Here is a 143,616-nt window from a genome sequence, read left to right on the forward strand (position 1 = left end):
TGCGTGCAGGTACAGAGATGTATACCTGTGGATACCTCTATATACAGGCCTGTGCTCGTGCGTCCATGTGGATGTGTTGCAGCACATATGTGTGTGTTGTTTATGTGTGAATCTTTTATATGCCTATGGATGTGTATGTGTATTTACACTCATGCATGTATATGTGTGTGTGCTTGCATATGTGTGTCTGGGATTGGATTGGGGGCACTTTATTCAGTCTGGAGGAGTCAGAGAATTTAATTCAGGAGGCCCAGTGCAGTGGCCCAGGCCAGGCGCGGTGGCTCACGCCTGTAATCCCAACAGTTTGGGAGGCTGAGGTGGGCAGATCACCTGAGGTCAGGAGTTCGAGACCAGCCTGGCCAACATGATGAAACCCCTTATCTACTAAAAATATCAAAAATTAGCTGGGCATGGTGGTGGGCGCCTGTAATCCCAGCTACTTGGGAGGGTGAGGTGGGGGAATCATCCAAACTGAAAGGCGGAGGTTGCTGTGAGCCGAGATGCACTCCAGCCTGGATGATGGAACAGGACTCCATCTCAAAAAAAAAAAAAAAAAAAAAAAGAATTTAATCCATGGGCTGAGGGTAAAGTCTTGGGCAAGGCTGGAAAAACGTGGATAGTGAGTTTGGCTGGATCAGGTGTAGACTGGTTATGGAGTCTGTATCTTACCTTGTAGGGCCTTGAAGGCTCCTGAGAAGGGGGTGACTTGACCAAAACTGCATCTTAGATACTATAAATGCCTGCATATAAGATGAAATTATTTTCCTCCATATTTTCCCTCAGGAAAGAGTCCTTCCAAAATTTGTCATGTAACAAACAGGGCGTCGCCTAGATTATTTCAAAATGCAATAGTGTTTGGAGAAAGTCTTGGTAGCTTGAAACCCCGACAGTCTGTCAGTAAAAATAAAAGGAGACAAATAAATTGAACACAGATGGAGTAGTTAATTATTCCTGAGAGCCTGACCCCATGATTGTTGCATGTTCTTGTAGCAACCCTTTCAAGGGCAATTTTAAGCAAGTGATGAAGAGAATTGTTTATGCTGAGGGCGAGGTCCTGAAGATGGGTTCGAAGGTGCTTGTGGTTTGGGGTGTTGAGGAGTCAGATCTGACCTTACGAAAGGTCAAGGATGGCTCTGAATGGACACCGAGGATGAGCCCTGGGGGGACTGGGGCTGTGGCTGGGCCCCGGAGAGGGGGCCCAGGGTCCAGGAAACAGCTAAGCTTGATCTGGGATAAGGGAGGGGCAGAGGGTGAGGCACATCCCGCAGGGTAAAGGGTGTCTCTGAAGTGCCGCATCCGTGCAGAGCCAGCTCCGTCTGCCTTCAAATTGAGGTGACAGAGACTTAGTGACTCCTAGTGCTTGCTGTCACTTCCCATTTCGCTGCTCCTCCCAGCTTGGTGGGAACTGGGTGGAGGCTGTCAGAGAGCCTGATGTACACCTGAGCCCTGTCAGCCCTCAGGTGTGAGGAACCAGGAGGGGTGCTGGCGCCGGGCCCCCTGTCCAGGGCTGTGCTAGCTGGGAGCAGGGAGAGGAAGGCGGGCAGGTGCTGAAACTGCCTCTGCACCTGGGGATCCTGAAGGGGAGCAGGTGGCTCCAGCTCTTTGTTCTAAGCTCAGCCTGGGATTCTGAGGGTCAAACTCATACATAAACCAAAAGACCCTGCTCCATGCTCCCCACTACTGTTCGCCATGACAACAGCAGGCCCGGGCAATAGTCACGATGCACCATCCCCCTCTCCTCCATATCAGGGCTTCCACCCACGGGTGAAGAATGCCCAGCGGTCTCAGCATCCAGCTCCAGGAGAAGGCCAAACACATTGGGGTTTCCTCGCACACCTCCAGCCTCCTGCCCCGACTCGTGCTCCCACCCTGGGAACTTCTCCGCTTCCCCTGAGCATTCTAGGTATGTCTGCTGTTCTAGACCCAGGCAAACCACACCATCCCATCCTCATCCTTGAATCTTCTCCATCCACTCCATCCACTTCTTTGAAGTGTTCTCCTCTGATGCTTCTCCTGTTCTTTGAAAATGCATCCCTTGTTCTTCTGAGTGGCCCACACTGATGAAAGCAGGATGGGCAGAGCCTTTCTGAATGATACGGACACCCTCTGTGTCTCCAGGTCCTCTGCAGGCTCCCAGCCTTTGACCACCTCCTCTGATTCTCCACCCCAGCCGGTGTCCAAATCTCACACCTCCCAGACACGGGAACATAGTCTTGCCTCAACACAGCCCTGGGTAGAGATGGAGGGGATGGACAGAGAAGCAAGCTATTTGGCACCATTCATCAAACATATCCTTACTCAGGCCTGCCCTGTGCGGATGCTGTCTAGGTTCTGGGGAAGCAGCATTCATCAACCCTGGCATGGCCCCGTGTCTTCTAACACGTCCAGTGTTAGAAGCAGATGTTAACCCAATAAGTACCCACATGAAAATATAACTGCAAATTAGGACAAAATCTCTGAAGGAAAAGAAATAAGTAAAATCATGCCTGGAAGGTGTGAGTCACAAGGCAAAGACCCAGCAGGGCTTCTCTTCTCTAACTTCATGATCTGCATTTTTCTGATGGGGAAACTGAGGCTCTGAGGGGTGAGAAGACTTGGGGAACATGTGATAATGTGATGCACAAGTACCAGAGTCAGCCTGGTCTGCGGAGAGTCTTGATCTTCTGCATTTCTGGTGTGTGTGTGTGTGTGTGTGTGTGTGTGTGTGTGTGTGTGTGTGTTTCTGAGACAGAGTAGTACTCTTCTTGCCCAGGCTGGAGTGCAGTGGCGTGATCTCGGCTCACCGCAAACTCTGCCTCCCGGGTTCAAGCAATTCTCCTGCCTCAGCCTCCTGAGTAGCTGGGATTACAGGCATGCACCACCACGCCCAGCTAATTTTTTGTATTTTTAGTAGAGATGGGGTTTCACCATGTTGGCCAGGCTGGTCTTGAACTCCTGACCTCAGGTGATCCGCCCGTCTTGGCCTCCCAAAGTTCTGGGATTACAGGAATTCTGTTTCTTCTCGACAGCTTATCCCTCGGTTCCCGCTGGGGAGAACACATGAGTGGAAACAGGACGAAACAGGCAAAATCCAGAGGAGCTCTTTATTTATTCAAGTTACTTTGCCCTCCCTTCCTATTCATGCCTTGTGATAGAATGGTTTTCTCCTGACAGCGAGTCCACAGACCTAGGGGATCTGGCACTGGGGTGGATGCAGGGTTGGGTCTGGGAATTTTTTTCTCTCCCTCTTCTTCTCCCTAGAGGATCCCTTGATCCAGCTCAAGGACCTCGAAGAGAATAGCAGCTCCTCCTCCTCCCTCCGTCATGCCCTGGGCTCACGGGATTGACATTGGCCATGCCCTGTGTGAGTAATGACTCAGCAGTGCCCTTTCCATGGAATTTCCTTCATCATCTGAGAGCTGGAGAACAAGCATGTGTGTGCTGGCCGTGAGATGACTGTACAGGGGAAGGAGGCCAAGGCTTCCGCGAGAGGAGCTGCAGCTGGCCTGGTGTGCTCCATGGGTGGGGTGGTGGGGAATGGACAGGTGGGTGGATGTGGGTGACTCGTTAGAGCCCATGGGGATGAGGTCCTTCAAAACCAAGTAGACCTGAGCTCCAACCAACTTTCCCTTTCTAGCCGTATGATCTTGACTGAAGTCACTTAAACTCCTGAGCCCCAGTTTTCTCATCTGCAAAATGAGGCTAAAACAGGACACATTGAATAAGGTTGTGAGGAAGATTATGTAAAATGGCATGCAAAATGCTTAGCATAAGGTGCATCAATCCTACTGTCCTCAGCTGGGGGCAGATGACCTGGACAGGTGACGGGGGGGAGGTTTCCACATGGAGGGGCTTCAAGGAGGAGCAGGGGGAGAGGAGGGAGAGATTGAGGTGGAAGTGGCTGGACAGAGGAGGTGACTGATGGAGAAAGTTTGTTCAAAAAGACTCAAACAGTGTAAGCATGAGTTTCCAAGTGTTCCGCTCACTTGATTGGCAGACATCCATCAGGAATTCGCTGATCCCATGCTGGTTATGGTGGGCTCATAGTTTGGAGGGAGTAAACCACATAAAAACACCTAGGTGAGGCTAGGCGTGGTGGCTCACGCCTGGAACCCCAGCACTTTGGGAAGCCGAGGCGGGTGGATCACGAGGTCAGGAGATCGAGACCATCCTGGCTAACACGGTGAAACCCCGTCTCTACTAAAAATAGAAAAAATTAGCCGGGCGTGGTGGCAGGCGCCTGTAGTCCCAGCTACTCGGGAGGCTGAGGCAGGAGAATGGCATGAACCCGGGGGGTGGAGCTTGCAGTGAGCTGAGATCCCACCACTGCACTCCAGCCTGGGCGACAGAGGGAGACTCTGTCTCAAAACAAACAAACAAACAAAAAAAAACAAAAAACCACAAACAAAACAAACAAACAAACAAAAAACCCAAACAAACAAAAAAAAAAGCCACCTAAGTGAGCAGGATTGTTTTCACCAGTACAAATAGACTTTATTTTTCTGACATATGTTCAGAGATAAAGGGTCCTCCATTGGCAGAGAAGCTCAGGCGTGTCACCGAGGGCCTGGGATACTGTTTTATTTGTGCTTTTTCCCCTTAGAGGGTTGGCTTGTCACCTCATGGTCCCAAGGTGACACAGAAAAGAGCCAGCAGTACAGCTAGTTTTATGTGCTCCAACAGAAAGCCCTAAAAAGGAGAGGTCGAGGAAAGGGATTAGAAAGAACTAAAAGCGTTTCACTTTCTTAAAAATATTTCCAAACAAAGAATTAATTTGCCCTGGAAAGGATGCTTACAAAGCATTTATTGCACCCATTGACATCAGTGTGTTGTTCTCTCTTGAGCTGAAATACGGCAGGGGGCGGCTGGCTGTTTAAGTGGACAAATCTGCCCATATGGGGTCAAAGAGCAGAGCTGGAGGTAGAGGCTGGGGAGAAACCACTCTGCCTCTCCAGTGACCCTTTCCTGTGCCACTGGGATGAAGAGGGGCACAGGGAATGAGGGAGCGGCCCCTCACCCAGACCAGGTATGCCTTCGGGAATCTGTCAGCCGTGCGTTCGGAACTTGACATCATGTTTTCTCCAGAATTTCATTTCAGCCACCAGCCATCTGCTAGCCCCAGTTCTGTTAGAATTTCGTCCACAGCAGCCTCTCCTCCTCCCTGCCTTTCCTTAGGACACCAACCAGCTCTCTCTCACTGGAGGTTGGCCAATAGGCCCTATGCCCCAAGAGGTGGCAGCAGTAGTCACGTGGTGCCACCAGCTTCAAAATCTCCTTTAGTTTGTGATGTCTGGTTGTTTGAAATGAGCCCACTGGACACTCCACGTGGTTAGTACGTCTCAAGACTATTAAGGTCACAAAAAGCAAGGCAGGACTGAGAAACCATCACGGACCAGAAGAGAGTGGGGAGACATGACATCGCAACGCGGTGTGGTACCCTGGATTGGATCCTAGAGCAGAACGAGGCCATCAGTGAAAAAACCAGTGGAACTTAAGTAAAGTCTGGAGTTTAGTTAATAGCTATGTGTCAATGTCAACCCATGTCTTTGTTTTGACAAAAGTACTACAGTAGGCTGGGCACGGTAGACCATGCCTGCAATCCCAGCACTTTGGGAGGCCGAGGTGGGCAGATCACTTGAGGCCAGGAGTTCAAGACCAGCCTGGCCAATGTGGTGAAACCTCGTTTCTGCTAAAAAGACAAAACTTAACTGAGCGTGGTGGTACAAGCCTGTAGTCCCAGCTATTTGGGAGGCTGAGGTACAAGAATCGCTTGAACTTGGGAGGTGGAGGTTGCAGTGAGCCGAGATCACACCACTGCACTCCAGCCTGGGTGACAGAGCAAGACTCTGTTTCCGAAAAAGTACAATTGTAGTAAAAGAGGTTAACAACGGGGAAAACCAGTGAAGGGTACACGAGCCGTCTCAGTTCTCTTTGCAACATGTCTGTAAATGTAAAATTCTTCCAAAATGAAAAGTTTATTAAAGTGGACCCACCTCCTCTCTTATCAATGCTATCAGCTTGAGGTGTCCAGTAGCTTAATGTAGAAGATGACTTGCAAGTTCAAGACCTTTGATGAGTGACTTATCAGAAAATTCATAAAAATGGGATAAAGTCGAGGTGCTTTCTCTCCTAAGCACCTGTGTCTACTGGCTGGTGCACCCCAGGTAGGCAGGAGGAGCAAAGCAGGGACCACTTTTGCCATCCTCTTGCACCAGGGCTTTCTTGCTGCCCCAGTACCCTTGCACCTTCCAGTGGATGGCTGATCCCACAGGCTCTGCCTCTAACCCCACCAACTTCTGCAATCCGTGGTCCCTCAATGCTTTCTGTCCCTCAGACTTGCCCAGCTGCTGCCCCTGTGCCAGTAGAGGGGGTGATGTGGGGTCAGGACGTTATAAACCCAAATCTAACCACCCTTATTCCAGCACCTGCTATATCACACCCCACACCAGAACTGGTTAGAGCTGGAAGAATCATCATAGCTATCATTTCTTGAATATAAACCCTATGCCAGAAACTCTTCACTAGAAATAAAATACTTTCCCCATTTTGCAGTTTAAAAAACTACATCTGGGAAAATGATGTCATTTTCCCAAACTAAAAAAGCACAACTGGCCCCAAATCACTCTCGTCTTATTCCCCTGCCTTCCTTAAAGAAAGGCTCTTCAGTAGCAACTAGAAAACCTGCCCATTTTACAGAAGGGCAAAACAGGACTCAGAGAGGTAAGGTTTGCATAAGACCACATAGCCTATTCACCTCTAGCCAGAAAAGGAACTCAGGCTTCCTCACTGTGCTCTCTTTGCCACCTCTGAATTACTGAAGCTTTCTGGGTACCAATGGCCCATGCCTAGGAAGTCTAGTTGCCTCTAGACCAGACCAGTGATCCGGGAGGCTCCTCCCTTCCCAGTCAGGTACAGATTACCTATTCCACTTCTCCCTGCCGCCCTCCCACCCCCGACACCCCTGTGTCTGCAGGCACAGCTCAGCAGGGGGTACAATTACCATCTGTGTCACTGGCATCTTTACAGAGGCATATTTAAGTCGCTGCAGCACTCACAGGAGAAAGCAAGTAAATACACAGCCCAGCAAAGTGCCGAACCCAGCCTCAGATCTGCCTGCATGGAGCAGGCATCGAATACTTCTCAGCACTATGGGGGGAAAAAGCAAAGCAAAGTAAGAAGAAACTGCATCTCCACTTTGGAGATGTTGCCAAAGTTTCTCTCCATCTCTGAATGATGCTTTGTCAGATGATGCAGTGTCCAGAGGAGCAAAAGGCAACCTTCACAGGTGAGACAGTCAAGCCTGTGTCACCTTGAGGGCCAACATCTTGGTGGAGCATGCAGCCAAGCTGCATGGGTAAAGGAGATTACTGAGGTGCCTCTGGGTGTCGATGGAGCACCTGCTTCCTCATCCCACCACCATCCCTGGCAGGGGCACGCGGTGCAGTGAGCCATCCGCACTCATCCTCTGGGTCTCCCTGGTGGCCAGTAGAATCCAATGGACTGGATACAGGGATCAGTCTGTGACCAGAGCAAGGGGAAGCAGCCTCTTGAATTCTTGGGAAGAAACATGACGACTGTGGGAAGCCTTCTTGGGTTCATTAAAAATATGTCATGCTAGGCACATCATGTTTTTAAAAACACAATTATTTATTTAATAAATATTTAGTAAGTATGCCTATGTGCCAAGAATTAAACTTGGCACCAAGGATGAAGTTCTGAATGTGATAGTAAGTTCCCGGGCCATATTAGAGCTTAAATTCTAGCAGTGGGGGCTGTGAGGGTTGGGAAGGAGACGACAGATCATAAACCAACAAACACACAAAGAGATGATAGGGCAATGTTTCATGAAGACTGGAAACTGGACAGTGAGGTGGATGCTTTAGCCAGAATGACAGGGCAGGCTCTGGGGAGGTGGCATGTGGAGGAAGAGAACGTATCACAAGCTTGGTGGCTCAGTAGAACGTTGCACATGTGGCATTTCTGGATTTTAGCAAAGCTTTCGGGAAAACCCCTTCTTGTAATATTTACTAAAATGTGTTATGTGCATATTCCATGGCAAATGTTGTTTTGCTTCACACTCAACAGACATTTTATTTGGTCCTTACAAGCACTCCCATAAAGGAGGCATTTTCTCTGGTTTGCAGATGACAGTGTTGAGGCCCAGAGAGATTGTGACTTGGTCAAGGCAAGAGAGATATGAGCCCCACGCCCGGCCCTCACCCCCACGTGGGCTTGTCACCCCCGTGCCTATGACTAGTCAGGCTGCCTTTGTCAACATGACATAGAAGTGTGGGATGGCTGATGACTCATAACTGGTTGAATGACCATTTCCACGGCTGATGATGACTAGATGACCACCGTGAAGGGAGCTCATCGTAGTGGTGGCTCAAGCGTGGTCCACAGCCCTGCCTTGTCCACTGGTGCCAGTGGCCTGAATGGGGGTTCAGTGGCTAGTCGGGGTTCAGTGGCCAGTCACAGTTCAGCCTCCTCTCCAACCACCTCTGACCTTGCACCAGCTAGTGCAAAGTCACTGGCAGTTTCTGTGACAGCCTGTGTGTTTCACACTTCCCTGCCTTTGCAAAGGATGCCCCCCACCCTTGTCTGGAATAGCCCCTGCACCTGGTGATCCAGATGATGCCCACTTCTCCTCTAAAAGCCAGCTTACATGTCACCTCCTCCAGGAAGCCTTCCCTGAATTCCTCTACACTGAGGTTGCGAGTCATTTAGGTTCCAATGCTCACTCTATCTATCTATCTATCTATCTATCATCACAGCTAGTTGCCATCCCAGCAGCCATCTACTAACATAGAAACAATTTTGATCAAGTGGGGATGCGCTCTGAGGTGACTGGCCTATCCCCAGAGGATGAATTATAATTAGCCAAACCCATTCCTCCTTGGCCAGGAATTGGCTGAGGGGTACTCATAGGGTTCACTTCTGGCCAACGGGCCTTGCCAGAAAGAGGATCTGGCAAAAGTTTCCTTACCCAGTGAAAAAAGAAACTTGTGGGAAGAAATGTCCCTTTCTTTCTTGCCTTAGGGTATTGTCATTTGGGGAAGTCACGAACAGCGCTTCAGTTGTCATTTTGCAGTCAGGAGGGGGCGGTCCAGGGAGCACAGAGAGGCCACCACAGATCCTGACATCATTGAGTGACTGAATCACCCAACCTTGGAACTGCCTACCTCCAGGCTTCTTGCTGTCTGAGATCATAAACCCTTTGGTTGACACCACTTTTACTTTGCTATTTGTTACTTGAGGCTGCAGGCATCCTGACTGATACAGCAGAGCTCTCTCTTTGTGGTATGTTTTCACTTTGGTCTGTTTTCTCGTCCAGTTCTTCACACTGGAAACTCCTGCAGGGGACTGGTTCTTTTTATCAAAGACTCTCCAGTGTTCAACACAAAATCTAACACACAATGGGTGCCTTGCTTAGTAAATACATGAAAAGATGGGTGGCTGGAAGGAAGGAAGAATAAGCTATCAGATGACATGAAGTTAGGAGGTGATGTAAATACCTAGGATCCAATAGTTGAGGTCTGCAAAGAGAGGAGCGGACGACTCAAGAGCCAAACACAGAGAGATGGGATTGATGTGACATCAGACCTGTCTGATTCTTAGTCCCAGACTCCTGGGGGGTGGGGGGATACATTTCTCAGCAGTAAATGGACATATGATGGCAGCATTGTGGGACCAATTGCTTTTGGGACAGGGATGGTATACAAGTTCCTATGAAACAGTCCCAACTATGTGGAGAGAAGAGCTGAGGGACAAGGAGTTGGACTGTGATTAGGAGTGACTCTGTTATCAGTCCTCCCTATCACTTCTTACTGGTCACCATCACTAGAAAGAAGGGCTTTGTCCTGACACTGAAATACTCCTGGCCGTGTTGACTCCCAAGCCCTTCTCAGTTACTTCCTGGGTTCTTTCATGCACCTCCTTCCTCAACCTCCCTCCCTAGAGTCAGTAGTTGACTCTAGCATCTACCCACACAGGGGCTGTATGGTGTTCCCCTGGTGGGGTGCTTTGCAGGGCAGGTGCAGCGTGACATCGAGCACAGATGGCATGGATACCCAGCAGCCTTTTGCTTTTTCTTCTTGAGTCACCTCCTTCCCTGGTGGCAGCCACATCAACTCTTCTGCTTGATTATTCTGTACCAAGTGTCTGCTGCTGCAGATGGACACTTCTGAATAGCAGCTGCCGGGAAGTGTCTGGCTTCCCAGAGGAGCTGGGCTTGAATTCCCCTGGGCTCAACTGGCTGTGAGCCTTTTGTGATCACCCACCTGAAGGTCTCATCTGTCAAATGGGCACATGAAGGCATCTATAGACTTATCAGTTTTAAGTGGGACAATGGGTACGAGAGGGCCAGGGCTGGCTTCGTGGGTATGAGATCTGTGAAAGGCTCTGAATTCTGTGCTCAGAAGGGACCCGTACTGGTTTAATAGCCTCCTTTTATCTCATGAAATTCTTGATAGTGTTTTAAAAGGGGGCTCCATTTTTATTTTAGGCCCTTCAAATTATGTAGCTGGTCATGGAGAGGGCTTTGCAAACCAAACAGCATTGCAAGACTGCACAGTGGGTTGCTGTTATAAATCGTAACGACACACACATTCACATTCTGTAAAGGATATATACGTGAAGGGGGCTTTTCTGCAAGGCTGGGACTCTGAGGCAGCACAGAATTCGTCTCTCACTTACTGTATCCTCTTCCTGGGCTTAAGGATATTAAACCCAGGTGCCCCAAGACCTTCAGAGCATTCTGCCTTCATGCGGATGGTGCAGACTCTGTTCTAATTCTGCACTTGGCCAGACATAGCTATGCAAACTGCAGCGAGTCTCTTCCCGCTCTGGGCGCCACCTGACTGACCCGCGTAAGGAGGGACTGTGACTGGTCCCCAGGCAAACGCTTTCCCTGCCACCTGCACCTGTTGCAAGCCAGCTCCTCGGAGCCAGGCCAAGCAGCTCTGCCCCTAGCGGGAGTCGGAGGCATGAAACTCCCTTTTAGGAAGACGGAGTAAGAGGCACCACCACCTGCTCCTGCTGCCTCTGCTGTCCTCAGCTTCTGGGAGCATCTTAGCAGCCAGCCCCGGGTGAGGACAGGGTCCACCGGTGCACATGGCAGAGCAGGGTAGATGCTGTGACTTGGCGGCTTTGGGGGAACAGGGTGGGGCTCCTCCCTGGGAAAAATCTTTAGGTTTGGATCCAGCCTTTATTTAAAGAGAGGGATTGTGTATAGACTTGTGTGACTGTTCAGCCTCTTTCCACCTCGGTGCGTGTGTGTGTGTGTGTGTGTGTGTGTGTGTGACAGAGAGAGAGAGAGCCTGTGGGTCAATGCCCAGTATGCCCCTCTGAGAGTGTGTCTGTTAGTAGACACCAGTGTGTGACATTGCTTCTGTGGGCAACTATGTCAAGGCGTGGGTTTGTCACTGTGTGCGGTGTGGAGCAGTATGATAAGCCGGCGGCCGACCCCCGAGTGTGTAGACGCGGGAGCTGGTGTCAGGGTATTTGTAGGGCTGCGATTCTGTGTAGGTCTGTCTCAGATTGTGTGAGAGTGTTTGTGTTCCAGCAGGTGCTTGTTTCTGAGTGTGAATGTGTGTGAAGCTGTGACCATCTGTCTCTACCTCTGCATGGGACGGTGATCCGGTGTGTGTGTGTGTGTGTGGTGTGTGTGTATTAGAGTGCACTCTAAACTGTGTGGCTGTGTGTGTACGTGTGCGTGCCTGTCACAGTGGCCCAGTGCTTCTGGGTGAGTGGGGCAGAGCCCAGAGAGTGTGTGTGTGAGTGTGGGTGTCGGTGTCTCTGGGAAGCAGTGATTCGGGATGTGTGTGTCAGGCAGTGTGCGGCTGTCGCTGTGAGTCTGCATGGGAGAGTGGCGGCGTGCTCTCCTCTGCGCGGCAGTGCCCCGTGTGTTTGTGGGTCTGTGTCTGGGTGTGAGCGTCATGGTGCGTGTGTTAGAGCCCGTGGGGCCCCGGTGAAAGGCTGTGGCTCTGGGTGACTGGTGTGTGTGTGTGTGTGTATCAGAGTGGGTGGCGGCGTCTCTGCTCGGCAGTGGCGCGTGTGGCCCGCCCCGCGCGCGTGTCTCGCGGGCCGGGGCAGGGCGTGGGCCCCCTCCGGCGGAGCCGCGACCCCTCCCCCGGGCGGCGGGAGGTGCGCACCGGCGCCTCTAGGACCCGGCGGCGGCCGGCCGCTGTCCCCGGGCCGCGCGAGTGAGCATGTGCAGAGCCCGGCGCCCGCTCGCCCGCCCGCCCGCCCGCCCGCCCCGCCGCTCGCCCGCTGCCCGCCCCGGCTCCGCGCCCGCCCGCCCGCCCCGCCGTTCAGCCGGGACGCCAGCAGCCCCGGGGAGCCAGGCGGCGGCGCCCTGTGCCCGGGCGCGTGGGTCCGCTTGCCGCGGGCGGCCGGAGACGTGCGGGCGCCGGGGCTTCTGGGCTCCGGGCACTGCGGGGGCTGCGGGCTCGGCGCCCGGGGAAGACGGGCCATGGGCGCGGGTGCGGGCGCCCCAGCCGGCCGCGATCGCGGGGTGAGTCCTGTCTCTCGGCGCTCCAGCCGGACCCCCGCGCGGGCTGCGAGCAGGGTGTTCCCCTTGCCGCGGGCAAACAAGTTTGTGCAGACGCGGTTGGGAGCGCGGCGGGGCTGCACCTGCTCCGGCTGCAGGGCGGGCTTGCCGGGGGCACCTTCCCGGGGGCCCGGGGTGGCTCGGCCGGGGCAGGGGAGAGTGAGCGGGTGCGTGCAGGGGTTGTGGGGTGGGGGGCGGCGCTCGGCGCGGCCGGGATGGGGTGGGGGTGCGCGAGGCGCCGCACGAGCCGCGTCCCCCTCCGGAGTCCTGAGAGCCCGTCTGTTACCCGGGAGGGCGCTGCGGTTGGTCCCGGGGAGGGGGCGAGGGCAGGGTGTGGGGTGCGCACAGCTTCCCTCCTAGGCGGCGACGTTTACCCAGAAGCAGCTCCCTCTCGTTCCGCTACCAACAGAGGCTTCCGGTCAGCGGAGGGTTTGCTCCGTCTCTTGGTGAACTTGAACAGAGGCAGAGGCAAAAGCAAAACGTATGTATTTTGTCCAGAAAATTACCTAGTGTAGAGCTTTGCGTCTTCGTAGGTGTGAACGGAGACTCACGACTGAAGGTTGCTAAACTGCGTTTTTCTTGGCTACTCAGGAGCGTACCTGGCTGGGTCCCCTGCCTCCGGGTAACCTCGCTGGTTGTTTTCCTGAGCATTTGTGCGCCTGGGATGATGCCTGCTCTGCTGATCAGGAATGCGGGTGGGGAAGGGGACCGCTCTTCCTTCCGCTGAGCAGTGGGAAGGCTGATAGAGGAGTTCTAGCCTCATAGCCCTGCACTGGATCCAGCTGCTCCCCACACTGGCCCTGCCCCTGCAGCTCCCAAGATGGACAGATGCAGGACGCCGCTGTACTTTTCTAACATGAGATACCCGCATCCCTCTTGTTGCTGGAACAGCATGCTTAGGTTTATGGAGGCACTTGGTTTATCCCACTTTGGCATCAGGAGTGGGGGCCTTTCTTTTTTCCTCTGATTTGCCTAGGTTGTCAGGCACAGAAAGTGAGGGTGGTGGGGAGTGAAAGTTACAGGAGATATAAAGCTGGCTTGCCCTGCGCTGTTTGCAATCACCCACTCCTGGTGGCTGCAGGTGCTGGGGAGAGAGCTAGGGGAGGTTTCCCTGGGCTATGGGAGAATGAGGTTTGTCTCTCTCAATCATGCCCCCACCCCCACACACTTAGATTGGCCCTCAGGAGATCCTCCGGGAAGGGGCCTCAACCGGCTGCCAGAGCTCAGGGTTTCTAGGAGGAAGAGCAGGAGCTCTCCCAGGCATGGGATCTGAAGGAGGCTTGGCAGTGGTTGGGCTGGTGGCTGAGCCTGACTGCCTCATCTTCCCCGCCAGAAGGCTCTCACCTGTGGCTGCATCCTCCAGGCCTCAGCAGGGCCATTTCCACAGCTCCTCTGTAAAAATGCCTTCTTCTGGGGTGAGGGGATCCCTCTCTTCAGTGGGCATTGTGCCCTATGGGGTACTGCCCTGTGGCCTGTGGCATGTCTGGTTGGAAGTGAAGAGAAGCTGGGATAAGGCAGAAGGCCAGACTCCTGTCTCTTCCTCCTGTCTTCCTAACTGAGCAGAAGTGGATATTCAGTGCCACTAGTGGGTCTGCTGCTGAAGCTTGAGCCTCCAACCTGATCAGTTTGGCCAGAGCACTGGGGAATGAGTCACAGAGCTGGTTCCTCATGGCATCAGCCTGAGCAGGCGACTCAGAGCCTCTGAATCCAGAGCCTCCAGGCCCTGATGGAACCCCTCCGAGCAGGGCCTCTAGGGAAGTGGTGTTTCTCATTATAGAAGCTCCAAGCTTGTACTCCCATCCAGCTCAGACCCCCATCAGCCTTGGTGAGACCAGCTCCCTGACTCTTTCTCTGGAGGTACAATGAGGTCAAGGCCAAGGACTTTGGGGCAGCTCAGTGTTTAGACCTTCAGGGCCTTAGGCCTTAAAATGCAGGTGATAATCATATACACTAGCAGGGCCAGAGCTGGGCCCTAACATCCAGGGCTGCTCATCTGGGCAATGAGGGAATGAATGTGGCTTTCCGCTCACCACCTTCTCCCTGGGCCTCCTGGTCTGGCCTTCACATTCTTCCTTTAATCTCTCCTCATCATGGCTTTGACAATCGTGTTGACATACGGCCTGAAAAATTATCGGAAGTGTGCCACTTGGAGAATGTGGTCAGGGAGGAACTCTGCATATGCCCTGCCTCCCGGTGTGGATGTGAGAAGTGGATGGAAGAATGGGCTGGATTCATTTCATCAGCTATGAAATACAGTGCACCTGCTGGTAGCTGTTAAGGCCCCTCCCCTTCACTTTGCTTCCCTTCCTTTGCTGCCAGAAGCCCCTGGAGATGTGAGCTCCCTTCCAGAGAGTGGCTCCCTTGACATGAGGGGGTCGAGAGTATTCTGAGGACAAGGATGTGCAGCAGGGTGTCTTGGCCTCTCTCCCACAGCCCGAGTGCCCAGTGGCAGCATCAAGTTGGGCAGGTCTGACTTTGGTTGGGCACTCCACTCACTTGTCCACCTGTATCCAACTCACTCCGTGGGGTTTCAACACCTGTTTACCTTCCAGATTCTGGGATGGGCTTGAGACGACCCTTAAGCTTTCAGCACCAGGTGGAAGAAACACACGAATAAGTGAACAAAATAAGATTCTATAAAAGAGATAGCCCAGGCCAGGCGTGGTGGCTCACACCTGTAATTCTGGTGTTTTGGAAGCCAAGGTGGGCAGATCACCTGAGTCCAGGAGTTTGAGACCAGCCTGGCAAACATGGCAAAACCCCATCTCTACTAAAAATACAAAAATTAGCTGGGCATGGTGATGTGTGCCTGTAATCCCAGCTACTAGGGAGGCTGAGGCAGGAAAATCGCTTGAACCCAGGAGGCGGAGGTTGCGGTGAGCCAAGATCATGCCACTACATTCTAGCTTGGGCGACAGAGCGAGACTCCTTCTTGAAAAATAAATAAAAATAAAAGAGATAACCCAGAGATAGGCTGGAAAAGGTTGCGACTGGCTGTTTCAAAAGTGTGAAAGGCTCCAAATCAGGCACCAGGAAAGGAAAAATGCCGGCCCCGGCACTGGTGCGCTGTCTTTCTGTGTGGACCCAGCCTCCACCATGGTGCTTGGAAGGATCTCTGTCCTTGGTATTGCACACATGAAGACCATGTGATATGGCTGGTGATGATATGCTCTGGAATCAGAGCGATTTAGCAATAGCCGTTTGTATTTGTTCAAGTTAATTGGCCTTCTCTGTCTCAGATTCTGCATCTGTATGATGGGGACGATAATGATTTTGGCCTCACAGATTTGTGGGAAGATCACTCATTCATTTGTTCATCTGATCATTCATCCAATGCACTTGACAGTTGGTGAAAGTACCTTGAACTGTAATGTGGTATGTTAAATTTTTTATTTATATGAACCCCAACAGTGGGTTAATTGAAGAGGTTTTCCTCCTTTGTGTGGAATGGAGTTTTGACCTATTATGTTTTATACCCTTTTAGCAACATATTAAGATTTTGAATCTTTTTTCAAGCTCTGAAGTTCAAACTCTCAAGAGATTTGCCTCATCAAAGACAGGGATCCCACCCCATTTGCATTTCCCAGACCTTGTTCCCCCAAAGGGCCCAACAGATTTTTGTTTAGTGGGTCTCTTGCTTTTTCTCAGTCTCCAAGACCCAGAGTTGTTAGGCCTGTCAGTAATGGCAGCATGGCCCTGAGCATTGAAGGATGTCCAGTCCAGCAGGCACTTATTTTCAGGGGCATTCCCTGTGCCCCACCCAGAGGTGGGCAGAGGCACTGACTGTGCCTTTGACAGGCCTACAGGCTGGAAGGAGAGGTAGGGACATTAGCAGGGAACCCTGACTCAAGACCACACACTACCCAGGCACAGTTTGTAGCAGCATCCAGCCTTGCTGCTTAGTGCCTAGCACTGAGGAGTGGTTCTGCTCCAGAGATCAGGGAGGCTTCATGGAAGAGGAGGCATGGGAGCTGAACCTTGATGGCCTGAAGCATTTCAGAGCCATGCGATGGGGCACAAGCATCCCTGGCTGGTGGAAGGGCATGCGTGAGGGTGCTTGACGCCTCTCTCGCTAACCAGGTGATGCTCTGGTGGGATACAGGGCTTGCTTGTCAATCCCTGGGAAGCCATTACAGGCTGTAGCATCATTAGCTCCTCATCTTAGAAAGATCACTTTCTTAGATGGAAAGGGGACAGTCTTTTGGAGAGGGGATGGGGTACAGAAGCCAGGTGCTATGCCTGAGCGGGGTAGGGGCAGGGGCAAGGGGAAAGTCACAGGAGGGGAATCCAGGAGCTGTGAGCCCAGCTGGAGGCTCCTGCATGTACTCTGCCCAGGTCCTGAAGCTGAGCCCCCCTGGCTGCCAGTCACTGAGGCTGAGGCTTCGAGCTTCTAGGACCCAGATGCCCATCACCTTATCTAGAGAGCAACGTTCTGGGCCCTATTCTTGTCGCTGGGGCTCCTGCCCTGCAAAGAGCAGGCAGCTCCAAGTCCCAAGAGGTTTGCAGCCCTTGCTGCAGCTGCCACAGTAGCTGAGATCCTTCTGGGGATGTCTGGTGTCATTTTCCCTTCAGCTGCCACTGCCTGTTCTCTCTGACCGGGGGTCACGGGGAGGTTGAGTCATCTGACTGAACCCCAGTGGCCACACCTGGGCCAGCTCCGAGTTCTGTCTTGCAGCCCCCAGCCCCAGGCACTGCCTCCTCTCCTCTCCCTGCTGCCACCCCTCAGTCTCTGGACCCCTAGCCTGGCTGAGAAGTGGCCACCTGACCAGCCCAAGCCACCCATCATTCAGGCTGGGCAGTTGCTGCTCCCTCGGTCCCAGATGGCAACAAAGTAATAGACAAAAGCTCAGGTTGTCTGAATATCCAGGTGCTCTGGGCTCCTGCTCCCTCCCTGAGACTTCCAGAAGCCCATTTGTTCTATTACTCTCTTCTCATGCTTGACAGGGAACTCAGGATCTCCCTCCCCAGGCCCTGCTCTTCTGTAGGGTGACCCCAGGACAGGGCAGTGGGTGTGCACCTTTGTCCAGCCCTGGCGTGCCCCCTCTACCCCCAATAAGGCCAAGCCCCAGGCAGGGATAGAACCCCTCTAGCCTCCCCCTGAAGCACTCTGCAGGGTTCCAAGATGGGCGGTGCCCACAGGAAGCACACCTTGGGGAAAAATTCTCCAGACTTTCAGAGGGGAGGGGCCCCAGGCTGCCTCCCAGTCCCAGTGGGCTGGGGCGGGAACACTCACGGACAAGGCACTGTCTGGAAGGCTTGGCTGGGGAGACACCATGTGTGGCATCATCTCTAGGAGCTTTGGCCCGGCATGACATCAAAAAGGTGCTGACAGAGGCGCACTAAACTCCTCTCAAGAATAAATCTTGCCTCGTGTGAAACCGGAGCTGGGATGGGGAGAGAAATAGGAAGCTTAGTGGGCATAATGTAGGCCCTGGGAGCAGGTGGCCTGGTCTGAGTGCTGGCCCTGAGCTGTCTGGCTTTAGGCAGTGTGCATCACCTGGCTGAGCTTCAGAGACCTCAGTGCTCAAATGGGGTATGCGGGGCATTTGCTTGGTGGGTTGTCTGGAGGAAATGAGGTGGTGCAGGTAAAGTGCACAGCCCAGTTCAACCTATTCACACTGCAAATGCTTCATAAATGGTGGCATTGACAAAGCAATTGCTAACAGCAGTCTCAGCATGGGGATCAGCTGTGAGCAAGAGTGGGATCCTGGGTGCACTCCAGGGACTGTGGGGGCTCAGAGCTGGGGAGAGGCCTCTTGAGTCTGACTTCACCAGTGGCACAGCTACTACAGGCCCGTCCTCCGGCTTTTCCTTGCTTGCCTCTTTTGCATTCATAACCAATCCATGCCACAGTCTGTAGGGAACAGAGTAGCGGAGGTTTCATGTCCACTCCCTAATTCGATCCCATAAAGCATATTTACCCCCATTTAATGGACAATGAGCCTGAGGCCCTGCCCTGTGCAATGCTTTGCTCGAGGTAGGTTTACTGTCATGGACAGCCTGCTGGCTTTCGGGTGTAGTGGGTATAGCTGATGGCCTCCCAGGCCCTATGCAGATGAGCAGTGGCTAGCATTCTGCCCCCGACCCCAGGTGTTGGCCGGTTGTGCTGTCTGACTTACCTCGTGGCTTGGCTGTGAGCCCTTGTGTAGATGCTCCAAGTTTCCCAGCCCACCCCCAGGTCTCTTTTGGGTTCATTCACTTAACAAACATTTACCATCACTGCCCTGCTAGCTGTGTGCTGGGATCTGGGAACATGGAGATAAACGAGGTGTGGTCCGTGCCCTGGAGGGGGGCTGCCAGCCTTGAGGAGAGACAGTGTGATGTGATGTTGGCTATAAAGTGTGGTGGAAGTCCAGGGCAGGGTGACAAGTTCCTGCAAGTTCCTGATGCTTTTTTTTTTTTTTTTTGAGACAGAGTCTTGCTCTGTCACCAGGCTGGAGTGCAGTGGCGTGATCTTGGCTCACTGCAACCTCCGCCTCCCAGGTTTAAGCATTTCTCCTGCCTCAGCCTCCTGAGTAGCTGGGACTACAGGCACCCGCCACCACATCCAGCTAATTTTTGTATTTTTAGTAGAGACGGGGTTTCACCATGTTGGCCAGGATGGTCTCCATCTCTTGACCTTGTGATCCACCCGCCTCGGCCTCCCAAGGTGCTGGGATTACAGGCATGAGCCACTATGCCCGGTCTTTTGTTTCTCCCTACCAGTCTACCCGCAATGAGTTTTCCAGGCTAGGAATCTGCTTTGTGATTTTAAAAGTTGGGAGTGCAGCCTGCTTCATAGAAGACCTGGGCCATGGGAATCTGGCCTGCACGTGGCTGTCTGTTGTGTCCACACCAGCACCCACCTCCGCAGACCAGGGAAACCCCTCCTAGGAAGGCGGAGCACCAGAAAATACTTTGGAGGACCTTGGGACCCTGTGTGAGATGTATTGAATTCTGATTCATCAGCTCTGACCACTCCTCACCCCAGCCCTACTTGTATTGTATATCCAAATCCTATCTCGAAAGTCTATACGGAATTCAGCAGTATACCCTGCCTTCAAAATTCCGAATTGTTGAACTCCTGCCTGCCTTTCTGCTCCATCTCATCAGAAAAGTTTTCACAGCAGGAGTGCTACCCTCTTCCCTTCAGTTATACAGGATTAATGTGATCCCTAGTTTGTAACCGGAGCCCCTTTGTGAGCAGACCTGGAGACCCCTCCTCATAGAATTACATCACAGAAAGGATGACATAAAGCTCAGCCCAGGCACTCTTGTTAACTCCATGCGTCTGAAAGCCCTCAGCTCCGTTAAGCTGTGTTCCTGGACCGCCTGGGGGCCTGTGCCTATGCACTGCTCCATCTCTCCCATGTTTCAGGCTTCATCCATGGCTCTGGGTAAGTGGAATTTGAGATTTCACTGCCCTGACTCCATAGGAGCAGGTTTCTGATGTCAGGATTTGCGTATCAATTTATCTGTGGTCTCGTTCATTTTTAAGATGTATTCATAAACAATGATCACTGAGCATCCACACTCCCAGGCCTCATGCTGGGGCTGGGGTTAGGAAAATGAATGAGGCATGGCCTCCAGCCCTAAGGAGATTACAGACTTTGGAGGGTAACCGACAAGTAGATGGACAGTTCTGATCAACCCCGGGATGGTGAGTGCCGGGCTGAGGGTCAGCAGGGGCTGTGGAAAGACTGAGGAATCTTCAGGGAAGCTTTCTCTGAGGAACAATATCTGGCCTGAGCCTTAGAGGATACACAGGGATTTGATAAGTGAAGAGGAAGGAAACAGCATAAATAAAGGGTAGCTTGTGCAAAGGCACCGAGGCAGGTGTGCTGTGGTTCCGGTTCCCGGTGGCTCTGCTGGAATGTGGAGTGTGTGTGTGTGCGTGTGTGTGCGTGCATGCATGCGTGTGCATGTGAGATGGGGAAGCCAAAGGAAGAGACCTGGCAAGAGATGAGGCTGGATGGGCTGGATCATGAAGGGGCCCTTGTATGTCATGCTAAGGAGCTTAGAGTTTATGCAGTAGCCACAGGGAGCTATTGAACGGGGTTTTAAGCAGGGACGCGCCATGATCAGATGTGCATGTTAGGAGGAGGATCACCCTGGCAGCCTTGTGGAAGATGGATTGGAGGGTCCAAAGCTGGAGGCAGAGAGATCAGTCAGGATTTCTTGGGATTTTCTCTGTGGTTTTACAAATCTGATGAGGTTGTCTGGGGTGGGCCTAGCAGACATATCAGCCTAGAAAACAGAAGCTCTGGAGAACCGTCTGCAATTTCCCAACCCAGAGTTTAATTCCACCTTCATTTGCTGATTACTGAGTCTGCTACCTCCGCCCCAGCCTAAAGGACCAGCCGACCCAGATTTCCAGATCTCTGCTCTCCCCGAGGGCCTCGGAACCTGGCGGCCCTCACCATTTACTCAGAGAGGGTCATGCCTATCTGGGGTCTTTGTCTGAAGCCTCCAAGCTTTCTGGGGGCCTGGAATGCCAGCCCAAACATTGTCCTTCCTCTCACACCCGCTGTCTGTCCCTGGTGCACAGAGCAGCCATTGAGTGGCTGCACAGGCCTGGCAGGGGGCCCGGACCAAGTTAGTTACGGGCAGTGGCTTAGTCACGCTTCTAGGGGCCTTTTTTTCTGGGATAAGCCTGTCCTTGTGCTACGGGCTTTGCTCACACAACAGCCCAGGTCGTGGCAGCTGCAAAACCCTCTCCCAACCCCAACAGCACACTTCAGAGGTGCCGCCAATGGGAACCGAAACCCAGAGTGACAGCTGAGTCCTGGGGAGTGGAGAGACCCATGGAAGGCAGATCAGAGAGCCTTCTGCCTTCTCTTCTCTGGGTGCTCAGCCTCTGTTTGCAGGTGCACGGCTCAGGCGCTACCCTGGTCCTTTGATTCTGGCCTCTGGAGTCCAGGAGACCTGGGAAGGCTACACAAGCCCCTCCCTCCCCTGGGCCCCATCCTGTGTGAAAGCCAATGACCAGCCTGTGCAGAAGCTCCTTCCAACCCAGGCTCACAGTTCCAGTGCACCCCTGGGAGTCAGCTGATTGCATGCATATATCAAGCATCTGCAACATAGTCCTGCCTGGGCTAGGTACATTTATATGTGGTAGTGTCTCATTGCAGGCTGGGCCATGCAGTCATTGAGAGTCCAGGCTCCGAACACAGACTCTTCAAAACCTTGGCTCTCCTGTTTACCAGCTGTGTGGCTTGGGAAAAACTAGCTAATATGCCTTCTTTTGCCAGTTTCCTCATCTGTGTAACAGGGATATGATATCTCTAGGTTGTTGGATTGGTTTCAGGGTTAAGTGAGATAATATGTAAAGTGTTTAGCTGAGTGCTTGACACACAGGAAGGGCTGAGGAAGAGCCCCTGCTGCTGTTCCTCTTCCCCCTTATTGATATTGCTGTCATCACTGACTCCTCATTATTCCTCAAGGGGAGAGCTGTTGTCCCCATTTTACAGATGGGGAAGCTGAGGCCCAGCAAGGTTAAGCAACCTACCCAGTGTCACACAGCTGGCCAGTAACAGAGCTGGGATTTAAACCTGGCTTTGTCCAGTGCTCCTGCAACACAGCTGGTCCTTGGATAAAGCAAGCACAGGGTGAAGGGTGTCCCAGCCTGGGGGTGCCAGGTAGTGGACCCGCCTATTACATCTCGGTGCTCTTTCTCCACCTTCCAGGTTTCTGCGCCAGGAGATGAGGGTCGGTAGAGCCCTGGAATGGAGATGTCCTTGACACCTGGGCAGAGGCTGCAGCTGCAGGACCCTGTGGCCACTGGAGATAAGTAATGGTGCCATTTGAACACCTACTGGAAACGGGGCAGGAACAGTGAGTGACCCCAGGCGAGCACAGGCAGGTGCCAGGAGCCAGGATGCAAGGATGACGCCTCCGGAGGCCCTGGCCTCCCTCCCACCTGGGCACTAGGAGCCATCCCGGGGCTCCAGCCAGGAGCCCTGCTGCCCAGGGGCATGGCCAAACCTTTCTTCCGACTCCAGAAGTTTCTCCGCCGAACACAGTTCCTGCTGTTCTTCCTCACGGCTGCCTACCTGATGACCGGCAGCCTGCTGCTGCTGCAGCGGGCCCGCGTGGCCCTCCCACAGGGCCCCCGGGCGCCCGGCCCCCTGCAGACCTTGCCAGTGGCCGCCGTGGCGCTGGGCGTGGGCTTGCTGGACAGCAGAGCCCTGCACGACCCTCGAGTCAGCCCAGAGCTGCTGCTGGGTGTGGACATGCTGCAGAGCCCCCTGACCCGGCCCCAGCCCGGCCCCCGCTGGCTCCGGAGCCGCAGCTCGGAGCTGCGTCAGTTGCGTCGCCGCTGGTTCCACCACTTCATGAGTGACTCCCAGGGACCGCCCGCCCTGGGCCCCGAGGCTGCCAGGCCCGCCATCCACAGCCGAGGTAGGCGCTCAGCTGCATTTGGGGGAGCTGTTCCCAGGACTCCCGTTCAGGGTCACAGGTTTGGTGTCCCCTTTCTCTCTGCAGGCCCGTGGCCTTCACCGCTAGATGGTTCTTTCCTTCTGCTCTGCAGGACAGGAAGGGGCCTGCGATGCGAAGTCCTTCAGGGTTTTGCTCACTCACCAGCTGGAGTTCCACATGGCTCAAGGCTGAGATGTTGTGAGCAGGTCACTTAGCGCTCCGGCTTTGGATTCAGACAGACGTTGGCTGGAATCCTGGCCAACAATTTTTTTTTAATCTCAGAGAATCTAGTAGGACAAGTTTCATTGAATATATGAAAATAGGTTGGGCGCAGTGTCTCATGCCTGTAATCCCAGCACTTTGGGAGACCGAGGTGGGCAGATCACTTGAGGTCAGGAGTTCAAGACCAGCCTGGCCAACATGGTGAAAGCCCATCTCTGCTAAAAATACAAAAATTAGCCGGGTGTGATGGCGCATACCTGTAATCCCAGCTGCTCGAGAGGCTGAGGTACCAGAATCGCTGGAATCTGGGAAGCAGAAGTTGCCGTGAGCAGAGATCGGGCCACTGCACTCCAGCCTGGGAAGGAGACTCTGTCTCAAAAAAAAAGAAAAAAAAAAAATTAGACGTGTCACTTAATGTCACCAGGTCTGCCTGAAATGGAGCTAAAGACGCCATTCCTGGGCTATTGTGACAAGCAAATGTGATAACACAGAGGAATGGGTCACAAAGTGGGGTCCCTGACCAGCAGCATCAGCTCCGCCTGGGATCTTGTCACAAGTGCAAATTCTCAGATTCTCCCGGAGTTGCCTAGTCAGGAACTCTGGGGTAGGGGCCAGCAGGCTTTGTATTTAACGCTGTCTCCAGGTGAGTCTGATGCATGCTTAAGCTGAGAACTCCCAGGACAGAGGCCCCGGTATATTATTTGGCACTCTAACTGGCAGCTATTATGACTTAATAAAAGCAGCTAATGCATATGGGATTTCCTATGCACCTGTAAGTCTGTTGTTTACAGGTATTATTATTATATCGCAGTTTTGCAGGTAAAGAAACCAAGGCATGGAGAAGTTAAGTCAATTGCCAAGGTTATTCTCTTAGTGTGGGTTCCCTAGAAGCAAACCCTGAAACCAGGATTCACATGCATCCAGTATATTTGGGATGTGATCCCAGGGAACACTAGTGGGGGCGCGGGAAGTGGGACAGGGAAGGGAAGGCAGCCAGTGAAGAGTGTGTTATCAAGCAGGTTACAAATGGGCAACCAGACTTCATCTGGCTGGAGGCTCAGTACCAGAGCAGAATACACATCTCAAAGGACCCGCTGGAAGTGGCAGGCCTGGGAGACATGGAAGGGACACGGCAGGGTCTACCATCGTCACACTGCTGGATGCCAGTGTGGGGACAGTCTGGCTCCGGGTTGGAGCTATTTATGCTGAATTATGCAGACTCTCTCTGCAGGGCGCAGCAAATGTGCCTGGTGCTTGGGGAGCTCCCAGTAAGCGTGGAAGTTGTAGTTGGAGGGTGACTGAGCTCAGTCAGCTTCTCAGCATCCCTGTCACCACCTCACTGGGCCCTGCACCCGAAGTCAGAAGAGGAACTGCTCTCTGGACTGTAATAAGTGTGTTCAGAGCACAGTGTACCACGTGGCAGAATATAAAAGGAGATGAGGCAGGAGGAGCACTGGGGCCTGGGTTAGGGAGGGCCACGAGTGCCAGGCCTAGGAGTTTGGCTTTCTTTTGATCATGACGAGAAGGTTCTGTGGAAGAGAACGGAGCCCAAGCTGTCCTTACTTTAGGAGACTGACTGGTAGCTCAGCCAAATAAAGACTGGAGGGCTGTGGGTTCATGTCGCTGTGGAAGGAAGTTCCTTCAGAAATCATTCAGGCCATCGCACTTGCTGTAGGATTTCTCAGCAAGGCTCGTGTGTCAGAAGGGAGGGAGGAATGAGGAGCTGACGCTTCAGCTCATTTGACACAGGCATGATTTCTGCAAACTCTCCGCAACACACCAAGAGACTGGGTCTCTGTGCAGGTTTTATCAGTGAAACTTCTTTGGACTAAAGTATACGTGACCGGCAGGAGTCAACGTTACTTGAGAGGAAGCCATGTAAAATGCACACGTTTTAAAAATAGACCTGTGTATTGCCACTTATTGGGCATGTGACCTTGGGCATAATGGGCTCAGTTCCTCTCTTCATTGCCTTCATTCCACGCCTACTGATGAGCCACCAAATGAGTCTTCCGTGTGCACCTCACTGTGCCCTGGAGGAGCTCAGTCTGGTGATAGAGTCAGACATGCACCCAAATTATTTCTACAAAGCACGGCCGAGGTCTGCTAGAGGCACGTGCGAAGTGGGCTGTGGACTCAGTGAGAAGTGACCTTTATAACTGACCAGCAGCCTCCCAAAGTGCTAGGATTACAGGCGTGAGCCACCACGCCCAGCCGAGGCAGGCGGATCACCTGAGACTAGGAGTTTGAGACCAGCCTGGCCAACATGGTGAAACCCTGTCTCTACTAAAAATACAAAAATTAGCCAGGCGTGGTGGCACGTGCCTGTAATTCCAGCTACTTGGGAGGCTGAGGCAGGAGAATCGCTTGAACCCGGGAGGCAGAGGTTGCAGTGAGCCGAGATCGCGCCACTGCACTCCAGCCTGGGCGACAGAGCAAGACCCTGTCGCAAAAAATATATAAAATAATAATAAAAATAAAAATAGAAGTGACCAGCAGAGGGGAGGGCTCAGCCCTGAGTGCAGAGTGTATATGTCTCAGGGAAGCAGTGAGCCCCCCTTTACTTTAAGTTACCCCTAATGACTTACAGAAGTGATGGAAGGGGCTCTAGCAAAAGCTAGAGAGATTTTGGCTAGATATAAGCAGGACTGATATCCAAATTTATATACCACTATGGTCTTATCAGTTGTTACAATAATTGCAATACTTCCAGGTTGGCTGGTAAATGGTTCCTGCCCTGGGCCGCTGGGGTGCCGTCTACACTCTGGCTGCCTCCCCAGTGGCCCCCAGACCTCCCCCTTATCCAGCAAAGAGAGGGTTAATGTGATTCCAGTGCCAAATGGTGGCAATTCTGAATGGTCAGTGCCCTCCGTAGGTTGTCAAGTATTGTGAATGTGTGCCAGGACTGAAGGAAGAATTTGCTCTCCTTTGAACAGCAAAAGAACCGAGTCTGGGGGGGCTGTGCTCTGATGGTCATCAGAGAATGGGGGAAGGCAGGGTGCTGGCCTGCAATCCCTCTGGGCCCCTTCCTGTCGTGGGGCTCCATGGGCCAAGCACAGGCAGTCCGGCCTCACTGGTGGAGAGTAGCCCGCAGCCCAGCCCTCAGGACAGCTGCTGGGGCCTCAAACAAAGCGGGTGTCTCTTTGTGGCCCGGGCAGCCCGCCATCCTCCTGAAAGGGGATCCTGTAAGGCGCGGAAGCTGCAGGAGGCTCCATCAATCACTGAGCATTTCATTATACCTTGGACAACATCCATAATGGAATAAAATGTCAGTAAGTTTACTAGGGGAAAAATAGTAACTTCTCCATAGCCAGTTTGTTTTTTATTGATAGTAATTTCCAAAGACATTCCAATATCTTCAAAGCCGTCGTTACTAGCCTCACGGTATGTCCATTTTGATGTGCAAATGAACAGATGCAGACTCACAGACAATAATGCAATGCCTCCATTTCAGCTGAAAGGAATAAATCCTCCTCAGAATGGGTCCCAGTGTATCCCTCGGAAGTTCTTTCTTTCCTGAACATTCTCGCCTCTGTCGGGGGGTTAGAAAAGCTGTTCATTCTGCGTCCAGATAAAAGAGCTCGCCTCCTCTTTTATCCCCGTCGCACACTGAGACGGGGCCAGCCAGGCCCGGGCTCGCCCTCCACGCCGGTGAGCTCCATCAAATGGCCGGCTGGTCACAGCCTGGAAACACTCCCTGTTTCCAGAAGAACCAGAGCCTGACTGCTTGAAACAATTTTTTTTCTCTCTTTTATTAACGTATTAATTATTCAGCTAATATTTACTGATCCATCCATCACACGTCCCAGGTTAGAGTGTAGGATCAGAATAATAATGGCTGTTATTTATTTGGACATCTGTTATGTGCCAAGCATTGTATTGTATAGACATATGTCTGTTATCTCATTTAATTTAATCTTCAAACCGCCTTATGATGTAAATGCCGCTATCACTGTTTTAATGATGAAGAATTTGAGTTTCTGGGAAGAAAAGTAATTTAAATGTTTTCATTATTAATAACAATATATTAACAGTAAAAACAATCGCTGCTGAGTAATTACTGCATGCCAAGCCTTGTATTAGACATTTTACATGTGTTACCTTATGGAATTTTCACAACTACCTCATGGAATTGGAACCATATCCCCATTTTATAGATGGGGAAGTTGAGGCTCAGAGAGAGGCAGCTGCACATCCCAGGTTGCACAGCCAGATAGTGGTGGAGCCTATTCCCAAAGGCTGTCTCCATCCACTTCCTCAGAAGCATGTACAGCCTGGGAAGCACGTACAGCCACGTGCAGTCTCAGTCTGGGAAGGTCTTGAGCCCAAGCACCTTGAAAACCTTGTGGTTAATTTCCCATCTACAATGATAAATGTTTAATAATCCTGAGCTTATGCTTTGGCTGTTTAATTGAAAGCTGAAATGGAACTTCTTTGCTGAGCAACCCATCAGAAATTTCTCAAATATTAGTTTTCTTTTACTAAGTAGGCAGGCAGAGGAGAAGGATCCATTCCCACTGACCCGGGTGAAAGCTCTGTGCAGTGGTCCGTGCTGGTGGCGGTGGACCTGAGACTTACAGAAGTAGAGAGATGCAGGTGGGACTGGATGTCTGGGCAGTGGAGGGCAGTAGCATGTGCCTGTGGGCGTGGCCATGGGTGCTGATGGGCGTCCCCAGATGAAGGTGACCTCAAGAGGCTCAAGAGCCTGGCAGGGAGCCAGACCCTTTGGCAAACACTGGAGAAGGTGGCCGTTGTTCCCTCCTCAGCCCTGGGGTTCTGTGGTCCGAGGGGCTCCTGGGTCCCTTGGGTCTTGGTGTGGTGGGGAGTCCTGTCTCCTGCCATCTTGCTTGTTCTCCTCTGCTTTGCCTTAACCTAGGGCCCTGGATATTGCACCTTGGTGCAGTCAGTAAGACCGTCCTGACTTTATATATATATATATACACACACACATATATATACTTATGTACTTCGTGCATTACTGCTAGTCCCCATGGATAATAAATCGTACTATAATTGTTCATTCATATATACATATTCAGACAGAGTCTTGCTCTGTCACCCAGGCTGGAGTGCAGTGGCATGATCCCAGCTCACTGCAACCTCCACCTCCTAGGTTCAAGTGATTCTCCTGCCTCAGCCTCTGGAGTAGCTGGGATTACAGGTGTGTGCTACCACATCCAGCTAATTTTTGGTATGTATATATTTTTTGTATTTTTAGTAGGGACGGGGTTTCACCATGTTGACCAGGCTGGTCTCGAACTCCTGATCTCAAGTGATCCACCCGCCCCGGCCTCCCAAAGTGCTGGCATTATAGGTGTGAGCCACAGCACCTGGCCCCCTTCTTTGTATTTAGGCTTCTCTGCTAAGTACAAAGAAAAGTCACTCCCCGATTCAGGCCCAGAAGTGGATGGTTGGCAGACTTCCTCCCCTAGGCCACTCAGCGGTGGCCCCACTCCCCCAGCCGCTGCCGTGGACCAGGCTCTTGGCAGGAACAGAGACAGTCTCCCCTGCCCTCACAGAGCATCCAGGCCTGTGGACCATCAGGACTTTTCTCCTCACTAAAAAGCCGCTTGGGGGCCACTGGCAGGCTGCTGGGAGGTCCTGGGCATGTTACTTCCCAGACACAGCCTAATTTCTCTGGAGGCAGTGGTGCGCTCCCCAGGTGACATGGATGAGCGGAACGCGGCCCTTCCTGGGGAGACGTGCAGCGTCTTTATCACAGGTGCCTGATCCAGATCTCGGCGCAGCTATTGTGGGTGTGCGTTCACGGCTTGGGGACTGTGTGACGGCGTGTTTGCAAATTCCCATGCCGCTCCTTCAAAACACTGGTGTGCGTGACATTTACATGCCTACCCGCGTTTGCATCGGGACTGCCATCTCCCAACTTCTCTGTGCATCTCTGGGAGATGTCTCCCTCCCTCGGGGTGGCAGGGCAGGGCTGTGACAGACTCTCACTGGCGCGTGCACGGCTGGCTTCTCACTGCAGCATGAGTGTCCCCAGTATCCCCTTCCAGGGATGTGTGCAGGTGACCAGCCTGGAGAGGCCTCTGCGGTCACTTGGCCCTGTTGTTTCCCACACAGGACACTTGCTCCCATTCTTAACAGACTCTGCGGACACACTCCAGAGATGGGGCCTTACTCCCTCTTGGGACGACAGACTTTATCTTGAGATAGCTTTCCCCATTTGAAAGATCTTCCTTAAATTTGCTAAAATCAAACTTGCCCTAACTGATTTCTTCTCTCTGGCCCCCAAGGAGGCAACGACCCTGTCTCTCAGGGCATTTGCCAAGGTAGAGAGGCCTCTCTGAGCCCAGGGAGGGCAGGGCTAGAGAGGAGGGGTAGAGTCCATGAGAGGTAATCCAGCCTTCCCAACTTCTGAGTTGGGGTAGTGGAAGAAAGCAGTGGTCAGGCCGACGCCTGGCTCCCGGCAGAGCCGTCAGGGTGGACAGTGGGCCATTAAAAAAGAGAAAATGGGCAGGAAACAAACAAGAGGGAAGTGTCAGATGCTCACTTGGCTCAGCACTGAGGGGGAGGGAGGTAGCCTGCAGCACTCATCTCCCGGGTTTCTCTGGGAGTGGCCTTGGCCAGGAAGGCAGAGGTTCCCCTGGCTTTTCCTAAGGGTGGGCCCATGATTCCTGGGCCTCTGGTCTTAGCCATGCTTCCCTTTCTGCAGGCACCTACATTGGATGCTTCAGTGACGATGGCCACGAGAGGACTCTGAAAGGAGCTGTGTTTTATGACTTGAGAAAGATGACTGTCTCCCACTGCCAGGATGCGTGTGCTGAGCGGTGAGTGCTGGGGCCCTGGACTGTTGATTTTAGAGGCAGGAAGGTCCAGGGACAGTTCCAGAATGAGGAGGCATATCAGCTACCAGTTGGCTGTCATAGCATAATTGGAACTCACTGCTCAGATCCCAGTTTTCCAGAAGAAAGAAAGTTTGTTGGCAGATGACCTGGGTGCTGGGTGATGGCCTAGGTGCTGAGAGCTGGGTGACCGCCTGGGTGCTGGGAGTTGGGTGATGACCTGGGTGCTGGGAGCTTGGGTGCTTGTGCTGGGTGCAGGGAGATGTGACTTCCAGTCCAACCATAGCAGGGACTCAGCGTGTGACTTTGGTGAGTTCTTTTCCTTCTCTGGGCCTCAGTTTACTTATATATTTTACAATAAGATAAAGGGCTTTAACTGAGATTTCTCTGAGAGGATCTTTCCAGCTCTGGTAGGAAAAGTATTTTCACCTTGTGTCTATAACAAGGTTTACTTTTTCTGATACTTCCAGCTCACCCAGTAGTTGCCAGACACTTGTCATGTGCCAGGGGAATGGTCCCTAATGTCAAGGCCCTCACAACTGACTGTGTGTCTGTGTGTGCTGCACACACACACACACATCTGAGAGAGGTGGGTTAAACAGAATCAGACTTCCCTCTTCACTTATTTCTCCCACAGATTTTTTTCACCTTTGTTTTTTTTTTTGAGACGGAGTCTCGCTCTGTTGCCCAGGCAGGAGTGCAGTGGCGCGTTCTCCACTCACTGCAAGCTCCACCTCCTGGGTTCAGGCCATTCTCCTGCCTCAGCCCCCCGAGTAGCTGGGACTACAGGCACCCACCACCACGCCGGGCTAATTTTTTGTATTTTTAGTAGAGATGCGGTTTCACTGTGTTAGCCAGGATGGTCTCAATCTCCTGACCTCATGATCTGCCCGCCTCGGCCTCCCAAAGTACTGGGATTACAGGCATGAGCCACCACACCCGGCCTCACCTTTGTTATGTCACATAAATTCTTTCCATAGTCAGCCAGGTAGCAATTAGTTATCCCCATTTTACAGATGGAGAAACTGACGCTGGAGAAAGAAAAGACAAGGTCCTTACATAAACATACGTTATGGTCTAGATAAGGTGGAAACAGGATGATACATTCTCTTTTTAGTCTCCTAATAGATCAGGAAACTGAGACTCAGAGATGGTAAGTCATGTTCAGGGTCTCACCGCCAGGACGTGGTCAAATGGGGACTTGAAGCTTGTGTTTGGATTTTCAGTCTGGGCTTTTCACATCTAAATCCACTGATTTGAAAGTGTTGACTGCTTTCTGTAGCTGAAGTCCTGTGTGATTCATTGAGGGTTCTGTTTCCAACCTTTCTTTACCTACGGTATTACTAGGTCAAAGTAAGTAGAGAAATGGCTGTGGAGATGGGGGCTGTGCAGTAGGGCCCATGTGTAACAAGATGTGACATGTGGCAGGCACTTCAGACCAGCTCACGGCCGCTCACCAGAGTAAGCTGTTAAATTTTTAGAGTTGTTGTGAGCCCATTATAAAACCACTGGGAGCTTAACATCTTCTATATAGTGGGAGTGTTTACATCACAGAAATTGGCAAACAGTACAAACCAGAGCTCTCCCTGTCGCATACTGAGAACCAGCTTACAGGCACATCACAGATTTCGACCCATTATAACCTGTAACCACGGCACTCTGCAGGGCAGAGCTCGGGGCTGGCAAGAGGGACCAACGGGGCTGGTTCCATTCGTTTATCACAAAGGAAAGACTGTTGCCTGAACTTAGCCTGGTGGCCCTTGAGTCTGGCTAGAGACTGATTCCTAAGGCCAGCCATAGGCTGATGGCTGTGGCCCCTGCCTGTTCACCTAGACCCAAACTCAGCTTCAAGTCCAGTCCGTTTCCCGACTCCAGACTCAGTTGCCATTGCATGACCCACATAAATCCTCTCCACAGTCTGCCAGGTAGCAATGAGTTATCCCTCTTATACAGGTGGAGAATCTGAGGCTGGAGAAGGAAAAGACAAGGTCCTTACGGCCCATGTATACATATGTAACTAACCTGCACGTTGTGCACATGTACCCTAAAACTTAAAGTATAATTAAAACAAAAAACAAAAAAAAACATACTTTCTAATCTACATCAAGCTGAAACAGTCTGCAGTTTAGACCCCAGCCCTAGCTCTAGGCCAAGGTCTGGACTCACCCAGGCCGTCTCCCTGCAGGTCCTATGTCTACGCCGGCTTGGAGGCTGGGGCGGAGTGTTACTGCGGGAACCGGCTGCCGGCGATGAGCGTCGGGCTGGAAGAGTGTAACCACGAGTGCAAAGGCGAGAAGGGCTCTGTGTGCGGGGCTGTGGACCGGCTCTCCGTGTACCGTGTGGACGAGCTGCAGCCGGGCTCCAGGAAGCGTGAGTGTGCCAGCCTCTCCCTGAGCTTTGTCCGTCTGTCCCACCCGCTCTGGCTGCCCATCCCCCACAACCTCTCATTCAAACTACCTGGGGCAGAACCTGTGCCAACCTCTGCCCTCCCTTCCCTATTGCCATCACTGGACAGGCTCCTGGCAGGGCGGGGATGGGGCTAGGGTCCATCAAAGGCTTAACTGCTTGAGTTCATGACTGAAGCATACCTTTGCCTGTCCCCTGCAGGAGAGATAAACTGATTAGGGGGCCTGGGTATGCCTCAGACATGCTGTGTGGCCTCCGGCAGCTCACTGCCCCTCTCTGAGCTACGGTCTATTTTGTAAATTGCAGAGGGAGACCTAGATTTCTTTCTTTTTTTTTAATTTTTATATTTAATTTTTTATTTTTGAGACAGAGTCTCACTCTGTCACCCAGGCCAGGCTAGAGTGCAGTGGCCCAATCTCGGCTCACTGCAACCTCCACCTCTCCGGTTCAAACAATTCTGCTGCCTCAGCCTCCCGAGGAGCTAGGATTACAGGCACCTGCCACCACACCCAGCTAATGTTTTTTGTATTTTTAGTAGAGACGGGGTTTCACCACATTGGCCAGGCTGGTCTTGAATTACTGACCTCAGGTGATCTGCCTGTCTTGGCCTCCCAAAGTGCTGGGATTACAGGCGTGAGCCACGCACCCAGCCAGGAGACCTAGATTTCTAGCAATAGTGTGAGCCAGATAATCAGAAAATTCCCTAACTATAAAGCACCTAGAAATGCTGCATAAAATTTAGCAAACATTATTGTAAATGCATAGCTGAACTAGCAGAAAATTAAGGCAATCCCTTGGATCCAAAAATGAAGAAAGAACAAAGACCCACAGTGGAGAGAGTTAGAGATAGGCTGTGTGGCCATGGGGCTCAGTGGAGGGAAGTCGCCAGGCTGCATGGCCACTCTGTTTGGGTCTTAATGTCCAAGCAGGATAGGGAAGGAGGCCTTGGGCTTCTCAGGGTAAGGAATTGGATTGAAACTTCTGTATACAGTGGGATTCAATTTGACTGAAATGTAAATCAGCGAAAGTTTAGATGAAAAAAAATATATCTCCCACCCATTCAGAGAGTTAGAACAAAGCTTGTCTGTCTTGACCTGAGCTTCAGGTGAAGACAAAAATCTTCCTAAGGATTTGTAACCACAGGCTTGCATTTGTATGCATTTGGGGGTTCAAATTTATATGATCTGCCTGAAAGTTTCAACATAAAAGTTGGCTCTGGGCCACCTGGAGGTTCTGGCAGAGGCAAATGCAGTGTCCCCTTGAGAGTTGTGCCACCAACCCAGGCGTAGGGGTGCCCAAAGGTGAATTCTCACTGAGTGCTGAGCCCACAGTTCAAAGTGGTAGAACTCAGGAGGAAACAATCAACCAAGCTGACACGTCAGGCAGCAAGATTGGACTCCAAGGAATTTCAGTGCAAACGGCTATCAAGTAGCGATGGCCCTGAAGGGGCCCAGCTCAAAGGAGGAATGGGAAACTCAGGTTTGTCCTCACTGCAAGATGATGAGCACAAATCCGCTTCCTCTAATCACAGAAGGCTCCTTTGTAAAATAATAGGGCTGTGCACTGTTGCACATGCTGGGGGCCATTCTTTTCATGGCTGGGAGAGGCAGATTGGGAAGGAGTCAGAGCCTGGGAGACCACCCCCACCACTGGCAAGGGTAGGACAGTGGTGATGGAGGCAGAGGCACAGCCCAGGGTCCAGGCTCACTGACTCATGGACATGACCGCCTCTGGTCATGCCCTAGTAACAGGGCTCCAGGAGAGCTGACGGATTAGTTCAAGAATGGGGCAGAGCCCAGGTAAAGAGGTATTGGATCAGCCGGGCGCGGTGGCTCACGCCTGTAATCCCAGCACTTTGGGAGGCCAAGGCGGGCGAATCATGAGGTCAGGAGTTCGAGACCAGCCTGACCAACATGGTGAAAACCCGTCTCTACTAAAAATACAAAATTAGCCGGATGTGGTGGCAGGTGCCTGTAATCCTAGCTACTCAGGAGGCTGAGGCAGGAGAATCGCTTGAACCCGGGAGGTGGAGGTTGCAGTGAGCCAAAATCATGCCATTGTACTCCAGCCTGGGCGACAGAGTGAGACTCTGTCTCCAAAAAAAAAAAAAAAAAAGGTATTGGATCAAAAGCTAAGGCTTCACAGGGGTTCTGGGGAGGGCTGTCCTAGCAGGGAGTGAGTTTTCCAAGCAGCACAGAAGCCGAGCCCTGAGAACCGTGGGTGAACCTAAAGGCCACCCTAGCTGGCAACTGTCTGTGGGGTCACAGTGCCCAGAAGAGCTGCTCCGTGTTTGACCCCAGCTGACCGGGGCTTCTTAGATGCCTCTTGCATTCAGACAGGATGTGTCTGGGAGCTCAGGGGTCCAGATGGGGCAATGGGGACAGGCGCAGAGAAACTGACAACACATCGTTTAGCTGACAGGTTCACTAGTGACACCATGAACTTGACAGTGTCTCACCGACACCTACTCTGCCAGGCCCTGACCTCATACAGGGGTTTGCCATGGCACATGGGCACAGTCCTATCCTGTCACCTGGACATGCAAATGGGCTTCCTGAGGACCAAACTGCTCCTCGCTGGCTTCTTGGAGCTTTTATTTCTTTGGTTTCAAACAACGTTCCTGCCCCCAAGTAAGATCAATTCTATATGTGGACTCCCGGCGGCCCTCCCAGCCCCATCTGCCTGCTCAGTAATTGATTCTGAAAGGCACTTGTTTTGCTTTAGGTTGCCCATGGATTAAGAGACAGATGGTCCAATCATTCAAGCCAGCCCTAGATCCGGAGTTGGCTGGACTTGCTGTCATGGTTAGTGTTGAAGATGGTGTCCTAGCTGCCTCTTTGGGCAGGCTGTGGAGCCCCCCGTGAGGTACCTTTGCCTTCCTGCCCCCTTCCTGAGGGGATGAGCTGACAGGATCTCTCTCAAGAGGTGACCAGGTGACCACCATTGTGAGCTGCAGCTTCTGCCAGCAAGGAGCATTCACAAGGAGTAAGACCCATGAATTTGCTCCCCAGGTTGGAATCAGAGTGGGTTCTGAGCAAGTCATCAACGTCTTCGCCTTGGAGGCGTCATTCTGCCAAGTGACCCTCAGGCTCCCACCTGGGGAATGAGGGAGACTGGACTGTACCAGGTGACAACCTGTGTCCTGAGAGTCGCATCAGTGAAGTGTGGAGGCAGCCAGCGCTTCCTTCTTTAGCAGCTCATGGACCACTCACCTGTTGCAGTATATGCAGTGCCTTCCTGCTTTATCTCATTCAGTTCATTCATTCGCTCACCACGTAGTGGGCACCTGCTGTGTGTCAGGATCAGGGCTTGGTGTGGGGAACACAGGGGTCACCCAGGATGTAGCTTCCCCCCAGGAGCTGTGTTCTGGAGGCCTCATGGCCCCCTTTTGTCCCTCCCTGTGGCCCAGGGCTCGCTGAAATCTTGATCCCTCCCCCCATATCTGGATTGTGCCTACCCTGATGACTCTCCCCATTGTCTGTTCTATCCCCGTGGAGCTGGTTGAGGACCAGTGCCCAGTCCATTGAAATGTTTGTTCTTTGGGGCATCAATCATGCCAAAGAACAGGAAAGAGTTTTGTGAGCCCAGCACCTGCCACCACCCTCGACCTTGACACCAAAAGCCAGGGCAGACACACGGTGGTGGGGAGACACGGCCCCATCAGGGGATGTGTGTGGGTATACATTGTTCCTCATGACAACCCTAGGAGCTACGCTGTATGTAGGTGAGGAAATTGAGAGTCTGAGCCCGAGACATGGCAGAGTTGCAGAGCTAGTCACTGGCAGTGCAAGGACTTGAACCTAAGCACTTAAAACCCTAAGCCCTGATGTTTTCCCCACACTAGGCTGGTGTCTGTGCCCTAATAGGTCGTGCCCTGACACGTGCACCACAGGTGCTGTGGTCAGTTGAGATGGGCTTCCAGATCCAGGGTTTGGTCCTACTTGGCAGATTCTGGCTGGTAAAAGGGTTTCTGTTTGCATCACGTGGTGTGGCACCTAGAGAGCCAGGGGAGATACTGAGCCCTGGGAGACCCCGTGTAGAGAGGAGCATGGGGTAATAATCAGGATGCCATCTAGAGAAACCCTGATGAGTCTGGAAGAAATACGAGCAGTTGGTGCAAGAACATTCCAGAAAGTTTGTTCAGCTCCAAGGAAGCCTGCTAGGGCACTGGACTTTTCCACCTGGAGGCTCTACAGAGCAGCAGGAGGCTTGGCAGGAGGCTTCTTTGTAACATGGGCTTGAGGAGTGTTCCTAGAAATTGAGTGGGAGTTCAAGATCAGAGAGAGGCAAACCTTGCAAAGAGGCAAAGCAGTGGTATGACTCCAACGGCACAGCAAGAACAAACATGGCCGGGTTTCAGATTTCCATGTCTGCTTTTCTTTTAATGCATCTTCCGGTAGGACATTGAATTTTTCACAATATCAGCCTCTCAGGTCACCTACCATGGGAGGAATCTGGCACCTAGTAAATGCACCATCCAAATTTGTTGAAGGAAGGAAGAAAGGAAGGAAGGAAGGAAGGAAAAGGAAGGAGAAGGAAGGGAGGAAGGAAGGAAGGAAGGTAGGCAGGCAGGCAGGCAGGCAGGCAGGCAGGCTGGCATTATGGAGAACTGGCAGAAGCAAGAGAGGGAAGGAAGGAAGGAAGAAAGGAAGGAAGGAAGGGAGAGGGAAGGAAGGAAGAAAGGGAGGGAGGGAGGGAATGGAGAACTGGCAGAAGCAAGAGAAGGAAGGAAGGGAGGGAGGGAGGAAGGAAGGAAGGGAGGAAAGGAGGGAGGGAGGGAGGAAGGAAGGGAGGAAGGAATGACTTATGGAGAACTGGCAGAAGCAAGAGCTGAGCGCTGCAGTTTCAGCCAAGTGGTCCCTTGTAGATGACCCTGGACGGTCAAGGTGCTGATGCCTGGTTTCTCTCAGAAGCTCAGCATGACTATGTCCCGTGCAGGGCCGTTTTCCCTCCCTGATTTGAACTCGCCTCGTAAGTTTATTTATACCTGTCTCAGGACCTAAAGCCAGCATTTTCCCTGGTGACAGGCACCAACAACTGGACACCATCTCTTACCAGAAACCCCTCTCTTTCCCCGCAGGGCGGACCGCCACCTACCGCGGATGCTTCCGACTGCCAGAGAATATCACACATGCCTTCCCCAGCTCCCTGATACAGGCCAATGTGACCGTGGAGACTTGCTCGGGCTTTTGTTCCCAGAAAGTAAGACCAAATGATCATTTCACAACCCTTTCCTTTAAGTGTGTGTGGTGGTCCTGAGAGAGGGGGGCACATGTGCTGGGCTGCGGGTGTCCCCTCTGGCAGTCCAGATGGGAGCAGAGGAAGGGGGCATGGATGGGAGGCAGGCACCGGGTACCACAGAGGGAGCCGGTAGGGAGCCCTTCGCCTCTGTCCACCATGTGAGGCTGGGTGGGGAATTGTCAGCAAGGCTTGTAAAGCCAAAAGGAGAGTGCCTTTCTGGATGCAAACTCTTGCCACAAGTGTCAGATGTTAAATTGACTTGGTTTGGAAGCCAGAAGATGCTGGCTCGGGACTTGGGGATAGCTGATGGATTTTCTGTTATTGGTGCTGACAGTGTTGGGCCGTGAATCTGATGACAGGGGCTGGAGCCACACTTGCATCTTTGGTTTAGCCTGGGCTGAGGAGTAGAGCGTGACCCCATGGAGGGGCAGGGCTAGGCACCAAAGGCCACTGACCCCACATTGCATGGTAGCTCTGGGGTGGGGAAAGTTGGTCAAGGCCAGAGGTGGCTTGCAAAAAGCAGGGCCTGGAGTGTGTGAAGCAAGGCTGGGGGAGACCCAGCAGACTGTGTCCAAAGAACATTGAGATCTCGGGCTGGAGTCAGGCAGACTCCAGATTGGGGTGGATGCTATGGCTCTAGAAATGGCCCTTGGTGGCAGTAGGCTTGGGGCTGGGGCTGTTTCACATGCGCTGGGATTGCTGTACCCTCAATGTGGCTTTGGTACTTGGCAATGTAATAGAACAGGGCTAAGGTGAGAGGATGGCCTTGGCCAGGATGATGATGACGATGATGACAATCAACAGAAGCTGCCATTCGTTGATCACTCATTCCATGCCAGGTACTGTTCCAAGCGCTTTATGGGTTAACTCATTTAATCCTCCTAACAACCCTACAGCTAGGTGCTGTGATTATCAGCATTTTCCAGGTGAGGAAACTGAGGCAGAGGGTTTGAGCCGTGTGCCTGAGGTCTCACAGCCAGTAAGTGGTGGAGTCAGGATTTGAACTCAGGTAGCTCCATAGTCTGCTGTGGGTTGAAGGGTGCAGGGGTGGACTTCAATGACAGCAGATGTGATCAGATCTGCAGGAGCAGCACAGCCATCCTCTGCTGCACCCCCCACTCCCGCGCTCCCTGCTTCACGTGTTCCTCTGCACTCTGGGGACACCTCCCTTGGAGGGGGCTGGAGAACAAGGGGGCTGGACACCTCCCTTGGAGGGGGCTGGAGGGGGCTTTCATATGTGCTTTCTTCTTGTCCAAGTGCATCCTTTGAAGTGGCTCTCCTGCGTCACCAGCATTTCCGAAGCCACAGCCAAGGATGTCTTGGGCATCAGGGCACCCACGACACAATTAAATGAGCCAAAAAGGCAGTTTGTTGATTTGCAGACATCTGGCCTGGGGACCTCCTCATGCCTTCTCCTCCTCATGGGAGCAGAGCGATGGGTAGAGGCAGCAAGGATGCGCACTCAGCTGCCGGCCCTGCTGGTGCTCTCAGGAGAATGAGCCACCCTCCTAGGGCTTCCCTCACACCTGCAGCTCAGAGCAGTTCCCTTGAGAGGCCCTCTGGTTGGAATCAAAGGAACTCTGTGGTCCAGACCAGGCTGGAGGCAGGCCTCCCTTGAGCAACCAGCTTGGATAGTCCTGCTGTGTGCTGGGCATGGCACTAGGAGCCTTCCTGCGGGGGATTATCTGCTTTAATCCTCCCAGTAGCTCCCAATGGGAGATACTCAGATGCCTGCTTGCTGCGAGAGGCTGGGCAGGTGTGCAGAGCTGAGAGCCCTCAAACACAGGCACAGAGCGGCCGACTTTGCAGCCCCTGCTCCTGATGCCACACACAGCCACACACTGGCACAGAGCGGCCGGCTTTGCAGCCCCTGCTCCTGATGCCACACACAGCCACACACCGGCACAGAGTGGCCGGCTTTGCAGCCCCTGCTCCTGATGCCACACACAGCCACACACTGGCACAGAGCGGCCGGCTTTGCAGCCCCTGCTCCTGACGCCACACACAGCCACACACCGGCACAGAGCGGCCGGCTTTGCAGCCCCTGCTCCTGACGCCACACACAGCCCGTGGTTTTACACACTGCTGCCATTCGGCGTTATGGAAGGGGGAAGAGATGGAGAAGATGAGGAGGAAGAGGAGGGAAAGAAAGGGGTGGCCATTGTGGCCATGAGCCATTAGTGTTTCGGACTAGTTTTAAATAGGAACATGCTTACTTGGAGCATAATGAAGACGCCAAAGGGCATAGCAGGGAAGCCTTCCTCTCACTCCATGCGTTTCCTTGCCTGGATTGTCCTGGCTTCTCATGTCTACTTCCAGAGAGACTGAATATTCAAGCAACTGCATCCTTGCCCATTCTCTAACAAGCCCCGCAGCCGGGCAGGAGCTGCACCTGCCCTTCTGCACTGAACTCTTCACTGGACAGCCTGTCTCGGAGATTGTCTCACGTCGCGACACAAAGTGCTTTCTCATTCTTTTTTACCATTACACGGAGGTCCTATAATTGATTTAACCAGTTTAGCATTTCGCCTATTTCCAGCCTTCACAAACAATGCGGCAGTGACTACCTGTGTATGTACGTAAATCACTTTGTGTGAGTGAATCTGTAAGAAAAATATTCCTTGGAGATGCTGGGTCAAAGACTGAGTGTCTTTATCATTTTGGTAAACTTTGTCAAGTTGTCCTTGGCAAGGATTGTATTCATTTTATACCCCGATCAGTGATGTGTGAGGGGGAGGCAAGCCACCCTCATAACCCTTCTTTTGTGTGTGTTGGGGGGTTCAAAGCAGCATTTTAGGCAGATGCCTCAGTTTTCTGGGGGTCCTCCCTTTGTGTACCTCATTAGGGCCCACAGAGTTCTTTCTTTTTTTTTTTTTTTTGAGACAGTGTTCCGCTCTGATGCCCAGGTTGGAGTGCAGTGGTGTGATCATAGCTCACTGTAGCCTCTGGCTCCTGGGCTCAAGTGATCCTCCCACCTTGGCCTCCTGAGTAGCTGTGACTACAGGCACACACTACCATGCCCAGCTAATTTTTGTGTGTATTTTTTGCAGAGATGGCGGGGTGGGGGGGGGCGGGTTCTCATCAAGTTGCCCAGACTGGTCTTGAACTCCTGGGCTCAAGCAATCTTCCCTCCTTGGCCTCCCAAAGTGCTGGGATTACAAGCATGAGCCACTGTGCCCGGCTGGTCCAGAGAGTTCGTATTTGTGATTACAGACAAGAATTTAAAGGCTTATAACTCTTCAACTTGTATTTTCAGCCTTCCTTCATATTTACTGGCATAAATCCAGATTGCTGCAGTTTCACACTGGAGCATGTGCCAGAAGATGCACGCAGGCTCTTGGTGTCTTGTGCTGTCTCACCTCAGCACCTTGTCCATCTCCCCTCACGACGCGTTTCAAGGACAAGTTCCCTTCTCTGCTATGGCCGGAGCAGTCGTGAATTGTTTGGGTCAGAACTACATGGAAAGGGCATCCAGGTTTCTCAGAAACAGCCTCTGTCCTCAGCACTCACAACACTGGAGCCAGTGCTGACACCTGATCCTTATCCGGGCTGCCTCTGCGTGGTCAGATGGGACTGGGAGGGTGGTGTTTCCTGAGTTCCATTGTTTAGGGCTGCAACATTTGCAGCTGTGAGGAACAGAGTCATCATTTCCAGCTTTAAAGTTTAAAGTGGGTATTGGCAGCGCATATTTAGTGGGACTTGGCAAAACGCAAATGCTGAGACGGTGGGCACAGCCAGGGGCAGGTGACTCTCACTGGTGGCAGAGTAAGGGCAGTGCCTGAAGAGGGTGAAGAAGGCTTGGAAGGAGGCTGAGAAAGGAAGATGGTTGCAACTTTTGGGAGGGGTTGGAGCTGGAGGATGTGGGGCAGTGTTGGCAGGTGGCTGAGGGGATTAAGGAGTGTGTTCCAAGAAGAGGCAACTGCTGAGCAGGAACCAGGTGGCAGGAAAGCAGCCCAGGTGGCCCAGCGTTCAGGGTTACTTGGGGGACTGTGAAAGGTCAGGGGGTACAAATTGCAGAGGGCTTTGTGATACAAGAGTTATTAAGAAGTTATTTTAGGCAGATAGTAAGGTTCTGGGTGGAAATTTTCCTGTAATAAGAAACAACCCCCAAACCATCTCTTTTCTAACAGAAAGGGCGGCTTAAAGGGCCAGGCACGGTGGCTCATGGCTGTAATCCCTGCACTTTGGGAGGCTGAGGTGGGCGGATCATGAGTTCAAGAGATTGTGACCATCCTGGCCAACATGGTGAAACACTGTCTCTACTAAAAATACAAAAATTAGCCAGGTGTGGTGGCGCCCGCCTGTAACCCCAGCTACTCGGGAGGCTGAGGGAGGAGAATCGCTTGAACCCAGGAGGCAGAGGTTGCAGTGAGCCAAGATCACACCACTGTGCTCCAGCCTGGGCGACAGAGCAAGACTCTGTCTCAAAAAAAAAAAAAAAAAAAAAAAAAAAAGAGAGAGCAACTGGGTTCACTCAATATGGTGATTCCCACTGTCTTTTCCTTGTTACCAGGTGTACCGAGTGTCATGGCCACCTCCAGATAACACCATGTGTTCAGAACATCATGATGACCTGCATTTGCATATTAAAGGGCTAAGGTGGGAGGGCCAGGTTTTTCAAGGGCTACATAAATGACACACCTGGTCGAACCAATCCCCTGGCCTTATGGAACTCAGACACCGCCTCCTCCAGCATCCCAATATAAGCAGCCACTTTTCCGCTGCACACGGGGTTTTCTCTTTGTTCAAATCTCCCCTCCCTCTGTCTCTGTACGGGGAGCTGTTTTCTTCTTCCTTCCTTCTTTCTTGCCTATTAAACTTTTCACTCCTTAAAATCACCCCACATGTGTCCATGTCATTTTATCTAAACCGGCACGAGACCAAGAACCCTGGTGTTCCTCCAGTCATCAGAGCCATATCGCCTGAATACCTGCCTCAAGGTTTAGACTTTTTTCAGTGGGTGGGAGGGCGCTACTGTTGGTGTGGCAGGGAGGGGCTGGTATGGCTTGTGTGGCACTTTATAGCTGCAGGTAGGATGTTCTGGAGCACGGAGAGGATGAGAGCTAATAAAGAAGGGAGTAGGTCTAAGAGACACCACAGGGTTGGAATCCACAAGAGAGGATGTGGGGGCATGAAAGAAGGAGTGGGAACCCCCAGGGAGGAGGATGAGGCATGGATGGGTTTGTGGGTGAGTGGGGCAGCTGACCTGTCCAATGTGGGAGGGAAGTTCTCCTTGGATCCTTCTGGGGTACAGCATTTCTCAGGAGTACCCTCAGAGATGCCTTGGCAAAGCTGCCACAGAAGTCGACCTGTGACCTGGTTCTGGAGTTAGGGATTTCAGGTAGGGCAAGAACAGTGCCCTGGATGTCATGCCTTTAAGTAAAACCACCGTCTGCCCAACGGAGCGAGCCTTTGGCTCCCAGATTGTCCATCCATTCTCGCTTGTTTCGCCCGTGGATGTGGGCGTAACTTGAACTCAAACCGTCTGTACTGTTAGCCCCTCAGCTCTGAGCTCTGCAGATGCCCGGCAGGGGTTTTGCTGGAATTCTGACTTCACTCTAGAGCAGGGGTTCACAGCCTTGGATCTGTTGGCATTTGGGGTTGGATATTACTCATGTTGGGATCTGTCTGTGCATTGTAGGATATCTAGCAGCATCCCTAGCCTCTACCCACTAGATGCCAACAGCCCATATTCCCTCAGTGGTGACACACAGTCCCCACACATTGCCGTATGTCCTCTGGAGGGTAAAATCACCCCTGGTTGAGAACCACAGCCCTGGAGAGCCACCTGAAGATGCCAGGCAGCCATGCCCAGTCATGGCCCATATCCCCGTGGGGCTGAATCCTGGGGAGCAATGGTCTCTTCCAACCATTGTTGAGGATGGAGAAGCAAATTCTGCCTCTAGCATTGAGGTCTGATGGATGTGAAATTGGTTGGAAGTTGATCTGACCCAGACCTGCAGAGGCCAGAGAACTCTTTGCAGGGAATGGTATCCTCTCTTCCCTCCTGAATGTTGAGGGTGGCGAGAGAGGTGAATCTGGGGATGTCTGGCTGTATTTGCCTGCTCTGAAGTGCCAAGCACGTCCTCTCTGGAAAGGCCAGTGGTGTGGAGGCTGCCTGGCAGTCCCGGTGGCAGCTTTATCTCATCCTAATTTGGCCGAAAAACAAGCTCAAATGTCCTATGATGTGGGAATGGTTAAATTATGCCACGGCCGTACAGTGGACTATAATACAACCATTGAAAATGTTTTCAAAGACTTTGATGATGGAAAATGCTCACAGTAGAATGTTAAATGGGGCAGAGCTGAGCCTGGGGGTAGGAAGCTAGGGGCTTAATTAGAGCTGGCCGGGCAGTGGGGCTGGGAGCAGCAGATGTGAGAGGTGGGGCTTGGAAACAGGAAAAGAGGAGGGGGTTCCTTGTAGTGCCCCCACCGTTGAGCACCATCTGAGGCTTATTTGTGGCCCCAGATAAAATGTCTACTGTTTTTGCTAGTTCGCGAAAATGGATTTGGGGAGCTCCAAGAGTGTAGTTTGACAGAAAAAGAACATTCCAGGTGATATCCGCATCTTAATGATCTGACTCTCTGCCAGCAAGAGGGAATTGACCAATGTAATGTGTTTTTAAAGCCCAGTGAAATGATCTTGTCTAATTTCCTGTGATCGTATGGAGATGGAAAGAGACCTGCTCATTCTCAGTCCCCTTCAGGATCCTATCGGCTCCTTTGTTTCAACGCAAGGCAAGAGTGAGCAGGGGGCAGCTTCGATATTTGCATTGCTACCAATTCAGATCTGGGGTAATTAGTTTTGTCGCCTGATATTTGTGCTCAAGTAGATAGGCCATTTGTGGGGGTGCTCCGAAAGGAGGCTGATGAGCGAAATCTAACACCATCTGCAAATAGGTTACTAATGTGGGACACTCCACCGGCGATTATACCTTGTGATGTGAGGTTTGTTCTCCTTTGTTCTCGCAGCTGCTCTTAGTGATTCTACTGATAAAGGAATCACAGGGAGAGGAGGAAGAAAGGTGTTGAGCTTTCTTTTTCCCCTCTTTTAGCCTCTTTTGGGCGTCTAAATTCTTTACGCGTTAATCACCTGGATGTTTTCCCATTGACATTTCTTCTAAGTTTTTTTGCTTGTTTGGCCATTTAATGGTGGTGCTCACCTAGCCACCTTTCAAATGGAAAAGCATGCATTAATATGGAACCTGTTTGTTCTCAGCTGGGCAGCTGCTCTTGCAAAATCCACTTGGATTCCAATAGATTCGGTCTATCCAAGGTAGCCTTATGGTCTCCATGGGGCACCCAAGTTCATGTCTTTGCCAAGGGTTGGGTCTGTAAGAGTCTGGGTTTTGTGAGCCTTGAGAATAAGAATTTTCTCTTTGACAAAATGCTGTAGTCATTCCAAGAGCTATTGGATATGCTTTGAATTGCTTATAAAAAGTCTGTAGTAAACCTGTTGATAACTGTACTCTCTGCGTATCTTGAAAAACACGTATTGTTTGTTTTTCTGGGGGGTTAACACATATCTATTTTAGAGAATTTGAAAATTTTCCAAGTGCAGAAATAAAAATAGAATGCACCTGTAACAACTAATAACATTGAACATCTTTTTGGTCTTTTGTTCTAGGTGTATCTCTGCGTAATTTGTTGTATAAACATTGACTCATTCCTTCTCACATTTGTTCCTTTTTCTCATTGAATATGTTGTGAGCATTTTCTTTCACCGTGCTATGCCTTATCACTTATTGGCATTCTGTCCTCTCCTGAGGGACATTTAGGCCATTTCCTTTCTTTTTTTTTTCTTTTTCCTTTTTGCTGTTATAAACAATGCTGCCACAAACATCCTTGAAAATAAACCTTTGAGCCCATTCATAAGTATTTCATTGGGCTATATTGGCAGATAAGGAATTGCTGGGGCAAAGGATAGGTACATTTTATATGAGCCCTTTTAAGACTTTTTATACATTTTGGGAAGTGTGTCTTCTAGCCTCATCCTTCTGAAGCTGGTAAAAGGGCTTTAGAGTTGTGGTAACCTGGGTTCATATTCCTACTCCGCCACTTTCTCATTTTGTGATCCTAGCCAGATCACATAACACAGAGCCTTAGTCTTCTCGTCTGCTAAACGGGATGGGTGGAGATGAAAGTGCCTCACCAGACTGTGATGAGGATTCAGTGACTTTGTGGGCACTAACAGTTTTGTGATTTATGTTTTGGGGTGTGTCTGGAGTAGCAAGTGTCCCAGACAATGCTTATGATCATTGTGATTATTCAGTGTCCCCTAGTTGTTTCAGTGTGCGGGGGATGTTTGAGAAACTTCCTGGGATGAAGAGCCAGTCCTTTCCCAGGTCAGTGGAAAGCCAGGTACCTCAGGATCCCAATGGTTGGGCGGTTCTGAGTCACACTGTGTTTCACAGACTCTTCTGTCTGAAGGATGTTTGTTTGGCTTTGATAGGGATGGTGTTACCTGGGGTGGTTGGTGGGTTAAGTAGGTCTGCTGTCTGGGGCTGAAGTCTTCAGAGAGCCGTCTGCCCCTGGAGACATCCCACATCCCACAGGGCCCCCTGGAGACACTCTGACATTTGCCACAAACAATCATGCTTGGCCTGCTCTCATATGCATAGAGTGGATATTGCAGCCTCTGTTTTGAGTGTGTGCTACAGCGCGCAGAGAAGGGGACTGGTGAGTGCACTCTTTATGTGGAGAAAAGTGGATGCTGTGGGGGTGGGAGGAAGCCCCTGCCTCTGACGCCATGCATTTGCCTCCCCTGGACTCAGCCCATCCATGCTTACTGAGTATCTACTCTCTGAAAGGCACTTCAAGAGTATTTCAATCCCCAGATCCACCATATGGATGGAGGAACCAAGACTCAATTCAGCTAAATTTAAACTCACACCTATAGACTCCAGAGCCTGTGTTAGCCCATTTGCATTGCTGTAAAGGAATACCTGAGGCTGAATAATTTATAAAGAAAAGAGGTTTATTTGGCTCATGGTTCTGCAAGTTGTATAAGTATGGCCCCAGCATCTGCTTCCGGTGAGGCCTCAGGAAGCTTCCAATCATGGTAGAAGGTGAAGGGGGAGCCAGCATATCTCACGGTGAGAGATGGAGCAAGAGATGGGGAGGAGGTGCCAGGCTCCTATAAACAACCAGCTGTCCGTGAACTGAGAGCAAGAACTCCCTCATTCATTACCAAGGGGATGGTGCTAAGCCATTCATAAGGCATCCCCACCCCTATGATCTAACCCCTCCAACCAGGCCCCACCTCCAACATTGGGGGTCACATTTCAATATGAGGTTTGGAGGGGACACACATCCAAACTCTATGAGAGCCCTTAGTCATTAAACTGCCCCTTTTACAGATGATAAAGCCAAGGCTCAGAGATGCCCAGTTGCTCGTTGGCAGTCCACGGATGGGATTCAAAGCCCACAGTTCCTGATGACAAGCTTTGGGTTGGTTCCACTCCCAGCATCTGCCTCCCCAAATCACAAGGCCCCATTCTCAGTTACAGCATCACTGGACAAGTTTTCAGCCAACCTGACATATGCCTGAAAGCAAAAGTCTGTCCCCTTTGTCCCCAGTCCTTGAAGTCATCTTTGTGGGTGTCTTCTTTCCTTTTTGTACCTTGAATATCCAGATCTGCCTCTGGAGTGAAGGGAACTGCTCTGGAGGCAAGAAACTGGCAGAGCTAACCTCCATATTGGTTTGCAGATTTCACTGGAAACCCAGCACATCCATGTATTTGCCTCTTAGGAGTTGAGCTGTGTTGATGTGGCAAGGTCCTGGACTCGGAGTCCAGAAGGCTGGCTCCTTTTCCCACTCACCTGGCAGGCTGGGCATCCTGGGCTGTTCACTGCCTACCTCCGAGCCTCAGTTTCCCCTTCTGTGATCCCCAAAATCTCTGTCATTCTGTGTAACCCTGGGGACCCTAGAAAAGTGCTCAAGGAGGACTGAAGATGGAGGAGATGATGCCGAGAGGGGCTGGTTTGTTACAGAGGTCCCGCCTGGAACCTTGCTCCTTACCTGGAGGAATGTTCACTCCTTGACCTAGTGGCCACAGACCAAGCCTCCCGCATGTGGATCCCCGCCAGCCCCAGAGCCCTGCCCTTGCTGAGTCATGACCTTGCTCTAGGCTGAATGCCCACCCATACCTCAGCCCAGCCCAGCACTAGCCCTGTGTCCAGACCGACCCAGGCTCAGGCTGTAGATGCAGGATCAGGATGAGGATGCATATCTTTCTGCCCTCGGACACAGGCTGAGCCAGCTCTTTCTTTAACCCCTCACCTGTCTGATTGAAACAATCCCAAATCTATCTTCTCACTTTCTTTTTTTGCCGTGTATTCTTGGATCCTTTTTTCCTCTTCTTTCTCTCACTGAAGCGCCCTTTCTCTCTCTCACTGAAGCATAGGGTAGGGTGCGGGGAGCAGGGAAGTTGGCAGAGAGATAAGATTCATCAATATTTAATTTTTATGGAAATCATGTCCTAGAAATCCCCAAGGGGCTGAAAATTGTTCTGTGTTTTCAGAATCCAGTGATGTTGCTGGAGCGGTGATGTTGTAAATAAAACCACATTACTGTCTGCAGCTCTCTTGTCGCTCTGCAAACACCCGGAAACTTGACAGTTTAATCCACTCAAGGAAGCAAAAAGGTTCGGGTCATTGCTGGGGGCAGCCCATTCTCCAGTCCTGGGATGTAAGATTGTGGGGCATCAACGTCAGTGGGGCTGTTACTGCTGGGAAGGGAGACGGAGCCAGCGTGCCTTGAGTAGATTTACCATGCTGGTGGATTTTTTTTCCTCGGAACAGGAATCCCAGGACAGCAGAGCCCCCTCTGGGCTTTCTGATATGGGGAAGATTTGCTTAGAGATAGCGGCTTTTCTTTTCCCTCATGCCTGTGGTGCAGTTAACCCAATGACCAGCAGAAAAATCAGACTCAAGTTAGTTTCCAGCAGCTTCTGGTGCAATTGGGATTTGGAAGGGACATTCATTTGCTTCTTCATTCATTCACTCATTCATTCATTTCTTCATTCATCAAACATTTATTGAGCATCTGCCATGTGCAAGGCACTTTTCTAGATTCTGAGAATATAACAAAGCACACAAAAAACACAACAACCCTGCTTATGTTCTTGTGGAAAGAGGCAGACAACCAACCAGGTAAGTAAATTATATAGTATGTTGTATGGTGATCTGTGTCATGGAGGAAAAGGAAGTAGGAATCATAGGTGTTTACCCATGAGAAATGCAAACTTTTTTGGACCAAAAGGCTTGCACAAGAATGTTCAGAGGAGCATTATTCACAATAGCTAAAAACCGGGAACAGCCCAGATGTCAATCACTAGTGGATGAATCAACAAACCAGTGCATTCTTGGATGGAATACTACACAGCAATGAAAAAGGAATGATCCACAGACACAGATAACAACATGAATGGATTTGACAAATGTTTTTCTGAATGAAAGAAGCCAGGCACACAAAAAACATGTGCTGGGTGATTCTATTTATATGACATTCTAGTATAGATAAAACGAATCCATGGCGATAGAAATCTGAAAGGTGGTTGCTCTGGGGAGGGAAGGAGGACGGTGAATGGGGAGAGGGGCCTCTGATGTCACAGATGTGCTGCCTGTCTTGATTGAATGGTACACCTGGGATCAGAGCATGTCATCAGATAGGTTATTACACAAAACTGTAAAGCATGGTGAGGGAATAGCCTGTGCTGGTGATGGTGGGAAGAGTTTGCAACTTGAAAAGGGGGTGGCCAGGGAAGGCCCCACAGAGAAGGTGACTTGAAGAAAGTGAGGGAGAGAGCTATGAGGGTATCTGGGTGAAGGGCATTCCTGGCAGGGGGAACAGCAAGTGCAAAGGCCCTGAGGTGGGATCATGAGTGGAGAAGTCAGGGAACAGCAAGGAAGCCACTGCATTCATCAACTTGCTGCTATGAGAGAGTGCCACAGACTGGGCAGTGTAAACAACAGACATTTATTTTCTCATTCTGGAAGCTGAAAGTCTGAGATCAAGGTGTCAGCAGGGTTGGTTTCTTCCGAGGCCTCCCCACTTGGCTTGCAGATGGCAGCCTTCTTACTGTGTCCTTGCGTGCTTGTCCCTTGGTCTGTGTGTTGGCTGTATCCTAACCTCCTCTTCTTGTAAGGACCTTTGTCGTATTAGATTAGGGCCTACCCTGATGGCCTCATTTGAACTTAATTATCTCTGTAATCCCAGCACTTTGGGAGGCTGAGGCGGGCAGATCACCTGAGGTCAGGAGTTCAAGACCAGACTGGCCAACATAGTGAAACCCTATCTCTACTAAAAATACAAAAAGTAGCCAGGCATGGTGGTGGCTACCTGTAATCCCGGCTATTCAGGAGGCTGAGGTAGGACAATCGCTTGAACCCAGGAGGCAGAGGTTGCAGTGAGCCAAGATCCTGCCATAGCACTCCAGCCTGTGCAACAGAGTGAGACTCTGTCTCAAAAAGAAGAAGAAGAAAAAAAGATCCTACATCCAAATAAGGTCCCATTCTAAGGCCCTGGGGTTAGGACTTCAACATATGAATTTGGGGGACACAGTTCAGCCCACAGCAGCCGGCATGGACAGAGGTACCTGAGACACAGATGGGCCGCCGCGTGCCGTGGACATCCGGGCTGCTTGTTTCTGCTGCTCCCTGTGATGAAGGTGTTGGTGTGGACTGAGGTGGGATGAGGGTTTTGTGATAGAGGGTGGATGAAGCTGTAGAGGCCGGAGGTGGCAATTCTTGAAGTTGCCTTTCATGAATTCACAGGACCGGGGAAACTTGCTTCTGGAAAAGCCAGTGGTGTTGAGATTGAGGGTCAGGCCCCAGCTCTCGCTTTCCATAGAAGAGTGGTGTAGGGGCCGCGAGGATGGGTCTAGTTGGACGTACCACCGAGGCTCAATAGCCTATCGTGCACTGACTCACAGCGCAGGTGCCTCCTTGGCTTGAAGAAGGACGAGGAGAGTGGGGAGAGGCTTTCCTTGGGGGCTGCTTGACACCTAGGAGAGCATGCGGCCTGTACTTATAAGAACAGCCTGACAGTGGGGGGCAACCTCCAACAGCATTTCCCCTGACTCCCTCCAAAGATACCTGCCCTCCCGCCAATGCCCCAGGCCCTGCGTCATCTTCGCTTGCATGGGACACAGGCTGTTGTCTTTTATGAGTGCCCAAATCCTCAGCTTTACCTAGCCATGCTCAAAAAATGCTATTGATTTTCTTTTTCTTATTTATTTATGAGATTTTTGCTGTGAGCAAAAAGTAAAAAGGTTTGTGCAGTGTTTCCCTTAGCAGTGAGAAGTTTTCTCCACCCACTGCCTCCCTCCCTGGCACACACGCTCACAGATTACTCCCTCATCTCTCTACGCTCCAAAAGTCCTAGCATCTCCCGACTGTAGGATGCAGAGAGGGAAGAGATGAAAAGGGGCTAGTGCCTGGGGCAGAGTGAGGACTCTCCCATACATGTGGGAGAGCTGGGTGGATACATTTTTGAGCAAGACACAGCTGATACCCAGAGGGTTAGGGAGGTCGAGAATGACCTCTTCCTCCTTGGAAGCATGCCAGGCCCAGTGCTGGGCACTTCGGACCTGTCTCATTTAGCCCTCACCTTAAACCTACAAGGCAGATTTTATTACTTTTTTCAGTGATGAAATTCAAAGAAGTTAGGCACCTTGCTCAAGGGTGCCTAGCAAGTGAGCTAGAATTCACTTTCACACCTTCAGGATGCCAGCTCTCTTCAGTGTGTGGTGCAGCCTCCCCAAAGGGGAACAAGGACCCACTTGAGAGACTGCTGGGAGCTGGGCTGGCCCACAGAGTGAGACGACTCCTCTCTCCTACCCCTGACAGGGCCCCCCTCCATTTTGAAGAATCCTCCTTGGGCTGAGCATCTTGGGTGGGAACAAAGTCTGTTCTTCTCCACCCCTTCCATCTTTGGAAAGATGACTCTATGAAAATGTCTCCACCCTGCAGTGGGACATCTGGCATGAGAGTTGGTTTTGGTCTCTTTCCAGGGAGGTGGCTGGCCAAGGAAGGCCAGAGGGAATCGAATCTCAGTCCTCTCTCAGGGCTTGAGGTCTGTTCATTAGTGGTGTGACACGTGGATCCTTGGGGATGCCCTATGTCAGCTGATCTGCCCCGCTCTGTGCCATGCAGACATCCACTCATATGGATGCCCCTGCCCAGAGTGCCATTTCTATCTCTGGCACTCCTGACAAATGCCTTGGAATCTCAAAAACATGATTCCAGCCTCTGCCCCCTGCTTTCTGCACGTCGCTCATCCCTCAGTCATATTGCTGCTCATACTGTTGACTTGTCAAGGAACCAACCAAGTAGGGCTGTGCTTATAAGAACAAGGGCTACTTGAGCTACTTGAAGCTCACATCTTGTTGAGCTTTGTCTCCCCTGGAATTGGGCACAGAGCACAGTGGTGGAAGGATGGTGGTCATCCCTGTGGATTCCATACAGCTGGCAATACATCGTCCATGTTCATCCCATTTCCGAGCCCTGGGAAGCATGACCCTCAAATTCACTCAATGTGCTTCTCTTCTTATCATTCCCTGGCAGGAGTTCCCCTTGGCCATTCTCAGGGGCTGGGAATGCTACTGTGCTTACCCTACCCCCCAGTTCAACCTGCGTGATGCCATGGACAGCTCAGTATGTGGCCAGGACCCTGAGGCACAGAGGCTGGCAGAACACTGTGAGGTCTACCAGACACCTGTGCAAGGTGGGTTCTGCATCCCCGACTGGTAGTGGCATTTGGTCTGGGGGGTGGGGAGAGCTTCCAGGGTTTGGAGATGCCAGTCATGGCCAAGCATGCGGTTATGAGGTATGGCATGTGTCTGTGTAAAGGTCTTGGCATCTTGATGGGTGTTGGAGATAATGGGGAGGGTCAGTTTTCCACCCTCTACAGAGGCTGAATCCTGGACTCACTTTAAAAAACACTGGACCCTTTATCTAAGTCTCTCTGGAGATGACAATGGTAAGAGGATGAGCAGAGAGGGGCAGGTCCTAGAGAGATAGCAACAGAAAGGTGGTAGGATTGGGAGGCGTGGGAAGAATGAGATCCCAGGAGCTGCAGGGGCCACTGGTGTCTCCAGGACCTGGGAACCCTCCTTGGTGTGAGCATCAGGTCTGTCCCTGTTGACCTTAGGAACTGATGAAAGGAAGAGCAGGGGACGAGGGATGTTACCACCTTTATCAAGTGCCTACTGTGACCCAGCACGGCCCTGGATGTTTTGGGGCTTTCCCCTGGTGATTTCATGTGCTCCTTGTAGCAGCCCTGGGGATGAGACATAACGAATGACTTGCCTGTCATTAGTCCAGCTCTGGTTTATTGTTGGCAGTACCTGGGTGTGTTACTTTGCTCAGCCTAGCCTCAATCCCCACCCACTTCCCCTATTAGAATCTGGAATTATCTGTGCTATGTCAGGAGCAAGAGTTTGGCTGTGGCCATAGAGACAGAATGGGAGTCGAGGGTCCATAGGGTGTCTGATTCCCATGTTACTCCTGCACTGCAGTATTGGAGGCCTCATTACGGGGCTTTCTCGGACTGGCCACAGACCTGTGCAGCTAAGGTATATTTGGAAGATCTCTTCCCTTCTTTGGGCCTTGGTTCCCCCATCTATTAAATGGGAGTCTTTGTTCATCAGTTCCTCTAAGGGAGTTTAGTGGTGAATTGGTGAGTCATAATGGAAGTGAGTAACCCCGTGATGACTTTTGGACTTTCAGACACTCGTTGTACAGACAGGAGGTTCCTGCCTAACAAATCCAAAGTGTTTGTGGCTTTGTCAAGCTTCCCAGGAGCCGGGAACACATGGGCACGGCACCTCATTGAGCATGCCACTGGCTTCTATACAGGGAGCTACTACTTTGATGGAACCCTCTACAACAAAGGTAAGTCAAAGCTACAGGGGACGATGGAAGGCAGCTCCCGGTGACCAAACTGTCACTTTGCCAGCCAAGCTTCTCAGAGCACTAGAACAGTGCATCTCAAACTTGAGTGTACATAAGAATCACCTGTGGGTGGAGCCACTGTGTGCCATACTCACCCTTCAGGGATTGAAGACCAGCCCGCCTGGTGGTCCCCATCCACAGCAAAGTTACGCCATTGTATCCACAAACACCCACAATCTAGGCCACTGAGGCACTTGCAGACACCGCTGATATTGATTACAGCCAAAGAAATTACACTGAGACTACACTACTCCACCATCCAGAACCAAAACCTAAGCATGCTACCCAGCCCACACTATAGGATACATCTACTAGAAAAAGTCTTTTCCTATGGAAGCTACTCCATAAAATTGGAAGAGGTGACTGTTCCACCAGATGTGCAGATATCAATGCAGTCACACAAGAGACATGAAAGAGCAAGGAGGCCAGGCGCAGTGGCTCACGCCTGTAATCCTAACACTTTGGGAGGCTGAGGTGGGTGGATCGCCTGAGGTCAGGAGTTTGAGACCAGCCTGACCAATATGGTGAAACCTCATTTCTACTAAAAATACAAAAATTAGCTGGGCGCGGTGGGCGGTGGTAGGCGCCTGTAATCCCAGCTACTCAGGAGGCTGAGGCAGGAGAATTGCTTGAACCTGGGAGGCAGAGGTTGCAGTGAGTCGAGATTATGCCACCGCACTCCAGCCTGGGCAACAGAGTGACACTCCGTCTCAAAAAAAAAAAAAAAAAGAGCAAGGAAACATGACGTCTGCAAAGAAACACAATAATTCTCCAATAACAGACCCCAAAGAAAAGGAAATGTATGAAATACCTGAAAAGTAATTTAAAATAATGATTTTAAGGAAACTCAGCATGATACAAGAGAATACAAATAGACAATTCAATGAAATTAGGAAAACATTTTATGATCCGAATGAGAAATTCGATAGAAATAGATATCATACAAACAACCAAACAAATCTGTTAGTTGAATAATTAAAATGAATTTTTAATGAATGAAATTAATGATCTAGTCTGTTACAAAAGCTCTCAACTGTGTTTTTAACTTTATACCAAAACCTATGGGATACAGCAAAAGAAGTTCTAAGACAAAAGTTTATAGCAATAAATGCCTACATCAAAATAGTAGAAAGATTTTAAATAAGCAACCTAATGACGTACCTCAAGGAACTAGAAAAGCAAGAACAAGCCAACCCAAAAGTACTGGAGGGAAAGAAATGATGAAGATCAGAGCAGAAATAAATGATAAAATTCAACATCCCTTTATGGCAAAAACAATCAACAAATTAGGTATAGAGGGAATGTACCTCACCACAATGAAGGCCATATGTGAAAAACCCACAGCTAGTATCATACTAAATGAAGCAAGTGTTGAAAACCTTTTCTCTAAGAACTGAAACAAGACAAGGATGCCCACTTTCACCATGTCTGTTCAGCCTAGTAATGGAAGTCCTATGCAGCAATTAGGCAAGAAAAAGAAACAAAGGGCATCCAAATTGGGAAGGAGGAAGTCCACTTGTCCCTGTTTGCAGATGGCATGATCTTACATATAGAAATGCCTAAAGGCTTCACCAAGGAACCCTTAGAACCAATAAATGAATTCAGTAAAGTTACAGGATACAAAATAAACATGCAAAAATCAGTAGCATTTCCATATACCAATAGTGAACTACCCGAAAAAGAAATGAAGAAAGCAGTACCATTTAAATAGCTATGAAAAAATACCTAGGAATAAATTTAATAAAAGAGATGAAAGACCTCCGCAAAAATAACTATAAAACACTTATGAAATTGAAGAGGACACACACAAAAAATGGAAAGACATCCCATATTTATGGATTGGAAGAATTAATATTGGGAAAATGACCATGCTACCAAAAGCAATCAACAGATCCAATACAATCCCTATCAAAATACCAATGACATTCTTCACAGAAACAGAAAAAAACAATTCTAAAATTTGTATGGAACCACAAAAGACCCTGAATAGCCAAGGCAATTCTGAGCAAAAAGAACAAAGCTGGAGGTATCACACTACTGACTTAAAAATATGTTACAAAGCTTTAGTAACAAAAAACAGTACGGTACTGCTATAAAAACAGACGCATAGATCAATGGAACAAAATAGAGAACCCAGAAATAAATCCATGCATTTACAGCCAACTCATTTTTGACAAAGATGCCAAGAACATACATTTGGGAAAGGACAGTCTCTTCAATAAATGGTGTTGGGAAGACTGGATAACCATATGCAGAAGACTGAGGCTGTACAAATGGTGTTGGGAAGACTGGATAACCATATGCAGAAGACTGAGGCTGTACAAATGGTGTTGGGAAGACTGGATAACCATATGCAGAAGACTGAAGATATACCCCTATCTCTCTCCTTATGCAAAAATCAACTCAAAATGAAGACTTAAATGTAAGACCCAAATCTATTAAACTGCTAGAAGAAAACGGGGAATATTTCAGGACATTGGTCTGGGCAAAGATGTTTTTGCTTTTGAGATAGGACCTCAAGAGCACAGACAACAAAAGCAAAATTAGACAAGTGGGATTATGTCAAACTGAAAAACTTCTGCACAACCAAGGAAACAATCAACAGAGTGAAGAGACAGCCTGCAGAATGGGAGAAAATATTGGCAAACTATTCATCCAACAAGGGATTAATAACCAAAATATATAAGGAACTCAACAACAAAAAACCAAAAGAATCTGATTTAAAAATTGACAGATGATATGAATAGACATTTATCAAAAGAAGACATACAAATGGTCAACAAGTATATGAAAACATGCTCAATATCACTAATTATCAGGGAAATGCAAATCAAAACCACAATGAGATATCATCTCACCCCAGTTAGAATGGCTACTATCAAAAAGACAAAAAATAACAAGTGTTGGAGAGGATGTGGAGAAAAGGGAACTCTTATACTCTATTGGTGGGAATGTAAACTAGTGCAGCTCTTACGGAAAATAGTATGGAGTCTCCTCAAAAAAAAGTAGAATTGCCATATATATGATCCAGCAGTCCCACTGCTGGGTATATATTCAAGGGAAAGGAAATGAGTATGTTGAAGAGATACCTGTACTCTCATGCTTATTACAGCACCATACACAATAGCCAAGGTATGGAATCAACCTTAGTATCTATCAATAGGTGAATTTTTAAAATGTGGTACATATACACAATGGCTAGTTAGCCGTAAAAAAAAAAAAAAAAGAATTAAATGCTATAATTCACGGCCACATGGATGAGCCTAAGGGACATTATGTTAAGTGAAATAAACCAGGCACAGAAAGATGAATACCACATGCTCTCATTCATATGTCAAAGCTTAAAAAGTTGATCTCACTGATGTGGAGAGTAGAATAGTGGTCACTAGAGGCTGGGAAGGGTAGGAGGGAGGGCAGGATAGGGAGATGTTGGTTAAAGGATACAAAATTACAGCTAGATATGAGGAATAAGTTATAGTGTTTTATAGCACTGTAGGGTGACTACAGTTGACAATAATTGATTGTATGTTTTCAAGTAGCCAGAACAGAGGATTTTGAATGTTTCCAGCTCAAAGAAATGATAAATGTTTGAGGCGATGGATATCCTAATTACTTTGATTTGATTATTAAACATTGTATACATGCATTGAAATATCACATTGCACCCCATAAAGAAGATGTACATTTATCATGTGTCAGTTTAAAATAATAATAAATATAAATATATTTATATTTATATATATTTATATAATATTTATAAATATATAAATAATATATAAATATATTATTTTATTTTACTTTAAGTTCTGGGATGCATGTGCAGAATGTGCAGGTTTGTTACATAGGTATACATGTGCCAAGGTGGTTTGCTGCACCTATCAACCCATCGTCTAGGTTGTAAGCCCCGTATGCCTTAGGTATTTGTCCTAATGCTCTCCCTTCCCTTGTCCCCCACCCCCCAACAGGCCCCGGTGTGTGATATTCCCCTCCCTGTGTCCATGTGTTCTCATTGTTCACCTCCCACTTATGAGTGAGAACATGCGGTGTTTGGTTTTCTGTTGCTGTGTTAGTTTGCTGAGAATGATGGCTTCCAGCTTCATGCATGTTCCTGCAAAGGACATGAACTCATTCTTTTTTAATAAAAATATTTTTAAGTGAAAAAGAGAATCACTTGGTCCTGGCCCACACCCCTGACAGTCTGATTCAGGTAGTCCGAGGTGGGGCCTGAGAATTTTCATTTCTAACAAGCTCCCAGGTGACCCTGATGAAGGCAGCCCGAGGACCCCACTTAGAGCGGAACTTCATGAGATCGTGCCTATTCTGGATTCAAAGAGAAAGACTAGCAGCTTGAATTTTCCGTCTGTAAACATTTATTGAATTTTCCTTAATTTTTAGAACCCTCAATAATTAGGGGTGAAACTGATTTAATCTGCTCATTCCTTTTTTGAGGCAAGAACTAGTTCATCAAAATGTAATACAAAATGTCCAAAAATCTTTTAAGAGTTTTGATTTGTAATCTTTCCCTTGTAGAAATAAGAGAAATTAAGTTAAATGGCTGAAGTCTGTGTTTTGTTTAAGAATGAAAAACCTCAGACAAGTCCATTGGCATCAAATTTGGCAAAATGTATTAAAATGTATTTCTCTGTTGTCAAGAATTTTCTCTGGATTTCTTTCTTTCCTTTTTTCTTTTCTTTTCTTTTCTTTTTTTTTTTTTGAGATAGAGTCTCACTTTCACTCTGTCGCCCAGGATGGAGTGCAATGGCACAATCTCAGCTCACTGCAACCTCCGCCTCTCGGGTTCAAGCGATTCTCCTGTCTCAGCCTCCTGAGTAGCTAGAAATACAGGCACCCGCCACCACACCCAGCTAATTTTTGTATTTTAGTAGAGACAGGGAGGTTTACCATGTTGGCCAGGCTAGTCTCAAACTCCTGACCTCAATTGATCTGCCTGCCTCACCCTCCTAAAGTGCTGGGATTATAGGAGTGAGCCACCATGCCTAGCCCATTTTCTCTGGATTTCTTAACCAGAGTTTGGTATAGGAAAGTTGATACTGTCAGTAACATCCTAGAGAAACAGAAACTTCCCAAGCTTGGCATTGGGCTCTGGAATCACTTATAACAATCTTGGTTCTGGGGAAAAGCTATAGTTGTCCATATAACCCAGCCTTGTACTCCCTGGGAACCTCGAGTGTTACAGGCATCTTCAGGTGAGGGAGGAAGTGGCCACATGAGCACATGGCCCTGTCCACTCTGGCTTAGTCCCCTAGGAATCACCCACTGTGCCCAGGCTGCAGTTACCCACCTTGTTCATCTCCAAGGCCCTTACCTTATTCAAGCAGCTGGCTGTTTTGGTCTACATATGGTAAGCGGCCCAATGACTGATATTGCCAGCTATAGAGGTTGGGTCGACACTGCCTCAGAAATGCTTTAGAGATACCTCACACACATCTTTGAGCCTTACAAGACCATTAGATGTGGCCAGTGGCCTCAGAGCACTGACAGAGTGATCACACACACACACACACACACGCACAATTCACAAGGCATCTCCAATGCCCAACCACCAAATCTATTGTGGTAGGTCGAATGTGGTCTGAGCTGCAAGGCAGAATAGCTGTTGTTGGAAGAGGCCGAGGCAGTATGGAAGGCACCCCGGGTCTCAGGGTTGTTAAAGACTAGATCTCAAGTTTATTCATTCCAGTTTGACTCTTCCTTTCATAGCATTTTCCAGCTGTTTGACAGAATGAATCAAAGCGAGGCCTTTTGGTATTTGGCCCATGGCAGAGATAAGTTTGAAGCTTGTTGAGTTTCAGTGGGTAAACCCGGACTTCCAGATTCAAAAGAGACTTGCATTTTCCAGGCATCAAAGCATCCCTCAGTGCTCACTGCAGATACAAATGCTTTCCAGCAATTCCTGCAGAGGGGCAGGTGGTAGGACTCATTTTGTTTCCAAGAGCCCAAGATAAGCACATGAGCACTTACGGAACATGTCTCAGAGCTGGGTGCATGGGCTACGTTGGGTGTGGCCAGGAGACTAGTTTCAGGAGACCTCTTCCCAGGAAGTCTTCTAGGACATCCCACTATTTGGGATCCCTGCTCTTTGTTTCCATAAGCCCCTATAGCCTGCACTTAGGCTATTTCCTCTACTAGAACATAAGCTTAAAGACAAGGTCTGAGTCTTAACCCTCTGTCCCCAAAATAAAGTCTAACGTAGTGAGCACATAATAACCTTCATTGATAAATGTGTGACTCTGGATGAATGGGCGGAGTCTGGCCTTCTCTGCCAGTAGTCAGTCATTCAGGTTCTGAGTGCCCAGTACTATAGCAAGGGACCAAGGAAAGAGAGGGCCCCCGATGGGCTGATCAATGGGAACAAGTCTCCATTCATAGAAACTGGGCCCTGGGTCCTCAGGGCCAGGCTCAAGCACTGTGGATGAGGCCTTGACCAGACCTGCTCTGAGGCAAGGCTGGGCCCTGTCATAGAACCATGGCATCAGGTCAGAGGGTGGATCTGTACCTGCTCACAGCCATTGAATCTGTAAATCAGGATCCTGTCCTGACTGTCAGGAGGTGAGAGGAAGCTGGGGGTTTCACAGAGACACACAGAGGCATGTGGAGAGAGCCCTGGCACTGTTTTCACAGCGCTGTGTGATCTTGGGCAAGTCCCATGCTCACTGTGTGCCTTAGTCTCTTCATTCAGCTATGTTTGCAGCTATGGTTAAATCAAAGGTTGTTTGTAATGCTTGTGTAAGATTATCTCTATGAAGATGCCCAAAACATTTGCGTGCATCTGCAATGACAGGTCTTCTGCCCTCTGACTCCTGGAGGTCTTCAGGGGATACCTCATCTCATTTCTCTTGCAGATGCCATCTTTCCCCACTGTTAGATAACTCCTGCTGTCACTTTCCCTTGGACAGGGTCACTCCTGTGGAGGCCGTTCCTGTCACCATCCATAGGTCCTCTCAGTGACCTCTGTGTCTTCCATGGGCCCTCTCTTATGCCCCTGATGCCAGCTTTACCCAACCTGTCTGCTGCTATGGTAGGGTGCCCCATGGACACCATCCTCCACAGAGACCCTCTCATTTTTCCCTGCAGGGTTCAAGGGCGAAAAGGACCACTGGCGGAGCCGACGCACCATCTGTGTCAAAACCCACGAGAGTGGCAGGAGGGAGATTGAGATGTTTGATTCAGCCATCCTGCTAATCCGGAACCCATACAGGTCCCTGGTGGCGGAATTCAACAGAAAATGTGCCGGGCACCTGGGATATGCAGCTGACCGCAACTGGAAGAGCAAAGGTAATCAAGGACCTTGCGGTGGGGGTGGGAGGCTTGTCAGTACAGGTAGGTTGCGCATCAGGATGCAGGATCAATTTACACAGGTTGGCACTGCAGGATGCAGGATCAGTATACACAGGTAGGCACTCAAACCCCATCCTGCTAGGGACTTAGTGCTGCTGTGCCTGGGCTTGAGTTCACCTCCTCCCCTTGCCCCCCATGCCTGCTGAGGTCCATACGCCAAGGCATTTTACTTAGATGCCAGCTTGATTACCAAGAATCTTCTCTGCCTCCGTGAGTGCGTAGTGGGGTGATATGCACCCCTTTCCATCTCTGCTTCTGCCCAGGAGCTCATGCAGGGCTGGGAGAAGAGCACATGGGGTGCACATGGACCTGCTATGCACCTTCCTCTGTGTTCAGCACCAGGTTCCTCCTTTATAGAATGAGACCTGCACCTTGTGGGGCATTCAGGGAGCAGTGAGATGATGTGCCTGCCTGGTCTCTGGTCAGAGCTCAGCATGTTAATTCCCTCCTAAGCTGCCTCTTACTGACTCTTCACAGTGTCTGGTGGGGAAATCACATCAGCCCTACATTCCAGATGAGCCCAGAGAACATGGCTGCAGGACTTGGCCTTGGTGGTGAGCAGCAGAGCTGGGACTCACACCATAACAAAATACCACAAAACTGGGGGATGGGGCACGGGGTGGTGCTTAAGCAACAGACATTTATTTCTCATAGTCTTAGAGGCTGGGAAGTCCAAGATCAAAGTGCTGGCTAATTCCATTCCAAGGAAGGGCCTGTTTTCAGGCTTGGAGACAGCTGCCTTCTCACTGTGTCCTCACATGTCCCCAAAAGCTCTCTGGTGACTCTTCTGATAAAGGCACTAATTCCATCACAAGGGCCCCACCCTCATGACCATATCTGACTCTAATCGCCTCCCAAATCCCCCATCCTTAGTACCATGATATGGTGGGTTAGGACTCTCTGTGAATTTGGGGGGCATACAAGCATCTGGGCCCCAACATCCAGAGTGTCTGATTCTGGGTCAGATTGGCCTGTTCCCCATTGCAGCTTTATTCATGGAATCAGTCTTCTGACTCACACTTGCTGAAGTCTTCCTGGGTGCCAGGCATGGGGCAAGGTACCAGGAGCGCAGGCTAATGAGGTCAGGGTCTCTGCTCTCAAGGCATGCACAGCTGAGCCTTTGGGTGGTGACGAATAGAGTCTGGGTGGTAAGTGATGTGAAATGAAGTTGGTCAGAAACAAAGCAGTGTCCAGGCAGGGTGGGGTGAGAGGAGAAGTCACAGGACCCATGGCCAGACCAGCTTGTGCTCCTGTCCACTTGTTACTGGATCACCCAGTGGGTGGCCTCTGCCGGCCTCTAGTCTTCCCCTTCCCCCATCATCCTTTACTTAGACAGCCCCCGACAGTCAGGCAGGCTGATCTCTGACACCTCCTCTGCCTCTTATGAGCCGTATAACTCCGGGAAAGCTGCTTATCTTGTCTTCTGAGCCTGTTTTCTCATGTTAAAAACAAGGATAGGCCCTGTCTCCTAGGGTCATTGTGAAGATTAGAGAAAGCAAATGCTTCAGACGGCATTTGAGGTGTGTTAATAGCCCAATAATGGAAACTTTTTATTGGGATGATTTCTGATATTTGGACCCTGCACACCCCTCCCCCAAAATTAATTTCTTAATTTTCTGGAAAAGAAAGCTCATAAAGTAGATTACCTGCAAAAGTCCGAGGCCACCCCGTCTGTGGCTTCACTGTATGTCCTACTGCCCTGCAGTTTCACAGGTTCAAACTGGCAATCAAACCACAAGACACATATTTGCCCATCAGGCACCACGCTGACTTAGCTTTATAGGAGGACCTGGGATGGGAAATGGAGGCTGCACAGCGTCCTCATCCCACCAGGATGCCCAGAGCTGCCCCCACCCACCACAGACACACTGCTCAGCCACCAAAGGGTCCTCCTCCACGGGGAATGCCAGGTTGACTCTAGGCAGTGGACAGTGGAAAACCCTGCCCACTTCCCTCTCCCGAGCAGCCCCCCCGGGGACCGGCAGCCCTGGCAGGGCCAGCCCCCGACTCTGCATCTCTCCTGTCCTCACCCTAGAGTGGCCGGACTTTGTCAACAGCTACGCCTCGTGGTGGTCCTCGCACGTCCTGGACTGGCTCAAGTACGGGAAGCGGCTGCTGGTGGTGCACTACGAGGAGCTGCGGCGCAGCCTGGTGCCCACGTTGCGGGAGATGGTGGCCTTCCTCAACGTGTCTGTGAGCGAGGAGCGGCTGCTCTGCGTGGAGAACAACAAGGAGGGCAGCTTCCGGCGGCGCGGCCGGCGCTCCCACGACCCCGAGCCCTTCACCCCGGAGATGAAAGACTTGATCAATGGCTACATCCAGACGGTGGACCAAGCCCTGCGTGACCACAACTGGACGGGGCTGCCCAGGGAGTATGTGCCCAGATGATAGGCCTGGCCCACGCCGCCGCCCCCGCTGAGTGACGCAATCGCACCACGGGGCTGCGCTCCCCACTCTCATGCTCAGGCCCGTGGCCTCACTGGGACGAACGGTGGGTGGGGGGCCCACCCTGGTGCTGCCTCCCGCACAAGGAGACCTGGACACAACAGACACACATCACAAGGCGAACACAAATGGACACACATACCTGCGTGCCCACACCTCCTCAGACACTCAGACACCACTCCAGGCTCATAGCCCCGTCTTGACACACAGAAGCCACCCACGTGGGGTGTGCCAGGTGCCCCCAGATACAAATGCAGCCACACACAGACGTAACACACAGGTGCCAGGCCGTGTGCTCCTGGAGGCTGGCTGGCTGTCTCACACAGATACATGTGCGCTCCCTGGGATCCAGGAGGCCCTGGGCTTCCTGTGTCTAGCCCTGGCATAGACTTGCTTGTCAGGGTGTTCGACTCTGGGATGCTGGGCCGGGCAGACATTTATGCTCTGAGCAGCAAGGACCATTGGGATGGAGGTGGGCACAAAGACTGCTGCTTCCAGGGTGTGCGGCCCTGGCCGTGTGTCTGACATCCCATAAATGTGTGTGTGGTGTGACTACGGGCACCACAAACTCTGCAGCCTTGCCTCTCTTTTCTCTGTGGCTGGGCTGGCTGCACCATGGGCAGGGTTGAGGACTGCCCCCCACCCCGCCCGAGCCAATGCACTGACCTCAAGACCAGCCACATTAAGTCTGTGCACTGCCCACCACCCCCTTCAACCCCTCCTACACCATGCTCCGGGGCCTGGGGCCTCCTTGCCTGGCTTCTTCCTCCAACTATCCTCAGGGAAGCTGGAGATTCAAGTCATGCCCCAGAAGCAAGGTGTAAGCATGGGGGCGTGGGGAAGAGGGCAGGAGCTGAAGTTCCAGGGGAGCCCAGGACCCCTGGGGACCTGTACACCAGCAGGATGGGTCTTGGGAGTTGGCATGGGGAGATTGTAAGGGCTGTGTCTCCGAGATTACTGGGACTGGTGCTCCACCCATAGGGGCCCTGTTCTCTCTGGGGTCCCACACTGGGGTCATGAGAGCTAGTTAGTACTCAGCCTGACCCCTAGGTCCGGCCCTGCCAGCCTGGGATGGGGGTCAACGTATGCTACACATCTTGGGCTCACAAGTGAGGCTGTGGAGGCCAGGAGGTTCAAGTATGGAGGGTAGGAGTGCAACCCAGGAGCAACGCTCAAGGTGGCCAAGATGCAGGGAGGATTGTGGTGATCCGGTTGCACACTGGCCCCGGTGGAGGTCAGGGAGGTGGGAAGGTGGGTGGGCCTGAACTCAGGCAGCCCCTCAGTGGCTTCTTCAGGCCTAGGATAACCCTGGCCAGGCCCCATGGTCCTGCTCTGGGTCAGCTGTCAGGGAGACCTCCCCTCAGCCTGAGCCAAGCTGCATTGGGAGGAGAAGGCAGGGTGAGGGATCTGGGAGAGCAGGACGTTGAGATATCCTGACCCTCTGCTTCCTAGCCTGATGATGGGGAACCCAGAGCCACCCGCTATGAGCACAGGCGGGGTGTGGAAGGCCCAGTAGAGCTGCCCTTCCCCAGATGGAAGCTTTCTCCAACCTTCAGTTTGGCCAGTGGGTGGGTTTGGGCATCTGTGCCTCTGGTGGCCTCCAAATCCTTCCTGGGATTCCCACAAACCCACACTGATGCGAAGCTGTTCTTGACCCTCCCATAGCATCAACTCAGTTCAGCTCAAAGCTAGAAACACCAAGGTCTTTGAAAATGTTTATTGGCTCAGGATAGCTTCAGCATCCAATCTGCGAAGGCCCCTGATGGGGCTATTTCTTCCTAGTATCAGGAGCAATTGAGACCCCTCAGGAGTTTCCACACCACTGTGGACGGGGTAGCCAGGGCAGACCTGCATCCCAGAGCAAGCCTAGATCCTTGAAAGCGATGGCAGGCATGGCAGCGGGGAAGCCATGGAGGCTGGGAAGGCCAAAGTGTGGAGAGGGGAGCCGGGGTCTGGGGAGAGCAACAGCACTAGGCTTTTCCTGGTAGTTGGATTGGTACATTCACTGCTGCCAGGTACCCAGAGATGTCATCTCTCTCCAGGTAGAGCGTCACCAGCTCCTGTGGCCTTGTAGATGACTCTGTACCTCAGTGAAGAGTGCAGGCAAGTAGAATGATGGGGTCCGTGTCCATCCAGTTTATGCTGAGTCAGTCCATACAGCAAGACACCTGGCACTTGGCAGGTACTCCTGGATGTTGATGAGCAAGGAAGAGCAACGGCCCTGTCAGCTGGCAGTGGTCCTTACAGCCTTCATCCCAGGTCTGCCTACGTGGGAGATCTCATCAGAAACAGGAACGGGGATCTGTCTGTGCTTGCAGGAAAGTCCATTTGTTTTTCTCCAAGTTAAGTCTCATCTACAGCTCTTAGCTTCTCAGTAAAGAGGATACTCTCCCAACCAGCCAAGGAATAAAAGCTGATCTGTATGTAGGGCAGAAGTGTGGCAAATGCATCAGGAACCGGTTAGAACAGAACAGAGAAACCCTGACTGTCTACAGATTCCAACTTTAATAGCAAGGCTGCGGAGTTACACAAACCTGTGTTAAAACATGTAATTTTTATGGATTTCATCTCCCGTTGTGGATCAATTTGGAAAAACCAAAATATGTAATTTTAAAAAACTAAAACACATCCTGGTAGTCCCAGTGATGTGTAAATGAGAGAGAAGAATAGACAGGCTTCCAAACCCTGGGAAGAAAGCTGCTTAATTATGTGAACATCTTATAATGAAGTCTCTTGCAGCTAAAATTAGATTTTGAGTGCATGAATCTGTGATAATGTTTGCATATCAGAATGCATTCTCTCCTTAAAAGTAGCAATAGCCACTTGGTTCTTAGGGGGCCCCAAGAGCAGAGGAGAAGTGCTGAGGTTGATGTTACGACTGCAAGAATTCTTGGGGGACAGGTTTGTTTTCTGCTGACTTGCTTGGAAACCCATTGGAGGTATCTGAAATGTGATGACTCCAAAGGGGTTCATTTCACTATAGGGAGAAATTGATTCGTCTGACCTCCTATTTATCACCACTCAATATTGGGTGAGTTGGTCTGAACAAGGTGGGGATAAAGTAGAGTGGAAATAATGTAGAGTCGTCAGACTGAAAGGCCAGGTTGTAGTCCCAGCTCTTATCTGCCATCTTGGACAAAGCTTTTCCCATCTCCAGTCTCAGTTTCCCATCCATAAAATGGGGGAAGTGGTAGGTCTTGCTGATTGCATCCACATTCATTCCTCTATTTCCTTTCCCAGCAACCCCCCATTTCTGTTTGGGAATTCATATGATCTGCCAGAGCCTCTCTAGGGGTGGAATACATGTCCTGGACTAAGCCAATGACACTTTCCATCTTTCCAGCTATGGTGACTGGGTTAGGTATGATCTTGTGAGTTAAGGCAGTGAAGCCAGAGGGAATTTCAAGACTTTTGGGAATGCTGGGTAGAAGCTGTTTTAATTACCCTGTTGAATGTGAAAAAGGTAGTAGTATTCCTGGGTCTTTATGATGACCACCTTGGGCCTTGGGATCATGACCAGGAATCACGTGAAGCTGACACCACTGAAGGGAGAGTTGAGAGGCAGAAAGAAATCAAGTCCTTGGTGAAATTGTTTAAGTACAGGATCAAGCCTTGCTTGAGATTGGCCTTACCTCTGGACTTTTTTTGTTATATGAGCTAATAAATTCTGTTTATTGTTTAAGTTGGGTTGAGTTTAATTTCTGTTACTTATAACTCAGAACATGGTGCAAATGGGTTGAATTGAAAAGCCCTGGGGCTCTGACATTCTCTATCTCTGTGGCTGATTTAGATAAAGCCTGAAACTCAGTCCAACTTGAGCTTGTAGGATTGGGAGGTTACTTTTCACAGGAATTGAGCTGAGTGCAAATGCTCAATAGAAAGCTGTGCTTAGCCAAGACAAGTAGCATTTTTAAGTTGGTACATGGTGAGGTCACCCATATAGCCATAGACAATAATTCATAAGGTGCCCAGCCCAAACCATTAGTTGTCTCATTTAATGTTTAACCCTTTGGTGTGGTTATTATTTATTATCTCTGCTTGAAAAATGAGAGGACTGGGACTCCAATTTGTAATGACTGTCAAAGTATGGCCCTTTTGTAGTTACTGTAACTTCTTTCGTGGAGTATATGATGTGGTATTGGAAGGAATTATTTGATAAATTACTTGGATTGGGGATAAGACCTCTTTAGCCCCTTCAGGGGACATGCTTGTGTAACAGCTTATAGACAGTAAACTCCCTTCTAGGGAGGGTAGGTGTGGTTAACCATATAGCATTGATTTTGCAAAGTGGGACATGCAAGCTTGGGGCAGAGCTGAATTGCTGCTGTTGGAGGAGAGGTAAATGATGCCGCTGTGAGTTTCCCCCTCTGTCTTTCCCTCTTTAGCCCTCTATATGCCAGAAATCAGAGGAACAGAGGGAGTTATATGTGGCTCCCCATCTTCATACTCTCCTTGGAATGTCTATTATACAGTATGCCAGGATGAAAATCTATACAATATGTAGAAAAAGGCCAGGATCCCAGGAAATGTATTTGAGTATATTTGTCTGCAGTGCTCCCTTTTGTGACTGAAGATAGATTTTGAACTTCTGGAAGTTCTCAGGAGGGGCCCAAATGTGCAGACAGACTGCAGACATCCAGGTCCCTGCCATGGGAAATATGAGCAGATCCAGCTTAAATGAGGCAATATAAAATGAGGAATCTTGATGTCAAAAATAAAAAGAATCCCAGTTGATGTTATAAGCACAACCATGAGCTGAATGCATTAACTTTCCAAGGTGTCTTTAGTACTTAAGAATTTTTCTCAGGTTCAGGCATCAGCAGTGACAGATCCATGGTTTGAAGGTGTGAATAATGATGATCAATAACAGTGAACAAAATTCTTTTGGGTCACAAAGTTCCACAGACATCATCCCACATGTGCCTCAGTGAGGTGAACATTATTATTTCCATGTGGAGGGAATAGGATATGTGGTTTCTGAGACTGTTAGCCAAAATTTCACAGCTTTAGTTTATAGAAGAGCAAAATGAGATTTGGAATGGGGAGGAGTCTCATACAAAGTCATGCTGTGGGAATGAGTGGTGGAGCTGGGACCAGAAGGTGGATTCATTCCACTAAACCACCTGATTGGCCCCACATTGCATACCTATAATTCTTCAAGAAGTTGCTGGAAATGGCACAAGTGTGCACAGACAGCTCATTTGGAAGCAAGTCCATTAATTTCACTGCTCATTCTTTGCCAGAATACATTTTGGTGGGCAACTGAGTTTTAAGAGCTGTTTATTAAGCATTCCCACTACTTGACAACCTGCTCAGAAGAAAAATCCCTTTCCAAAGAAGGGAAGTCAGTGAGATGGACCATAATGCCGTAAGCTAGGAGCCCGGAGTTTTCATCCCAAGTCACCAAATCCCAGACAAAGAAAGGTCCCGTTATTCCAAGACATTAATTAATAGGCAAGGATCTTTGGTGGGTCTGAGCCCAGCAGTATGTATGTATTTGTAAGAGCTCCAGTTGCAGACAGCTGCCCCTCTGAATCCAATGCCAGCCATCCTGAGCATTACAAGTGACAAGAGCCTGGTCACTTGGACTTTGGCATCAACTCACTTAGATAATTCTTTCTCCCACAGTCAGATCTGTGGTACCCAGATGACAGAATAATCTACCCTCACTTTGGAAGGCAGGGCACACATTTAGTATGTGTCTAGGAGGAAGCCCAGGGAAGCAGAATAGTGGTGCTAATACAGATACTTTCGAAGCCTTCAACCATCCAGTTGTACCATGGCACTTGCCGAAGGTTGAAATCATCCCTCACCAGAATCACCTGTATTTGTTTTCTATTGCTGAGCAACAAATGACCACAAACAGAACAGCTTAAAACAACACGCATTTATCATTCCACAGTTTCTGTGGGTCCGGAGGCTGAGCATGGTTAACTGGGTTCTCTGCTTCAGGATCTCATCAGGCTGCAATCAAGATGTCAGCCAGACTGCGTTTTCATCTGGAGATTTGACCAGGAATAATCCAAACTTACTTAGATCGTTGACAGAATCAAGTTGCATGTGGTTGTAGGACAGAGGCCCTGAGCTCCTAGACGCCATCCACTGTTCCTTGACATGTGGGTATCTCCATGTTCACCACATGGCTGTTGGCTTCTTCAAGGCCCAGAGAGTGAGACAGTCTAACATTCATAATGTAACTACAAGAGTGACATCCCTTCATCTTTGCCACATTCTACTGGTTAGAAGTGAGTCACAGGCCCTAGTCACATCCAAGGGGAGGGGATTGCACAAAGGCATGAACACCAGGAGATGGGGATCATTTGTACACCACAACACCAATAAGGAAAAAGTCCAGCAATCAGAGCATGCTTTGTGGTCCATAGAGAAGCACTGGCCATTGGATCATATTGCATGTAGTGGATATTTTGAAGCATCATCCAAGAGGATCGGTGATATCCAAGTCATAATAATGAATTCAGAGCTAATGTCCTCAACCCACTGCCTTGACAGTAGCAGAATCATCTACTTGTGAAGCTAAAGGAACATTCCCAATTTATATTGGCCAGACCTGTATTATTTTTAAAAATTTATTCTGCTCGGCACATAGTGCAACTTTCAATTTCTTTCTTTTTCTTTTCTTTTCTTTCTTCCTTTCTTTTCTTTCTTTCCTTCCTTCCTTCCTTCTATCCTTCCTTCCTTCCCTCCCTCCCTCTCTCTCGCTCTCTCTCCTCTTTTTCTTTCTTCTTTCTTTCTTTTTCTTTCTTTCTTTCTCTCTCTCTCTCTTTCTCTCTCTCTCTCTTTCTTTCTCTCCTTCCTTCCTTCCTTCCTTCTCTCTCTCTCTCTTTTTTTTTTGGGTGGAGTTTCGCTGTGTTGCCAAGCTGGAGTGCAGTGGAGCGATCTCGGCTCACTGCAACCTCCGCCCCCCGGGTTCAAGCAACTCTCCTGCCTCAGCCTTGTAGCTGGGACTACAGGCACCTGCCACCATGCCCAGCTAATTTTTGTATTTTTAGTAGAGATGGGGTTTTCACCATGTTGGCCAGGATGGTCTTGATCTCTTGACCTTGTGATCCACGCACCTCAGCCTCTCAAAGTGCTGGGATTACACTGGATTTCTTTCTTTAATTTTAGTACATATTAGCTACTATCTCTTTGAATATTGCCATCTCTTTTCGTTAATCTCTCATTCTGGCACTGGTGTTGGAACTCAAAAATCCGGTTTCCACACTCAGCTCTTTTTCCATACTTTTTATCTCTCAATACCATTGTACTGGGTCCTGAGATAATTCTTTACTTTAATAGTCAAAATTTATAATTTGCACATCACTGTGCACATTCTGCTCGTCAACACATCTATGGATTTCTATATTTATGTTTTTTATTCATGAGACTTCTAGTTGATTTTTATAACAATCTGGACGTGCTTTATGGCCGTGATACTCTTTTGCCTCTCTCTGAAGGTATTAAATATATTTATGTAAATGTTCTGTCGTGTTTGCTCTATCAACTCTATTTTCTTGGGTTTTAGGTTCTTTCATTTCTTGATTTTGCTATATTTTTCCTGGTTTGGATTTTTATCAAAATTTTAGTGATTGTGTGTTCATGAAAATAGAGGGGAATTGTGGAGGTGTCAACCATCCTGCCTTCTGCCTTAGGTATGACGCCTTAATAATGACTCTGTTAATTACCCCTAGGCCACCTCTTGCTCCCAAATTCCACCCACTCTCAGTAGGAAGCACCAGTATTTCTGAGGCAGAATTCCCAGCTAGGTCCTGGACTGTGGGTTCCTTCTAAGCTTCCCATCTACTTTCTATCTTTCAGCTCAGTTTTGGGTCCAGTCTAGTGCCTCTTCTTATTTTCAAGCATAGCTATGTTATTGTATACCTTGATTCAGGGAACAAAGTAAGTGCTTGCTGAACCTACCATCATGTAAGCAAGGTCCTTGATGCTTAATCCATCACCAGGAAAACCAGGTTGTTGGTCATGAAAACCATATCTTTGATGCTCTCTTGTGACTTAAGAGCATCATAAAAATGCTGGCTTGGAGTGAGAAGGCCAAGGTTCTAATCTAGAAGGACAATTTATGTGCTGTGTGATCTTGGGCAAGTGTCTTGCCTCTCTGAATCTTAAAAATTCGAAGTTGGAAATAAGAATTGGCTCAATCCTCATCTAGCTTGGGCTTTCTAAAGTTCTGCTTATCACCTCCACAACATAATCCAATGGAATGATTTTTGTACCAGCTCAAAACATAGACTTCAACAAATGATATCATGACAGACGTTCACTTCACAAGAATTGGCTTCTCAATCTTTGTCAGGTCTCCTCTGCAAAATGGACAGTGCCCTGGGAAAAATAAAATACCCTAAAAATAATTTTTATTTATTCCTTCCATTCTTTGTTTTCTGTGTTTGATTCCATAAACAATTCTCCAATGTTTTTTACTCACTTGAAAAGCTATATATATATATATATATATATTTTTTTTTTTTTTTTTTTGAGATGGAATCTTGCTTCGTTGCCCAGGCTGGAATACAGTGGTGCAATCTCAGCTCACTGCAAGCTCTGCCTCCCAGGTTCACGCCATTCTCCTGCCTCAGCCTCCTCAGTAGCTGGAATTACAGGCACCTGCCACCACGCCTGGCTAATTTTTGTATTTTTAGTAGAGATGGGGTTTCCCCATGTTGCCCAGGCTGTTCTCGAACTCCTGACCTCAGGTGATCCACCTGCCTCGGCCTCCCAAAGTGCTGGGATTACAGGCGTGAGACGCCGTGCCTGGCCAAAAAGCTATATTTATATATTGCCTTCATTATATGTTTAAGCCAGTAGAGGCAGGGATAGTATTGTATTTTGCATTTATATTTGTAACCTTAGCTTCTAGCACAGGTCCTGGTATACAGGAGGCACAAGAAATGTTAATGAAATAGAAGGACGGATAGATTAAAATTCTAAATCACCTGGCTTTTAAAGTTTTCCAAGAAAATAATATCTTCCTGGAAAATAGAACCTTTCTCTTCCAATTGCAAGCTGAGGATATGTTGCTGAGGATATTTGGTTGAGTTTTTCCACCAGCTGTTTATTGAGAAGCTCAGGAACTGAGCTGAGCTATAATCGTTCCGTGCTGCAGATGTAAAAGGCAAAGAAATGTGGCAGCCACCACATTTTGCTGGAGAATTGTTCTGAGCTGCCACGGTTCTTGATCAACCACTTGTTCCCAACTCTTGAGGAACAGGAAACAAGTTGTTAGGATACCTGTCAAAATCTCTGTTCGTGGATGTTCAGAACGTTAGTTTAATGGCACAGTCCACACCTTTGCTCCAACTCAGAGTCTCCACTGCAGATGGGCACTGTTCTTTTTTGCCTCGAGGTAGGTGGGAAGCAGCATCTTCTCTGCCTCTTCTGGTTCTGTAGCTCATTACCTAAAACTCATTAAACCTATAGCAAAACTTTTTTTCTTTTAATATTAACCACCCATCTATCGTAGGCCCCGAGGTAGGACACAAAGACCCCACTTCCAGCTAGGTGCAGGAAGAAACTTCCTCTCCCTGGTATAGGGCAAGGGCGAGAATGCAGAGACACAGCAAGGAGGGTCTGCCTACTGGTCAACCTGAGGCCTCCCACCCCAGTATTATCATAAAGTCTAAAGCTCCTTGTGTTAGTTACCCGCTGCCATGTAACGAACTACCCCAGAACTTAGCCACAGCTTAAACCCATGACTTAAAACAAACATTTGTTAACTCAGGGTTTCTGTGGGTCAGGAATCTAGGCATAGCTTAGCTCAGTGACTCTCATGAGGCTGTAACCAAGAAGTTGGACTTGGCTGCAGTCTCAGCTGAAGGCTCACTTTGGGAAGAACTCACTTCCAAGCTCACTCAGGTAGAATAATGGCAAGATTCCATTTCTTGCAGGCTGTCAGACTGCGGACCTCTTGCTGGCTGTTGGTCAGAGGCCACCCTCAGTTCCCTGCCACCTGGGCCTCTCCACAGGGCACCTCACAACCCAGTGGCTGGCTTCACCACTGTGAGCAAGTGAGAAGAGCCAGAGAGAGTGCAAGCAAGGCAGGAGTCACAGTCTTTTCTTTTTCTGGTAACTGAACCTTGGAAGTGACATCACATCACTTTTATCGTATTGTATTTGTTAGAAGTGCATCACTAGGTCCAGCCCACATGCAGGTGAGGGGATTAGACAAGGGCATGAATCCTGGGAGGCAGGAAACCTGTGGAGCGATTTTCATGGCTGCCTACTATATTCCCATGGAGCGCCTTCTACACTAGAGTCACAGCCATCATTGTTGCCACACACACTTACCCTTGCCCCTGCACATACTACATTGCAGACTTTGGCATACTCAGCAAAGTCTTTCCAGGCCTGTAGGCTGCCTGGCCTTCTGCCTACATCATTATTGTGGCAGAGAGATCACTTCCTACGCTTTCTTTCCTTATAACTGTGCTCATCCCTTCTTTATGCCAAGGAGAATGCTCCTGGTCCCCACATTCAGCCTGGTAGGGAAAAAGCAAGGCAGGAAAACTCCACCCAGGCCTCCCATCGGGGTGCCCCACTCTATGGGTCCATCCACCAAACCTGCTCTTAGCACAATCCACTCTCCCCGGTTACACCCAGACTTCCCCTGTTCCGTGGCCACATTAACCTCCGTCAGATAATTAAGGGCTTGGCTTTCCATGAGAGACCTTAAATGTCACCTTTCTGCCACCCAATATGTCTCTGAATGACAGACTCTAATGAGATATTCAAATATAGAAAACTGAACGACTCTTTGCTTTCTCATCGTGACATTTATTCAGCTGGAGTGATCTGACTACACCACTACATTACTTATAATTTCTACCTGACCTTGGTGGTGGAGTGTAATCTTTAAGGAAACTATCCATTTAATCTCTCTTGCCTTATTAGCATTTAATTACTATGACAAATTTCCAGATGTACAAGGGATGTTACGATTATAATTCAATTTTCCCCTCAAATGGCCCAGTAACCAAGGGCAGTGGGGCCATTTCTGGCACTGTCAAGTTCAGATCAAGGAAGTTGCCTGGACCTGGTGCAGGCTCCTGCCTGTCTTGAGTGCTGAGCAGGGCTTATCCCAACCCCAGCTCCCCAGGTAATGGCAGAGCCTTCTGCCAGCCAGGACCCCTCACTCGTTCTCATTCTCTCTCTCTCTCTCTCTCTGTGTCTCTCTTTCAGTGGGCTGAGCCTTTTTACCCTGCTCAGGGTCAGGCCAAGGCCTGGGGCCAAGAAGAGGGTGTTTTGCACACAGGAAGGGAGCAAATTCTCAGCTCTGAGAGCTGCATTGGCCAGTGGACGCCATAAGCCAACTGTTCTATGCAGATTTTCAGTCATTGAAGGACAGCAGATGGAAATAAGCCAGAGACACCTTCATCTACTTTCACTCGTTTAAAAAGCCACATTCTGCTCTGCGAGTCACTCCTATTTTTCTGGGTCCCATTTTGACACCTCTTGCTTCTCTGAATCCCATAAATCACTGAGAAAGTCCTTCTTAGGGTCACCAGTCCTTGGATGTGGAGAATGAAGCAATTCCAAAGGGACCCTGCCTGGGGTCTGGGGAACTCGGACTCTACAACTGACCCTACCTCTAACTGGCCATGCATCTTTGGAAGACTCTTATCATTTTCCCTGAGAACTATCACTCAAACAGGGCAGTAGAGCTGACATCTGGGTTTGACTTCATGACCTTGTCTCCTTGGCCAGAGCTCACGGGAGTGCTGGGCCCCTGACCAGAGCTGGGCAATTGGATTCTCCTTTTGGTCACTTGGGCTTGGGCCTGGGAGACCCCTGTCTGTCTGCTAGCTGCGCAAAATGAAGACACAGGAATGTGGGGCCCATGGAGCATAGATGTGGGCACTCAGACGATTACTGCAAAGAGACCAATGAATGGCATCATTGTGCTGAGAGATGGAGAGCTGAGAAGAAAATAACCCAGAGAGAGGCTGAAATAGGATCTGTTCATGTGAATATTAAAATGGTAACCAATACCCAAGACAAAACTTGTGCATCTAATCAAATCAGTTCTTTCATTTGTCTGCATTGCCTTCTCCCTTTTCCTGCTAATTTTTTACCTGTATGAATGAATGATGTAATAGATAGAACCTTTTCTTTTTTATTTAACATTATATCATGAATATTTTTCCATTTCTCTGTAGTCTTTTTTTTTTTTTTTTTTTTTTGAGGCAGGGTCTTGCTTTGCCACCCAGGCTGGAGTGCAGTGGTGCGATCTTGGCTCGCTGCAACCTCCACCTTCTGGGCTCAGGTGATCCTCTTTCTCAGCCTCCTGAGTAGCTGGGACTGCAGGCGTGTGCCAACACTCCCAGCTAATTTTTTTTTTTTTTGAGATGGAATCTTGCTTTGTCGCCCAGGCTGGAGTGCAGTGGCCGGATCTTGGCTCATTGCAACCTCCGCCTCCCAGGTTCAAGTGATTCTCTTGCTTCGGTCTCCCAAGTAGCTGGGATTATAGGCATGCACTACCATGCCCAGCTAATTTTCATATTTTTAGTAGAGATCGGGTTTCACCATGTCGGCCAGGCTGGTCTCAAACTCCCGACCACAGGTGATCTGCCCACCTCGGCCTCCCAAAGTGCTGGGATTACAGGCGTGAGCCACTGCCCCTAGCCAAATTTTGGTATTTTTAGTACAGACCGTGTTGGCCAGGCTAGTCTCAAACTCCTGACCTCAACTGATCCTCCCACCTCAGCCTCCCAAAATGCTGGTGTTACAGGTGTGAGCCACTGTGCCCGGCCTATAGTTTTTGTATCTTATTTTTCCCCAATTCTTCTCCTTTTCCTACTTTCCTGTTCAGCCCCCTGATATAGTAACCAGTGACAGCCTGGTATTATCCATTCACACCATTATCACACCATTCACATGTAAATATATAAAAGCGTATGTGTATATATCTATATTTCTGTCTGTGTCTATATGTCTATAGATATAGATATAAAAATTTGGGGGCCATCATTTGTTTTTGCGAAAATATAATAAAATGATTTTTCTGTGTTTTCTATTCAATTTGCCCCTAAATGATGCACAACATTCATTCCTTTAGAAGGCAAATCTAATATTCTCTAGTTGGGAATCTCCAGAATGAGGTGTACACACTGTACCGGCACAAGGAAAACATATGAAAAATTTTATCTCTATTTATTTTGATCTCTTCTCTTTAAAATTTCTATTTTCTGTTTGTGTATCCTACACTTAAGGTATTCACACATGCAAATAAATATCCATCTTTTGGAAGTGCATGCTATCATCAAATGAGCAATCAGAAATGCTTAGAGACCACTAGTCTACAGAATCGGGGAACAACTTATTCACACATTTCCCTTTTGATGGATATCCAGGCTGTTTTTAGACGCTGCAACAGGTATCACTACAAACTATGCTTTGACAAGCATTACTCTACACAGATATTTACGTACTAGTGCTTTTTTATTTTTATTTATTTATTTTTTTTGAGATGGAGTCTCGCTCTGTTGCCCAGGCTGGAGTGCAGTGGCGTGATCTCCACTCACTGCAACCTCCGCCTCCTGGGTTCAAGCGATTCTCCTGCCTAGGCCTCCTGAGTAGCTGGGATTACAGGCACCCGCCAGCATGCCTGGCTAATTTTTGTATTTTTAGTAGAGACGGGGTTTCACCATATCAGGCTGGTCTCGAACTCCTGACCTCGTGATCTGTCCGCCTTGGCCTCCCAAAGTGCTGGGATTGCAGACATGAGCCACCATGTCCGGCCGTGCTTTTTGTTCTATAGGACAGATTCCCAGAAGTAAAATTCCTGATTCAAAGGGTTTGTCTAGTTTTAATTTTAACTGATATGGGTGGTCTGCTCTCCAAATTGTCTGTAGCAATTCATGTCCCCGCCACCAGCAATGTATGAAACACTTATTTCCTGCATCTTTAAAGATTTTAAGAGTTATTACTCTTTTCAACTTTTGCCAATCTGATCAGAGGGGTAAGAAATGGCGTTCAGGCCACCTTCATGTATAAGCAAAGGCATCGGATCAGACAACCTCTAAGATTGTTCTAGCTCAAGTGTCCATATTTCTCAAATTATTTTTTTCATAACTTATCTGTTAGCAGGTGTGTGTTTAGCCCCCATTCACTGACTGTTTGCAAATCCCAGAGACATCTTTGAAAAAATTGCCAGAAACCAACACATCAAGAACTGGAAAGAAAGAAAGTTGAATAGAGTCCAGAAAATCATCTTGCCAATACTGTTTAGCTTGTAAAAACCATCTAAGCCAAATCCCTGCGATTTCATCCAGAACAAATAATAAAAAAGCAGTGTGTAATATTTCTAAGATGAGCTTATTCATAGTAAATATTTTAAGATCCATGGCTGCACAAAATGCACTTTCCTTGGAGGTTCACTTTTCAAATGGCTTTGTATTAAAAGTGCCATTTCAATAAATATTCATGGGGAAATTCATCGATGTGTTTTACCATTTATAGCTAAAATTTCAAAGGACTTAGGAAAAAAAGGTATGATGCATATCCTACCCTCTTCGGAGAAGTGGTGAAAAATACATGCTATGCTTTGGTTTTCTCTGACTGTAAAACTCCCAGGCAAGTATCTACACTTTTCATTCCCACTCTTCTCTGGCTATTCCTGGGGTGGATGGCAGCCTGGTCAGAGGACAATCAGCAAGGACTAAGGGAGGAAGGGGAAGTGAGAGGTTAGGAAAGCCTATGCACCAAGCCTCTCCAAAGTCTCCGGAGCTCTTCCAACAGCTACCATCTGGTGAGCATTTAATGCACACACAGCAGCTTGACAGAAACACTGTATGTTCTCTCACTGCAACCTCACTATCACCCTGTGAAGTAGTTATTATTATTATTGAGATGGAGTTTCGCTCTTGTAATCCAGGCTGGAGTGCAATGGTACAATCTCAGCTCACTGCAACCTCCACCTCCCAGGTTCAAGCGATTCTCCTGCCTCAGCCTCCTGAATAGCTGGGATGACACGCACCCCACTACCATGCCCAGCTACATTTTTTTGTATGTTTAGTAGAGACGGGGTTTCACCATGTTGGACAGGCTGGTCTCGCACTCCTGAACTCAGGTGATCCACCCGCCTTGGCCTACCAAAGTGCTGGGATTACAGGCATGAACCACCGTGCCTGCCCAATAGTTACCATTATTATCCTGTTTTGTAGATAAGAAAATGGCGCCTCAGAAAAGTTAAGCGATTTGTCCCTGAGGTCACACAACTAGTTAACAGGTAGAAAGGGGATGCAGACTCAGGACTATCTAGCTCCAACTTGCTATATTATTAGTCCCTCTGTGCCTCAGTTTCCCTTCTATAGTTTCCCCAGATCTCAAGGAGCCCACTGGGGCTGTAGAGATCAAAGGAAGTTTGGTATATGGTGCTAAATGCTTTCTTCATCTCCCCGGCCGCTTGGTCTCCGGTAAGCACGATTTGGCTGCCTGCTCTGGACATGAGGCATCCCATGGCCCCTGTGACATCATCCTTCTTGGCCCCTTTGCCTCTGGCAGGAAGCAAACCCCCACAGACAAAGAACTGAAAATCTGGTCACTTATTCCAGCCAATATTTCTCAGTCTTAGGTAGGCATATTCATTTTTATAATGGCAAGTTTTACCCTCGGTAATGATCAGATCCAATCCTTCTCTTGTTTGAGTTGTTGAAACCACTCACCATGGCCCAGGAGAATAAAACCCACAGGTTCCACTTGGCTTGGCACTCAAAGCCCTCTGCAACCTGCCCACATAACCATCTTTTGCACGGATGCAGTCTTGCATTGATGCTTCAGCCACTCCACACGCTACCTCTTCCACCTGCCTAGTATGTCTTTCTTCCCCTTCTCTGACTATTCAAATCTTAAATATCGTTCAAGGTCCAACTTGAATGAATCTGCCTCCTCCAGGGAGCATTCTCTGCTCTCCCAGGCTGAATGAATGGGCTTCTCCTCTGGAATCCCCACAGTTCCATTTCCACCATTCAGCTTCTAACCATCACTGGCATTTTTTCATATCTGCTTTTGCAACTGGCCTGTGAGCTCCTGTGGGGCAGTGGCAATGTTATTTACATCTGTTTCTACAGCACCAACTCATTATTTGGCTCAAAGTAATAATGACAGGCCAGGTGCAGTGGCTCACACCTGTAATCCCAGCACTTTGGGAGGCCAAGGCAGGCAGATCGATCACTTGAGGTCAGAAGTTTGTGACCAGCCTGGCCAACATGGTGAAATCCTGTCTCTACTAAAAATACAAAAAAAATTAGCCAGGTGTGGTGGCACACACCTGTAATCCCAGCTACTTGGGAGACTGAGGCAGGAGAATTGCTTGAATCCGGGCAGTGGAGGTTGCAGTGAGCTGAGATCATGCTTTTGTACTCCAGCATGGGCGACAGAGACAGACTCCATCTCAAAAAAAAAAAAAAAAAAAAAAAAAAGGAATAGTGGCAATGACAACATCAATGGTAATAGGGTAATAGTTGCTATATTTATGGGGGGTTTAAAACATGACTTTGTTTAATCCTCAGACAATCTTATGAGGCAGATACTATATTTACTCCTATTTAACAGGTAAGGAAAGGGGATTCAGAGAGGCCACGTGGAAATGGTGAAGCTGGGATTTGAGCCCAGGGTGCCTTGTTCCTCAGGTAACCACTCTGACCCACTGGCTTCTAAAGGTGCTCAGTAAATGTTTGTTGAATTAAAAAGCAAATGCATTCATGAACAAATGAGTAATAAGGAAAAAAAAGTCAGGCAACAGAGAAAAATCATCCACTCCATTGATGAAAGCAAGGCATTTCCTAGAACTCAAGCAATGATAGTGAGCATTCTCTTCCATCATCCAATCATTGCCCTCCCCTTGTTGGGGAAATCTCATGAACACATTTCACCAATGGGCGTCATTCCAAACCTACTCCTGAGGGATAGGGAGGAGAATGTCTCATCCTTTTTAGTCCAGGACAATGCTTTGACTAACGTTCAGGAGGACAGGACCTTAGAGCTGTGCCCAGGCCAATAGGGATGAGTGGCTTGGGCTCATTATACTCCCAACATGATCTTCCTGGGACAAATATTGGTTCTAAGGCTGCTGCCCAGTATCAGAGAGCTGTACAGGCTGGAAATGTTTGGGGAGCAGAAGAAAGCCAGGTGCAATGTAGGAAACAGGAGAAAGGGCAAATGGTGAGCAGGCCACGTCCGTTTGGAGGCCAGGCTGCAGCTGCGGGAACCACAGGTGCTGGCAGAACTGAGGTTGCTGGTGCAAAAGGGAGGGGCCGCATCACCTGGGGCTTGGCCAGGGCCAACATGGAGACAGGGGCTTGGCCCACCTGCCTGCTGGTGGTCACCAGTCTTGCTGGTGCTCAGAAGGAGGGGGCAAGCCCTGGAGCTTTCCCTGTCCTCCCTCCTCTCCACTTGCCCCACACAGGGAGAATTCTGGAGCTAACACAGATACTCAGTGGCAGCTGAGTCATTCATGCACATATACATGTGCACAGCACATATAAACACACTTTCACACGTACATACGCACACATGCATACATGTATGTACACATGTGCAAACACGAACATGCATACACATGCTTCTGGTCTCACACATAAACACACACCTATACACATGTGAACACACACTTTCTCACACACGCACACAAACACATATGCTCATATGTACACACATTCACACATATACTCAACCACACATGCACACACACCCTTTTGGTCTCACACATAAACCCATACACACACATACCAGGCTCAGAAAATTTGTCAGGCTTCCAAGCACTTCAAAGCACAAGTCAATTGATGGATCTTGTTTCTGGAAAGAAATCAGCGTGTCCTAAAGGCCTGTGAGCTGGATTCTTCCTTCTGAGATCTGAGAGCCGATATTAGCTCCTCAATCTCCATGTACATCCTTAATGGGTTTCGCCTTGTACACAATAGGAAAGTGGGCTTTGGGGCCAGGTGTCAGTCAGGGGCCAGAGAACAGAATTGCATGGTCAAAAAAGAACACAAAGAAAGAAAAAAGGCCTTTCATGTGGAGGATTTAATTTCCAGTTAGGAAGATTGAAATAATTTCATACAGTGGTTTTGAAAACACATGAAAGAGTTTTCCTTTCTGAATTTGAGAGGCAGCTCTGGAGGCTGTCACTGCCTCCTGGGTGCCCGAGAATCTGGCTGTGACCAGTGGCAGTGTGGTCTGCAGTCTCTGCCAGAACCTCAAGGGACAGCATGCCAGACGTTCCACTCAATTCAACTGAGTCCATCCATCCATTCATCCATCCAACTAACCATTCATTCTTTGGACACCCAGCCTTCAACATTCATTCATTTCAACACCCAGCCTTCATCATTCATTCATGTAGTTCAGATCTCCTATTACCTGCTACGCACCTGCCTTTGGCCTGGCCTTGGGGTCCAGGTCCCTTGAAAGGACTTCCAGCTGTCCTCTTGATTATGGAAAGGATGGGATGCTGGTTACAGGGACTTATTCTTTTCTAATTCAAATGCAAAACAGAGGATAAACCCTCCCAGGTGTGAAACTCCCTTGGCTCCAGAGCAATGCAGCAGTTAGTCCTGGGCCTGGCCCATGCCAGGTTCCCAGGAAAGCCCTGCTGATTCAGGATAACTGCTACCACCTGTTTCAATGCCCTTGACGCTCTCCACTTTTTATCTTTGAAAGTCTTTCATTTAGGTTTCATAATGGAAGCAAGGCTGAATGATTACGTAATGGTGCTTTTTGCGACAAGTTTATGGGTATATTTTGAAGGCAGCAAACATATGCCTATTAAGTATGGGGAGAATTATCAGTGAATGTTTTTAAATGACCAATAAAAATGAAATTATCATTGCTCATTGTTTTTTATGGATCATAATGTGTTTTTCTCTTATGGAAATATCCAAAAACTCCCCTCTTAGTCACCGGCCACTAATTACATAGTTAGCACACAGTAATCCACATAAGTGGGTTCTCGCCTGTCGTAATTCATCTTCATAAATGTAATTGGCCCAATGAAAGAGACCACAAAATAATTCTGCAGAGAGGAGATGGATTCAATAAAAACTGATTTTACTTTTCTTTTTCCAAAACTACAAACTTGGAATAGGAGTTTGTAAGAACATATAACTGTTTTTCCCCAGATTGCCACTCCTACCTCAATCTGTTTGTTATTCAACTATTTATTGATTTATTGAGGACCTGCTCTATTCAAATCATTGGCTCAATACTGGGGTTAAGTCAAAACTTGAAAGAAATTCCCGGCTGCAGGGAACTGGCCATCAAGTGAGGAAGTCTCCAAGCAGCGGGCAGAAACCATGGTGATGCAAGGCGGGTAGTAGTACATGCTCCAGAAGAGATTTGGAGAAAGGGCTAAAGGAGTTCAGAGGCAAAGTGGTTGCTTCCTCCTGGGAAATCAGGAAAGGCTTCATGGAAGAAGTGGTATTTGAGCTGAACTTTGAATGATGAAGGTGGAGCTAAGGCACGGAGGTATGTTCGGTTACATTAACCCGAGAGTGATTTTAGTGGAGTGCCGGCAGGTGAAAGGTAAGGGGAGATGGAGCGGAAAGGTAGGTGGAAGGTTGTTATAGATGGGGAAGCACATTTTATACTTTTCAGCTCAAAGCTGTGCCCCCTCCCCTCTGCATATGCAATAAATAAATATTTATTAATATTAATATTATATTTAATATTTATCAATAGCAACATTATAAATATTATATAATAACATATTATATTAATAAATATATATAATTTTTATATGAATTATACAAAATTAAAAATATGTAAATAAGAATAAAAATATGTAAATATTACATAAATATAAATATTTACATAAACTATAAAATTATTTTATATATTTTTATGTAATTTCACATTATTTTATATTTTAAATTCTATATATTAAAAATAATATAAAATTACAGAAATATATAAAATAATATATCAATGATATGAATAATATGAAAATATATAAATATAAATATTTGCATTAATATATAAATATTAAATATGTAGAATATTATATAGAGAGACTAATCCAATATAATATATATTGGATATAACTGGACACAATCAATACAGCATACCTACTACTTGCCAGGTCCTGTGCCGGGGCTGGCTGGGTGGGAGACTTAGATGATTTAACACAAAGCCTACCCTCGGAAACTCAGAAGGGAGGTGGAAATGATGATGCGGCCAATACTGGCTTGAGCCTGTATCTCCATTTATTATTGTGAGATGGGGCGGTGGGGAGTGTCACTGTTCAAATGGGAGTGTCACTCTTCAAATATGGCAGTTTGTCCCAGACGAGCTCACTCTCCATATTCCATATTACAGCAGGCATTGTTAGTGTGAGGCTCTAGTTGCTTCCAAGGCAAAATATTTTTGGACCATTTACTGCCAAACGCTTCTTTTCTCTAGCTCAGTCGCCAACATTTTCCTCCTTGAAAATTTGAATGAGCCTCGAAAAGACACCGAGAAGAAATTCAGGGAGATAGGAGGAAAATGCAAATAAGAATTACAAGACAGAATTCAAGAGGATTGGGACTTTCAGGGAGGACATGGTTGACAGTGTCACAGGCTACACACGATCAAAGTAAGAGAAGGTCCCATAAGCATCCATTGGATTTAGCCTGGAAGAAATCACTGATGACCAGGTGAGAGCCAGGGAGCAGAGGTCAGAGGGCAGTAGGGTGAGGAGGGAGCTGGCCTGGGGTGGCTGGAGTTGCATGGGTGGTGCACGGATCTGGTCAGCCTCCTCCACCCACACCTCCGCTTAGCTTGTGTGGTCTCTCCTCTCATCAGCAGACCTAATAGCACTCAGGAAATTATGTCTTTCTGCATGATTACAGAGTACATTATGTGCTACCGTGACACTTTTGCATTGCAGGATGTTTGTGGTGCCTTGGGATGACTCTACTGTGGTGGCTCTTGCCCTTTGTTTCGTGGGATTAAAACCCCGACCCAGTCACCTAGGTCCATTCATCCATCCAACTAACCATTCATTCTTTGGACACCCAGCCTTCAACATTCATTCATTTCAACACCCAGCCTTCATCATTCATTCGTGTAGTTCAGATCTCCTATCCAGGAGCACGGATTCTCCCCCTTCTGTCTCCACCTCCAGCTCCTGCTTATCATCTCACTTATCCGTTTCCTCCTCTTTACCCCTATGGTTTCTTAGTGATAGACTGAATTTTTGTTTCCAACTCTTCACTACTTTGTAATAGAATTTTACTTGTACGCCATTTCCATGGCCTCATGATCTATACAGTATACTTCCCCGCTTCTTTACTTTTGAGTTGAAAATACGACTTGTTTGGGCTGACAATATGACTTGTTTGGTTCAATGAGATGTTAGTGAACGTGATGTAATCAGAGGCTTGAAATGTTCTGGTGCAATTTTTTTTTTCTTTCTGCACTGCAATGACCCACCATGAAAAGTTCAGGTGCCAGGTAGATGCTGCCACCTCAGACTGCACCCCAAAAGAAACATGTAAAATGGACCTGAAGCTATCCTGTATCCTAGAGCCATGCCCAGTCAACCTGTAGCCTGAAGCAAAGCCACCCAGCTGAGACCAGTCTAGGTCAGCCATACTGTAATCAGCCTGCAAACCCATGATTATGAAAATAAATACTATTTTAAGCCACTGAATTTGGGGTTGGTTTGTTATGCAGCATTAGCATGATATCAGTACTGATCCTGACTTTGACCTAAGAACTCATGCTTGCTAGTTCAAATTCTCTACTCCATTCCTTTAAGCCCATCTTCCAGAGAGACTGTTAGACAACCTCAATCATCATTATAAACAAGGAAGACTGCCCTTTCAGGATTTTTCAATATTTCTTCCAGAATGTTTATTCCTTCATTTATTCATTTTTTTCAAACATTCAACAAATGACTACTTGTACTAAGCCTTAGGAAGGGCACTCGGGGGGAAAAACGGGTAACTATAATTTGAAACAAGACACATTCCATCTCTTTAAGTGAGTGCAAAAGAAGTGTGTGTAAATAATTACATCCCAAGGTGCCTGCTGTATTTCTTATCCTAAAGCAAACCAAGTGGAGGTAAAATCATCATTCTTGAAAATGCCCTTGTTTATACTTAAAGGCAATTATCTGTGGGTATTTAAAAATAAAATCTATAGTAATTACAAGCTTGCCTTTTTCAATTTCACATATCACATGAGCCAGTGAAGAAGCGAGATGCAAGACAGTCTTACCATATGTCAATATCAAATACGTTTTCTTTTAAAGCGTGCTTTGCGCATCCTTCTGCAAGATGGGGAATGAAATGCTGTAAACAGGCAGAAATGATTCACGGGATCATGATTGCTTTTCATCAGCTGCATCAATTATACACAGCAATGGGACTTGGTGAAATACATTTACAGCTTGTTAAAAACACTCCTTGAAACAATTCAGACCTTGTTAAGTCCTGGTGTGCTCAGCCAAGCATAGCTGGGCTGGCCGTCAGCAGAACTTAGTCTGAGCTGAACAAGTCCAAGCTGTCTTTGGCCAAGATGAATGGCAGGCCAGGGTGGAGATTCCTTCTGACCTCTCCTTCCATTGTCATGAGATGTAGCTATAGGATGGGTTCAGATTTTTATTAGGCTATCAATAAAGCATCCAAGCAGCCATCAAGCCAATTAACCATACTACGCCAGGGAACAGGGGTACAGGGACAGAAGTAAAACAATAAATACATGGTCCTGCCCTCAGGTTGCTTACGGTCTCATAAAAAATAAAGATAAACATGCCATCCATCTCTAGCTCCTCCATCTACTATGTAATCTTAAAAAAATAAGTACTTAACTTCCCTGTTTCTCAAGTCCGTCATCCACAAAATTACATTAATAATAATAGCTACAGCCTAGGACTGTTGTGAGAATTCAATACATTAATACATGTCACGGCAGACACAGCTAGTTGCCTATCCAATATCCATGGATTCCACTGGGCTGGCAATGCACCCTGGGAAAGTGCTCACCTTCCTAGACTCCCCTGCTGCGATGGGTGGCCACATGTCTCAGTTCTGGTCAATGAGAAGTAGATGGAACTGGCTAGGCACGGTGGCTCACTCCTGTAATTCCAGCATTTTGGGAGACTGAGGCGGGCAGATCACTTGAGGTCAGGAATTCGAGACCAGCCTGGCCAACGTGGTGAAACCCTGTCTCTACTAAAAATACAAAAAAAAAAAAAAAAAATTAGCTGGGTGTGGTGACAGGTGCCTGTAATCCCAGCTACTTGGGAGGCTGAGGCAGGAGAATTGCTTGAACCCGGAAGGCAGAGGTTGCAGTGAGCTGAGGTCACGCCATTGCATTCCAGGCTGGGTGACAAGAGCGAAACTCCATCTCAAAAAAAAAAAAAAAAAAAAAAAAAAGTAGATGGAACTCTCGGTTAAGGCATCATTTCCTGAATAAAAGAACAAAGCTTCACTTCTTTAAAATACTTGCCAGAAAAAATATAATGGAAGAGCCAGCCAACTTCAGACCATCAGGGAGAAACCACATGCTTGGGATGATGGAGCAGGAAGCTGGAAAGAACTTGACTTCCAAATGACATCCTTGCGCACCTGAATAAACTCTGTTCTACTGACTTCCAGACTCCTTGTCAGGGGAGGAAGAGTTTTTGCTTCAGCCACTTTCTTGCTTAAGCCACTCTTCGGCAGGGGGAGTGTGGGTGGTTCTGTACTATGCAGTTGAACCTATTCCCAACTGACAATAAGTAAGATGCCTGGTATTCAGAAAGAATTTAATAAATGCCATTGGTAATGCTGATTTTGTGGCCATGCAGCGTGAATGGGGAAAACAAGGAACTGTCGGACCACACAGGAGAGGTTATTTATTTATTTTATTTATTATTTTTTGAGACAGAGTCTTGGTCTGTTGCCCAGGCTGGAGTGCAGTGGCGTGATCTTGGCTCACCACAAACTCTGCCTCCTGGGTTCAAGCGATTCTCCTGCCTCAGCCTCCCGAGTAGCTGGGACTACAGGTGCACACCATGTCTGGCTAATTTTTGTGTTTTTAGCAGAGACAGGTTTCACTAAGTTGGTCAGGCTGGTCTCGAACTGTGGACCTCGCGATCTGCCCACCTCGGCCTCCCAAAGTGTTGGGATTACAGGCATGAGCCACCGTGCATGGCCAGAGAGGTTCTAGTCCATACCAGATGGAAACTTCTTGGAGAAAGAGACATCTAAGCAGAGACCTGGAAGGTCGGGTGGGGATGCTGCCAATTCTAATTGTTGACATTGTTCCCTCTTTTTCTTTCCATGGTTCTCTCATTCCATGGAACCTCTACCTGGGATGGCTCAACAGGCTCTGAGCAGACCTTCTACCTGCAGTCTAGCCCAGACCATCTTCCATTCTTGTTTCCAGGGAAATCTTCCTAAAACAGACCTGATCATATCACACTCCCAGACGAAAACCTCCTGAGAGAGGTCCCTCACCTACACAGAGGTTCTCAATGTTTCCATCAAAGGGCCATAAGCGACAAACCTGTACCTCCAAGGAAGCTGTGGCAAGGCCTGAAAATGTATTTGAACTTTTCTAATTCAATTCCAAAAAATGATGTCATGTTTTGTATTTATTTTGTAATATATTCTTGCTGGTTTTAATATGAAACTGTTTTAACGTCCTAATGGGCTTAACTCATGTTCTAGGAAGACATGCCACATTGAGCCAGTGGTTCTGAGTACACCCTTGCATACTGCTCTATACATGAGAGAGACACAGGACTCCCCAAGCAGGCATCAGGATGGCACTTACTTAGCATCTCATGATACTTTCTTGCCTTTCTACACGCCAGCCCTTCCTCACTGAATAGCCTCCTTCCCTGGCTGTCTGGCCAACTCCTGGGTATGCTTTCATGTTGCGGCACCCACCACGTCCTAGTTTGAGCAGTGGTTAAAGAGTTTTCAATCTCTGATTAAATTGTGAATCTTCTGAGGGCAAAGGCTAAATCTGATTCATGACTGAAAGTTTTCCATTTACTGTTGTATAATAAATTACCCCCAAACCTACAGACTTTAAAAAACAATTATTTTATTTTGCTCACAATTATGTGGGTCAAGAATTCAGAAAGGAGACGGGCACGGTGGCTCACACCTGTAATCCCAGCACTTTGGGAGGCCAAAATGGGTGGATCTCCTGAGGTGAGGAGTTTGAGACCAGCCTGACCAACACGGTGAAACCCTATCTCTACTAAACACAAAAAATTAGCTGGGTGTGGTGGCGCATGCCTGTAATCCAAGCTACTTGGGAGGCTGAGGCAGGGGAATTGCTTGAACCTGGGAGGCAGAGGTTGCAGTGAGCTGAGATTGTGCCATTGCACTCCAGCCTGGGCAACAAGAGCAAAACTCCATCTCAAAAAAAAAAAAAAAAAAAAGAATTCAGAAAGGGCTCAGCTGAGCATTGTCCCATACAGTTTGCAGTCACACATCAGCTGGGGCTGCAGTCATCTGAAGGCCCGACTGGGCTGGAAAGTCCCAGAGAGCTCCTGCCTATGGCGGCAGGCAGTGAGTGCTAGCTGTCACCAGGGGGCTCAGGAGATGCTGTTCATTGGAGCATCTCTGAGCAGCCTCTCTAGTCAGATTTCCTAAGGTAGCTGGCAGAGCACGTGTCCAGAGCAAGTGTTAAAAGAGAACCAGGTGGAAGCTGCATGGTCTTCTCAGACCCAGCCTCAGGAGCCATGCAGTGTTACATCCAACCATATCCTATTGATGGCAAATGAATCAAAGGCCAACACAGAATCAAGGAGTGGGGAGGAATAGACTCCACCTCTTGATGGGGTCACATGACAGAAGAGCAGGTGGGATGGAAGCTATTGTTGCAATTCTCTTTGGAAAATACTTTCTGCCATAGTAAGCAGCTCAGCCTTTAGCTCAGTGTATGGAGAATGAATGAGATCTGTGTGTTCTGAGGGCTGCCACCATTCCCAGAATAAGATTTTCATATGGAAGGGAAATGAAATCACTCTCTCTCCTTTCCAAAACTTTCTTGTTCTTTAGGACTCTCTCTGCCTCTCCCTACCCTCTCTCGTTGAGGCCAAGAGATGAGAAAGAGTAAGAGAGGGATTGATGGAAGAAGGATTAGAAGATTTCCAACTCTTGAGAAGGAGATAAATAAATTCCTCTACCTTGATATTTCCCACTACCACCAAGCTTCAGTTTTTCTTTTCTACCCCAAATTAGGAAATGAAGTTGTTGGTATTTGTTTTGAGCACAGTTGAATGGCCAGTAAAAGAAATGCAAATCAAGCTTGGTATTCCATCTTTCCCCACTGGAACCATTTCTGTCCCCCATTTCCTCGGGGCCTCAGCCTGCCCATCTCCATTAGAACACAGAGGACTTTTGGCTAGCCCATCCCTTAGAGAGTCTCCTGCAATTAAATTCTATAATTTCATACCAGCCACCCCCAGCCAACCTAGTACAGCCTCTCCTGGGGAGATGCAGCCTGTCGTTCAGAGAACTCTCCTTCTCCAAAATCTAATATCCCCTCATCTCCCATTATGAATTCAGTTATGGGAGCCTTCATAGCAGGTGTCATTAAATAGACATTAAGACCCAACAGGGCATGTTTTACAGGACCATTACCACATGCCTGATGTTTGCTGTGACAAATGGAGATCCAGCCAACCATGCCATGTGATAATGGGCCTGGAAACACCCCCTGGGGTGAGGTAATGTGATTAGAAGATGAGGCTCTTATTGTTTAATGCCATCCATCAGAAGGGGACTGACTTCTCTTTGCTGACTCGCCTGGAAGTCAGGCTTCACCCTCTTCTTCCTAGGTCTATCAGGCTCCTGAGCCAGGAGAGAAGGGGACCACTGTCTGGCCAGCATGGCAAGCTTGATCATGTTCCAAGAACTTTGCATTGTGATGTAAGGACCAAGGGCTATGCTGCCTCAGTTTCCCCCAAGATGATAGGTCTCTGGCAGCCAGAGGCAGAACAGTAAAAGTGAGATGAGCTTATTTATCATTCTGATCATCTGAGTAGGAAGTCAGCCCTTTCCAGCCTCAGAGAACTCACCTTATTTCCCTTCACATCATTTTAGATATCCAGACTCCCAGGTGACCAGGCATCGCTAAAATACTCTCTTAGCTGGAGCTCTCTGTGATCTGGAGGCAGCTTGCAGGAGGAGCAAGCATGAGTTTGGGTTCTGCCTTCCTTGGGTGTGAATCCCAGCTCAGCCGTTTGATCTCACTAATACTCCTTCTCATCTTCCTTGCAAAGATATTATAAGGATTACATGAGATGACTTACATGAAATATTTAGCACAGGGCCTAATTTAGCAAATCCTAAATTAGGGTTTTCCCAACCCTCCCCATTTCTTTTTATTCTGGGCTTCTAGTCCTTGGCCTTTTAGGAAGGTGAGGGTCTGGGATCTAGCATCTGGTTGATCCTGCGGCTCCCTGAGGACTGGAGATACCCAAAGCCAGGCTTGCTCGGTTTATGACAGTTACAACCTCAGACACTGCACTTTCCAGAATCTCCACTGTCTGCCTCCTCTGAAACATACCTCATTGACAGAACAGTGCTGAGGACAGTCCTTAAACCTGCCCACCTGCTGACTGAGCAAGTCTCTCACTCCTCCCACTGAGATGTCCAGCTCCCAACCAGATGCCCTACTTGACCCCAAAGCCCTTGATTCTTGGATAAACATTCACTCAGTACTGCCCCCCACAAAGTGTCTAGACCCTCCACTGGCCCCCTACACGTCCTGCCCTCCTGTCTGCTCTGCAGTCTCTTCCCTTGTTTATCTTCATGCTTGCTCTAGTCCTTGCCCCTGGCTGCTTCCCAGCACACTCAGATTTCCCCTGTCCTGAAGGAATCCTTCCTCAACCAACTCCCATCCCCCTGCCTTCACTGCCTCCACTTCCTCTCACCCAATTTACTCCTCCATTCCTCAAAATCTCGGTTCCACCCCCACCACTGCACTTAAATTGCTTTCTCTATCTTGCTCCAATATCCAGTTACCAGGGTGAATTGCCTTTTCTGTGCCCTCATCCATCCCCACACTTCAGCAATGGTTGAGAGCACCAATTGCCCCCAGTGCTTTTTGATTCTAGGTCACTAAGGTCTGGTCCTTGCCCCACCTCTCTTCATGGGCTGCCTCTGCTCCCTGCACCAGCTTCTCTTCTTCCATATTTCTATTCTCATAGCTTCTCCCTCCCTTCTCTAAACTCCCGCTTACTACATACACCCATTCTCATGGACTTGGCCATCATTTCAGGCTGCTGACTTCTCTATCCTCTTGCCACCCCCAGCCTCCTTCTCTAACTCCAATCTCATGTTCCCAGCGACCTGCAGAAACAGGTGTCTCACTGGGATCCCAGAGTCTGGATGTCCCACATCCCCTTTCTTCTCAAAAACCTGCTCCTCCTCCCAGACCACATCTCCATGATGACACCACCAGTGCTTTGCTCTGTTTCCCAAATGCTTCCTCCCTCCCTCTCGCCATGCCCACTTCTAATTCATGGTCCAGAAGCCTTCTCAAACCACCTCCTCCCTGGTTCCTCTCCTTCTCAGCCCATCCCACCTGATGGGGGAAGATGCCAAGATGGCCTCTTGGTCTTCCATTCCTCCGTTCCTCCCCTATATTCTTCTACAGAGGTTTCCATTGTAAACATCTTTCTTCTGTGCTCTGTTCTGAGCCCCTCCACGTGGTGATGGGGCAGAGCAGTCACCACCTTCCAGGGGGATGAACCTCATCCAGTGCCTTGCCTTTGGGCATTTTCCAAGTTTGTCCAGCCTCACCTTTCCAAACTCCCCTCAGACCAGAACCCACTGCAGAGACAGAGTATTCCAATGCCTCCCCTCAGCCTCCCAGAAGGTCCTTCCACCTATCTTGTCAACGCTATCTTGCCTTTCTTGTTCTGGAACTTTCCAGGTCTGGCCATACCACTCACCCAGGTCCTCAAAAGAGCCAAGCCCATGCCCACCTCAGGGCCTTTTCACAGGCTGTCCTCTTTCTTGAGATTCCCCCTGTCCACTCACCACCCATTCTTCATGTGGCTGACTGACATTTCTCTTCCTCAGCCAGGGTCTCCCAACCTAAATTAGGACCTGTCCTTCATTTTCCGCCATAGCACCAGATTTCTGCCTTCAACTTACATTATATGCGCATGTGTTTTGTTTACTTACTGCCAGCCTCTCCCACTTGACTGTAAGTTCAACAAGGTCAAGGACAAGGTCATGTTCATGCTGGAATCCCAGAGCCTAGTGCAGTGCCTGGAACACAGTACTCATTCCAGAAATGTTTGATGAATGAATGAAGTAGTGAATGGGAGAAACTCTCATTGATTGACCCCAATGGCACCATTTTAGGCAGAGGATTTTTGTCTCTATGGAATTTACCAGAATTTCACCCCCCAGACGCTGGAGAGAGATGATGTGTGTTCAAATCCCACTGCTACTACTCATCATCTAGATGACCTGGAGCAGCTTGACCTTCCTCTTGACCAACCCTCTGTTTATACCTATAAAATAGGAGTAATAATGGCATTTAATTCATAGGTTGTTCACAAAGATCAACTGATAGATGCAAAGTGCTTAGCATAATGCCTGGGACATGGTGAGTGGAGTCATTGCTACCATTTCCTCATACTTTGTGGGAAGAACTGATAGACACAGCAGGTGGGATGGGCTGGGAGGGAGAGGAACTGAGGAGGAGGTGGTTTGGGAAGGCTTCTGGACCATGAATTAGAAGTGGGTGTGGAGAGAGGGAGGGAGGAGGCATTTGGGAAACAGAGCAAAGTAGGTAACGAAAAAGAGGGAAGTTTGGAGCTGCCATTAAGTCTGAGACTCTTGCAGACCACAAGCACCTGTGGTATTATTTGCTGCTCTACTGTGGCCATGAGAGATTTTTGGTTTTGTTCTTTTTTCTCCTTAGAATTTTTTTTTAAATGGAGAAAATATTCACATAACATAAAATCAACCATTTTAAAGTGTATAATTCACTGGCATTTAGTACCTTTCACAATATTATGCAACCAACACCTCTATCTAGTTTTAAAACACTTTCATCATCCCAAAAGGAAACTCCATGTCAATTAAGCAGTGAGAAATTATATTTAAAACTTTTTGTTTTGATATAATTTCAGATTTACAGAAGAGTTGAAAGTTAGCATAGCTTCACCAAGCTTTTCTAATGTTAATAATTTCTTGCATAATCTGGGTCCATTTGTCAAAACCGAGACATTAACACGGGCACAATGCTATCAACTAAACTACAGACTTTTATTTGGGTTTCCCCTGTGTCTCCACGCATGTCCTCTTCTGTTGCACAATTGAATCCAGGATACCAACATTGCTTTTGGAGAGATTACTTTGGAAACCTAAAGAGTCAAAATCAAGTCCACAATTCCTTGAGCTTGGGATCCTTTGCTAGTGCAGGTTTTGCATTATTGCCTTCCTGAGGTTCCATGTGACTAACCCTGACCCAAAGGAGAGGTTTCCATTGTGCTCATGGGCTGTGAATCCATGAATCACCAAGACCCCAGAGCAGATCAGAGCATGGCATGTTCTCTAAGAATCGCACCTCATTCAGAGTCTCTAGCATGGCCAGCGTTTCCCCTGAGCTGACTCTTGAGGCACCTTCCAGCCTCTGCTTCTCTCTCTTCCTCTGAGTCTCAGTCTGGAGAGGTGAGGTTATGCATCCTGGAAATCTCAGTGGCTTAGAAACACCGAGGTGCCCATCTCATTCATGCACCCTGTCTATGGAGACCCATCTTGCTCCACACCCTCTTCCCTTGAGACTCAAGCTCATGGGCCAGCCACTTTCTGGAGCACTGCATGCTTGAAAGACAGCTCTTGAGGTGCTTACACCAGCATTTGCACATTCCAGCCTCAAACTGAAGCCTGTCATGTCTGTTCAAACTCATTGGCTGGAACCAGTCACACAGCTGCACCCAATCAAAAGGAATCAGGGGGTGTGACCCTCTCATGTGCTCAGAAGCAGAGGAAGAGAGTTGGATTGTTGGGCAAATGCCTTGATGACTACAGCTCTCAAAGATGGTATTGAAAGGCAGGCCTGAAAACCTGCCTCCCCAAAGGCAGACTGGGCGACTTCAGGCTCTGAGAAGACCGTGTGCCTACTGGGGTTTCAGGACAAACATGGGTAGGCAGGAGGGAGGAAGCAGGGCCAGCACAAAGATAAGGAAACCATGCCAGCTCCTAGCCTCAGATGCTCAGCCTGAAGCAAGCAACCACAAACAGACCCAAATCATCAGGACCCAAAGCACTGAAAAAAACCATGAGGCATTCTATCATTCCACCAAGATGAGGTGGAGCCATACCATTCACGCAATTTCATCTGCACATCCTTATCACATGCCTCCTGGAATCATCTAAGATTTACTGAGAACATATCGTGTTTGTTTTTGTTTTTGTTTTTGACAGAGTCTTGCTCTGTCACCCAGGCTGGAGTGCAGTGGCGTGATCTCGGCTCACTGCAACCTCTGCCTCCCGGGTTCAAGCGATTCTCCTGCCTCAGCCTCCTGAGTAGCTGGAACTACAGGCGTCCACCGCCATCCCCACCTAAGTTTTGTACTTTTAGTAGAGACAGGGTTTCACCATGTTGGCCAGGATGGTCTCCATCTCCTGACCTCGTGATCCACCCACCTCCGCCTCCCAAAGTGCTGGGATTACAGGCATGAGCCACCGTGCCTGGCCGGTTCTTTTACATTTATAATCTCATTCAGCGATGTTGGCATTAGTATCTGTAGTGGGCTGAATGGTGATCCCTAGAAAGATTTGTCTACATCCTAACCCCTAGAACATGTGAACATGATCTTATTCGGCAAGAAAAAAAAAAAAAAAAAAGTCTTAGTGGATACAATGAAATTAAGGATCTCAACTTAATATGAGATAATCCTGGATTAGCCCCTAAACCCAATGATGTGTCCTTATAGGAGACAGAAGAAGAGAAGACACAAACACACAGAGAAGAAGTCCATGTAAAGACAAAGGTAGAGATGGAGTTATGCAGCTATAAGCCAAGGAACACCTGAAGTGTCAGAAGCTGGAAGAGGCCAGGAATGAACTCTTCTCTAGAGCCTCCAGAAGGAATGTGGCCCTGAAGACACCTTGGTTTTGGACTTCTGGACTTCTGGCTTCCAGAACCATGAGAGTAAATTGTTGTTGCCCTAAGCCACCATGTTTGTGGTAATTTGTATGGGAGCCATAGAAAACCAATACAGAATCCTTCATACATAGTTGAGGAAGCTGAATCTCAGAACAGTTGGGCAATTTCTCACAGTCATACTGATAATAAGTGTCAGAGCCAGGTCTTGAACTTGATTGGAGTGGCTTCAAAGTCTGAGCTCTTAAAGACAGCGCAGGGAAGAGCTGACAGCTACATACTGGAGCTAGGTTACCTGGGTTCTAATCCCAGCTCTGCCATTCATGAACTGTGTGTTTTGGGGCCAATTGCTTAATCTTTCAAGCCTTAGTTTCTTCCTCTATAAAATAGGGCTGCCAAAAAGAGTCCTTTCTCTGCAAAGTTATTTTGGAATTGAAAGGAGTGGATGAGTGAAGGTATGAAAAGTGCTGAGAACCCGACTTTGAACACAGGAAGCACTAGAAAAGCATTTTGTATAACCATACATCTGCAGAATATTTGCTTACCATGATTCTCCTAATCATATGCTATGGCCCCGTTCATTCCCCTTAGTCCAGGGCTTCCCAATTTCAACACTAATGATGTTTTGGAACTGATAATTCTTGGTTTCTGGGGCTGTCCTGGGCTCTGAAGATTTAGCATTCCTGGCCCCTACTCATTTGATGTCAGTAGCAATCCCTCCTCCTGAGTCTTGACAATCAGTCTGTAGACATTGCCAATGTCCTACGGGGGGCAAAATTGCCTTCCGTTGAGAACCACTGCCCTTGGCCTCGCAAAGCCAGGCCTTTAGGATGGAAGTCTCTTTACTGAGCAGCCTGGCTTGCAGCTGGGTCTTGGAAGCAGATCCGGTTTTCATGCCAGAAGTTGTGGAACTGTCAGGCAGATGACTGTTCACAAAGGGCTGAGCTATCCCCAGTCCCCAAGGACTCAGCACACTGAGTGAAGGGACATCAGTGCTGGGGACACCGCTGGTAAAGTTCTGGCTCTATTATTTGACGTTTCTGAGCCTTCAGAGAAAATTTTTGCAATCTATCCATCTGACAAAGGTCTAACATCCAGAATCTACAAGGAACTTAAACAAACTTACAAGAAAAAAACAACCCCATCAAAAAGTGGGCAATGTATACGAACAGACACTTCTCAAAAGAAGACATTCATGCAGCCAACAAACATGAAAAAAAGCTCATCATCCCTGGTAGTTAGAAAAATGCAAATCAAAACCACAATGAGATACCATCTCAACGCCAGTTAGAATGGTGATCATTAAAAAGTCTGGAAACAACAGATGCTAGCGAGGATGTGGAGAAATAGGAACGCTTTTACACTGTTGCTGGGGGTGTAAATTAGTTCAATCATTGTGGAAGACAGTGTGGTGATTCCTCAAGGATCTAGAACCAGGAATACTATTTGACCCAGCAATACCATTGCTGGATATATACCCAAAGGATTACAAATCATTCTACTATAAAGACACATGCACACATATGTTTATTGCAGCACTATTCACAATAGCAAAGACTTGGAACCAGCCAAAAAGCCCATAAATGATCGACTGGTTAAAGAAAATGTGGCACATATACACCACGGAATACTATGCAGCCATAAAAAAGAATGAGTTCACGTCCTTTGCAGGCACATGGATGAAGCTGGAAACCATCATCCTCAGCAAAGTAACACAGGAACAGAAAACCAAACACCGCATGTTCTCACTCATAAATGGGAGTTGGACAATGAGCACACATGGACACAGAGAGGGGAACATCACACACCGGGGCATGTCCGGGAGTGGGGGCAAGGGGAGGGAGAGCATTAGGACAAATACCTAATGATGGGTTGATAGGTGCAGCAAACCACCATGGCACATGTATACCTATGTAACAAACCTGCACATTCAGCACATGTATCTCAGAACTTAAAGTAAAATAAAAAATAAAAAGATACCTATTATGTGGGACTAATAATAATATCAACCTCATCTAGTGATTATAGGCATTAAATAAAATATTAGATGCAAAAAGATTAGCAGAGTGCTGGCCAGAGAGTCAGCATGTAGTCAGTGTCAGCTGTTATGATTCTCACCATTATTCCCCCCGCCTGGGGAGCTGACCCATAAAGGGATGCAAAAGCAAAACACCTAATCTTCATGGCTGCAAAGACCCCAAATCAAATCAGGATGTGTTTGATGGCCGCCATCAAGTAAAACATACATGGCCAGGACGAGGGAGGGAGTTGGGGTGTGTGTAATGTAATTTAAAGGAATGTCTTTGCCAGGGCAGAAGGAAATTGTGAGATTTACATTGGCGTGACAAAGGTTCCCGAAAGCCGCAGCTCTCCCACGGCCTGAAATGATGATATTTGCTGTTGGCAGATGTAGCTGAATTGGAAAAAGAGAGACCGCACTCACAGATTGTCACTTCATTTTATTCATTGGTGGCTGTCGTCCAAAGGGTGAAGTGAGAGCTCCTCCACGGAGGAGGCGGCTTGCAGGACGATTATCCTCCTCCTTTTCCTTCTCTTATACTTCGATTGCCTCAGCTACCAGAGGAAAGGGCTAAGGCCTTGGAGTCAGGAGGTCTCAGTTTGAGTCCTGGTTCTGCCACTTGCCAGCTGTGTGCGTGACCGTGGGCCAGCCACCCACCCCTCTGAGACTCTCACCTCTTATCTTCCTAGAGGACCAACAAAGACACAGTGCTTATAGCTGGTGGTGAGCCTCCTGGTGCTCTTTCACCTGCCCGGTACTTCTCACCTTGCTCTCCAAAGACTGCCTGCTGCCCTTCTGTTCCCAGAATTGGTTGCCTGTTGTGGTCACCTCAGTAAAGTTCCAAGTTTGCATCTTCATCTTGGAAGGAGGAAGAAACATTAGGCTCATAATGTCCCACCAACAGCTGATGTTAAAGGGAGTATCTCACCAAAGAGATCAGGCATTTGGCAGTAATGTTGAAAAGCATGGTTCCCTGAAGGCGCCTATACCACCTTTATGAAAATAATAGGAATAGCAGCAACAGGCCATTACTATTTCTTTCTTTCTTAATTATACTTTAAGTTCTGGGATACACACGCAGAACGTGCACGTTTGTTACATAGGTATACATGTGCCATGGTGATTTGCTGCACCCATCAACCCATCATCTACATTAGGTATTTCTCCTAATGCTATCCCTCTCCTAGTCCCCCACCCCACAACAGAACCCAGTGTGTGATATTCCCCTCCCTGTGTCCTTGTGTTCTCACTGTTCAACTCCCCTTTATGAGTGAGAACATGCGGTGTTTGGTTTTCTGTTCTTGTGTTAGTTTGCTGAGAATGATGGTTTCAGCTTCATCCATGTGCCTGCAAAGGACATGAACTCATTCTTTTTTTATGGCTGTGTAGTATTCCATGGTGTATATGTGCTGCATTTGCTTCATCCAGTCTATCATTGATGGGCATTTTGGTTAGTTCCAAGTCTTTGCTATTGTGAACAGTGCTGCAATAAACATATGTGTGCATGTGTCTTTATAGTAGAGTGATTTATAAGCCTTTGGGTATCTACCCAGTAATGGAATTGCTGGGTCAAATGGTATTTCTGGTTCTTGAGGAATCACCACACTGTCTTCCACAATGGTTGAACTACTTTACACTCCCACCATTACTATTCCTTAAGCATTTATTCCAGGGTGACGTGAATTATCAAATCCTCAGGATACCGCTCTGAGGGGAGTGTTCTGATTATTCCCATTTTATAGAAGAAAGAGAAGCTTAATGAAGGAAGATAATTTGCCCAAGGCCAAGCATCTCATCAGGGGTGTCCTGTATGGTTGTTCAGGTTGTGCACTGCATGAGGAAACGCCACCTGAGAAGGTGACATTTACATTGTAGAAAAATACTAATTTGTATTACAGCACACAGTGAGCACAGAGCTTCTAGGCCTCTGAGGCATGTCCTAGAGCAACTGGTCCTTTATAAATCCACCCCGACACCATGATAAGGCTTCCACTCAGGAGTGCAGGAGTCACACACTCATTGATGCACACGGGCATGTAGTTGTACCAGGTTCTTACTGTGCCCCAGTCATCTTCTGAGGTTGCTTCTCTCATTGCTGTAGCTCTTGGTGGCCCCATTCACATCCTATACCAGACTTGGAGTTGGCTACGATTGCCTTTTGGGGAAGGATAGGGCAGGTGCACATTGGTGTCAGTGGGGGCCTGAGAGAACTGGGCTATCTGTATACACAAAGCTGGGGCCTGATTCCTAATCAGATGCTATCTTACCCTGAGTTCCCCAAACAGCAGAGCCAAAGGAGAAGCTTATGTGTGAGCATCTCACAAACAGTGTGAGCCTAGGGAGCAGAAGTGAGGGACGGGGAGCTGGATGAGCTTCCTGTGGCTGCTGTAACAAATTACTAGAAACTTGGTGACTTAGAGCAACACACACTTGTTCTTTTACAGTTTACTGGTGGTCACACATGCCAAATTAGTTGCAGTGGGTTGAAATCAAGGTGTCAGCAGGGCCTTGCTCTCTCTGGAGACTATGGGGGAGAATCCACTTCCTTGCCGTTTCCAGCTTCTGGAGCTGCATTCCTACAATTGCATTTCTTAGCATGTGGCCCCTTTCTGCATCTTCAAAGTCAATGGCACTGGATCTTACTCCATCCTCACATTGCCTTCTTCTGTAATTGCATTTTCCCTGCCTTCCTCTTATGACACCTGTGATTATACTTAGAGCCTACCAGCTAAGCTGGGATGATCTCTCCATCAAGATTCTTAATACAATTGCATCTGCAAAATGTGATTGAAACCCCCCTTGCCAGTAGGTAACAATCACAGTATCAGGAATTAGGACCTGGATCTGTTTGGGGGCCATTATTCAGCCTACTATGGAGTGAAGAGGGGAGGGAGAGGAGAGCCAAGATAAGGATGCATTTTCTGCTTGGCCGCTCTTATGGGAGACTGGTTGCTTGATTCTCTGGGGCCACCAAGAAGCTGTATGAAATGTTTCCATCTCAGAACTGCCTCTGGGGAAGAGTGGGCAGTGGGAAAGGAGGAAGTATCTTTCCACGGCTCCTACCCCCAGTTGGTCAAATGTTCACCCCCTGGGGCATCCATACTCCCACAGCTGTGGATTGTGCCCAAGTGGATGCTGGGGGTCTCCCACCTGGAGGAGGAGATGAGACCAGTGGGCGCCACTAGGCTGCACCGCTGGCCAGGGCCCCCAAGGAGCTGCCCATCAGAGCAGAGGCTGGAATAAGGACAGACAGGTAAGGCCCAGAGGGCCTGAAAGTGGTACAAAAGAGGTGTCCAACACAGGCGTCTGTGCTCTGTCTACAGGTACAAAAATAAGTCTGAATTAAGGGAGCATGGTTCATGTGAATTCAAGTGGGATGCTTCTAATGAAACCCCAGGTCCCAGGGCCCTTGCTCCTGCCCCCCTGCCCCCCGCTTCCTCTTGCCTCACTGTCCTTTACACAGGTGGGGGCATCTTGTGGGGCCATCTGTGGTCAGTTATCTGACACAGCCAGAGAGGCCGCCTCCCTCTTCCCCCTTCCCTGCCACATAATGCGCTTCTGGGTATGCTTTGAATTGTTTTATCCCGGCCGGGCGTGGTGGCTCACGCCTGTACTCCCAGCACTTTGGGAGGCCAAGGATGGTGGATCGCCTGAAGTCAGGAGTTTGAGACCAGCCTGGCCAACATGGCGAAACCTCGTCTCTCCTAAAAAATACAAAAGCAGCCGGGTATGGTGGCACACGCCTGTAATCCCAGCTATTCGGAAGGCTGAGACAGGAGAATCACTTGAACCCGGGAGACGGAGGTTGCAGTAAGCCGAGATCACACCATTGCCTTCCAGCCTGGGGGAAAAGAGCAAAACCTCCGTCTCTAAATAAATAAATAAATAAATAAATAAATAAATAAATAAATAGTTTTACCCCATCCCCACTTTCTTCTACCTTGAAGAAAAGGTGTTGATGTCCTGTTTTGTTTTTTGTTTTTAATTTGCCTCAATGTCCCCCAAGGCAACAGCCCTGCAGCATTTGGGAGGCAGAACCAAACCCTAAATCCAGATCTGGTCATTGCAAAACTCAAAGGAAACTACAAACTCCACCGCTCCCTTGCAGTTCATAAGGAGCCAAGGGGAACAGGCGAAGCTTTGCCTTATTCTCTGATCAGGGTCCCACACACCCACGCTTCAACAGGTCTAGCAAAGAGGAGAGAAGCCCCAGGAATAAAATGAAGACTTTTGGAGAGGAGTGGGTGCTTCATTGAGAAGAGCAGAACTAGTAGAATGGGCATCGTGGGCAGCGTCGGGGAGCTAGGTGGTGCTGGGGTGTGGGGTTGAGTGAGTGGGGAAGGTTTGGGGAACCCCAAAAGGAATTGAGCTCAGTGAGTGCAAGTGCGGGAGAGGTAAGTGCTCCTAGCCTCAGAGATGGGAAGCTCAGGGCAATGGCTTCTGAAGTTCTTTCCCTCTGACTCTGTGGGACCAGAGTAAAGCTCAGGTCTAAAGAGGTCTCCAGACCAGGTCTTTCTGACTGTCTCTCACCTGCCCTTGCACCGCTGTCTCTTGAAGCCCTTTGGATACATTCATATGAACTTCTGTCCTCATTCCCATGCGGCTCCTGCCGCCCTTATTCCTGACTCCATCTTAGCTTATGACCACCTCCGCCTTGCAGTTCCGGGTATGGAGTGTATTTCTGCTCTCCCCCGACTCTCAGAAGCCCCCTCCAGGACTCCAGCATGTCCTTGTTCTATCCCTCGCACCTGGTAGCACGTCACCCTGGCGAGCCCTTCAGGCCTTCATCCTGTCTCACTCCACAGCGAAGTGATTCAGGCACTTCCAGCAGGTTCTACATAGAGAAGATTCTGATGCCCTAGACAGGCTGAGCCTGACCCTACCAGTCCCAGGCCCAACCCGACCCTGGCCTTGACCTTGACCTTTGAGTCTCAGTCCTGTCCCAGGCTTAGCCCAATGCTCCTGTCAGCCTCATCCCTCAACTCTGCCCCCAAAGGTGCATTTACTGCAGACAGTTCCAACCCCTGTCCCAGGCTGAGCCCCAAATAATCCCAGATTGTCCCTCAACCTAATCCAGCCCAGAAACGGACCTTTATTTAAAATGAATGGTATAGCTCAGCCCTCCCACTTCGGCAGCTCAGCTCTCATATCGTGTGCCTCAGTGGGCCGATTTATTGAGACCGTCAGGGCCACGCAGTAAAAAGACCACCTCGCTTGGGCCTGAGTCCAAGTTTTTTCACTTACCAGCGACATCACCTTAGGCTAAGTTCCAGCGGGCACTTTCTGGGCCCCAGTGTCCTTTACTGACCACAAATAGCTATGACAAGGGTTCTGCAACCTGGCGCCTGGGAGTTCTTTGTACACTGTGGGATACTGCAGGGTTTCACATTCAGGGGTACTTGGGGACTGGGCTTCCTGTCTCTCCCCTGCCGCAAAGGGCAGTTCTTTTCCCAACACTGCAGGTGTGCTAGGCCTTCCACAAATCCCCGACCTGCCGACAGGATGTTTGAACAAGGCTCCTGCAACAGCCTTGGCCCTGGTGCCATCACCCGACCTAGTTTTATTTCCGTTTCCTTGAGAGAAAATGTTATGCCAGTCCGCTCTGTGTAGTCTGACAAATGTGTTTCTTTATTAGGGTGAACCCAGCCCTGGGAGGCAGCAGAGCAGGTCACGTGCTGGCAAGGTTGCCATGGAAATTATTCACTTTTATTGAATTATTCATTTGCGGCGTCCACCTAGAATGTCCCCTCAGGCCCACAGCTGTGACAGACAGACACTTGGACAAAGAGACGTGTGGCCAAGGGCCCCTCCACACGTCAGCTTCCCTCCCAAGAGCTGTCTCCCGACAGGGACAGAGCAGAGAACTTTGAGTCCGAGACCCCGGATCCCCTCCCCGTCTTTGTTCAGGAGACAGTGGCTCTACAGAGATTTAGTGTGCACACTCTGGCTCCAGACCACCAGAGTTCAAGTCTCCTCTCTTCCTCTTCTATTTCCTCTACTGAAAAGTGGGAATAGGAAGATACCCACCTCTCCAGGTTGCTATTACATTTTAGACGCAAAAATATCTAAAGTACAAATAGTAATGTTGGCTTTTATTTATTTATTTATTTTTACCAAGTAAGTGATTATGGGCCTCAGTTTTCCCCATCTGTACAATGAAGACAACTGACCAGATAATCCCTAAGGAAGCCTCCAGCTCTGATACTGCCTGCCATTGACAATGAAGCCAAATGGCATCGTCCTGCCTGAATTCTTGTTTCTCAGGGACACAAAATCCATCTTCTCCAGTAGATGTTGTCTTCTTCCCAGTAGCGGGGGGTCACAGGTCATGGTCGTAAAGTGAGTGTGTGTTAAAGACTCAAACAGGCGGCCGGGTGCGGTGGCTCACGCCTGTAAACCTAACACTTTGGGAGGCCGAGAAGGGCAGATTGCCTGAGCTCAGGAGTTCGAGACCAGCCTGGGCAACACAGTGAAACCCCATCTCTACTAAAATACAAAAAATGAGCTGGGTGTGGTGGCACGTGCCTGTAGTCCCAGCTACGTCGGAGCCTGAGGCAGGAGAATCGCTTGAACCCGGGAGGCGGAGGTTGCAGTGAACTGAGATCGCACCACTGCACTCCAGCCTGGGCAACAGAGCGAGACTCCGTTTTCAAGGAAAAAAAAAAAAAAAAAAAGACTCAAAACAGGCCCGGTTCCAATTTCAAGGTCAGGGGAAGGATGAGTTCTGCCTTCCTTTAACTCTCCCAGGCTAGGAAGGGGGGTGTGATGTGGCACCATCAATAGCCTGGTGTATCAGGCAATTGTTACTGAAATCACCGCCACCATCTGCAACTTGAAGGGCTTGTTGGGGCATGCCGGCATTGCTTTCAAACAACTGATTCTCGGTGGAATGAAGAAAGACCAGCAATGTAATGTTTGCACGGTTATTTTTTTTGTATTCTAAACTGAAACCCGGTTTTAAAGTGACCACCTCAACATATGTGTCAAGATATAAATAGACGGAGGAGGTTATCACAGAAGCTTTGGAAATCACCTAAATGCCCATTAGGAGAGGAGTGGCTGTATACACTGCTAATTCCTTTCCAATAATTTACCATGTAGACGTGAAGAGTGAGCGAGACGTGTCCTTACGGACAAGCCTAGATGCATAAGACCCAGGACTGAGTAAAAAGAGATTTAAAAAGCAAGTGCTATAAAATGTCGTTTAAATCAAACCTATAAACATAAATATATAGCCCAGCTGTCTAGGGCCAGCCTGTAGTTTTAGATCTAGAAAAAGTTGGCTTGTACCTCCCATCCACAAACTGGGGAGCCCCCTGACCCCCATATGTTTGGGAATTCCTGAAGGAATTTTCTAGGCAGGGTCACATCTGGATTCTCTAGCACCTGGCTACCCTCCCTGCCCCCCCATTCTGCTGAATTAGCTCAAGGTCAGGATTGTATGACTGTCTCGTGTTCCAATTTTCCTTCCACACCACAACTGTCCACATATAGATTCAGCCCTTTCCTTAATGTCTCCCCCCAGAACACTCATACTGGGTCTGTGTGTGTCGGAAGCATTCTCGAAGGGTTGGGGAAGCCCATTGAAGGCGTTTCATAGCAACAAAGCAAGCAACTTGAAATTCAATCATTAGGTGCCCCTGCTTTTCAAATGTCCCCTGACCACTCCCATACCCAGGGCCCCAGCCTCCCGCTGGGATGCGCTTTGCTCCTTTATTTTTCTTTCTATTTTCAGCTCTATTGCTCTCCCTCTAGCGCTTGATTGGCCCTGGGAGCACCAAGCTCCTCTCACTTTATGAAGCAGAGCAATTCAGTTCTTTTTCTGCCTCACCGCCACATTTGGATCTAGGCCACTCTTGCAGGTATCCAAACCCGTGGAGGGGCTCAGGGTCAGCTTCCAACCGGCTCTGCACCAAACAGAACTTGCCCTCGTTAGAGAGCTGTTGGGGTTGTAAATAGCAGCATACCACACCCACCCACCCACCCACACACACACACACAAAATCAGTCTGGAATTGTGTTCACCAAAACGTTAACAGCGGTCATTTCTGAGTAATTATATTTTAGGTAATTGTTTGCCTAAAATATAATTTAAGGCAAAAATTTTTTCTTTATATATTTTTGTATTATTTGAATTTTCTAAAATGAGCATATATTAGCTTCCCAGTCTGAACAGGGAGCAGAGGAAGCAATTTTGGGGGAAGACAATACCCTCTGTGATGCAGAAGCCCGCTCAAGTTCCCCCTCTTCCCCCACGTAGTCCACGAGCACATCCCTTTAATGCCCACGCCTCAGTCAGTCACTGCCCAGGCCCTGCTGCGACTCTCTCAGCACCCTCCCACCTGTCACTTCCGACCCCTGCTCCAACTCTCTCAGCACCCTCCCACCTGTCCCAGCTGTGTTGCCACAGAGGCTGGCAGGCAGCCCACCCAGACCTCCCAGGAGTCCAGCAGAAACTGACTTCCCACACACTCTGCTCACAGCCATTAGGAGAGCAACCGTGGCAAGGGTGCAGAGAGCCAGTGGGGCCTGGGCCATTTTGAGAGCACCCCTCCCCTGCCCATTTTTGCAGAAATGATTGAACGATGTGAGCCACACATAGGATTGACTGGAATTACCAGGAGCAGGGCTCAACATCCTATATCACCTTGTGAACAGAGCCTTGGCCTCTGGAGAAGGGGTGCGGAGCTGGAGGGAGGAGGAGCATCCAGGAGGCCTGGGGAGCACTTCCAACACCACCCCCTTCAACAGATGCATCTTGTATTGCTACTGGTACAGTGTGTTTTGATTGATATGTCACCACGCTCTCTTGGTGAAGGGACAGGAGATGGGTAAAGTTGCTTTTGTTGCCAAGAAACATGAAAGTCAACTCATGCTCAGGAAGAGAACATGCAGGTTCATTTACGAGTAGTGAGGCTCGAGATTTAGGAGAAGAGGTTTCAGACTCCCCTGCTGCCCCACCCCCAATCTGGCCTGGATTTCTGCCCAAAGACCTGTCTGAGGCCAATATGAATCATGTAACAGGAACTGGATTTTAAATCCATTCCGCATGGTGTCTGGCACCGAGCCAGCCGCTGTGGGCACTCAACACCCTTTGTCAAATCAAGCTCTTATGGAATCACTCTTCCCTCTTTTTAAAACCACCATTCATCGAGAGCCTTCTGTGGAGCGGGCACCAGGCCATGTGCTTTACTTATGTCATAGCCCATTAAACCATCACACTAGGGCTTCAAGGTAAAGTGATATTGCTCATTTTTTTATAGATGAGGAAACTGCATCTCACAGAGATGAACATAAGTAACTAGCCAAGGGTCCCACAGTCCATTAGTCAGCTATTGTGGCAATAATGCTATGCAACACACACTGTCTGCAGACTGAGGAGATGGCAACAAGCACTTACTTCCCACTGATAGCCGTGGCTCTCATGGCCTGGGCTCCAGGCTGTGGGTTGGGCTGTTTCAAGGATCTCATTCTCCTGGGACCAGTGGTTACCCACTCCATTCCTCTCATGGCAGATGGCAGAAGAGCCAGATTCCAAGCCAAGACATGCAAATATGGAATAGTTTCTTGGCCAAGACCCACATCTATGGGAGAGGGAAAGATATTTCACCTCTTGTATTGAGAGATCTTGTAAGGTCGCATTGCAAAGGGTATGAATGCATCATTCTGACACCAGGAGTCAAGAAATGGGAGTAAGGGTACCATTTGTAGACATAGCTAGTGGAGAGGTGAAGCCAGGTTCATACTAAGATCCTTGCAATGCTAAAACCCACTGTCAGTCACACCACAGCTCTTCCTCTCTCCCCTCTGTGAGTGACACACTGAGCTCAAGTCTCAAGATGTAGGTAGCATGGATAAAGAAGCCTGGAAGACTTAGCAGACCTCAGGAGAAAATCGGGCCTAGGATGCTTGCTTGGTGCACTTGCTGCAGCGGTAGTTACTCTGGAAGACGACAGCTGTGGACCTTTGAAGACTGGGTGGGGAGCCAAGGAGAGAAACTACTCCTCTCCATCGGAACCAGACTCAGCAGCAATGCTTGCTCCCTGTCCACCCGGGGCCAATGAAACTGTTCACTCATCTCCAGCTTCTGGCATGACTGTGCCCCAACGTCCAAGACAGGATGGATTCCACGTTTTGGGACAGCATTCCCCACCATATTTCATGCAGTGCACCCCCAAGATCTTATCAGTGAACTTCAACTCTTGGAACATTAGTGGGGAATAGCACTATTAATATCTAGGGGCAGTTTACTTCCAACGTCTGGAGCTCAAGATACTCTAAACTGGACTTGGCAGTCACAGGGAATAGCCAGTGTCCTGGGTGTAGGATCTGAGGCCCTGATTTCCAGTCTCAGCTCTGAGGCTCATCTCTAGGCCTCGACTTCCCTACTGCTAAAATGGGGCTGGGCTACAGCCCGTGTCCAAAGCCTTTCCCAGCCCAGCAGCTTCCGGTCCCAGGAGGCCAGTGTACTATCGGGGCATTCTAAACTCAGTGTTCAGCTGTGTGGTGCCTTTTGTCTCCCCAGTTTCACCTATGCTTGTCACATACAGTCCAGAGCCCTTAGACTTCTGGAAGAAAACAGGGTAATTAGGGGGTTGGATGACTACGGGCAGGGGTCTTGTTACTCAGTCTCCTCAGGCTGCAAGCAGGGCTAAACCTGGATTGCTCAGTCTGCGTGGGGCTCAGAGCTGGGGCGGGGTCTGGGGCTTCCCCACAAAGCCCACATCAGGCTTGGATTGGAGAGCCATTGAGGGAAACCAGTGGATGTGTGGGCCCAGGAGGCAGAACAAAGGATATAGCTCTGGCTAATCCAAGTGGGAGCCACAGACCAGTGACAGGAGCATCACCTGGGAACACATTAAGAATGCAGACTCTTGGCAGGAAGCAGTGGCTCATGCCTGTAATCCCAGCACTTTGGGAAGCCAAGGTAGGTGGATCATTTGAGGTCAGGAGTTCGAGACCAGCCTGGCCAACATGGTGAAACCCTGCCTCTACTAAAAATACACAAAAAAATTAGCCAGGCTTGGTGGCGGGTGCCTGTAGTCCTAGCTACTCAGGAGGCTGAGGCAGGAGAATCGCTTGAACCTGGGAGGTGGAGGTTGCAGTGAGCCAAGGCCACACCACTGAACTCCAGTCTGGCAACAGAAGGAGACTCTGTCTCAAAAAAAAAAAAAAAAAAAAAAAAAGCAGACTCTCAGGCCCCTCCTAAATCAGCATTGAACAAGGTCCCCAGGTGATTTGTGTGCACGTTGCAGTTTCAGAAGCGCTAGTGTAGCAGATGCCGATATCTACCCTCGCCTTTGCCATTTCCCCTGCACACTGGCTCCTGGGGCACCTTCACTCCCAGCAGCCCACACCTGCCATTTTCTGCCAGAGGGCTGTCCTCAGGCTGCTGGAGGCCCCTTTGCTTGTAGCACCAAGAGCCAGAGGGCTTGGAAATTTACATCCACCCAGGGGCAGCCCTTAACCCAGAGGTTCCAGAACTTCCACAGTTCATGAAGCCCTTGGAGACTCAGTAATTTTTCACAGCACTCATTCCTAGGCTAAAAAACAAACAAACAAACAAAACAAACCTAACAGTTCCATTTATTATGTAGTAAGGTGCAAACAGCTTAACTAGTATTTACAGCCTAACAACTTAGCAGCTGTTGACAAATATGATACCCAAAAATTAAAACAGAAAGGAATGTGTTGATTTCACTCATAAATAAACACAATTACTTATTCATGGGATGTGTGTGCCTGTTGGGCACTGCACAACTTTTCAATTCTCAGAATCACATTGGATGCCACCTCCCTCACTGCCTGCTCTACTCTGATTTCCATTCAGACTTCCTTTTTATCACAGCTTCTGCTTAACACTCAGCTTCACAAAGATGTGACATCAGCCAAGGAAATGCAGGGCAGTCTGATGTTGAAACTGTGAACTGTCTCAGGAGTGGTGTCTGGCAGCTGTTCGGTGTTTCCCTTAAAGACTTAAAATATCCCACGGCATCTGGGGTACCTTGGCACACAGTTTGAGAACTATGGCCTAACCCATACTTGAGGTCATCAGGTATAAATACTCCAGCTTCCTCACCCTGATGGGGCCAGCTCTGAGGCGTGATGGACCCTGTCTACTGTTAGACTAAACTGAGTTCCCCTATGTGGGCTGTGTGCTACTATTCCTGGGCCCCTTCCCTTCCCAATCTCACTTCTCCACTCACCTGGTTTATCCTGGGAACGTTTCCTAATGCATGTCTTTCACAGGAATCTTCATATCAGAACCTGCTTCCGGAGAACCCAGCCTAAGGAAAAGGCGAACAGGAAGATACGGGCTCGGGAGGCAGTTAGGAGGCAATGCTGTCATCCAGGGAGATGCAGATTCGCCTGGGATGGTGGCAGTGGATGGGCACAGCAGACCAAGTTGGGAAATACTAAGGATGTGGAATTAGCAGCCTTGGTCACCAGCCAGGTATGGATGGCAAGAGAATCTCAGAAACTCTGGGTTTCACCCTAGCATGGGGATGCCACTATCAGCCATCTGGAGACTAAGAGTCAGGGCAAGTTTGGGGGGAAGGCAGGAAGTACATTTTCCAACATGTTAAGTTCAAACCCTGAAATCCCAGTTCTAAAAAAAGGAGAAAGTCGAGCAGGCAAATTTTTCCACCCACTTTTTTTAAAGGTTCTGTTTAAGTGTATGCTCAATGTGCCGTTCCCAGCCTCGTTAACCTCCCTAATAATTATACTAATGACTGCAGTCTCCGCGTAAGGATGTGTTCAGAAGCCCCAGCTCATGCTTGGCTTCAGATGGCAGACTATGCGTTCCTGCGTCATGGTGTGTTGCTGCTGCACCCTGAAATGTTTAAGGCAAACAGAGGCAGCACCTGTGAAATATCATGGCTGGCAGCGCACGGCTCGAGCTGCCTGCAGGCACTCACAGTGGCAGAGCCACACTCCCCAGAGCCAGACACCAAAGCCTTGGTTCTCTGAAGGGGCCAGTGAGGGGGGTGGGATCTGCCCTCTTAGTCTTCCAAGGACCCGCGGGGACAGCCTTCCCACTTTGTGCCTCATTTATTCTCCCAACAGTCTTGAGATGTGAGTGTTGCTATGTCCATTTTGCAGGTAAGAAACCTGAAGCTGAGCTGCAGTTTTATAATTCATCCAACACATATATTCTGAGCACCTACTATACGCCAGTTACTTTCAAAGGGTCTGGGATTCAACCCAGCCCTGTCCCACCCTACTTCTAGTGGACATAAACAATGAATAAATCAAACCAGCCGGGCACAGTGGCTCATGCCTGTAATCCCAACACTTCGGAGGCTGAGGCGGGTGCATCACGAGGTCAGGAGATCAAGACCATCCTGGCTAACATGGTGAAGCCCCGTCTCTACTAAAAATACAAAAAATTAGCTGGGCATGGTGGCACACACCTGTGTCCCAGCTACTCAGGAGCGGAGGTTACAGTGAGCTGAGATCACACCACCACACTCCAGCCCGGGTGAGAGAGTGAGAGTCTATCTCAGAAAAAAAAAAAAAAAAATCAAGCCAAGTGGTAAAGAGATGGAGGACAACTGAGGCAAGGGGAGGAGGAGTGAGCTTAACGAAAGGCCAAGAATTTTAACAAATTCTTGGTTCTACAGACTTAACAGGAGAGGGGAGGCCTAGATTTTAAAAGTAATTTATCTCAATGTAGGCTTTTAAACCTCAATTTATCATTGTCGCTGACAACACTTGGATTAATCTGTTGCTCAGTGTCTTTCTCACTGCTGCGAATCCCAGAAGGATAAAAGGGAATTGATATACATAAAGAACTAAATTTCAATTAATGCAAGCCTGTGCTAATTTTCCAACACATAACCCAGAAACATTCTCATTCATTACAATTTTATCGTGGCAGATCCTCGAGGGGAAACACACCCACAGATTTATTTATTTTTTCCGGCGTCGAATTTATCATCCAAGGCATTTTGGGGGAGGGGGGATGGGGGGCAGCTAACTGGACTCTGCGTATCCCCAGCAGTCCACTTTTTGCTGAGGGATGGGGAGCATTTCCCAGAATCTGCCTGAAGTTTCTCAAGCGGCATTCACCAATTCTTCAACAGCTGGAAGTGTGGGTCTTGTGTGGTTTACCCATGGAAAGGGAGCAAGGGGCTCTGGAGATGGAGGCAGATTCTGTTATTCTGAAATGGACTCAGTGTCTGCCTGTCCCTTAGGCCGGGGCAATTTCCTGCTCTTAGGAGTGGGAAACCTCCCTGGGGGTAGGGGTCTGAGGTCAGCTGTCCTTCTCTGCCCATTCTGCTCAACAAGCTGGGCTGCAAGTTGGTTGGAGGAGGGGATGCAGTTGTTTCTGCCCTAAAGCACCTTGGCAAACATTGCCCCTGAGAGGCTGTGTCTGCAGCTTTTTCTAATCTGTCCCCCAAGTGAGGGTCCTCATTCTAGATGACACAGAGGCACACTGTGTCCACCTGCCCTAAACTGTCCCAGCTGAGAACATTCCTCACCTTGACCCCAGAAGTGTTTCTGGGTGCAGGTGGCACTCTCTGGGAGCAGGGCCTCTCTGCCAAGCCCAGACTCAGCATCCTCCCAGACAAACTCATTAGAATTCCCTGTTCTACCCGGGCTTCCCCCAGTCTATGTGACTGGCAGGAGCAGAGCCCTGTTGGAGTTGCCTTGGCCCAAACACAGGGAAGAATCAGAAACGTAAGTCCCATGGCCCTCAACTTGGCCCCCCTTGTGCATACAGAAGCCCCCTTCTTAGCTGGGTCATGGCCTTGGATCCAGCCCCGGGATGCCAGCCCAGACACCGGAATGCCTGTGCCAGGAATCGTGGATGCCTGTGTCTGTTCTGCTCTTCCTCTGAGTTCCTCTGTCCCCACCCGTGCCCCACTCCAGCCAGGAGGCCACTATTCACCCCCTTTTCCTCTTGGGGCTATTTGTCCCTTTGCAGAAGAGCAATCGCCGGTGCTTTCCTTCCAAATAATTAAAAGGGCCTGGTGACCGAGGGATGACATGGAGAGTTCAACTCCACTGGGAGAAAGGTTTAATGTTCCTCCCAATTCCCAAGGCACAGCGTGCCACACAGGGCTACAGGGGCAAGAACCAGCGCTGGTCAGGAGGCAAAAGCAGGAGCGAGGGAAGGCATGGGTCACAGCCATGACTAGGGTTTCCCTGGGAAAAACAAGGCAGGGCCAGTTAAGTCGCTTCAAGCTGGCTCGTTTGAATAATTCTCTCAGGCTCTGGGCTCAAGGGAGTTCCCGAGTTGCCCAGGACCTGGCCTTTGGATGATTTAGGACAAGGGAAGTCTGACCCTGTGTGTGCGGGTAGGTAAGGTGATGGCTGGGGGCTCAGACTGTGGATTCGTTGGTTTGTAGATGAAAGACATGCTCCCAGCTGTGTCCTTTGCTTTCTCTAAGAGTTGGATAGCCCTTAGAAGGGAAATATCTTCTTGGGCCTGTAAGATCCCCATATGGCAGAGCATCGATACAGAAAATAGGAAAATGTAGTTAAATCAGCCCTGTGATGAATGGATGCTGTATTAGTCTGTTCTCATGCTGCTAATATAGACATACCCAAGACTGGGTAATTTGTGAAGGAAAGAGGTTTAATGGACTCACAGTTCCACCTGGCTGGGGAGGCCTCACAATCATGGTGGAAGGCAAGGAGGAGCAAGTCACGTCTTACATGGATGGCAGCAGGTGAAGTGAGAGCTTGTGCAGGGGAATTCTTCTTTGTAAAACCATCAGATCTCATGAGAGTTATTCACCAACACGAGAACAGCCCAGGAAAGACCCGCCCCCATGATTCAGTTACCTCCCACTGGGTCCCTCCCATGACACATGGGAGTTGTGGGAGCTACAATTCAAGGTGAGATTTGGGTTGGGACACAGCCAAACCATATCAGATGCCAAATAGACAAATACAGAACCTCCCCCTCCACTTCACTGCACTGGGCTTCTCACTGTTCATCAACTCAACAAGCAGGCACCTGCCAGGTCCTTTGTACTCAGTGCCACTTCTTTTTGCCATCTGCTTTCTCCAAACAGCCCCATGGCTAACTTGTTCCATTCTTTTGGGTCTCAGCTCAAACTTCCTTGCTCAGACAGGCCTTCCCCAGCCGGCTGCCCCATGTGATGCTGCCCCCTATGCTCTCCTCCTCCCCTTGCCTCAGTTGTCCTCCATTGTATGGACAGGTTACCTGATGTGCACTGGTGATCAGTGAATGCTGGCTACTATTAGTGAGTTGCCTTTCATTAAGCTCACTCCTTGGGATATGGCCTAGATAGTGGATGGTGGCTCCTCAGTCCCTGGGTGCTTTTTATTTGCCTTAAGGGGTGCTGTTTTTTTGGGGTTGGGCTTCCCACTCTCACACTCCCCTGGCTCATCATATAGCTTCCTCTCACTTGGCCTCAATTGCTAAATCTGTCTCTATGACCCCCATACCTGTGTCTGTCCCCTAAATACCAGGCCTGTAGATCCAGCTGCCCTGGGCACCTCTTAAGTTCTAGGACTTGGCACAGCCAAGACTTCATGTTCCATTTTCTCCCCAAATATGCATCTGATCCTGTGTTCCCATCTCACCAGTGCCATCATCCACTCACTTATTAAGTCACTGATGTCATCCTGGGCTTCTCCCATCCTCGTATCCTCCCACCCAATCAAAGCCACTCCCTCTTCCAACAACAGCCCTCCTCTCCCCACCCCAAGTCACTTCCCTGGTTCGGATCTTCGTCAGCTTGCCCCTGGATATCGTAATTACCTCCTCAGTGGTCTCCTAGCTTGAGTCTCCTTCCAACTCCTTCCTCAACCTCCAAATCCATGGTCTTCCTATAAACTTGCCCCTATCACTCCCCTGCAGCAAAACCTCCAGTGATTCCTCATGGCGCTCAGGGCAAAGTCTAAACGTTGAGGCTCTTTGCGGTCCAGGCCCCAGCCCCACGCTGAGCCACACCCACCTTCACTCCATCAAGATCCTTGATGTCTTTGGAACACAGCACATTGTTTCTTGTGCCTTTGACTGTGCACCTTTTCCTTGGAATATCTTCACCCTTCTCCACCAGTTGATGTTGACTTCATGCCCAGCTTTGGAGCCCACTCTCAAATGGGATGGAGTTTGCAGTCCTCACCACGAGGCAATTGGAACAGTTTTTCTGCAGCCTGAGTCACCCTGGTTTGTGTGTTTGCCATCACTTTGCTCACTCTCTGACCGTGAGCCTGGACGTAAGATGTGTGTGCACCAAAGTCTGGGTGCGTGCACCCAGCTGTGTCTGTGCTAGAGGTAGGAAGGCGGGCAGGCCATTGGCTTGCAGTCAGAAGTCAGCAGAAGGGGAACACCACCCTTCTAGACACTTCAGGGTCCAGTTTCGGCCACCTTGAGACAGCTCAGGACTCTAGAGCCCCGAGACCCCCCGCGGAGACCCATTTCCTCCTGTTTCAGCTCCTGCAGACATTTCCAGGATCCTACCCTTTCTCAGAAGCTGCAGGAGTCCAAAAACACCGTTACAAGCATGTTATCATAGTTCCTCACACTACCGTGTGGCGGGAGACGGCTCAGAGAGTAATGAATTCATATTCGTGTATTCCCACGATTAACATACTGAAAGCTTCCTTCATTAAAATTACAGTACTGCAAACACTTCCTGGTTAACTTGGACAACAAGGAAGCTCCTCTCCAAGGGATAAGAAGTTGTTTCAAGATGAAGATGTTATCCGGCTTGTCATATCTGATTTCTCAGGCCAAGAACGAAAATAATAATTCCCTATCTCATTCTCATTCTTTTTCTCCCCTGCTGCCTCTCTCTCTCTCTCTCTCCTCTGCCTCCCTCTTCGGTTTCTTCTCCTCTTTCACTGTGTGCCAACCTCTCTGCAATTTCCCAAGTAAAAATAAAAGAGATGACCTTCTACGTAATCAGCCATTGCAATTTGGGGGTGAATATTCAATTAGTTCCAGGCCAGGGATTCCTGATCAATATTGCCTTCTTACGGCAAAACAGTGTAACAAACTCTCTTATTAAGCAATTCTAAGTCCCGGTGCTGAGACCCATGACCGACAGTTAATCTGCACTTTAATTAATACCTGCCCTTCAGTCGGCTAAAGCTGTGGATTACCCACAAAGGTTTTCAGTCCCCCCTCCCCAGTGAAGCTGGCAGGAGCATGGCTGTTGTGTGAGGCTGCGATAAAGTCAGAAGCCCAGCTTAACCTGGCCCTTTGGTGCTGGATCTCAGGGATTTGGAAATAGAACAATAGATCCTCATGAACGGAAGGGCCCTGAATTGCAGTGAGATTCAGGGGAAGAAAAGCCACAATTGCTGGGGAAGAAAATCACCCCCCACCCCAAACACACACGAATACATTCCTGCACTCACACGCACATTCCACATCTCTACCAAGAGACTCCTCATCATCTACTTGCATACCTTCAGTCACGGGGAGCTCACCACTCTAGGAGGGACCCAGCTCTCTGGCCAGCTATGATAATGAGACGGATTCTGCCTCTACTGAGAATGGATTTTGCCTCCACTGATCCTGGCTTCATATTTCAGGCTTCTTGAGTTCCCTTTCTCTTCAATATGCCCAGTGCTGTCTGCCCTAGCCCTTCCCTTGGTTTCTGAAAAGATCCCCTGGTGATGGACCACTAGGGGCCTCTGTGATAATAACAGTAGCGTCAACAATCAGAACTCGCTGAGCGTTTACTATGTGCCAGTCCCCTGCTTAGCATGTCATAGGTGTTTTTTAATCCTTAGAATAACTCTGTGAGGAGGATGCTGTTCTTATTCCCTGTTTTATAGCCAGGGAAACTGAGGCACTGTGGACTTAAGTCATGCGTTCAAAGCGAGGCCACACATCTAACAAGGTTGATCTCTCCTTCACTGATGACTCAGGGGTCACCTCCTGGGCAAGACTTCACAGATTCTCCAAGGACAGTGTCCTCACCCACCCCACGGGGCTCTCATCATGCCTCATCCATGCTCCTGCTACTGCCCTCATTTTTGGGTATTGCAATTCACTTGTTTTTTTGGCCTTGTCTAACACTGTCTGCCTCACATACTGCTCTTTGGGGTTCTCTGGGATAGAGGCTGAATGTGCCTCATTCACTGGTAATATCCCACACTTAACACAAGCCTGGTTCTTAACTTGTATTATATCTTCAAGGAATGTTACGGCTCAAACTTCTATGGAGGCTGCTGGGGCCCAGACCAGCATGCCCACAGATAAGATATCAATCAAAGCAGAAGCTAAATGTCAGGGGAGCTCCACAAAGACAGCCTGGATATATGCATAGAAGAAAAGGCAATGAAGAGTGGTAGAAAGAGCCCCAGTCAGGGGAGTCAGGTGCTCTGGGTTTTAGCCTCAATTCTTCCAGGCTCTTTGTGGTATATAGGACGAGTCACTTTTTCTCACTGGGTCTCAGTATCCCCGTGCTGAACCTCAGGTTGTATGGAGGACTACTGGACACTCCTGGCACCATCAGCCTGCAGATGAGACTCTGATCGGGTTGTCCAGGATGCTGCTGGGGCCGAGTTCGGTCAGTGACTCCCAGCAGAGCCCCATTGCCATTGCTGCAGACCTGCTGGACGTGGCCTGTGTGCTACACCCCACAATATCCCCATCTCCTGGCTGAAGGAAGCAAAGAGGAGTGGTCGGGGTGAGAGCCGCTACAGCAGCCACGGCAGCAGCAACCACAGCAAACCAAGTGCTATTCTAAGCGCTTTGCAGGCCCAGCTCCAAAAGGCGGGATGCTTGGAGGACTTTTCCAATGTGGCATTAATGAAGCTGTTGGCCTGGGCCTCGCCCTAGAGGTTCTTTGTGCAGAAATAACACCCCAGACAAAGGGATTCCCTTTGCCTCTGATCTTGGCCCAGCACAAATTCTCAGGCCCTCTCTGGGCTGACAACCTTGCTTTTGAATTCTCAGAGAAAATAGAAGCAACCAGACAAGCCTGGATCATCCCCTCTCTCTCCACAAATCTTCCGACTCACCTGCATCTATACCCACATTCTGAAAGATGTGAATTGGCCCATGTCCCTGTGCCTGTGGCTGTGGCAGCCATGGTGTGCCCATGGGCAATGATGGTGGGAATGGAAGTTGAATCCTGAGAGGTGCTGGGACAGTTGGTAAGATAATTTCTGGAATACACATGGCACAGGGCCTGAGCTGAGAGCTGGGTTATTGTAGGCATAATAGCCCTCCAATAATAGTAGCTAGCACTCACTGATCACCGGTGCGCATCAGGCAAGCTATCCATATAAAGAGGCAGAGCTCAGAGACAGTCAGTCCGTTGGCGAGCAGGTGACCAGTTATCTAACTCCAGAACCACCCACTTCAGCATCCCCCTAGACCTCTGCTAACTGAGAGTGTTCTTCTCACCGGCACACAGGCAGTGCCCACTGGTTTACTGAGTAGGACCCAGGTCTTCCGGCTCCTAATTCATCACTATTACCCCTATTAACCCATCACCCTTCTCTGCCTTTTTTCTCCTCAGTGCTCAAGTATCATTCACATCTCACCAAGCATTTGGGCATTCCCTTAGTGACTCAGTGACTAATGACTATAATGTGACATGTTATAAATGGTGGGGTGGTCTCAGGGTGGAAGACCAATCCCAGCGGGCCCTCTCTGAGTGGGAAATCTCTGCAGGTGACTTGAACAGAGTAATTTACTGCCACCACGGGATGTCCAGCTGGATTGGATGCGTGTGAGTTACTTAGTAATGGAACCTCTAGCCTCTGCAATGGTTTCCTCACTGCCTGCTTTCGTGGCTTGTGCAGTTCCCTCTCACATCACACCAGATTGGCCTAGGTGGCCAATAGAACATGGAAAAAGTAATGATATGTGGCTTCCAAGCCTAGGTCATAAAAGACACTACTGCTTCCATCTCCCTCCTTTGAATCACTCCCTCTGGGGGACATCAGTTACCATATCGTGAGGACACTCTAGTAGCCCTGTGGCATTGCTTGCGTGGACAGCAACAGAAGCCCCCTGCCAACACCCAGCACTGTCTCCAACCGCTCAGGTGGCTATCACAAAATACCATGGACTGGGCAGCTTATAAACAACAGAAATTTGGCCGGGCACGGTGGCTCACACCTGTAATCCCAGCACTTTGGGAGGCTGACGTGGGTGGAGCACCTGAGGTCAGGAGTTTGAGACCAGCCTGGCCAATATGGTGAAACCCGGTCTCTACTAAAAATACAAAAATTAGCTGGGCGTGGTGGCGTGCGCCTGTAGTCCCAGCTACTCAGGAGGCTGAGACAGGAGAATCGTTTGAATCCAGGAGGTAGAGGTTGCAGTGAGCCGAGATCGTCCCACTGCACTGTAGCCTGGGCAACAAAGAGTGAAACTCCATCAAAAAAAAAAAAAAAAAACAAAAAAACCCCAGAAATGTATTTCTCACAGTTCTGAAGGCTGGAAGTCCAAGATCAAAGCCCCAGCAGGTACAATGTCTGGCCAGGGTCCACTTCCTGGTTCACAGACGACCATCTTTTCAATGTAACTTCACACACCAGAAGGGAAGAGGAGTCGCTTTCTGGCCTCTTTTATGAGAGCATTAATCCCATCCATAAGGTGAAGCCCTCCTGAATCACCTCTCAAAGGCTCCACCTTCTAAAAAAATCACCCTGAGGTGACGGGTCTCAGTATCCCTGTGCTGAACCTCGGGTTGTGTGGAGCATTTCTGGACACTCCTGGCACCACCAGCCTGTGGCTGAGACTCTGATCGGGCTGTGCAGGCTGCTGCTGGGGCCGAGTCCAGTCAGTGAGGGTTAGGATTTCCTAACCCTAATCCTTGAGGACCAGGATTTCAACGTATGAATTCGGGGGAGATACGAACAGTTAGATCACAGCAAAGCACCGACTTGCCAACCATGTGAGTGAGTTGCACCGAAGGCAGGGCCTCTGGCTCCAGTCAAGCCTCCAGATGATGGCAGCCCTGCAGAGACCCTGAGCCAGAACTGCACACCCAAGCTGCTCCCAAACCCCGACCCGTAGAAACCATGGTAGATCATAAAGTCTGATTGTTGTTTTAAGCCATTAACTTTGTTGTAACTTTTTTTTATATAGTAGACAACTAATGCAGTGAGATATCCTTCCACCTCACACCGCAGGATTCACTTTGTCAACAAACTTTGGTGGCATTTGTGTTCTGAAAAATTGCTCATCCAAACACATGCTTGCAAGAATGGCCGTTTTCTTCTACATCACCCTGTCCACAGGAAGAACCCTCATTCAGTGACGGAGATCTGAGGGCACCACCTCAAAGGGCCATTTCCATGCCAAAGTAAGGCAGGTGACATACCAGTTGTGAAAGGGGTGTCTGGATTCATCTCAGGTCTGTGGTTAAGCAATACCAAACCTTAATCCTCACAAAAATCTCTCTTTGTAGTGCGGATTAATAGAAGTGTAGCTAGACTATCTCAATGTGGGATGTAAGGACCACCTGCATCAGAAAGACTCAAGGGAAGAAGGGGAGGTTTGACGAGAATAAACATGACCAAACAAATTTAGAGGATCAGAGCTTCACTGTCTTTTCCAAGCCAAGAGATCCTCAGTGAGGGTAGACCCAGCTTGTGTCTGCATCCTCTGTAGTAGAAGAAACACATTAAAATCCAGCCTGACTTTGGACTTGAGCTTTTGGGTGCTAGAACATCTTCAGAAGAGCACCTGGGGCAGGTAATGCGTCTCAAGTCCCTGCCGTGTGTGAACTGGAGAAGTGGCTTCCAGGTACAGACAGCAAGACACTCTAGCCTCTGAGACCTCCCAGTCTTGGATTCCACACAGTGACACTCTAGCCTCTGAGACCTCCCAGTCTTGGATTCCACACAGTGACACTCTAGCCTCTGAGACCTCCCAGTCTTGGATTCCACACAGTGACACTCTAGCCTCTGAGACCGCCCAGTCTTGGATCCCACACAGTGACACTCTAGCCTCTGAGACTTCCCAGTCTTGGATCCCACACAGTGACACTGTAGCTTCTGAGACCTCCCAGTCTTGGATCCCACACAGTTCTTCAGTTACTGTACTTTCATCAAACCCCATGTTACATCTTGCTAACTAAAACAAGTATATATCTTTAAGAAGAAGTTAATGCATATGTTTCAGATTCATCCTATGTGGAAACTATCAAAATATTGTGCCTGAAGTCAAGTAACATCTAGAAAAGGCTTTTGGTAGTGCCAGGTTTTTATATGTCTCTTGATAGGACTGGGTTCTGGCCTTACTGCCTGCCAGAGTTTTACCAGTCAGTGCCAACGTCACCTCCTCCAGGAAGTCCCCCCTGGCTGCCCCAGCTATCTGGAGCTGCCTCTCCTCAGAGCACAGGAGGCTCCTAATCAGGGCCATGGTGTATGGAACTGCTCTTGTTCCCACAGGTCCCAAACCTGCCCAGTCAGATTGTAAGCTTCCCCGGGGTGAGCATCTGACACCCCCTCACTGGATTCTGCCATCACACACCAGCCTGGGCTCACAGGTGTGGGTCGGGAGATGAGGTGGTGCTAGCAAGGCTGGACTGGGGGACGGGGAGGCAGGAAGGGCAGTGGCAACTGGGGCACTGATGTATGGGAAGTTTGGTTTCTGAGTCCTCGGCTTCTTAGAATTGTCCTTGTCCTTAGGCACATTCTCAGGGGTGACACCAAGGCAGAGTCCAGCAGATAATCCTTGTGCCTCTCCTACTGAGCCAATTGAGTCTTTTAGAATAAGAGGAAGAACATTGACTCTAACCTGGCCACCCAATAGGCCCTGATGTCAGCTGCAGGCCTCAGTCACTGATAGAGGGCGGTCATGGCCTTAGATTAAGCCACTACCTCCTCTACAGACACAGGGCTGGCCTAGCTAAGCTGATATCAGCCTTAGACTGAGCCTCTAATAGAGTCCACAGCTTGTGCTTGGACCCCTGACCTGTACCACAATTCAGTGTAATGACTTGGCACACCTCTCCCCACTGCTGGGGCAGCCAGGGGTGCATATCCCTCTCCCCAAGTCCTCATTTCCATTCACCCAGCGGCTAATGACTTAGGATCTGTTTAGAGTCTGGGCAACACCCTGTCGGCACAGACCACATGAGTTAACTCTTCTACTTTAAGGATATGTGGAAAGCAAAAGATACCATCTCAAACGAGAGATGTGTTCCTTCTGTTTGAAAGGCCACACTAGGTCATGCCCACCAAGCACAGCATCCTTGGTAAGACCTGGCCCTCATCACGGCTCTCTCTCCCAAAGCACCTTCCCTTCACTGTGTCTTCCCAGACCTCCTAGGCCCAGTGCCCAGGCCCAGTGCCCAGCCTCTAGCAGCAAGCAGAAACAGACTCAGGGGCTGGTCCTCACGGATAAGATGGGCAGGGTTTGGAATTTTCCTCTCTCTGGCAACTCCTCCCAGCTTCTCCATGGGTCTCGGCCTTCCAGTTTCTGCTGACGTAGATGGTGCTGCTCAGAATGGCCACTTCATCCCCTCTTCTGAGGCCCCTTCCTGTTATTCATGCAAAGCAAAAAGCCAGGGTCACTTCCTTAGTGACGAGGACCCACTGCCAGACCCAGTGGCAGGGCAGCTATACAACTCTGCATATTCATAAAGGGCAATGCTGAGGTTCTGCGTGCACATCTGTGTGGGTGTATCTGCTGGTCAAACACTGAAAGGAAGCCTGCGCTGCAACAGCACAATCAGGAACATCAGGAGTGTAATGCCCACGCAAGAGAATAACACCTTCCAAAAGTCCTCATGGGGGACAGAGAGAAAGACTGGTGAGAGTTCCCGGGAGAAACCACAGGATGAGAGGTCGGCGGAAGAACATTCTGGGGGGTGCTTCCTCAGCAAGGCTGCCCCTTTGGACACACAGCCCCAGAACATCAGGAAGTCAGCATCCTGTTTTGAAAGACTAGGGAAGACTCCTCTTGCAGAAAACATCATGCAACTCACTCCATACTCCAGCAAAGATCCTTTGGTGACATCACAGATTCCCAGAAAGAGGATAGCACATGGGTCTCCTTTTTCCTGAGTAACTGGGGGAGTGGGGTGGGTAGACTATGCATGTTTACAATAGAAATAGGTGGGCTGTAGAAAACAAAAAAATAAATCAAGAAGGGCTTGTAACTATCACACAGAATCAACCCAGTCTTTTCTCTTCCACGTGTTCACAGTCAGCATCATATGCTCAAGAATGTTCTCTTCTGCTCTTTTCACTTTGTATCATATTAGAATCATTTTCTGCCAGGGCTGGGCACGGTGGCTCACGCCTGTAATCCCAGCACTTTGGGAGGCCAAGGCAGGCGGATCACGAGATCAGGAGATCGAGACCACCATCCTGGCTAACCTGGTGAAACCCCATCTCAACTAAAAATACAAAACATCAGCCAGGTGCGGTGGCACACGTCTGTAGTCCCAGCTACTCGGGAGGCTGACGCAGGAGAATCGCTTGAACCTGGGAGGTGGAGATTGCAGTGAGCCGAGATCGTGCCACTGCACTTCAGCCTGGGCAACAGAATGAGACTCCATCTCAAAAAAAAAAAAAAAGAATCATTTTCTTCCGTCATTAAATGCTCATTGAAAGTATCGTTTTGAAGGGTACCTACTAATTCATGGGAATGTGGCTGGCTTTACTTTTTTCTTACTGATAAGCCTTTAAGTTTCTCTCCTCAAGATTTGCTCATATTCACAATGCTGAAATTAATCTTTGTATGTCTTTCTTTGCATCTCAGATTACTTTATTATCCAAATCTTGAAATTATTGATTATGAACCTATTAAGGCTTCTGACTCACATTTCTGAATTGTACTTCAGAATATTTGTGCCAATTTTTGCCCCTAACAAAAACAAATGAGATGCCCATCTCTCTGCAATCTCACCAGCACTGAGTATTTTCACTTTAAAATGTTAGCCATTGTGACAAGTAAAAGGGCAAATCTTATTTGGTTTGAATTTCCATGATTATTATTCAACTGTACGTGATAGGTTGATGAAGAGACAAAGGAAGTCTTGCCAATGAAGGTCAAAATATCAGATATGGTACTTTTTAAATTATTATTTGTATACCTTTAAGGAGTACAAGTATTAATACAAATTTGTTACATGGATTTATTGTGTAGTGGTGAAGTCTGGGCTTGTAGTGTACCCATCACCTGAATAACATGCATTGTACCTTTTAAGTAATTTATCTTCCCTCACCCCCATTCTCCTACCCTTCCAAGTTTCCAATGTCTATTATTCCACACTCTGTGTCCTCGTGTACACATTATTTTGCAGTCATTTAAAAGTCAGAACATGATTAGATTAAAAAATGTGGTACATACAGGCAATGGAATTCTATTCAGCCATAAAATAGAATGAAACCACGTCTCTTGCAGCTACAGGGCTTTTTAAAAATTTTTATTTTATTTTTATTTTTGTTTTTGAGATGGAGCCTCGCTCTGTTGCCCAGGCTGGAGTGCAGTGGCACGATCTCGGCTCTCCACAACCTCTGCCTCCTGGGTTCAAGTGACTCTCCTGCCTCAGCCTCCCAAGTAGCTGGGATTAAAGGCACACGCCACCACGCCTGGCTAATTTTTGTATTTTTAGTAGGGTCGGGGTTTCACCATGTTGGTCAGGCTGGTCTCGAACCCCTGACCTCAAGATCCGCCCACCTCAGCCTCCCAAAATGCTGGGATTACAGGTATGAGCCACTGTGCCTGGCCTTCAGGGCTTTTTTTTTTCACCTGATAACTGTATTTTTATTTTGTCTATAGAGATACTTTATTTTATTTTATAATTTCAACTTTTATTTTAGATTTGGGGGATACACTTGCAGGTTTGTTACATGGGTATATTGCATGATGTTGAGGTTTGGGATACAAATGATCCCAGCACCCAGAGAGTGAGCATTGCACCCAAGAAGTGGTTTTTTAATCCTTGTCCCTCTCCCTCCCTGCCCCCTCTAGTAGTCCCCAGTTTCAATTGAGAGCATCTTTCCATGAGTGCCCAACGTTTAGCTCCTACTTATAAGTGAGAGCATGCAGGAGTTGGGTTTTTGTTCCTGTATTAATTCACTTGGGATAATGGCCTCCTGCTGCATGCATGCTGCTGCAAAGAACATAACTTTGTTCTTTTTTATGACTGCATAGTACTCCATAGTGTACATGGACTACATTTTCTTTATCCAATCCACTGTTGATGGGCATCTAGGATGATTCCATGTCTCTGCTATTGTGAATAGTGCTGCAATGAACATACAAGTGCATGTGTCTTTTTGGTAGAATGATTTATTTTCTTTTGGAGATACACCCAGTCATGGGATTGCTGAGTGAAATGGTAGTTCTGTTTTAAGTTACTTGAGACATCTCCAAACTGCTTTCCACAATGGCTGAACTAACTTAAAAGCATAAACAAGATCGATGGTCCACTAGCTAGATTAACAAAGAAAAAAAAAAGAGAGAAGATCCCAATAAGCACAATCAGAAATGACAAAGGTAACATTACAGCTGATCCCACAGCAAGACAAAGACTCCTCAGAGACTACTATTAACATCTCTAAGAGCACAAACTAGAAAATTTAGAGGATACGGAAAAATTCCTGGAAGCACACAGCCTCCCAAGACTGAATCAGGAGAAACTGAAACGCTGAAGAGACCAATAATGAGTTCTGAGACTGAATCGATAATAAAAAACCTACCAACCAAAAAAACAAAACAAAACAAAAAACACCCAGACCAGATGGAATAGCCAAATTCTACCAGACATACAAAGAAGAGCTGGTACCAATTCTACTAAAACTATCCAAAAAATCGAGGAGGAGGGACTCTGCTCTAACTCATTCTACAAAATCAGCATCTCCCTGCTACCAAAACCTGGCAAAGACACAACAAAAAAAATAAATAAAACTACAGGCCAATATCCCTGATGAACATAGACACAAAAATCTTCAACAAAATACTAGCCAACAGAATCTAGCAGCACATCAAAAAGTTAATTCACCACAATCAAGTAGGCTTCATTTGTAGGATGCAACATTGGTTCAACATACGCAAATCAATGTGATTCACCACATAAACAGAATTAGAAACAAAGACCATATGATTATCTCAATACATGTGGAAAAAGCCTTCAATAGAATCCAACATCCGTTCATGATAAAAAAAAAACTCAACAAACCAGGCATTGAAGGAACCTATTATTATTATATAATAAAGTATTATCCATATGATAAAGTAGTATCACAAAATAATAAGAGCCATCTATGACAAATCCACAGCCAACATCATACCAAATGAGCCAAAGCAGAAAGCATTTCCCCAGAGAACTGGAACAAGACAAGGATGCCCACTCTCACCACTCCTATTTAATATAGTACTAGAAGTCCTAGCCAGAGCAATCAGGCAAGAGGAAGAAATAAAAGGCATCCAAATAGGAAAAAAAGAAGTTAAACCATCTCTGTTCACTGGTTATATGATTCTATGCCTGGAAAACCCTGAAAACTGCCAAAAGCCTCCTGGATCTGATAAAAATTTCAATAAAGTTTCAGGATACAAAATCAGTGTAGAAAAATCAGTAGCCTTTCTACATAACAATAACATTCAAGCTACAAGCAAGATCAAGAATGCAATTCCATTTACAATAACCACAAAAAAATAACTAGAAATACATCTAACCAAGGAGGTGAACTACCTCTATAAGGAGAACTACAAAACGCTGTTGAAAGAAATCATAGATGACACAAACAAATAGAAAAACATTCCATGCTCATGGATGGGAAGGATCAATACTGTTAAAATAGCCACGCCGTCCAAAGCAATCTAAAGATTCAATGCAATTCCTATCAAACAACCAACATCATTTTTTACAGAACTAGAAAAAAATCTAAAATTCATATGGAACCAAAAAGAGCCTAAATGGCCAAAGCAATCTTAAGCAAAAAGAACAAAGCTGGAGGAAATCACATTACTTAACTTCAAACTATACCATAAGGCTACAATAACCAGAACAGCAGTACTGGTACAAAAACAGACACATAGATCAATGGAACAGAATAGAGAACCCAGAAATAAAGCCACACACCTGGTAGCCATCTGATTTTCAACAAGGCTGACAAAAATAAGCAGTGGGGAAAGGGTTCCCTATTCAATAAATGGTGCTGGGACAACTGGCTAGCCATACGCAGAAGAATGAAGCTGGACTCCTGTCTTTCACTACATACAAAAATTAACTCAAGATGGATTAAAGATTTAAATGTCAAATTTAAACCTCAAACTATAAGTTAAACCTCAAACTATAGTTAAACCTCAAACTATAAGAATCCTAGAAGAAAACCTAGGAAATACCATTCTGGACATTGGCCTTGGGAAAAAAATTATGACTAAGTCCTCAAAAGCAACTGCAACAACAAAAAAGTGGACCTAATTAAACTAAAGAGCTTCTTCACAGCTAAAGAAACTATCAACAGAGTAAACAGACACCCTATAGAATGAAAGAAAATATTTTCAAATTATGCATCCAACAAAGGTCTAATATCCAGAATCCCTAAGGAGCTTAAACAACTTAACAAGCAAAAGCCAAACAACCCCATGAAAAAGTGGGCAAAAGACATGAACAGACACTTCTCAAAAGAAGACATATAAGCAACCAATAAGCATATGAAAAAATGTTCAACATCACTAGTCATCAGAGAAATACAAATCAAAACCACAATGAGCGCCTGTACTTTGGGAAGCCGAGGTGGGCGGGCCACTTGAGGTCAGGAGTTCCAGAATAGCCTGGTGACATAGCCAACATGGTGAAAACCCATTTCTACTAAAAATACAAAAAAAAAAAAAAAAAAAAAAATTAGCAGTGTGTGGTGGTACACACCTGTAATTCCAGCTGCTCCGGAGGCTGAGGCAGAAGAATCGCTCGGACCTGGGAGACGGAGGTTGCAGTGAGCCGAGGTTATGCCACTGCACTCCAGCATGGGTAACAGAGTGAGACTCCATCTCATAAATAAATAAATAAATAAATAAATATAAAAACCCACATGAGATATCATCTCACATGAGTCAGAATGGCTATCATTTAAAAAGTCAAAATATAGTCCTTTTAAAGCTGGTTTGGAGGATATGGTTGGGATATGCTACAACCATGTGCTTCCATATTCTGAACCCCAGAATTAGAAAGAGACACAGGCCGCAGGCAAGGCTGAACATTACCAGGCCTCCTCTGCATGAAGCAGCAGTGCAGAATACACACGCTCTGCAGCAGGTGGAGTTCAAAGAGGAAGCAGAAGGAGAAACTAAGTGAGGCGGCCCAGGTCCCAGTCCCAAAGGCACCAGCCAAATAATTCACTCCTCTTCTGGCAGAAGCAGATAGAGGTTACAGTGAGGAGAGAAGTCAGGGGTGTTTAAGAATAACTTTTCCTTATAGAATCTGGTAGAGGAAGGAGGAAGACGTGTTTATCTCTTATTCCATACTAATAAATCGGACTTTCTGCTTGTGTATGGACTGCTTGGGTTTGGAAAGAATTCGCAAGCCCTGTCTTTGTTTCCTTTTTACCTTCATCCTTCCCCTTGGATTTTACCCTTCACATATATAGTTTGCAAAACTGTGCCCTGGCTACTGGTCTCTGTGACAGGTCAGGCACAAAAACAGCATGTTCAGACTGTGTAATTTGAGGACAATTTAATAAAGAGGCTATTTACAAAGATTTAGGCGAGGTGTAGGGAAGTAGCAGGGAGAGAGGGCAGGACTGTGGAACCAACACAGGGCTTGGAAGAGGAATATTACCACCCTGGGGTAGACCTACCCTAAGGTGACCCACACTGAGTCCACCCTTGTGTAATCCCCTCCCCTTGAGTGTGGGTGGGTTTTTAACCAATAGAATATTTCAAGGGTGATGAGCTATTACTCTCATGACCACCTTACATTTTCAGGACTATGTCTTAGCAGGTTGAAAACAGTCTCTTGCTGGCCTTGAAAAGCAAACCGTCATGTGCTAACTGCCTAGAGATAGGGAGACGGCCATGTGGCAAAGAGCTTTGGGTGGCCTCTAGCACCAGGGGCAGTCTCTATCTAATAGCCAGTAAAAAAAAAAAAAAAAAAAAAAAATGGGGCCCTCAGTCATGCAGCTACAAGGAAATGTATTCTTCCAACAGGCTGAATGAGCTGGAATGAACTTGGACACTTCTCCCATTCAAGCCTCCAGATGAGAACACAGCCTAGTGGACACCTTGATGGCAACCTTGTGTGATCCTGATCAGAAGACCCAGTTAATACAATCTCATTATAAAAGAAAAAAAAAAGGCCTGGCGCAGTGGCTGACACCTGTAATCCCCGCACTTTGGGAGGCCGAGGTGGGTGGATCACGAGGTCAGGAGTTCAAGACCAGCCTGACCAAGATGGTGAAACCCAGTCTCTACTAAAAATACGAAAATTAGCTGGGCATGGTGGCAGGCACCTGTAATCCCAGCTGCTTGGGAGGGTGAGGCAGGACAGTCACTTGAACCTGGGTGGCAGAGGTTGCAGTGAGCTGAGATTGTGCCACTGCACTCCAGCCTGGGTGACAGAGTGAGACTCCATCTCAAATAAAATAAAATTAAAATTAAAAAATAAAAGAGAAAAAAAGAAAAAGAAAGTTCTTTATTTCTAAACGTGCCTATGTATGTGCGTGTAAATAAAAGTCATAGATGAACAGACATTTAATGAGAATAGTGGTTACCTCCAAGGAGGGTCGGGGGCCTGGGATAGATGGTAAAGGTCTACTTACATGTTAACATCATTGTTTAAATGTGTGCGATAACAATATATTCATATATTATTTGTATAATTAGAATACTAACAATAATAACAAAAGAAAAAGAAAAGATCATTTGCTCATTCATAATGTCATTCTCTGTTCACAACAGTGAACAGAGGCATTACCTATTTTTACTTTTCAAGTAAAGAAATGAGACCCAGATTGGGGAAGAGGGTTGTACTTGTCGGTGGCCATGCTTCAGCCCATGGGGCCTCCACCAGCTCACACCATTCACTGTGCCTTTTAGTGAGGATGGACTCCAGACCCTATAAGCGCCTTCCAAGCTAGTGCTCAGATCCCGCATTTGTAGGCTCACAGCCCCCGCTTACCCCCACTATGGACTGAATGTTTGTATCCTCCCAAAACTCATGTGTTGAAGCCTCATTCCCTAATGTGATGGTTTTAAGAGGTAGTGCCTTTGGGAGGTAATTAGTGCCCTGTTGAGAAGAGACACAAGAGATATGATTTCTACCCCTTCTATGAGAGGACACAGCAAAAAGGTAGCTGTGTGCAAACAAGGAAGAGAGCCCTCATCAGGAACTGAATTGGCCAACACCCTGATCTTGGACTTCCCAGCCTCCAGAACTGAGAGAAATAAATGTCTGTTGTTTGAAAGCCCCAGCCTATGGCATGCTTGTTACAGCAGCCCAGATGGATTAAGGCACTCCCTCCAAGAAACATCAGGCTCTCTACACATATCCTGGGTCAGACCCCCTCTGAGTCACTGGCAGAAACCACAGCTAGACCAGTCTAGGGGACAAATGCCCTATTCATTGATGCTTCAGGCAAACTCAAAGGTGATGCAGATTGATCCTCTATGTGACAGATGAGGAAACTGAGGCTCATGGAAGGGAGGACCCAGACACTCTGCTCTGAGTAACCAGAGCCTGGCTTCTCCTGAGCATGGTGTGTACGGCCATTTCTTGGAGGGAGATGCCACAGGGCCTCTCCTCCTGCAGCACATGACCTACCTGGAGCACAAGATATGCACTGATGAAGAACACACTGTACAAGGTAGGCTGTGAGCACTGCCTAGGTGTGAGAAAGGGAATCCAAGTGTGGGAACTTCCTCCCCTTCTTGAGGGGTCACCTGAGCCTTAGCTTACTCATACCCTAAGCTGCATCTCCAGGGGAGAGCCGAGCCTATGGGAGTCTGGGCTGTGGGATTGTGTCTATTATTTATTTTTAAGTGGCAGAATGCTAAAAAAAAAAAAAGAAAAAGAAAAAGAAAAGAAAATAAAGACCATACCACTGCAAGTTAATTCAATGAGTTACTTTTTAAAAATAAATTTGTGCAGAAAAAATTCCTTGATCAGAATCTATAGCATGCAGTTACCCTGTCTGCTATGCAGGAAGCCACAGGACTCCCTGGCAAGAGGAGAGTGGGGGTATAGGCATCAGGGCGGGGGGCCCGCCTGGATGCAACGGGCAGAATTTTTACTGCAGCAATGGAGCTATAAGACAGCAGCCACAGGTGTCTTCCCCACCTCCAGCTCATTCAGCCTCTGACTCAGTCACCCTGCAGCCCCCCTTCTCTCCCAGCTCGGCCTCGGGCTGTTGTATTTTGCGTCACTCATTTCTCTGTGGCGCCAGCAGCCTTTATTGTTGAAAACGTCTGTATTTTGCTTTAATCAGAGCTCCTGTCAAGCACTGGCCCCCTCCTTTTGTACTTCATTGTCCTCGAGGGGAAAAAATTTATTACTAGCATCATTTTACACAAACCTCCCAGACGTGCTGGGATTCCACAATTCATGAAGTCACCAATTTGGTTTCTGCTCAGCACCAGGAGTCACAAAAGACAAAAGAAAGAATGTCCACCTCTCCTCGAGCTGCTGCTACCAGTGCTGGTCAGCTACTGACTTCTGTGTGATCATCAGCAAGTTGCTGCCCCTCTCTGGGCATCAGGTTCATCACCTATGCAACCAGGGGGATAGAGATGGTTTCCAAAGATAATTTCATCCCATTCTGCTATAATTTTGATTCATAAGAGTAATTGGGGCTGGGCGCGGTGGCTCACACCTGTAATCCTAGCACTTTGGGAGGTCAAGGCTGGTGGATCACTTGCAATCAGGACTTTGAGACCAGCCTGGGCAACATGGCAAAACTCCATCTCTACCAAAAATACAAAAAAAATTAGCTGGGCATCATGGCATGCGCCTGTGGTCCCAGCTACATGGGGCACTGAGGTGGAAGGATTGCTTGAGCCCAGGAGGTTGGGGCTGCAGTGAGCTGAGATCACACCGCTGCACCCCAGCCTGGGTGACAAAGTGAGTCCCTGCCTCAAAAAAAAAAAAAAAAAATAGTAATTGGAATTACCCAGACCTATGCATCAGGTCTCTTGGCCTCTGGTCATCGTTATCCCTAATGTTCATTGGACTTTCTGTTTTTTTTTTTTTTTTTTTTTGAGACAGAGTCTCACTCTGTCGCCCAGGCTGGAGTGCAGTGGTGCCATCTTGGCTCACTGCAAGCTCCGCCTCCCGGGTTCACGCCATTCTCCTGCCTCAGCCTCCTGAGTAGCTGGGACTACAGGCGCCCGCCACCACGCTCGGCTAATTTTTTGTATTTTCAGTAGAGACGGGGTTTCACCGTGTTAGCCAGGATGGTCTCCATCTCCTGATCTCGTGATCCACCCACCTCGGCCTCCCAAAGTGTTGGGATTACAGGCGTGAGCCACAGCGCCCGGCCCTGATTGGACTTTCTTATTGAATATCCGAGCATCACATTCCCCAACTTTAGACTTCTATGTCTTCTCACTTCCTGGACTGACACCCCAAGGCCTTCATAGCTTAGCTTCAACCTCCTCTTCCTGCCATTTCTCCTGTCCCTGTCACCCCATCCCATCACTGCCACCAGCAAGAAGGCTACATTTTTTAAAAGTTTATTTTATTTTATTTTTCTATGTTTAATTTTTTTTTATTATACTTTAAGTTCTAGGGTACATGACTTGGAAAACTACATTTTAAGTTTTCTTCATGCCTCTTTGATTTTGCACATGCTGTTCCTGCTACCTGGAGTGCCTTTTCCCTCTCTTTCATTTGTCTATCTGACTTCTTTGCCTTCAAAACGCAGTTCAAACACCGAAGTCTTGAGGAAATGCCAGGTGAAATCAGTCTGAGCCTCCACTGGGCTCCCCTGGCCCCCCTGCACAGGCCCCAAGCCCAGCACTGCCCACTGTTCTCAGGACAGGACCTGGCATGGACAGGTTGGATGCAGTTGGCTGCATGTGGGGACACACAGGGAGGGCCAGAACTCACCTAAACAGGGCTGGTGGACTCATCTTAACTGTGGCACAGTGGGAAGAATGCAGTTTTGGAGATGCTTGTGTCAGGGTTCAAATGCTGTTGCTGTCACTTTCTGGGGGTGTGCACTAAGGCAAGTCACTTAACTGCACTGTAAAATGCAATGTAAAATGGTAATTATTAAGCTTACCTTGCAAGGTCACTGTGAGGAATAGATAGAATTATGTGATGTCTAGCACACACTGAATGGTAGGTATTCAATAAATAGTAGTTATAGGGCCCACTTATCATTGTTTGTCTGTCTGTCTGCCTATTCATCCATCTATCCATCCATCCATCCATCCATCCATCCATCCATCCATCCATCCAATACTTATTGAGTGTTTTCCACGTGCTGGGCATAGTGCTAGGCTGGAGATGTGGTAGTGAGTATTCAGGACAAGTTAGGTCTCCCCCTCCTTCTCTGATATTTGAAATGGCCTTAGTTTCCATCTCACCTCTCCCAGTGCCACCTGACCGGGTGCTGCTCTAAGCTAGTGGGATGAAACTCTGGCCTGGCTCAGGCCACCCAGAGAAGGAGCATCATTTCCTTCTGCACCTGCCTGCCTGGTGCATGTGGGCCTGGACTGCCCTGAGGTGGGCCTCAGAGATGGGAAAGAGGCTCAAGATGGTGCTGGGCAGGGCCTGAGCCACTCAGAGACATTTCTGCAGCAGCCTTCATGGCCCTGCCACACTGGCCGCCACTTACCTGGCCATACCCCAACCCTTCCTCCAACTCCTCACTCCTATCCAGCTGATCTACTCACTCTTCCACTTGCCCTCCCAGAGGGCTGTTGTGAGGACTAAATGAATTGATGTAGGTAAAGTTCTAGAACCTTCCTGGCATGCAGTGGGCACTGCAGAAGCATTCAGGTCCACTATTCTATCATCAAATACTCAAGACGACTCATGCAGGGGCATCAATGCCCTCAGTTCACAGTCGTGGAAACAGGCTGAGAGACAGAACGAGGGTCGCCCAAGGACAATGTCTGGGAAGAGGCGAGAGAGACTGGAAGCCAATTTGGACTGCAGTGAAGGGCTGAGGTCGGGCTCTTTCAATAAAAACATGTTATTACTGCCCTGAGCTGTTTACACCTCCCTCTAGATCAGCTGCATAGCCAGAGTGGGGAGGTGAGAAGTGGGCAAGGGAGCTGAAGTGGTGCTAGCCTTCTGTGGGGGTTTGATGCAGCTATAGCACCCCCAACCAACACACACACACAACATACACAACACACAAACCTGAGAAATCCTCCCTGGAAAGCTTCCCCTGCAGATGCATGGACATGAGTCAGAAGTCAGCCATCGGCCGGGCACGGTGGCTCACGCCTGTAATCCCAGCATTTTGGGAGGCCGAGGTGGATGAATCATGAGGTCAGGAGTTCAAGACCAGCCTGACCAACATGGTGAAACCCCGTCTCTACTAAAAATCCAAAAATTAGCCAGGCGTGGTGGTGGGTGTCTGTAATCCCAGCTACTCAGGAGGCTGAGGCAGGAGAATCGCTTGAACCCAGGAGGTGGAGGTTGCAGTGAGCCGAGATCACACCACTGCACGCCAGCCTGGGTGACAAAATAAGACTCTGTCTAAAAAAAAAAAAAAAGTCAGCCATCAACTGCAGTTGTGCCTGGGTAGCTCCTTGGTGAGGTGCCTTTTGGAAACACCTCCCAGCACCCCAGGTAGTTCCCACTCCCAGGTCCCTCCATCCCAGACACCAAGCTGGAGGATTTACAAACGTCTCATGCCCCAGGAGCTCAGAGTTAGGGGTTATTCTGTCCATGTCCCAGACAAATGTCCTGTGACTCAGAGACGGGGCTTACTCAGGGACAATGAGAGGACGAGTGGCCCAGCCAGGATAAGAAACAAGTATCCTGAGCCCTTACTTAGGAGTTTCCTCTGCTTTCTTGTGCCAAGTCCTCAATGTCTCAGTTGCCTTGGGAGCTCCCTACGTTCCTGGTCCCTGAGTACAAAAGAATGAGCAAGACAGGGCATCCCCCAGGGCTCTTCCTTCCACTTGGCTGTCTCCTCCATCCCAGCCTTGGGGGGTCATTCTATCCCCCACCACATATCCCCTCACTCGGATCCAAGGACCCTCTGTGGGCTTTCCTGATGCATCTCCCAGCACCTCACAAACACCCCCAGCCCGGCTGCCTTTTACGGTGCTGAATCGGGCCAAGACCTCCCTTTCACATGAGTTTTATTCCCTTTCACATGAGTTTTATTCCCTTTCAAAGGTGACTTGGTGACACTGTTCAGTGCGGACCCACCTCAAGCTTCGGTTGTTTGTGATTTAATGAGGAGCCTTTTAATTATAACATCTGTTGTTTTAATTACCAAAGGAATTATAATGAGGCTCCCGGAGGAAGCTGCTGCCAGAGCAGAAGCTGGAGAAGAATTCTTGGCATCAGAGGGCCGACAGGGTCCCTGGCACGGTGGCTGCCACTGAGTGTGACCCGTCATGGAGAGTACTTCATCTTCATTTTAATTAAGCTTCGGGGGTGAGACAGGCAGCCTCCGGATTCAAGGGAGCTGACTGCCTGTATCCTGAAAGAGGCTCTGCTTTAGGAAGCCTCGGATTTTGTGGATGGAGAGAAGGCAAAAAGACAAACACGCCATTTTGCTGATGCTGATAGAGGCACACATTGGCCACTCAATAAGCAGGTGGGGACAAGAGCCTGGGCCTCCCTACTGTGCAGCTGTGTGACCTTAGCACGATCAGCAGATGTCGGCAGATTTTAGTTTTCTCACGTAGAAAATGAAAGTGATGGTCAAGTGCAATGGCTCATGCCTGTAATCCCAGCACTTTGGGAGGCCAGTGCAGGAGGATTACTTGAGGTCAGGAGTTTGAGACAAGCCTGGGCAACATAGTGAGATCCCATTTCTAAAAAAAAAAAGAAAGAAAAAAGAAAGCAAGAAAGAAAGAAGGAAAGAAAAAGAAAGAAGAAAGAAAGAAAGAAAGAAAGAAAAAGATGAAAATGATGCCGTCTCTTTTTCTCTCAATGAAATGATTCATCCCTGACATTAGAACCTGGGTTTAGAGTTTGTAAGCCATGTTCACATCCATCAGATAGAAAGAACTGTGTATATTGTAAGATGAATTTCACACAGACAGAGGGTCCATGATGGAGGTGAGGATACGAACCTTGGTGGTAGTGAGGCCAAGTTCATAATGGTGGTGAGAGCGATTATGTTTCTGAGATAGCAATCATGCCCATTATCTCAGCTCTTTACCCCTTCTGTATCCATGCCCGTTGAAGTTCCTCTCCCTAAAGAGCGTGAGTCTTTTCTCCCACTGAATTTGGACAGGTCTTGCAACTTGCTGCATTTAAAAGAATGCAGGAGAAATGATGATAAGCCTGTTCCAAACCTAGGTCTCGGCAGATCTTGCTTGCTTCTGCTTCCTCTCTGCTTCTCCACTGCAACCCTGAGAACTTGCCCAGGCTTACCTACAGAGAATGAGATTCACATGAAGGAGAGCCAATGCCATTCTAGATGGGCCAACAGCCCACCAGCTGCCAGACACATGAGTGAGCCCAGCGAAGATCAGCAGAGCGGCTGGGCCTCCTGCAGCTGACCCCAGACACACGCACAACAAATGCAATGCTTGTAGGTTACAGAGGATATGTAGCAATTTTATGTAGCATTATATGGTAATAAATAATAGATACACTCCTCCAGGTTCTGAAGCAATTGAGTAATAGAGACTAGAAACAGACAGGTAACAAAACAGTTTTTGTTTTGTTTTGTTTTTCCTAGTAAGACTTGGTTGGAAAATGCTACTTGAAACTTCTGAACAAAACCTGGATTTCTACCCAAATTGAATGTACCCACCCATGACTGCCCAGGTGAGATTATCATATACAGAGGAGGAAGAAAAACACCTGCAGCCATAGTCAGGCTGGTCAAAAAGAGAGAATGATCCAGAGAAACCCAGCAACTCATGCTCAATCCTTTAACAGAACCTCAGGCCAGTCAAGACACTTCTCCCCTAGGGAGGAATTTGCGAGGTGGTAGAGACGAGGGTAAAAACGATGTGCCCACACTTCCAGGAGGGCTGAAATTCCTATTTTCATCTTTAATGGGGCCACGGCAGAAATTTAGGGCAAGTAAGAAAATGGCTTCTGCTAGACAGGAGCTGATGGAGGTGGTGCTGATGGAGGTGGTGGTGATGGTGATGGAGGTGGTGGTGATGGAGGTGGTGGTGATGGAGGTGGTGGTGATGGAGGTGATGGTGATGGTGATGGAGGTGATGGAGGTGGTGGTGATGGGGGTGGTGGTGATGGGGGTGGTGGTGATGGAGGTGGTGGTGGTGACGGGGGTGGTGGTGATGGAGGTGGTGGTGGTGGTGACAGGGGTGGTGGTGATGGAGGTGGTGGTGGTGGTGATGGGGGTGGTGGTGATGGAGGTGGTAGTGATGGAGGTGGTGGTGACGGTGATGGTGGTGATGGGGGTGATGGTGATGGAGGTGGTGGTGATGGAGGTGGTGGTGGTGATGGGGGTGGTGGTGATGGGGGTGATGGTGATGGGGGTGGTGGTGACGGTGATGGGGGTGGTGGTGATGGAGGTGATGGTGATGGTGATGGAGGTGATGGAGGTGGTGGTGATGGGGGTGGTGGTGATGGGGGTGGTGGTGATGGGGGTGGTGGTGATGGAGGTGGTGGTGGTGGTGGTGATGGGGGTGGTGGTGATGGAGGTGGTGGTGATGGAGGTGGTGGTGGTGATGGGGTTAGTGGTGATGGGGGTGATGGTGATGGGGGTGGTGGTGACGGTGATGGGGGTGGTGGTGATGGAGGTGATGGTGATGGTGATGGAGGTGATGGAGGTGGTGGTGATGGGGGTGGTGGTGATGGTGATGGAGGTGGTGGTGATGGAGGTGGTGGCGAAGGAGGTGGTGGTGATGGAGGTGGTGGTGATGGTGATGGTGATAGTGGCAAGGATGCTTCCTATCCACGGGCTACACCAAGACATCCTCTGGTGTCTTTTCAGGCTGGCCAGTTCCATGCAGATGCTTGGCTGAGCAGTGGGGCTTTTTTCTATCACAGACTTCTTGGAGTTGCCCAATCACACCAGCGTCCCATGCACCTCTGCCTTGGATCATGCCTGGGATATTTTCCCCCATTTTGCCCATCTAGAAAACTGCCACTCATCCATCAAGTCTCAGTTCAAATGCCGCCTTTTTGGTGGAGTCATCCTACGTTCTACTTGACAGACTCAGGTTCTGTATCTCCAATGCTCCTGCTCCCCTTCCTACATCCCCTAGTTGGAGCACACATCACACTGCGTGCATTCTGGTTTACCTGATTCCCCACAGGACCATTGAGGGCTAAGAATGTATCTTACCCATCAATGGATAATTTGTGCCCAGCATTGAACCTGGATCATAGTTAGTGCCTCATATATGTTTGTTAAATACATTAAATCAGCCCCTGTCTGAGCAAGCATGGAGGGAGACACAGGTAAAGGAAAGGGGTAAGTACCAGAGAGGTTCCAGGTATAAATGTGGAGGCCAGCAGGGTCTGGAATGTGTACTAAAGGACTGGATCAGTGGATACAGCAACACTGACTCATCAACCAGCCCCTATATTTTTCTACGAATTAGCTTTTAAAAAATGTTATTTTAACAGAAGGAAGCAGGCAGGTCTCACTCGACAGGGTATTGACTTTCTGTAGCACATTTTATTAAGACTCATCAGGACTGCAGGTCTCTGCATCCTCTGAGGGTGCCTGTGTGTTCAGGAGGCAGAGTGATAGGGAAATTAAATGCAGCAGCTGCATCCTTTGAAGCTTTTTTAAGCAGGCAAGGCCAGCCAACTCCACAGCATACAAGCTGGAGAATACCAGATATGCTGCCTTCCTGGACTTCTACCTAAGTAGGGAAAGATATTTTCTAATTAGCCAAGTTAGATAAATGTTCTTCCACCATGCTCTTGTTTGGAGAATAGGTGGATGCTAAGAAACGTGGCTGTGGAGTGAATTTGTGTAGAGCTATTCTTTTGCTTTTAGTGGTTTCCAATATTTAAATACACACACACACACACACACACACACACACACACAGCTCTGATGCCACACAGCTGGGGAAATTGAAATAGAAGGGAATGAAAATATTTTGAAAAGTGGAGATTTAGGTGGTGGTAAGACCCATGACATATTGTGTGGCCAGGACCCCCAAGGAGTTCCCTTCCATGGGCATCTTTCCCCCTCCATAGCTGACTCTCAGGTACACTTCCCTTTCACTGGGCTGTGCCCTATTTTATATAGCAAGTCCCAACTCAAACACCTTCGATGACTCCTTGGGAGACCTGGAATAACGTCTGCCTTTTGGGGTGGTGTTTATGACCCTTCACAGTCTCACTTGAACCTGTCTTTCCTTTTGTCTTCTTACACTCCTCTTCGACCCCACACATCCTGTGCCACTCTACTGCTAAAACCAATAATCATCATCATTGTCACCACCATCGCTTGTGTTTATTAAGTGCTGACTCTTGAGTGGCCCCAGAACAGGAGCCTTACATTCATTAGCTTATTTCATCTTCGTAATTCCACGAAGCTGGCACTGGGATGACCCTCAGCTTGATGATGAGGACATTTGGGCTCAGATCAGTTAAGGGACTTGCCCAAAGCTACACAAGTAATAAGTGACCAACGGTACCCATCCTGATCTCTTTGCCTTGGCAAATGCTGTTTCTCCTGCTTAGTGGCTTCCTCTCTCCACCTTCTTCATCTGACAATCTCCTGCTTTGGAGCCCTGGTAACCGTTTCTTTCTAATTTTTGACCTCACCTTCCCTGATCAAACTCCCCTGGCTCCATGAGTCATTTCCGAACAAATGCCACTTGGTTGAATCCCATTTCTCAATTGAGTAAATGGGATTCAACCAAGTGGCATTTGTTCTGATATGATTCTGAATTGAGCAATTGTGAAAGGAGTCTTAACAGAATGAAAGGCTGCTGTTCTCCAGAGTTTTAATTCTGCTCTGCCAGTCAACACATCTCTGTTGGGGGCCTGCGCTGTCCCAGGCTCTGTGCCGTGACCTGTGGGAGTCTAAATGAAATCAAAGAGGCACTCTCCAGGGTTTCAGACAGATTGGCACCTGGTGTTCAGAGCACTCATTTATGGTAAAACATCTCTAGTTTGTATGCCGACATTTTCTTTTTATTTTGAATATTGTTCATGTACGCCTTCTCTCTCTTTTTCTGAACTACTGTTATCAAAATCGGTAAAACATTGGCCTTTCCAAGCAACCACACTTAGTTTTGCTGATGTCTTTATTTTATGTGGCTGTCTATTATTTGTTTTATTGTTTATTCATTTCTATCATTATCTTCATTATTCCCTTCTTTCTAGTTTCCCTGATTCTTTTTCCAGATTCTTGAATTGATTGCTTGGATTGTGGGTTATATACAGCTGTTCTAATTCCCTAATAAATGCATTCAACACTATAAATTACCCCTCTAAGAACCAGTGAAACTGCCTCAGACAAGCTGAGATATGTAATGTCTTTATTACTTTCAATTTGAAATACCTGTTAATTTCTGTTATGATTTTCTTTTTTAACCCCTGGATAATTTAGATGTGTGCTTTTTAATTTCCAAACATATACTTAAAACATCTCTTTGTTGTTGATTACTAATTTTATTGCATACCAGATAGAGAAACTGTAAGTAATGAAGATTCTTTGGAATTTATTGATACTTCTTTTGTGGTCTGTGCATAGCCCATTTTTTGACATGTATCCTCTCTTTGTCAAGTTTAAATTTACATTTATGCAGACATAACTATACATTACTTTTAATCCACCAGCTTCTGAAAAAGATTTCTTAAAAATCACCCACTATATTTGTTTATTTGTCAACTCTTCTCTCTAATTATTTCAGTTTTTGCTTTGTATATTTCAAGGCTGGTATTGACGGATTCATACACGGCAATGCCTGTCCCTAATACTTCTAATGTCTTCCAGCTTAAGTTCAGTTTTGTCTAATGTTAATACAGTCATGCACCACATAGTGACATTTTGGTCAATGGCGGACCGAGTATATGATGGTGTTCCCATAAGATTATAATGAAGCTGAGACATTCCTATTGTCTAGTGAGGTTATAGCTATCATAACATCAGCATAGACAATGCATTACTCATGTGTTTTTGGTGATGTAGGTGTAAACCAATCTACTGTGCTGCCAGTGATATAAAAGTATAGCACACACACAATTACGTACAGCACATAATACTTGATAATGATAATAAAAGACTGCATTACTGCTTTATATACTTACTATACTGTATTTTTCATCGTTATTTTAGAATGTACTTCTGCTGCTCATAAAAAATGGTTCACTGTAAAACAGCCTCAGGCAGGTCCTTCAGGGAGTTTTCCAGAAGAAGGCATTGTTATCACGGGAGATGACAGTTCCATGCATGTTATTACCCCTGAAGACCTTCCAGTGGGACAAAATGTGGAGGTGGAAGACAGTGATATTGATGACCCTGAACTTGTGTAGGCCTAGGCTAGTGTGTGTGCTTGTGTCTTTGTTTTTAACAAAAAAAGTTTAAAAAGGAAAAAGAAAAAGAAAAAATTTTTAAATAAAAAAGATCTTATAGCGTAAGAATATAAAGAAAGAAAATATTTTTATAGTTGTACAATGATGTATATATTTAATGCTAAGTGTTATTACAAAAGAGTCAGAAACTTTAAAAATTAAAGTTTTTTGTTATTTTTATTTTATTTTTGAGACAGAGTTTCACTCTTGTTGCCCAGGATGGAGTTCAGTCGTGTGATCTCAGCTCACTGCAACCTCCGCCTCCAGGTTCAAGTGATTCTCCTGCCTCAGCCTCCGAAGTATCTGGGATTACAGGTGTGCACCACCACACCTGGCTAATTTTTGTATTTTTAGTAGAGATGGGGTTTCACCATGTTGGCCAGGCTGGTCTCAAACTCCTGATCTCAGGTGATCTGCCCGCCTCAGCCTCCCAAAGTCCTGGGAGTACATGTGTGAGCCACCGTGCCCATTCTTAAAAATTAAAGCTTATAAAATAAAAATGTTGCAATAAGCTATGGTTAATTCATTATTGAAGAAAAATATTTTAAAATAAATTTGAGTGTAGTTTAAGTGCACAGTATTTATGTAGTGTACAGTAACGTCCTAGACTTTCACATTCATGCCCACCCACCACTCACACACTGACTCTCCCAGAGCAAGTTCCAGTCCTGAAAGCTCCTGCATTTATAGTAAGTGCCCTTATCTCAGAACGGGGATATTCTCATCACTAGTTGTGGTAATATCCTCAGTTCACAAATTCAGCTGTGCAAAAATATAAAACTTAATTTTTCTATAATTCAACCTAATTTCTGTTTCAAGCTTCCCATTCAGCTGGTATAGAAACTTATTTCCTGTATAGAAGTGTCATTTTTTTTTTTTTTTTTGAGACAGAGTCTTGCTCTGTCGCCCAGGCTGGAGTGCAGTGGCACGATCTTGGCTCACTGCCAGCTCTGCCTCCCGGGTTCACGCCATTCTCCTGCCTCAGCCTCCCGAGTAGCTGGGACTACAGGTGCCCGCCACCACACCTGGCTAATTTTTTGTATTTTTAGTAGAGACAGAGGTTTCACCGTGTTAGCCAGGATGGTCTTGATCTCCTGACCTCGTCATCCGCCTGCCTCAGACTCCCAAAGTGCTGGAATTACAGGCATGAGCCACTGCGCCCGGCCAGAAGTGTCATTTTTAAATAATCTTTTATGTCACACTTTTACTGTCTCTTTTCTATGTTTATATACACAAATACTTACTATTGTGTTACAATTGCTGACAGTATTCAGTACGCCACCGCGATGTCCAGGTTTGTAGCCTAGGAGCAGTAGGCTATATGCTATAGCCTTGGTATGTAATAGGCTATACTATCCAGGTTTCTGTGAAGTTCACGCGATGATGTTCACACAATGAAATTGTTTAACGGCACATTTCTCAGAGCGTATCCCAGTTTTTAAGCGATGCCTGACTATATTTCTTTTGCAGGTCTGTTATTGCTATTTATCTCTTTATTTGTAATACTTTGGTGTCATTTAGTTTTAGCTCTTTTGCTTTTAAATAGTACATGAGTTGCTCTTATATAAATAGTTATAGATGCTCTTAAATAGCAACCATTTTTTTAAAAATCAAATTTAAGAATCTCTTTTAATTGGTAAATTTAATATGTTTGCATTATGTAATAGATAATCTATATTTATTTCTGCTGTTTCATTTTGGGGTCCCAACTTCCTATTTTTTCTTTATTTTCCTTTCCTTGTTTCTCATGGGGTTGATCAAGTTGTTTTTGTTGTTATTGCAGATATGATATTTTTCCTGTGCTGGACTTAAAATTACATTTTCTATAACTTTATTAGCAAACATACATTTTTAAAGCAATTTCCAGCATAAATCTGTAAATACATCCCTCTGGTTGACTGAGATGAAACCTTAGCATAGTTTTATTATGAGTTGGGTGAGGCCATGTCCACCCATTTTTTCCCCCACCCCACCTTGATAACATCACCTAGAATTTTTATTTCAAATTGTTGACCACACCCCTTCCACTATATCACCCCTCCTGAACATGGAGATGCAGCCATGAAGACAGACAGGGAGACAATTACAGATTTCTTAACTCATTCAGGCAGCTATAACCAAATACCATAAACTGAATAGCTTATAAATAACACAATTTTATTTCTCATGATTCTGAAGCCTGGGAAGTCCAAGATCAAGGCAACAGCAGATTCAGCGTGTGGTGACGGCCTGCTTCCTGGTCAATAGATGATGCCTTTTTACTGTGTCCTCACCGGATGGTGAGGGCCTGCTTCCTGGTCAATAGATGATGCCTTTTCACTGTGTCCTCACCAGATGGTGAGGGCCTGCTTCCTGGTCAATAGATGATGCCTTCTCACCATGTCCTTACATGGTAGGAGGGGCAAGGGATCTCCCTGCAGCCTTTTTTATCAGGGCACTAACCCCATTCATGAGGGCTCCACCCTCCTGACCTAATCACCTCCCAAAGGCCCCACCTCCTCATACTATCATCTTGGGGGTGAGGATTTCAACTTATGAACACAAACATTCAGACCATAGCAACTGAAAATAAGTTTCTATCCCAGCTGAATGGGACGCTTGAGACAGAAATTAGGTTGAATTACAGAAAAATAAAGTCTAATTTTTTTG

At 48.2% G+C, this 143,616-nt stretch overlaps 1 protein-coding gene and 1 long non-coding RNA gene across 7 annotated transcripts; one reads left to right on the forward strand and one right to left on the reverse strand.

Moving 5' to 3' along the window:
* The first annotated feature begins 10,943 nt into the window (after window positions 1-10,943).
* On the forward strand, window positions 10,944-65,921 carry WSCD1 (WSC domain containing 1). 6 transcript variants are annotated; one of them, XM_054670724.2, is made up of 10 exons: window positions 19,770-19,905; window positions 22,195-22,909; window positions 29,823-29,937; window positions 32,138-32,322; window positions 37,439-37,560; window positions 52,168-52,327; window positions 53,332-53,496; window positions 60,652-60,852; window positions 62,951-63,287; window positions 65,403-65,921. In XM_054670724.2, exons 2-10 carry the CDS (start codon window positions 22,483-22,485, stop codon window positions 65,404-65,406), a joined length of 1,716 nt encoding a protein of 571 aa, XP_054526699.1. In that variant the 5' UTR covers window positions 19,770-19,905; window positions 22,195-22,482; the 3' UTR covers window positions 65,407-65,921. The 6 variants fall into 6 exon arrangements, with proteins under 6 accessions (XP_016786855.3, XP_016786852.3, XP_016786854.3 ...); XM_016931366.4 differs by lacking the exons at window positions 19,770-19,905; window positions 65,403-65,921 and adding an exon at window positions 10,944-11,066 and having other exon boundaries at window positions 62,951-63,935; XM_016931363.4 differs by lacking the exons at window positions 19,770-19,905; window positions 65,403-65,921 and adding an exon at window positions 12,405-12,493 and having other exon boundaries at window positions 62,951-63,935.
* Window positions 65,922-132,075: 66,154 nt separating this feature from the next.
* Window positions 132,076-133,240, reverse strand: LOC107969058 (uncharacterized). The gene is made up of 3 exons (XR_001710630.3): window positions 133,145-133,240; window positions 132,412-132,547; window positions 132,076-132,241 (listed from the first exon to the last, which is right to left on the reverse strand). It is a non-coding gene; the product is annotated as an uncharacterized LOC107969058 (long non-coding RNA).
* Window positions 133,241-143,616: the final 10,376 nt, after the last annotated feature.

Source organism: Pan troglodytes, chromosome 19 (assembly GCF_028858775.2).
Source record: "Pan troglodytes isolate AG18354 chromosome 19, NHGRI_mPanTro3-v2.0_pri, whole genome shotgun sequence".
NCBI lineage: Eukaryota > Metazoa > Chordata > Mammalia > Primates > Hominidae > Pan > Pan troglodytes.

What these genes read in the sequence shown, in the direction of transcription:
- WSCD1 (XM_016931366.4), top strand. Translation starts at nt 22,483, where the DNA reads ATGGCCAAACCTTTCTTCCGACTCCAGAAGTTTCTCCGCCGAACACAG. An exon ending in CAGGATGCGTGTGCTGAGCG is followed by an intron (nt 29,938 to 32,137) that starts GTGAGTGCTGGG and finishes GTCTCCCTGCAG; the next exon opens with GTCCTATGTCTACGCCGGCT. An exon ending in TGGAACCCTCTACAACAAAG is followed by an intron (nt 53,497 to 60,651) that starts GTAAGTCAAAGC and finishes TTTTCCCTGCAG; the next exon opens with GGTTCAAGGGCGAAAAGGAC.